The sequence below is a fragment of the Chaetodon trifascialis genome, chromosome 20 (assembly GCF_039877785.1).
Source record: "Chaetodon trifascialis isolate fChaTrf1 chromosome 20, fChaTrf1.hap1, whole genome shotgun sequence".
Classification (NCBI taxonomy): Eukaryota; Metazoa; Chordata; class Actinopteri; order Chaetodontiformes; family Chaetodontidae; genus Chaetodon; species Chaetodon trifascialis.
The window spans coordinates 20,708,089-20,823,325 of record NC_092075.1 but is presented as its reverse complement, the minus strand read 5'-3'; the positions used below and the strand labels follow the sequence as shown (position 1 = coordinate 20,823,325).

The following is a 115,237-nucleotide window of genomic DNA, read 5'->3' as shown; positions in this document are numbered from 1 at the left end:
TTTCATATATATTTAAGATATGCAGCTGTTGATATGCCTACGTCCTGTCATCAACACTTATGTGAGCTCTGTCACTCTATACATGCAATTGACGGGGTGCATCTGATGTTTCGCTTTTTGTCAATTCAGTTCCTCTCTCTCATATTCTTGGAAAATAATTAAAAAATGTCTGATTATGATTTTTTTGTCAAACCAAACATCAATTAAATATCTGGTCTCCTCTCCCCATGGTGGCACATTTTGTTCTGTTGCATTGTTTTTGCTTTACCAGTATGACAATAGTCTGCCAGCACTTCCTGTTATTTTTCAAACCATTCCAAAAAAAAAAAATCTTTTCACATCAGCAATGAACTGAACCATAGTTCAGTTTGAGCTGACTAACACCACCTCTCTTCATTACTTTTTGGTCTGGACCATGATCCTGGGTGGTTTGACACCTACACTTTTGGTTCAGATTAATATGTATGTTGCTTTGGATGAAGCATCTGCCAAATGACAAATTGTAATTGTGATTGATTGAAAAGTCTTACAGTTTGGACCAAATGAGGTAGCTGTGAAAGGGCCCACTGACTGAGACCCCACTGTTGCTGTAAATCTCGGTATTCAGGTAGTCCTCAACAACACCATTAAAGCCAATTCCATTGCTAGAGAGAATAAGCAGTGTAGTTTCATGGTGTGGGTGTTTTAGACAGCACCCACACCAAAGAGATGGCTGCTTCAAGTTTATGGCACTTCTGTTGGGACCTGTCTCAGTCAAGTGGAGATTAAAGCTTTTATGGTCTGCTCTCAGCTTTTTGATATGAGGGTTCTTTGTAACTTCACCTCAGGGTCTTCAAACTTTGTGACTTGTGTCTCGGTGAAGACTTGTAGCTCCTTCAGTGTTGGGTTGGACAAATGAAGAGGCTTGCAACAACTGTGTCATGTTTCCTGTTTTGATTTGTAGATTGGTGGCATGACTGGTGGCATGATTAGCTTTTTTTCTTTTTTCTTTTTTTTAGCAAAACACCTCTGGATATGCACTGACCAATAAATACTCATTTGAACACAACAGGTGTTTTCTTGCTTAGATGAGAAATTTCCTCTATGTGGGTTCACTGACAGCTCACCAGGTTACCAGGAGTACTCAGCAGCAGCCTCTGTTCGAGCCTAAGCTGGGTCTGTTTGTAGTGTCTCTCCCACCCCCCTCCCATCCCACAAAGCCCCCTGTCCAATGACTGCTATGATGAAACATCACAAATATAATGAACATGTAAATAACTACTGTTCCTTGCAAAAATCTGACTCAGGAATCCACTTAAGAAAAAACTAGAAAAAAGTAAATTAGCTGACCTGCAGCTCCTCTGTACCAGTTTTCATCACTCTACAGCCTGTCTGTGCCGCCCTCAGGCCAGTCTGCCTGTGCATTTATGTGAAAACAAGTCAGTGCTCCATTAATCATCGACTAAGTACCATCATTAGCCCAAGATAAGCATTCATCTTACAGTAATTGCTGACATGTTAATTACACATAATGACAATCCATCTCATTCACACTCATCTAAGTGCTGTAGGAGGTGGAGGGCTACGTGTGTACAACTGTGAGGAGGGCTGAGAGATAATGTGTTTGTATGCGAGAGAGAGAGAGAGAGAGAGAGAGAGAGAGAGAGAGAGAGAGAGAGAGAGAGAGAGAGAGACTGAGACTGAACTACAGAACACCTTTGTGGATGATACACGGATGGAGTCTTCCAGTCACTGTTGCAGGAGTTACCATTGAGGTCAGGGTCTTTACAGACAAGAAAGCACTGAAACAGGAGAAAGCCTGATATTTACAGTAATTATGTAGATATAAGAACATCGAGTTCTTACAGGCATTGTGTAGCAGTAAAAGGGTATCACAGCCACTTGAACTGGGACTCTATATGCACGCACCTGATTTATCCTGTAGGCCAGTGGTGCAGGGCTGCTGCACAGACCAGGCTGAGCATAAGTTGACAATGCTGAACATATTCATGTTGATGGGTTGATCTTTTCATGAGCAGAGGTTTGCAGAATGATTCTTCTTCAGTGAAATGAGGAGATTCAGTGTACCTCAGGTCTGGGTTTGAGTTCATCACTGAGAACCATCAGCCTCTGGACAAATATGTCTTACAGGTCCTGACAGGCATGTGAGAGGAAACACAATCTTAATAAAAGGCATGAAATCTGTTATTTCCTACCAGCTCCATTCAACTTTCAGAACACTCTTTATCACCCACTAATCAGTTCTACTCAAGCTCATTAAGATGACACATATAGTTTAAGAATTCCAATTCCATAATGCATTAATGTTCATGAAGGTCCACTCTGTCCCACTGTATTTATAACTCACGAATATAAATTCAGGCAACCTTAACGCGGGGGACGTCATTGACAGATGATGCTGCATTTTCACAGCTCTGAGATCAAAGAACTGATATGGTGCACCATCAGAGAACACGATGAGATTCAATATTGAGGACACCAGATTTCAAGCTATCTGTGAAATCTGCCCCCACCACAACACGATGATGGAAAATAGGATTTCATTTGTAATGCTGACAGCGCTGAAAGGTAATGTTTAAAAAATGTAATAGCAATTGTTGCTCCACTAAAGTGTCCCTGTTATTCTGAATAACCCGCAGACCTCAGTGTCTAGAGTTTTCATTGGAATTACTCACTCTTTAGGTGGTAGGTAGAGCTAGCTGCAATGCTAAATACTGCAGGCAGTGAAGGAGCATTTCAATTTGCCCTCTGTTTTCGCATTTATTTAATAGGAACTTTAAGTCTCATTATTTGCATATTTATTATTTGCATACAGAGATGGACTGGAAAAGCTGCTGTGATTCAGAACAAGAACAGTCCTTGTGCACAACATACAATAAGGTAAAGTCAAACGTAGAGTTTTTCCACTTCTGCCCTCTGTGGCAGTGTAGTGATGCAGCTCCAGATGTCCCAGATATCAGCCACTTATGTTTCCTCCACCCTATTTTTTCCAAAAAAAATTTCCATCCATATGAAAACACAAGACAAGTGTTGTCAAGAGCATACCAAACCAACAGGTGGCGGTACAACCCTAACCCTAACCCTAAACCTGAAGCCATGTTGGCTAATCAGAAGCCCGAAAAAAGCTATTACCAGTAGGCTACATGCAACTAGAGGTCTGACCGCTAAATTACAAATCCTATTATCCTACTATAGCCAAGGCATGACCCGCCTTATTTAATTGAGGCCCTTAAAGGATACGAATTTCATTACACCACAGCAGTATTGGATCAAGCAAATGTACTGACAATCTCATTATTTTCACTCTTGTAATTTGTCCTTACAGAGGCACCAGAGAAGAGGTCATAAGGCCTTTCAAATAAAAAATTTTCATCACCATGGGAGATTGAATGTGCTCTGATTATTATCTGCCTCAGGCAAAAAGATCAGATTTCCTCAAAAGATACTTCATGACTTAACAAACAAAAATGGAATTGTGAACTGAGCTCTGAACTGCTTTATCAACCTGTGCAAAATTTTTGTACCTGAGAGCACATCTCAGCGACTACAGAGAGAAAGAGAGAGACAGAGACTATGTCACCCCTGCATCCTGTTCTAGTCACAGTGAGTCAATGGAGATGGTGAGCTGAAAGCGATTGCAAGCATTGTTACATTTCTCAAAACTTAACGTAGACGACACACATATTTACAAAGCGGAATCCAAAGCTGGCCAGGGCAACATGTCTGACAAAACTTTTAGTGAAGCATCAAAAACTTCAACGACATCTTCGGGTAATTACTTAGCTTGTTGGATAAGTTGTTGTTCGAGATAACTGGGCTTTTTTCAGTCTTGGTTGATGTTAACTTAGCATTTTTCCAAGCAATAGCCAAAATTCAAAAATTTGGACTTCTTTTACACCTGAAATTACATGTTTGTTATTACAGAGGTACATTACAGGTACCAGCCCTAGTGCAGCAGCCTTTAAGTTTCCAGATCACACTTGCATAAGATGCACACTTGACAGTGAGTAGCTTTCAAGCTAGTTGTGAAGTCACAAAATCCAATTGGAACATGTGTTGAATTGAGATTTAAGGTGAGCAAACAGAAACTCCTCCTTTAGGTGAATGTGTAGACAGCCTTCTACCATCAAACTCTGCAGAGTGAGGGTCAAACATCTATGTGAAGTTATAGTAGACAAAACACATTTTTGACTGGAGGGGGGACTTAAGAACCATATCTAAGATATCTTTATCAAAAACATTTTAAAAATCTATGAAAACATACGATTTGTTAAATATCTTCATTGGCCTCAAACATCAAGTACTGATCAGGCTCAAATTTGAGTGACACTACCACCCTTACCAAAATAAAATCCAACTTTAGATCAAGGACTTGAGTTCATCGCAGTTTAATGAAACTTCCTTATAATACAAATTCAACTGATGCCATTTTGTTCATTCTTTAGTGAATAAAATCTATTCATGAGACAAAATCTGTGACTTTTGATCAATAACAAACTACAAAAATAACTGTCCTATTGAAACCTCTGACATCTCATGTCACCATGCATGCAAACTAACAGACATATCAAAGCAAGATTGTTATTTGTTGTTAATGCAGACACCATATTATTTAGCTATTAAATGTTTCAGCAAAACTGGCTGGAAGTGAACACCACAGCTGAGAAATGATACATGTGTAGCTTATCACAGAGCAGGCTGATCCACCCAAATACACACAGCTTCACATGGAAATGAGCCATTTATCTTTTCACCCTCATCAAACATGTCAGCAGTGCAATTGACGATTCTATGTTACATTTCTGAAAACAACAGAGTCTTTAGGACAACAGGGTCACAATACTGAAACAAACAACAAATAAATTAGACAAACAAAAATAGAAAATGAAAGGAATTAATCCATGCATTTATGAACTGGTAATATTGCAGACACTTGCAGGAAAAGATCCATCTTATGAAAGAAATGGAGTGAAAAAAGCAAAATAAAACAGGATCATTGTTCCTTATCAGAAGCTTTGGTGCTTTTTGAGACAATACTGATTTCACAAAGAAAAAGTTGTAGTTGAGACGTTGCTAGACTGAACTTGAGAATAATGTCTCTGTAAATGCAGGACAGGATTTCACAAGAGTCCTTCTACCAGGCATGGAACACATTATGCCAGGGGTGGGCAAATTCGTTCCACAAAGGGCCGTGTGGCTGCAGGTTTTCTTTCCAACCAAGCAGCAGCACACCAAACTTGACTCATTTAATCAACTGATCTCAGTCTTCAAACAGCTCACTGGTCAAACTGTGTGCTCTTGGTTGGTTGGAACAAAAACCTGCAGCCACACGGCCCTTTGTGGAATGAATGTGCCCACCCCTGCATTATGCCCTCTGACTGCTCAAGGCATAATGCAGTTTTAATTTGAAACATTTGCAGGAAGTGTTGAATTTAATTGTCCGTAACTGAAAAGCAGAAGTGAGTAGAAATAAGTGAAAACATTATTTCTGTGAGAGCAGCAGAGTGGTGAATACGAATACACAAAAATGATAAAATCTATTTCTAAACAGAGGAAATGGGGCCCTGCATAGTATTTGAGAAATTCTGGTATATCTGTATCGAAATATATGCTTGTCCATAAGTAACAAGAAACATCACAGAAATGTCAACAAAGTGTTTGAGGTCATTTGGAAACTTGCCACCATTACAGTTTGTCCTCAGACAAAATGGTTACTACACTGAGAAATGTCCCACTCACTACATATCTTGGACACAATTCATTAAAAAACACATTTAAATGATATTGTTTGTGTTATGTGTTTATGTTAAAAAAAAAAACAAAAAAAAAACAATGAGCCACTATGGACCTCAACTGAACTGAAGCTCTCTGAGTTGAGAGTGAGAGATGCCAAATGGGTAAAAAATAAAACAGCTACCATTAAAGTTATTAGACGATGAAAATGGATTCAAGCTAAAAGAGGACAGTTTTTAAAAGGGAAGAGGCTGAATGAAACACCTACCATTGTTGGATAAATACGCACTGTAGGCACAAAGCTGTTTCACATGAAACCAATGTAGAAAAACATGAAGAACTTACACTGCACCATCTGTCTGCGTCACCATTGTGCTTAGAAAAGTAACTTCAAATAGTGAAGATAGTTCAGATGATCTAAAGAAACTAGAGCTGGTATCAAACCTGTGTATTTTTTGGTACCGATGGAAATCTGTGCCAATGATGGACCATTTGGTTTAGACGAGGGGCAACATACTGTACTGTGCCATAGATCTTAAAAAAATTTTGAACATGTAATGGAGCATAAGCTAAAATGAGAGTTTTTTAAAGAAAAATCATTATATCCATAGTTATTAAAAGTAAGGTACTGAAAAAGGAATTGTTTTAATAGTGGTACCAAAACTCACCAACATGGAAAAATGATACCCAGCTCAAAAAAAGCAATGCATTGACATCACATGAACTATGGCTGACAAACATCCTAACAGTGATATGTGCAGTCCAGCAGTAACCTGTTTCCACGGTTTAGCAACCTTTCATCTGTAACAGTGGTTCCATAAGTAAGCAGAGCTGCTGGCTCACAGATAGACAGTAAAGGAGTGGTTAACAGGAAGCATAATGAAATTCCCAAACACAAAGTGAACTCACTGTCACATCAGTACATTACAGAAACATCGAAAGAACAATGACAATCATCCCCCATAAAGAAGACCAGTAAAAGTTTGCAAACATAATCCCAAGACACGACTTTTTCCTTTTGCATTTCCAATACATGAACTGGGAAGATGTGCCCTCCCGGTGCCTTGATTCAGGCCAATGTCAGAGCAGCAGGTGTGTCATGAATGACAAAGGCAAATACAATGGCTGCTCTCAGACCCTCATTCTATTTCAGAGAGCAAAGGCCTAACAGGTACCCTCCTTCAGAGTAAAGTATCCTTTTAATCCTTTATCTTGTTTGTAACAAGTCCTTCGGGTGGGGAGTGGTTATTTCAATAACAGGCAACAACACTCACAACTGTTTGGGAAAAGAAATTCAATTTGAAATTTCCTTGAGCAAGAAAGGTGTGTTTTGTCCAACAATAGGCAATTCCCTCTCAAAGGTCAGCTCATCAATGTTGTACATAGTGGTTTCAGTCAGACCCACAGAGTCCTTGTTGGGTTTTTTCTTCTCAGCACAGGTGTTTGGGACTGTTGTGGGGAAGTCCTCAGTAGTTGTGTACAGGCCTCTCCTTCTGGTGTCCACACAGGAGAGTGTTGTTAGGGAGGGAGTGCTCAGGCCTCAGAGCTCAGGGAGGTCCGTGTTGGACTGGGGGGGAGGCGAGCTGCTGCACTGTGCTCTGTCCGGAAACTGTAATCATACTGACAGAGAGAGGGGGAGTCAGACATGATACTCTGTCATGTGGCCTGACAGAAATCAGCCCATTCATTCATCTAATCGGCTGCAAAACATCTGGGACGTCCAATGATATAGTTCAAACTTAGGACCACACTGGCCTCTGGTGGACACAGAGTGTAATTACAAAACATTTCAATTTGTTGGGATCATGGATTCAAGATAACCCCAACTCTCATATTTCAAGTTTCTTTATTTGGGGAGTACTGTGTTATTGTAGCTGACAGAAATGGCAAGGATACGAAAATAAGAATTTATTTGCAACAAACTGGAATTCACCTTCAATTATAAAACTGTAGTAACTTGATTACATGTCTACTCACCTCTTTCTCGATCTCAGCCAGTGACTTGATTGTAATGCCCATAAGATCCACCTGCTGCAGCTAAATATGGAGAGCAGTGACATTAGTTTGTTATCCAGGGATGTAAACATCTTCAGCTTCAACAACTCTAGTGCTTTCTGTACACTTCTTTGCTTTCAACCTATTACTACTATTCATATTTCAAATCCGTAGTACTTTTACAGAATATCTTCCAGTCAAACAGAAGGACTGGCCTCCAGCTTAAGTATTCTGTTTCTAACACTGGTTATATTAAACATGCAGTAAGTGCTGAACTTGAGCAGATGTATTAAAAGCACAAGACTGTACACCTCTGCTGGAGGAGGATAAAACCTGTGACCCTCTGTCAGGTCAACCTGTCCCCAACACTCTCAAGACTCAACTCAGGCAACTTACATCAGACGAGGCACAGGCAAACTTCTCAGAGATCATGAAAGGCACTCCATCCATTGCTGAAAGAGACAGTTCAAACAGATGCTATACATATGTGTCTTTTACAGTAGCAGCAAAAAAGTAACATAAAAAATATACATATTTGGGAAATTCACAAAAAAATAAAACACTGAGGCGGCGTTTTATCCACAAAAGTGCAACTACTGCAGCAAAGGGTACTGTGCACTGACTGTGACTTCTATTTTGGTTCATACAAGTGCAGCAGACCAAATAACAAAAGGACTGAATGACGTGGAATATAGACTGATCAGATGGTGTGCTGGCAAATAAAAATACTCCCAGCCAGTCACGTCAAAGGTTCCATTGCTCTGAAACATTTGAGCCAATCACAGTGAAGTATGACAACACGATTTGACAACATGATTCTATTAACTCGAAATAGAAATCATATTGTTGTCTGGATGGAGCAGAGTGTTGTGACGTGAACACAAGGCACCACAAATCTGCAGCCAGAGGCAGATGGTGTTTTTTAACAGAAATAATAATAATAACTAGAAATAATACAAAAAGTTATTTATATGGTTACATCAATCCAACACCATTTTAGTCACAATTCACATTTCACATTGCAAATAGTCAAATTTGCCCTGTAAAGTATTTCAAGAATAAAACACAAATCACCATTTTTGCTGAGAAGAAAGATGAAAAGAAGGTGATGATGAACAGAGTAGCAGCCTGCTGTCATTAGCAGGTGATTCAAGGTAAACTCAGAGAACAGTGTGTGTAACAGCACAGTGGCCTGCTGCAGCACTTCTCCAATCAGAAGCTCCAGATTTATCAACATAGGCCTCCTGCTGCCTTCAAGAATAAAGATACCCATATACCCAATATGATACATTTTAACAATTTACAACCAAATTTGCACATTCAAAGCAATTGCTTTCATTTCTTTATTCAGTGGGTAGAGGTGATTCAATTTTGAGGTCTAATTTAGCAGTGTACCTGCTAAAGCAGAGAGACATGGGCGCTGTATAGCTAGTATGCACACTTCAGTACTTGTTTGTATATAACAAGTCACATCGCTGTCATAATATTATGTAGCAGATTTTCCCCATGTTGTGAAGGCCTAATCCCAACCCTGAACAGCCTTCTGAGGACATGAGCACTGACCACAACGAGCTCACCTCATAAAAATGCCATCACTGTAAGCTCTAACACTTGTCATTTTGACAACTGCATGTAATGTGTTCTGATGATGAGGCTACAGTTACAAACAGGCTACAAACTACAAATAATCAAGTCTCAAAAAATAGAATCATCTGTTGCAGGAAAAACTCTAAGCAGCTACATTAAAACTCTGTGGGACAGTGAGGCACAGTGGTGCTAATGATAACACACTCAAAATGACAGTTTGCTGATGTTTACCAGGTAATATTTACCATGGCTTAGTCTGTTAGCACACCAACATTTTGCCATAAAACAAAGTATTGCACAAACTCAAATTGTGATGTGGCCTGTGGAAAATACGAAATTATTGGGATTCATCCTGAGGGAACATGAATGCACAAAAAGTTCAACTGCTCAATAACTATTTATGGGGCAGTTACATCTCTTCCTAGCAAATGATAATATGAATGATAATGTGAGTTCAGTTTCAAGTTGGATCTGTTCAAATCCTGCCAGCACTGAACTGACTGCCCTTGTTTGCTTACCAAATAACAAATGCACATAAAAGACCTGCATGAGAACAAAGAGGTAAAGACTGCATCTGTGGTAAGTAGACACATACTTGTTAACGTTCTAACACAAAAGATGAAAACAGTCACTTCAGGAAACTGGTTTTGGAAGTGATTTTCACAAAGCTGGTGGCTCCCCTGTGCACAAAAAAGTAGCTGTACTATTTTGTGCACAGAGACGTTAATGGTTATCATAACATGGGCACAGAATACTTCATTCTGAATGGCTGCACTGGTCTGCATTATATTCAGATTACTGCACAGCTCTGACATAATGTTATCATCAACACACTAATTACAACTTGTAACAGGAAGGCTGTTGGTTTCAGGCTTTGTCTTTTGCTGGCTCTGCATATACTTTTTTTTTTTTTTATCTCCTGCTGTTCCCAGTTTATCTTGTTCAGCCTATGATTACACTGAAGCCAATAAGGGAAATTGTAGCTTCTAAAGTACATTTTTATACATGCTAATGACACCATGAGTGGCATGACTTTGACAGGTACATTTAAAAAAAGACATTTGTGATTTTGTGAAGAGATGCTGAGAAGACCATCACTAAATGTTGCTGACCTGAGATAGCATACAGGTTGGAGTTCTGGTGTTCATAATCTGGCCTGGTAGTGTTCTTCCCTCTGAAGCTGGCCGGAAGAGTCATAGAAATATGCCTTGGGACAAAAAGAGAAAGAAATACAGCATGTGGTTAGTTTAATGGAAATAAAACATTGAATCAATGCATGTGCTGCTTGCAGCGTGTCCATACTGCCCGAATGTTCAATGATGTGTGTGTCTGAAAGCCTTAGATTTTTTGCTGAGCAGTTAATATAAGCTAAGATCCACTCTGAGCTCTAAACCTGGAGGAGCAGGAGCAGAGTCATGGAGAAAGATGAGATGAGAACTGTATTACATGAATCTGTCACCAACTGTGCTGTTACGTGGATTCACGGATCACATAAAACCTACACCGTTCACCTACATTGGTGATTAACATCACAAATCATTACTACTTTACAATACTACATTAAATACTCCTTCTCATAGTCCGAGGACATCATTATCTCTGGTGTCCATTGCAAACAGCGGTCTATAAATCAATACAGAGTTAATAGAAAACAGGCAGAGTTGTCACAGTTTTGTCTGAGGGGGCCCCAGGGTGTCAGACTTGAAAAACAATGACACAAATGAGCAAATGAGCCAATGCTGCAGATCTGGAATGAAGTCATTTTAGGGGAGGTCCATTTAGCCTTTGATAAAAACAAATATATCAGGGCATCATGGGCAAAATATAGGGCACCAAGTCCAAAACTAACAGTGTAGTAAAAATGAATGATAATTACACCATGAATACAAAACCGTATACAATCTACAATTAGGAGTCAATGTTTTGAAAAACTGCTGAGTTTATTTAAGCTGTGACCTCAGTTTTTGACTACAAAATGCTGTTTGATTGATTTTAAAAATGTGAATAACTCATGTTAAATAACTTCTGGAAATGGGCTAAGGATGATCAAGATTTACCTCTTTCAAAACCCATGCAAGTATTAGCATTTTACTCTGAGAACACAAGGGGTATACATCTGCCACCCAGTCAAGTTGCAATTCACATTCAGGCTTGTTCAGTCTAATATAATAGATGTAGTAAATTTAACAAAAGGTATTAATGCAATGAGAATGTAGAGTTTTCGAGTTTCATTAGGAGTTAGGATTTAGCAATATCACCATAAAGCACATCATGTTACAGGTATACAAAGCATAGCCATTTACTGCATTCTGCCATTACTGCCAGCCCAGCACAATCAGCAGATAATCAGACTGATCAGCCACCATCAGTAACTAATACAAACACACATTACTGGACTGTAAACCATTAATCAAACTAATAACTAACCACAGTCAGCGAACATCAGACAACCTTATCATGCTCAGTAGTTAACTGTGAAGGAATTTTCTATCACAGACCTTCTGTACAGTTAGGAACCCAAAGGTCTCAAGGTTGGACAACACAGAGACCTCAGACAGAGACACATTAACATAATATTTAGAGACCATTCTAGCAGACAGCAGATAGGAAGTCTCTCTCTGTTGTGGCTACAGAGGTAACCTCTCCCCCTGTTCTTACTGCAGAGGTAGCCAAGGACTTACAGATAAACTGTACGCATATAGACCAGACCAATTCAAGGAGGATTGCTCGAGTTCACATTTTAATAAGGAATTAGGTCAAAAGTGTCCTCAGTTAGAGGGTTGGAGGTCAGGGCATACGCAAGTATGGTAGGAGCTATTGTTTGCTTTTGACTATCCAATAGAGCACCACAAATGAAGAAGGTAGGTATAGAATATCCGTAATAGGGAATAGTTCAAGGAGTAGAAAGGAGAAACATGTGACATTGAGGGTATTAATACACCCCATTGGAAGGGACATCTTCAGGATTTGGTGTGGCACTACCTTGGTTCACTTGTGGACATTGTGTTGCTCATCAACATCTCCTTGATGCATCAAGCCTGCAATAAATACTTCTGCATAAGACATCTGAAGTCTCCTGGTGAACTCCTTCCTTCAGCTCATGGGAATTTCCACCACATTAACTAGTGTTTCTGTGGTGTTGAGAAAATGTTAAAAAACTATTCTTTTCATTCTTTATATGTCCCCCAAAACACAAGATTAAAAAACATCCTTTTGTCAACAGTCTTCTCTTCAATTTGCCATCAATAGAATCCACAAAGATAAACTGTATTTCCATATAAACTTTGTGGACTTAGTGGGAGAAGACTGTAGGAATGAGAGGCGAACCATTTCAGAAATTCCTCAGTAAAATTAACCAAAAATGGTCGGTGGATCAGATACACACTAAATTGTTACGGCCCTGCTGGCCGTTTGCTTTGAGAAAGGGGGTGTGTGGTTTGATATAAACTAATCATTGTTTTTTCCGAGGTAATCAGCTGATCCAGCCTTTCAATTACACTAATGGTGAACACCTGGGCCGGTGCATGGAAGGAGTTAAATGCCGTGGCTGATTGGCGTCTGGTCTCTTGGGGGCGCTGCTTTGGCTTGGCGTGGATCGGCTCGGCTCGGCTCTTCTCTTCGCAGCTTTGCTTGGCTCTGCTCTGCTTGACTTGTTTCTCCCGACCAGCGCCTGTTGTTCTGTTTATATCTTTAGTTGTTAAGTTTCTTTTGTGTAAATAAATATATTTTGTATTTGGCTTCGCTCTGCGTTTTTTTCGTTATTTGTCATTTCCTTTGAGCCAGGTCATGACAAAATTAACACTGTTAATTTACTCTGCAGCATCACTGAAAAAATACATACTGGGCTCACCCAACCTAGTGAAAAAGGCCACAACTTAACAATATTTACTCTCAATTTTGTCTCAGCAGTAGCAAGTCAGATCTCACAGCAAGTTATTAAGTCTCTGTTCGTTCTTAGCTAACACTATGCAGCAACATACTTGTAAAAAGCACATGTGTATTAATACTTATGCCGTACAGCGTTTAGCTGTCTGTGCTTACGGAACGGCTGCCACCGTTTTGGGGGGTATTCGTGTCTGTTTGTGTGTGTTTGTGTGTGTGTTCTCGTGCCCCCTGTGTATGGGAATAGAAACAGGACTCCTCCAGCGACTGGGGAGGAGCCAGCCAGTGTCCAATCCCCTGTAAACACCTATTCGCCTGCCGGCTTCAAGAGACGTCCCATCTGTGGTGACCAGTCCTCGGCACAGGAGAGATCCACTTAATGTGTGACAAATTTGTCAAAAGTGTGTTTTTGGTATATTGTTGGCAACCAGACTCGAAAGAGCTAGGTTTGGTGGGGGGGGGGGGGGCTGATTGACTGATTTATACATACACTTAGTTTTGATTTGTTAGCTTCAATAGGCTTAGGGGTGCTTTTTCCCCCTTGTATTTTGGTTCTCGTGTTGTTTCCATTTGAATAGCAGGCCTCATTTAGGAGGGTTTTGTTTTCCATTTTGTTTGGTGTGGGATTTAGGTTGCTCTCATTTTTAGAGTTCTCGTTTGGTTAGTATTACTTACGCTCTTCCTGTTGAAGAGTTCTCTTTAAGTTATAGTTCATTAAACTCTCAGTCTTATAGAGTTCTCTTTTGGTTTGCATTGCTTAAGCTCTTCCTGTTGAAGAATTCCCTTTTAGTTATAGTTAGTTAAGCTCTCATTTTAGGAGAGTTCTCTTTTGGTTTTGATTATTTCATTTGTTTGAAAAGCACCCACTCGCTCTTTTCGTTGTCTTGGCCTTTTGCCTTTTGAGATTTGAAACAATTTTGAATACTTTGATCTGAATAAATAACTTCTTTTCAACCACTTCCACCGGTTGTTTTTTGTTACTTCCCTACCCCTAGCGAGCCGGGTCGTAACAGCTTATCTCATAACATGGTCAGTTGTTAATCTTTATGGACTGAGAAATCACGCACTCTTGTACATGATCTTGGCAGTACAAAGTTTGCGAGCAGCAGAGTCACATTAATACTACTGCAACTCGCAGCACACCAGCACCTCCTGTCAGCTCAGGCAGGGGACCAAAACAAGACTGATGGACCTCTTTTCCCGTCTCAAGTCAACAATCTGCTCAGGTAAGTGATTTATTTGACAGTTATAAGATACATAATGTTAGTTAGAGTCAGTTGTATTTGATAAAGGGCTAGAGATAGCCTCCAATCAACAAGGAAAGTTGTGTTAACAATCCAAAATCTAGCATTAACCCTATCAACTTTCAAACAAATATTTTGGGGAACCACTGTTATAGGCCTAACATAACGTTCCTGCACTTGTTTGTGTGTGTGTGTGTGTGTGTGTGTGTGTGTGTGTGTGTGTGTGTGTGTGTGTGTGTGTGTGTGTCTCTCCCTCTGTCTGTGTTTGCCTGTTCTTCAATACACCAAGTTCAGTTTTTGTGCTGGACTGGATGTAATTCAGTGGTTTATCAGTGAAGTGTATGAACAATGCAGAGTGGTGTCTCTGCTGACGGTGATAAACCTGCCTTTGTTTTTCTTGTTATGTTATTAGTGGCCCATCAGAGTAGTAACATTTCTGTCTTACTTGCCTAGAGAGACAGAGAGAGAGAGAGAGAGAGTGTGTGTGTGTGTGTGTGTGTGTGTGTGTGTGTGTGTGTGTGTGTGTGTGTGTGTGTGTGTGTGTGTGTGCATGACTTCATATTCCTACTGTAATCTAAAGATAGATCTGTTTCCCTGTCCTTGACAAAAGGATGTTCAAGGACAGTGTACATCCTCTTTCCTTGATTCAGGACTGAGTAAAGAATTTCAGCCATGTGTTCATGTGTGCCAGCTAGATAAGCGAGGATAAATCAAACACACGCCATGACACATCACTGGGGTGTACATACTTGGGTAAAGGAGCTGCAGGGACCGGGGCTGAGCTGGAGGAAGAGTTCACATTCTGGATGTTGTTGGTGGTTGGTGTGTGTGTGGAGTCCTGGGCCCGAGGTACGTTTCCCATGCGATACCAGATTCCCATGTTGTTGAGCTCTCTATCAAACAAGTTAATAAGCATTAATAAGAAGAAAGAGCTGAAAAGACCTCAGATAATGCAGAAAAGATATGTCCACTGACCATTGTCCACTGACCATTTAAAATGTGAGCAAACATTACATCTGTTTTTTCTGTTCTCATGAATGTTTTCTCTGATTTATTGAGGATGGAAATGCCTCTCCGGGATCCATTTAAAAAGCAAGGGTAGTTTTTAATGCCCCAGGAAACATTAATTTGGTTTAAACTACAGTCTAAAAAATTTCAGTCCAAACACCTGAATAATTGACTATTGTTTAAATAAGGATACTTCGATTCTCATATTGACAACCTTTTGTCATGTTTCCAACCAAAATGAACGTCCCATCATGTGATCTAAAGCTGCTCACCCTATAAAGGTGTACTGAGGAGGGGCCTGCTTGGAGCGTCCCAAGATGCGGATGTCACAAATGGCTGCCTCTGTGGAGTCCCGTGGAATAAACTTGATGCAGAGTCGTCTCTTCCTGAAGGCCTGCTCCTCTGTGGGAGGCACAAGAGACAGACAGGCAGACAGTCACTCCACTGCAGACAGTCTGCTCATTTACTACACATTAATGCCAGAGAGGCTTTCTGAACATTAACATGGTGTTCATATTATTAGGGCCCAACTAGGGATGGGAATCAAGAACCGGCTCTTTTTGAGAACCGGCTCCCAGTAGCTCAATTCCTTGGAATCGTTTGCCTGCCTGGTTAACGATTCTGCTTATTGATTCCGCCTGTCTTGCACATGCGCGATAACGTCACGTATGCTGCATTGTTTTGGTTTTAGAACGTAGCCGATATGGCGTCAAGGCAGAAACGCTCCAAAGTATGGCTATATTACACGCAAAAAGTTTCCATTTCTTCAAAGGGGAGAAATACCTTCAACATGCTAAAACATTTGTCCACACAGCATGCAATTCATTTGCAGTAATGTCACATGTTTGATACGTTACTTAGCGACGCTTGTAAATCTAGCGGCAGAGCAAACACCAGGGCGTCATCTGTTATTAGTGCCGAGGGTAATGCTGAACTCTTACAAGCCGTGTCTGTTGTGTTAAGGTTAGCGCCATTCCACTGTAAACTGCTTTCGCCATATGAATCATCTCCATGTCCTTCCATCAAATTTAGATGATGATGACTGCCAGAGTCAGGCTTGCTCAGAGGCCAGCTCTCACACTGGCTCAGAGGCTGCAGCGGGCACCGGCAGGTCTCGTGCACCTCTGTCCACTCCTTTCACTGAGGCAGGGAAGAGTAAAATGACCGAGATGAGGATAAAGGAATGTCACAGAGCGGTCACTCGATTTGTGGTGAAAGGTTTGCACCCTTTTGCCACTGTAGATGCCCCTGAATTTCGGTAGGTTCATTCGTTGCATTTTATCTGGTGGATCTGTTCAAATGAAAATCAGAAATTTGAGTTCTGTCAGCGGTGCATGTTGTTATTTAACCAGTGTAGTTCAGCTTCATTTTTTCCTACTCTGAGAAGTAGATCACCTACTTTTTAGGTTTGTTCTGAGGTTACGTCACACATTATTTGTGCATACTGTATATGTTATATTTTCTGTGCAGAGATGAAAATATAAAAGACAGTTAACGCAAACAAACCCATGTGTACTCTTTTATTTCCTCACCCAATGAGAATCAATAACAGAATAGATAAGGAACCGGATCCATCCATCCATCCATTATCTATACCGCCTATCCCTTTCGGGGTTGCGGGGGGCTGGAGCCTATCCCAGCTACAATGGGCGAGAGGCGGGGTACACCCTGAACTGGTCGCCAGCCGATTGCAGGGCCACATGCAAGGACAAACAACCATTCACACTCACACTCAAACCTACGGACAATTTAGAGTCATCAATTAACCTAATGAGCATGTTTTTGGTCTGTGGGAGGAAGCCGGAGTACCCGGAGAGAACCCACGCATGCACGGGAAGAACATGCAAACTTCACACAGAAAGGCCCTGCCTGACCCGGGGATCGAACCGGCAACCTTCTTGCTGTGAGGCACGCGCACTACCTGCTGCACCACCGTGCAGCCCAGGAACCGGATCGATAAGCAAAATCAATAATGGAAAATTCTTATCAATTCCCATCCCTAGGCCCAACATTTTTGTGGACAAGTTATCTGCATATATTATCTGCACTACACTATTCACCATTATTGAGTTTTATATTATGTTATTCAATTTTTCATCACTCATTCAACTAGCATCACACTTTACATATTTCCCTTTCAGAACTTCAGGCAGAAACATCTTTACAACTGTTTGTTAGGCTGCCCCCCAAAAGTTTTTTCTAGTTGACTAGTTGTCGTTAGTTCAAGCCATTACTCGACTAGTTTATGATATTAATTTCATTATTTAAACATATATTTTTGGTTAACAGCTAATACTGACCACAAATCTGAGAAAAGCTGAGAAAGAATGGCATAACATTTTTAACACTGTGGTACATTACAGAGAAGTACAAAACTGTAATAATGAGCCTTTAAAATCGAAATTTTAAAAGCATATGCAGGGAGACAGCCTACTGTTAATGACAGTGGTAGAGATTCTCAAAGTGTACGAACAACCAGTAAATTTACTTCAACGCAGTATAACTTCACACAAGTCTTAAACATGTAATAAATAACTTCCAATTTCCCAAAAACAAATACCTGCAGACTTTTCAACAGATCAATTTGAACATTTTAAGACATTTTTGTTTGACCTTGAAGATCAAAAAATAAATTAAAGATGTTTTAAGTCTTCTTACGGAACCTTTCTACTTGACTTGGAAACTTACGAGTGTCTACAGTCTCCTGGATTGGAATGAACCCCACAGGCAGAGTGTCCTTTATATCAATCAGCTTCATGTCCACAAGTACATTGCCTAAATGGCTCTATCCAGAAAAGGATAGAGGACACGGAAGAGAGGGGGAAAAATATGCAAATGATGGAAAAAAGAAGAAGAAGAAAGTTCATTCAAATGCTGTATATGTGACATAAGATTACAACATGCAGCCCTGATTGGTGGGGTGAGTTAACTCACATTCTCTTTGGAGAAGACCCTGGTGAAGCAGAGGTAGCGGGTCACCTTGGATTTGAAAAGGCCATCTTTCCACAGGTCAGCATCCAGGCCATCCGTTGTCGTAGAGACCTGGATACAGACAAGTCAAGGGAGGAGGGGTCATCAAACAACAGACAAAAATTCTAATACATGGGTGTCACATGATCCTTTTAACCTGTCTTAGACCCTTGTCATGAAGCTTCCAAAGAACAATAATGATGAATGATGACATCTGGTTTCTTTCACATGCTCTCAGTGCCTGGCAAATATCACTACTACTTCACAATAGTTTTTAATTATGTTTGCAGTAAAGCATGATTATGGAAATGCCAATAACACATAATAATAGTAATTAAAAGACATCCACGAGCAAGTGAACCAGCAAGATGACATGGATATACATCTGGTAACATTACCAAATCAGCGGCAAAGTGTTAAAAATGAAATAATCCTCCAAATGTATGATTTTTGCCTGTCCTAAATGAAAAAAAAACTAAAAGAAACTTCTGATTGTTAATCTACAACAGTGATTGTAGTACTCACTGTAAGACATGCCCATATGATCTAACACGTCAGTGAACCATCAAATCATAATACAACATGCAATGACTGACAGTACACAACTGAAATTGTTGACTTACCACATCATATCCAGTGGGAGCCCTGTTCCTGGAGGCTACTACTCCAACTCCAGTGATTGGGTCCATGGGCATCTCTGGCAAAGCTTCAGAAAGCTCCCGAACCTCAGGCATCTTTGTAGAGTTCTGCAACCAAAAGCAGTATGACTGATGAACGTCTTGGAAACTGGTCTGAAGAAGTAGGAGAAGGGTTGGATTTGCTTTAGGTGGTCAGTTTACCTGAAATAAAGGTGAGCAGAGGGAACTACCATACAGGTAAAGTTAAGATTTTTTGATAGTCTCTCAACAGATCAGTAAGACAGGTGTTCAGTTCATCTACTTGACAGCGTCACAACAATTAAGTGTAGCAGGTCAGAATAAAAGCAGTATTAGGTTTCACTTTACATCAGAAATGTTGACTCTGTGGAACCAAAATCTGTCTTATTTTGGGGGAAAAGGGATATTCCAGGATTTTGTGTGTGTGTGTGTGTGTGTGTGTGTGTGTGTGTGTGTGTGTGTGTGTGTGTGTGTGTGTGTGTGTGTGTGTGTGTGTGTTGCTCCTCTGCTTGCTATGCTCAATTTAGACTTTAGAATATATTTAACTCAACTCAAACCACTGTAGAAAACAAATAACAATCCCAATTTCCTCTGGATCAATTTCTCTCGGTTTTCACCATCTGCCATATTTCATATGTTCGGGAAAATGTAGTTTCTGTGATACCACACTATTACAGTCCAAGAGTTAAGTTACTGAAAAGCAATTTGATTCGGAAAACAGCCACTCTTTAACAGTAGTTTAAGTAGTAATACCACTACCATCCAACAGACGGACACACATACAGACATAATATATTTTGGCAGAAATACCAAGGTACGTTATATAACTAGAGCAGTCAGTGTACCACTGAATATGTCTATAAAGTACATTTACATATGGCAGCAACAGACACGCATACTGACGCACTGACACACAGCAGAGGAAGTTTCCTGTAACAACAAAACCAGATGAGCTTGTGCTGCAATATGAAGTGTCGAGATGACAGGTCGAAAAAGCAAAGTGAAAAAACAGTTTTCCATAACCAACCTACTACTCTGATTATTTATATGGCTTTAAATGAGGCTTACTGTTCACACAGTTTCTCTTGACTGTTCCTCAGTATTAAATACTGCAACATTGATCCAGTGTGTCTACAACAGATGCTGCTAGCTACATTTGATGTGGAATGTGCTAAAGCCAAATTCAACGGACTAACCAGCAAAATAAAGACTAAAGCAACATAAAAATGGCAAAACTTCCAGCTCCTAAATTTGAAGTCGGTATCTATCCATGTTCGAACTTCGGGTCTGAAGTGACTCCTGCTTTATACAGGCCCTCAAAGCAGCCCAAACTAAAAATAGCGCACACACATAGTGAGAGACTGTTGTGTTGCTGTTGTGGGGACATTTCTATTAAGTTAACCCACTGGGTCTCGTTTTCTCATCTCCTGTGTCCTTTGCCGGCTGTCACTGAGCAGTGCGAGGACATGAAACGATGCAGAATGTGACTGGTCCTGTTGTCTGCATCCAAAGTGCTTACAAAGTGAACCAAGTTAGAATCTGACTTTGTAGAAAGAACATTTTTGTTTTCAAAAAATGCATACAACTAAAGAAAAGACTTCACATAAAGTTAATAAATTGTCACAGAATAAGAATGTGAATACCTCAGTTTTAACAAATATGTCAGATAGCACCTTATAATTCCAAGGGGATAAAATACCAGGCAGCATAAATGTCAAACTAAGAAAAATCAGTATCAGCTCTCTCCTAGTTTTACATCATCCCACGTAGCCAACAAACCCTCAACGGTGAGCATTCCCTTTGTATGACATCACATTAAAAAAAAACAGCACTTCGTGGCAACAACCCACAAACTAATACAACATATTACCACACCCACAAAGACACACTCTCACATGTTTGACTGACTACCGACTACCCAGCCTTGTGGTACACTGCAACACAGCAGCATATTGACAAGGCGTAAGAAGTGTGGGATTTGCACAGAGCAGGAAGCCCTCTAAAAGCTGCCTGGACAACAGAGGCCTCCTGCATAGCATCTCCTTGACTACCACAGTCCTCTGTTCAGAGCCGTGACACAAAGAGAAAGAACCCTGTAGGAAAGGCTGACTGATTCAACAGTGATGTATGTCAGGTTAAAGAACAAAACTGATCCCTGGACCAACAGAGCAACAATTTGACACACTGAACTCCTGATATCACTTCAATATCCAGACAGCACACATAAGCATCTATAGTTGAGAACATATTCACTTGCACATCAGTGGCCTACTCTGATCAATCCCCGCTTTTCCGCATTTAACATTTAGAAACATCTGTGTAACCAATAAACCTGGTTTCATTTGACAGACTGAAGGATTAATAACAGGATTCCTTTTCTTGGACATTGAGTTTATGCCATTTTCAGGTTTCCTGTATGACCACGACTGAGCAGAATAATAGAGCCAGCAATGTAGTGGCATGACAAGAGAGACTAAGGCCTCAGTGTTGCTGAATGAATTAGTGTTGTGTTGTTATGGAATGTGTGAGTCGAAAGAACAAATCTTTTGGGTGAATGAACTGAACTGAATCATTTCCTGAAATGATCCATTCATCTGTCAGCTCAGCTGTGCTCTCAGTCAGTTGTGAGTGAACACGCAGGGATACACTCACTCATTGAGAGTGATTCATGTCATTTGATCGCAGGAGGAATGGAGCGTGTTCAAGACCGCAAATACACAGCCGATTCAGATTGCTAACATTTAGTTGCAACGATCCAACAACGTTGCTCTGGGACCCCAATCCAGATATATGACAACATTTAATGTCATCGAGCAGCACATATGCACACGCACACATGCACACGCACACACGGACGCGCGCACACACACACACAATAAATGTAAACACACAGTTTTGATAAAACAGACAGCCATAAGACTAAAATCACTGGGAATATATTCAACTGAAAACTATACAAAGACAATTTAATGTTTCAAGGAGGCATGAAGAAGGTACCCCTGGTCAACATTTCTGTGACTGTGAACAGCTAAGAGAGTAAAAGATGATCTGATTTCCAAAACAGGCCCAAAGTACTTAGTAACACCCCCTTTGACAAGCATCCTGGTTATAAAGGATATTTTTAACCAGCTAAGAGTCTTGCTTCATTCATTCTTTCTTGCAAAGGGCTTCTAGTTCTGTGAGATTCTCGGGCTGTCTGCACTCCTTTGAGATCTATCCACTGACTTTTAATGATTTTTAGCTCAGGGACTCTGTGAAGGCTGTGGCAACTTGGTCCTCCTGAGGCAGTCCACTGTGGATTTTGAGGTGTGTTTAGAATCACCATCCTGTTGTAGAAGCCATCCTCTCTTCATCTTCAGCTTTTTTACAAATTGTGTGATGTTGCTTACAGAATTTGCTGGTATTTAATTGAATCCATTCTCTCTTTTACCACTGAAGTGTTCCCTGTGTCACTGGCTGCAACACAAGCCCAAAGTATGATCGATCCACCATTAATAGTTGTAGAGGTGTTCTTTGCATCAAATTCTGCAGCCTTTTTTCTCCAAACATAGTATTAGCTCACAGTGGCCAAAAAGTTCTATTTTAAACTTCATCAGTCAACAGGACTTGTTTCCGAAATGCAGCATGCTTTTTTAAATGTTCCTTTTCAAACCTCATGCCTCATCAACTTCATTTATATTTTTAAATATCTGCTTATTCAGAATTTGATGTAGCAACATGTTTCAAACAAGTTGGACAGAAGCAACTAAAGAAGGGAAAGATGTGGAATGCTCCAAAAACACCTGAACATTCCACAGGTAAACAGGTTCATTGGTAACAGGTGACAGTATCATGATTGGGTATGAAAGGGGCATCCTGGAAAGGCAGTCGTTCACAAGCCAGGATGGAGAGAGGTTCACCACTTTGTGAACACATGATTGTATAAAGGATATGACTACATGGGCTCATGAACACTTCACAAAACTGTCAGTACAACAGTCAACAGTCACAACAAGTCTGTTTGCAAATTACATTCTGTTTTCATTTACGCTTTAAACACCATCCCAACTGTTTTGGAATCAGATTTGCAAAGACATTGAACATGTTTTGATGGATCTTTTTTATTGCTAATATGGAGGAAATAGTACCAGATTAACTTTATTTGTACTAGTAGGTAGGTGAAAGTATCTGCAGCAAATTACACGTTATTTACACACCTATGTTAAATCCTGCTTTTTGTTGATTTTTTTTTTTGTCATCTAGAAGTTACTGAAACTCAAGTGGAGCATATGTGTGTAAACTTATAAGGAATTAGTGATATGCATGATAAGACAGAACATGGCTGTCACTGTATTTGACGTGAATTGAAAATGTTTCCTTTATGTTTCTATGTTGTTTGTAAATTTCTTTTATTATACTAATTACAGTTTGTAGTGGTCGCTTGTCTATGTTTGTTCTGTGGTCAGTATGTATGTGTTTATAGGACTTCTGTATTGCGTGTTTTATTTCTTAAAAGCCTAATCAGGGACATGGTCTGCAAATTAGCTGTGGCTAGAAGTCCTACACATATTGCATTAGTTACATTTTATTAAATTGTTACAAAGCCTACTTGGATTGTCCCTGTTGAATCAATAAATGACTGATATAAACTTCGATCATACTGCTGCACTTTGAATACAGAGGAATGAAGAGCAGCATGAACCATTTCGAAAACAATTTGACTAAGAGCATTATTCTGTGTATTAACCTGCTACATACCGAATTCACCACAACACCCTGATCATTTACATTGGTGTCACATTATTTTATATGTATCTAAGTATGTTAAGCATCTCAGTTGAACAGAAAAGTATCAGTAACTGAGCTTAGATCAACTGAATTTGGCATGTCCTCTTCACACTGAGCAAGACACCAGGGTGGTTTAGTGGTTTAACAGAACTGGCTAACCGTGTAAGTTAGCTAGATAACCTCATTAACCCAAATGTTTATCCCTCTCCGTGTCATTAAAGGACAACCAGCTTGCGTTTGTCACTCTTCTCTAAATACGGACCGTGGTTTGTGAGCTGTAACGCTAGCTGGAAGGTAACGTAGCTTATCTGTGACACAAATAACAAGCTAGTGAGCTAGCACGCCAGAAAGAACCAAACACCAGCTGCGACAAACGGGCAAGGCTGTCAGACGTTCATGTTGGCTAGGGTGTTCCCGGTTAGCTCAGTGGGCAAACGTTATCCGCCCGGTGATTAAACAGCTTAACACACTAATACTAATTTAGACAAACCACACTAAGTCACGGGAGTATTCCACTGCCCAAGACAAAGTAACGTTACACGCCTTGGTGTCTCTTGAACACAGAATCTGCAGTAGCATTAGCTGCTAATGTTAGCTGACTAGCTGAGTAGCACAGCCCACTTACCCAGCGAGGTTAACAGTCGGATCCGCTCGTCGTCGTGTATTTTCTTCTTCTTCTTCTTTCTTCTTCTCCTCTCTCACACCTTTTTCACAGCTTTGCGGAAACTCGCATCTTTACGAAATTGGGGAACAACGAATCAATATAAAACATAAGCTGCTTTGCAAATATTTGCATGGTGGCTCTGCAGCTAGCGGCTTCAGGAGGGAGCCGTTCGAGGGGACTGGGGACGGGGGAGTAATCAGCGAGCCAACTGGAGGAGCCTTCCCCCCCACTCCCTCCCAGGTGCCCACATATCGAATAAACATGTAAACACTAACATGTAAACACTAGCATTTGCTATAGATGCAGTATCTTCTGTGTTTTGACGCTTTCTGTGAAGTGCTTGAGAAGACTCCAATCTCTGTGTTCATTTCTCCAGTAAAACCTATGAATATGGAATTGCTGTAGCATGCCAAGCATGAAATGTTTCTTCTCCACCCTTTCAATGCACAAAACTGGTTTACCAAACTGCCCCGGGGCCCCACACTCTCAACGGGGCCAAAGACTCCAGGTTCGCCACGTAGCAATTTGTTTGTAAAATATCAAATTGATTTCCAATCATAAAGTTGCTGCATGCAGATCTAAATCGCATTATAAACTGAAATATTAGAGGTGAGACAAAACTTGCATCATTACCTGACTGGAGGTCCCATCTTGTTGAGGGGCCCTAAGTTAAAATCTAGTTTTATTTTAAGTGGTATGTATTGTTATTACATGGTGTCTTTTTATTAAATACAGTTGTGGTTCCTATTACCACAAGTTTGTTGTTGATCAAGAACACATACATAATAGAAAAAGAGTGGTAGAAATGGGAGGGTAAGCAGGGCCCACAGGCCCCCAAGCTGTCCCCAGGCCTCCAAGCTGGTTAATCAGTCCTGAGATGCACACATCAAAGGCCAATTTTCTATTAGACATATCTGGCTTTTTCTCCTTTCTCAGAGAAGTTGGGTGGGGCAGTGCGACTGCCATGTAAAACCCATGAGGAAGAATGATGAGGAAACCCCTAGTGCCAATGCATCCATTGTCTGACTGCATCCAGAATCTATCTGCTTATGCACCACTTTCATTTAGAAATGCTTTTGTCCCAGGGCCACCAACTGAAATTATAGGAGGACCCATCCTCTCAGCTAGCATTGAAACAATAAATTCTTCAAACCGTCTGTTTAAAATAAATAAATACAATAAATGTAAATATATATCTAAAAAAAAATAAATAAAAAAATCTTCATCCACTGTTGCCTTCATTTGCAGAGTTACTGCCATGAATAAAAAAATACCACTGACATACCTTGGCTTTAGGAGTACTGTAGAATTTCAAAGGAAAGTGTTAGAAAAACACTGATATTCAATAATTTAGGTATCTAACCAAAAACAAATGTTTGAAAATAGCAGACAGATGTCATCTTAATTGAGTGAAATTAATGAATTTGATGGGCTATGGTTCTTGGTCTCTACAGACCTGCGGTCTGTGTTTAAGAGTCAAAGGAAGTGTAGTTATATCTAATAACTGGAAGACTAGTGTTCTAAAATGTACCTTGATCTCCCACTACATTCACAAAGGGAGAAAGCAATGTGTTTACTGAATAACGCTGCACATCTGGTTATTAGATCAGTTACCACCATTGCATATGCTGTAGTTCATGCATCCAAATGAATAGTGTTACTTTAACATACAACTGCACCAGCTGTGAGTGATGATAGAACTGCAGCAAATGTTTGTTTTTAGTCAAGATGTTAGTTTAGGAGGAATCCTCTTGTTTATTGTGGTTGCTTGACTATGTATGTATGTATTTTTTACAGTGCATATATTTACTTTTATTTTTACGCTTAAAAATCTGACCTGGTGACCAAGTGAAAAAATATGCCTTTCTTTTTCATCCGTAATTACAATAATATGAATACACTTATAATAAACATATATACCACAGTTATGTTAAGACCTGAACTCCTCCGTGTGCACATAGACTGTATGCTGATGTTATGTCTGTTCAGAGTTTATCTACTGAATACAGTGTTATGGTCAAATATGGACTGGTCTAGCAGGTCACAGTGAGTTGCATACAATGAGGCAGTGCCTCTCACAGCCACAAGATGCTGCAGATGTGCTGTATACATTTTATAAGAGGACTGCTCTCTGGTCACAAGAGGGTAGTGTTGATGCAAAACTACAAAGCCAAACACAAATTAAATGACAAATGCCTGACTTTAACAGCCTCTAGGCTTTTCCAGTGTTAGATTCCTTTAAATTTCTTTGAAATAACCTTACACTTTATACACAGCTTAGAGAAAATAAACTGTAGTTGTCATTTACTTGTAATGTGACATTAGCATAGTTGGAGAATTCACTAGGAATTATCCAGTTAAATATCCATACCAAAGTTTGGCCCTTAGATCCTGAGATATGTTAATCTGGACTGAAGTATAGCCCTCGACCTGCCAGAGGCCCCCAAAGTCCCAGGGTCACTGTGTGCCAACTACTGTGTGGTAATTTAATGTAATTGTTTGGATTATACATCACTAAAACACAATCACCCGGCATGATAAGGCATATAATTAAGTTCTCTTTATTACTTGATTTCGAAGCCCTTTTTTCAAAATCTGCTTTTAATTAATATTTCATTGTCATGTTTACATGTTGCTTGTTCCCAGATTCATTTGTTTCTAATCAATTTTCCAGACAGCAAATCTGCGAGGGACAATGTTCTTTTCCAGTGTAGGAATATCATAGACAATGCTCAGAGATAGAGAGAGCCCATAGTTAGGAGCCCAGCAGCTCATTTTTGACCTGGGGCCCCAGTGTCATTGGCTATTCTGGCCATGACTGACATACATCCTAATGTTATGTTTCACTTACAAAATACACTGATCCTCGCAACAGTCCTTGTTTGTGATAGCTGATAACTACCTCGGTTTAGAGCAGGAGGACAATAAGAAAAACGGAATTTGAGAGTGATTAACATTTCTGAAGTTTGCTGGTGTTCACAGAAATAACACCTCAGGAGAAGAAAAAATTTACCTCAGACTGATAGAATATCATTCAAAACATTTTTCAGACTGGTGGGTTTGCTGGGAGGGGTGTTGCTACCCATGTAACCTTGGCTGAACCTAACATTCACCACCCACAAATGTATTCCAGCTAGAGAAAATTGCTGTGTCGCAAAGAGAGATCCAATCTCTCAGTGCATGACACAGGACAAGAAAGGCTTTTTTCTGTCATTATGATGTGTCAGCTCATATTAAGAGCACAGGGAACTTGTTAGCCATTGGGGGAAAAGGGGGGGAGGAGGCTATGAGAAGCAGAAATGACTCTCAGTTACATCTGCTGCAACCACAACCATCCTCCTTCCCCTGTATTGGTCTGATTACTGACCCCAGATGGGTTTTGACTGAAATAGAGCAGCAGGGGATGGAGATATGCACTCAGGGAGGGGGTTGGAGATATGAATGGGGAAGGGGGAAAGATGGGTTTAGATTCTAGTTTACATACTTGAAAAAAAGGCTAATACTCTTATCAGCCCACCAGGTCTTCTCTAGAATTAAGGATGTTAATATAATTTACCATCATTTTGTACTGAGTCTCTAAATGTTCATGGTCACATTTTTTTTTTTTAATAATGTATGCAAGGAAGCGTGATTCAATAATCTACCCAATTTAACAATCTTGCAGTGCTTTGAAGAGGCCATGGGCTGAGGATGTATGTGAGGTTGCCAAAGGGCATTTGAGAAGAAGAAAGTCATGTGAACACATGTTGCCATAAGACATTTGGTGACCTTTCAGTAAATGTTAGCAACAAAACTCCAAAGCTCTAATAATCAGAGTGAGCTCAATGCTCTGTCCAATATTCCATATCCCCTCACCACTGACAAGACTTAGTAATCAAGGCGCTACATATGGTCTTCCTCACACCAAAGGAACCCTGACTTCACAAAGCAGCCTGCACTAAATAGGTCTTTGTGCACATTTGTCATCTCTGCCATTATACTAGGAGTTTGAAAGCAAGGGTGTGGAGGTTAGGTTGGTGGATAGACCATGGTGGCCATTTTCCTCTGATGTCATGCTTAGAGTGGGATTCTCAAATGCTATACTTAAAGTAAAACATTTCTCTGCTGTGTTCTGACTTGTAAATGGTATAAATATAAGGAATCTGACAAAACATTATCATTTCACCACTTTCCGATTGATCAGCAACTAATAAGACAATGGATAGTGAAAATCCAGAGGGACATCAGCCATATTTCAAGGTAAAACAACATATTTGAATACCCATTAGCTACTGTTAGACAACAGCTAACATTACTATTCAGCAACTTCCTAGTTGTTAAAAGTTAAAAGCAAATTAATCAGGTTACCATTTGATAGAATCAGAATCAGAAAAAGCTTTATTGCCAAGTATGATTTTAGACATACCAGGAATTTGCTTTGGTGAGGTTGGTGTATGACACATCTATTAAAAAGAAGCTATTAAAAAAGTAAAAATATAACAGTAAGTAGAAAATATAACAATAAGTAAAAAATAGAACACAAGTCTGTTGTTTTTTTACAGAAGCACAGTCTGTTTTTTCAAAGGAAGTCCAAGCAGAGCATTAATGTGACACATAGGGTTATGGTTATGGCAATGTCAATGTGACAACTAGAGGCAGAGTTGGAGTGTGAAGAGTGTCGGGGGGGTTCCAGGCCTTGTTGATAAGGCTGACAGCAGACGGGGAAAAACTGTTCTTGTGGCGTGAGGTTTTGGTCCTGATGGACCACAGTCTCCTGCCAGAGGGGAGTGTCTCGAACAGTTTGTGTCCAGGGTGGGAGGGATCAGCCACAATCTTTCCTGCACGCCTCAGGGTCCTGGAGGCATACATGTCCTGGACAGACGGGAGATTGCAGCCGATCACCTTCTCTGCAAACCGAATGACACGCTGCAGTCTGCCCTTGGCGGTGGCAGCAGCGTACCAGATGGTGATGGAGGAGCTGAGGATGGACTCAATGATGGCTGTGTAGAAGTGCACAATCATTGTCTTTGGCGGATTGAATTTCTTCAGCTGCCGTAGGAAGTACATCCTTTGCTGTGCTTTCTTGTTGAGGGAGCTGATGTTCGGCTCCCACTTGAGGTCATGGGAGATGATAGTTCCCAGGAAGCGGAAAGACTCCACAGTGTCAATAGTGGAGTCACAGAGGGTTGGGGGCATGTGAGGCTGAGTTCTTCCTGTAGTCCACAACCATCTCCACTGTAAAAAACAGATTTAACACACAAAACCGAACAAAACAACACACACCAACACATCGAGGCAGCCGTCCGCGGCGCCATCTTTAACTTCCAGACAGCAAGGACGACATGCTGTTTGTTCTGCAGGTGCAGCCCTCTGTTGCAAGATACAGTAAGAAAACAATAAATTAATTCTGATGTATCAACGTACATCTGATCTGAATATGAACAAAGATGTACAGTATGTGATGCAGTGAGCATGATGTCACATAACGCTATTGACCTAACCAGAACATTTCTGATGGCAGGTGAGACATCAAGACAGTAAGCTAAATTACATCCCAACCAGAGCCTGGTGTCAGAGGGAAATATGGTCTATGGCCCTGCATGTCAGATTTTTTTTTTCCATAATCACAATTTTTGCCTGACCTTAACCAAGGACTTTAGTTGGGTAACATTGCAGGTAAACAGTTTGGAAAATATGCTAATTTGATTTTTTACTGGGAGTAAAATGACAAAGTTAATAGCATTTTCATATCTGTCAGTTGAGGGTGAGGCTAGAGTCAAGAAACTTTCAATTTAGATTAGTATACATTCTGGAGGGACTGGACTGGAAGAAGGGGAAAACAGCTAGCCTGGCTCCTTTAAGTGAGAAAAATTCTAGATCACTTCTAAAGCTCACATATATAAATCTGCTTAATCTGTACATAAATAGAAATGTAGATTTCAATTTCAAGTCGTCAGGTGCAGTGACTGTGTGCTCCTTCCAGGAGTCTTGGGAGGGTTCCTCATTTGGTACCATAATGCCTGTATTAAACCCATACCAAAACTTATGCTCACTGCAACTGTAGCCATAGCCATCATAGCCATTTCTCTTCCAAAGGGGTCTGAGGAACTTGTCAGAATTGAAGGAAAGATTTATGGAGTCAAATATAACTGAAGAGGTCTGCCAAAAGACTGAAAATGGGTCAGAAATTCATATTCCAACAGGACAATGACCCAAAGCACAAAGCTGAAGCTATTGTGGGCCAAGAAACCTCTCCCAGCTTGAACAGTTCTGCAAAGAGAAGTGGGGTAAGAATAGGAGAAAGGTGTAGGAATAGGAAATTTCAGTTTTGTTCAGTTGCATTCTTTTTGCAGATTAAAGTGATTTCACTGCATTCAAATGGTATGCTATATTTTAGATCAAAGCAAAACAAGTCCTCCTTTAATATATGAAATTTAAAGACTGGAACACATCAAGATGTAAAAGCTTTGAAGGGGAGTGTATTCATTTTCCATCCACTGTACATGTGCTTTGGTTTGTTCGACTATGTTTTTCTTTCTCATTGCTGTACTCAGATCTCTCTTACAAAAGATCTCAATGAGATGATGTGATTAAATAAAGATAAAGTGGTGCAGGAGACTAATACTGATATTTTTTCTCTGGAAATATTGAACAACTTCTTTAAACAGTTCGGTGAAGCATTTGATTGAGAGAACAGCAAAATATACACAATACAAATAATTCATTATTTTAAATTGAAATGTTTCATCACCATCGTCAGTCATTTGCATGTGAGCCCTGAAACATCCTGTATATTGAGAATATAGAAATGATCATATACACTATCTTGTTTTCAGTGCACGGAGGTTTGGAGTTTTGGTGCACCAACTCTTCATACAATTAATGTCTGGTAAATCAAATAGGAGTAAGGCCAACATAAAGGTCAATAATTATTAGCCCATTTTAATGGTAAACAGATTTACTAAATGCCATGACCTCGGGCATTATCTCCATGGAAACTACCCATGGTATGAACCTCCTTGGAAAAGGCTCACAAACAAGAATGCTTGCATGCAAGATTTCAAGGAATTTGAAATAGAAATAGAAATTTAACACTTGTTTTTTCTCACCCATTTTTCATGAGTTGAAATAAAACTATTATGCCTGCCTATACCCTAACCCCACTGCCACCATGCCACTCTGTTCACCACGCTGACATTAGCAAACCCCTGTACAGCCTGGTACAGTGAAAACTGGGACTCTGTGAAGAGAACATTTCTGCCAAGGGCCAGACACCATCGAAGGTGAGCATTTGCCCACTTATGATGACAAACTGCAGTGTGGTCAGTTTGTGAAGAATATCTTTAGTTGTGTAAACCAATTGTCATCTGGATGGTTGGTCTCAAATGACCTTACAGGTGAGGAAGCTGGATGTGGAGGTCCTGGGCTGGTGTGGTTACATGCAGACTGCTGTTGTGAGGCCAGATTCTCAGAAAGGACTTCAAAGATGACTTATGATAATGAAATCAGCATTCAAATCATGAACAACAGCTCTGGTGGATATTCCTGCAGTCAGCATTACTCCTCTGCAGGAGATTTAAGACATTTACGGCATTGTGTTGTCATGATAAAACGTACATTTTAGAGTGGCCTTTTATTGTGACAAGCCCATGGGACAACTGTGTAATGATCATGCTGTTTAATCAGCAATTTGGTATGCCACATGTGCCAGGTAGATGGATTATCTTGGCCAGGGAGAAGTGCTTCCCTCAAATTTTGTGTGCACAGAAAAAGTCTTAAATGTCTTATTTCAACTACTGAAAAATGGAACGAAAAAGTCTTTATATTTGTTACAGGTGTTTATACTTCTCTTCAGCATAGGTACAAGCCTGTGTAATTGTAAGTTTCATATATTATGAATGCTATGTGGCATCAATAAAATGAATAGAGTGTAGGGTTTAAGGTCAGTATACTATTAATTCAAAAATGTACATTTCTTCATTAAAATGATGTCATGCTGCAGAGCAGCAATGGCTTGTAGAGAAGCAGGAGCATGGACCTTAAGAATTATCTTTGTAGTAGCAGTTTCAGTCATATGATGTTTTATTGCTCTCAATCTGAGGTGGCCAGATTTTTAGGGACTGTATTGCACAAAGAACAGTGTATGTGTATGTGGCAGCCACAGCTCAGCATTGTTGACATGCCATTGAGAAGGTTATGGTGGATACATCTAGTTTGTTTATCTCCTTTCAACCCCCTCACCACAAAACTATGACGCAAACAAGGAACAGGGTGGAGGAGTTATCCACTCCCAGGAGAGACTACCTTTTAGCATGACAGAGAGCTAAATAACAGCCATCTGTTGCTCTTCTACAGTGGAAGAGCAATAAGACCTGACCTCTGATTGATATTGACTGTTTACCTCCCCAGAGAAAGCTACATCAAAAAGAACTGGAAGTATCACTATGGTGTGAACTCTTTCTCTCACCTAAACACTCAAGCAGTTACACAGCATACACTTACAGCTAGAAGGACTAAGTAAATAAAAAAGACCAGAAATCTGCTTGCATGCCAACAGTCAAAGATGAGTTATTCCTCTGCAACCAAGGTAATACTATCCAGCCAAGGATCCCATTAGGGAGAAATGATTCTCATCTTTATTACTGTACACATACTGTACTAAGCCTGATTTGTAAACCTTCCTTTTATTGTGTAGTCCTACCATATGACCATATTGCCATCTACATTCCTGTATAGTTAGTCATTTGCAATATCAGCATATGTTAGTGACTATTTACAATGGAATTTTACCAGTATTAAAAAAATAACTGGGTAATTTCATTTAGTAATGCTAGAAGCATTCATTCCATTTTGGTTAAGTAATTGTGTGTATTGTGCTGAACGTTTGGAATAATGTACTGCCAGGAATAACACGTGTATTGTGTCTTTTTCTTTTATTAACAGTGGGACTAGTTTCACATAATTTTAGCATTTTAATGGGTCATGGTAGAGAACTGATATCCAACTTTTGCACAGAAATTTCAGATTAAACTATTAACTATATAATGACAAGTTGTGTACGAAAAATATTCTCATTTTCCATTTGAGACAAAGAGACGGGAGAGACAAAATCTTTTGGGCTGTAACAACCATTACACCACCCACAACACACCATACAACAGCTGACACTTTCTTTTGATTTCTCTTTTTCCTTAGTTCCGCTCTTTTTCCACATCTTGGGACAACAATACCTTTGTTCTTTTTCTGTTGCCATGTGCTCCAGTGTAACTTTGCCTGTAACATGCAAGTTTTGCTTTCTTTACTTTTACAAGCCAAGTAAGTTCAAGACTGAACTAGAGGAGCACATTACAAGTACATTAGAACATCATTATAACACGTTGAATTTACTTTCGTTTGCAGTTTTGCTTGAAGACTTTTGAAGGTTTTGTGTCGACTGACTAACGGCAAGTCTTTCAAAAGTTATCTTATCCAATCCATGCTGACTGTATGTCTGCCTGTGACTGCCTACACGAACAACCAAGATGTCCGTCTTCTGAAAAAGTCTGTTGTCAGACTTCACTAGTTGAACAACTGAGAGAGAGAACAATGAGAGAGCCCATTACCAACACAAGGATACCCCAGAGTCCGTCATGAAGAGGTTCCTGGGTGCAGCACCTACTGCTATGGAGTCCAGTCATGAAGGTCTCCAGCAATGGCTAGTTATTGACTTTGGTGGCCCAAACCAGTGTCAAAAAAAAAAGAAAAAAAAAGAAGACAATTTCCCTACATGTACCGTTATGTTTGTGAAGTTTTGACAGTCCTTGTTCAGAGGGGGGCTGTTCTTGATTGATGTCAGCTTGGCTAACATCCTCCTCTCATCCATCTACAGGTGTCCAGAGGGCAGTCCAGGACAGAGCCAACCCTCATGAACAGCTCAGTCTTTTTCTGTCCCTGTCAGAGCTCCCACAGTCCCAACTGACCACTGCATAGAAGATTGTAGATGCCACTAAAGTGTCATAAAATGTCTTTAACAGTGTCCTGCACACTCTGAAGGATGTCAGTCTTCTCAGCAAATGGAGATCACTTTGGTCATTCTTGTACAGGACATCTGTGTTGTTAGTCCAGTTTGTTTTTCAGGTGAGCACCCAGGTATTGTCCAAACCCTGGATGTTCACTGGTGAAGTCTGTGTCACCTTCCTGCGGAAATCTATCACCATCTTCTTTGTCTTGCTGGTATTTATGTAGTAGTAGCAGTTGCAGTGGATGTCAGGCAGGCAGGGTATAATCCACAATTCAACCACTATCCAGGGGGGAACCTGCAAGTCGAGAAAGCACAAAGACTCCAAAGCTTGCTCCACAAAGCTTGCAGGTGGAAAGCGAGAGAAGAACAGAAAAGCTTGGTGTACCAGTGGAACTCCCCCAATAATCTAATCCTATAGCAGCATAACTAGGGGCTAGTCCAAGGCAAGCCTGAGCCAGCCCTTACTATAAGCTTCATCAAAAAGGAAAGTTTTAAGCCTACTCTTAAATGTAGAGACCTTAGGAACCATAAGTAAGCCTGTATTTTGGGAACACAGTTTTCCAGTGGGGTAATAAGGTACTCTAAGCTCTTTAAGATAAGATGGTGACTGACCATTTAGGTCTTTGTAAGTAAGGAGAAGGATTATAAATTCTATTCTGGATTTTACAGGGAGCCAGTGCAGAGTTGCTAATATTGAAGAAATATGATCTCTCTTCCTTGTTTTAGTCAGAACACATGCTGCAGTGTTCTGGATCAACTTGATCGTATTTAGCAATGAATTTGGGCAGCCTAATCCAATCTGGAAGTAACAAATGCATGGACAAGCTTGGAGTCTAGTTAACTGATTGGGTTCTTCTGGCTTCATTGTTAAATATAGCTGGGTATCATCTGCATAGCAATGAAAATTTATCTGTTAAATTAAAACCAGGAGAGGACATAACATGGACTAATGTTCAAGTAAAGGTACTAATTGAAAGACAATATTAATATTACACAGACCAAAAGCTGAATGAATCTGACTAAAGTTGGAATTTAAAATAATAAAATATCATAAAAGATCATAATTTAAAAAAATCTGTCCTCTTATGGGAGCTAATGGATGTCAGACTATGGGGCATCAAAGTGTTCCACCCTAACAGGAGCAACAGAGCTCACATCTCATGAGGGAGACGTATGACTTTACATCTTGTTTTTTTGTTTTGTTTTTTCTGCTATGTCAACATGCAAAAGTGAATTATTAGCACAGCAGTGAGACTCACCAAACTCCACAAGGAATAGCCTCTGCCCCTTAAGTCCTGAGAGTGGCGCTAATAAGATATATAAGTATTAACTCAGATATTAATATGTGTTCCCAAATTATCCATTATTAAATAAATTAGCATTTTTAGAATGTAATTGGTATAATAATAATCCATATTGCTGATTAGAGACAAAACAGCCAAGAAAAAACTGGTCCAATTCCACCTCTAAAAATTCTGCATTAAAAAGTCTTTGTTAATTCATACATAGTTTCATGACACAACAGTGCAACACAAAAACCTGCCCCCAGAACCACTTATTCGTCCCTGAGAACATGCGCTCAGATGTTCTCCTGTGGGGGCACTCCTCCAAGCTCTTCTGTCATCCTGGAATTCAGCGGACCCGAGATGTTCTACGCCAACGGTTTTGGTGGCCATTGCTGGGGGAGGATGTCAAGAATTTTGTCAACGCATGCACAGTCTGCAACCGACACAAGCCGTCCCATCAATCACCCGCTGGTCTCCTCCAACCCCTTCCTGTCCCTCATCGTCCTTGGTCACACATCTCCCTGGACTTCGTCACTGGACTTCCTCCTTCCCAGGGCAATACAGTCATCCTGACTGTTGTGGATCGCTTTTCTAAGATGGCTCATTTCGTGCCTCTCCACAAACTACCCTCTGCTAAAGAGACGGCTGATCTGGTACTGCAGCACGTCTTCCGACTACATGGACTCCCGGCTGACGTGGTATCGGATAGGGGGCCGCAGTTTACATCTATATTCTGGAGGGAGTTCTGCAGCCTGCTGGGGGCGACGACCAGTTTATCATCTGGATTTCATCCTCAGTCCAATGGCCAAACGGAACAAATGAACCAAGAGATGGAAACTGCGCTGCGCTGCATGGTCTTTCAGAACCCTTCTTCCTGGTCACAACAAATCCTCTGGGTAGAATATGCTCACAACTCACTCACCAGCTCTGCCACAGGCCTATCTCCCTTCCAGTGTGCATATGGTTTCCAGCCCCCGCTTTTTCCTGCACTAGAGAGAGAGGTCTCCTGCCCATCAGTTCAGAGGTTCATCCACCGCTGCCGCCGCACTTGGTCCCAAGCTAGATCTTCTCTTCTCCGTGCATCAGGTTGCTACATCACCACCGCCAACCGTCATCGGTCTAGGGCTCCAGAATACCACGAGGGTCAGAAGGTTATTGGACCTTTCCCGATCCAGAGGATCATCAGTCCCACAGCGGTAAGGCTGAGTCTTCCCCGCTCGATGAGAGTTCACCCTACCTTTCATGTGTCCCGAGTCAAGCCAATAAAGGAGAGTTCACTCATGCCTGCTGAACCACCACCTCCACCGCCCCAGTGCATCGATGGTGGTCCTGCCTACTCTGTTCGCCGTTTACTTCGCTCACGACGTCGAGGTCGGGGTCTACAGTACCTAGTTGATTGGGAGGTTTACGGCCCGGAGGAGAGGTCGTGGGTTCCCGCTCGACACATCCTGGATCGAACCCTCATCACTCACTTCCACCAACAACATCCGGATCAACCGGCCAGGGCTTCTGCAGTCTCGGGAGGGAGGGTTCGGAGAACCAGGGTGACCCTGCCACTCGAGGAGGAGGAGTCATCTTCTGCAGGATACGGATCCTCTGACGAAGCTGAATCCCCCCTCAGAGGCCCCTCCGCTCATCCTACGGAGGAGGACGACAGAGAGATGTCGGAGGAGTTCTAATCCTCCGCCAGACTCCTCTCACCCTGCCCTGTTTTGGACGTCAGGAGCCGTCCCTTGAGGGGGGGGGGGGGTTCTGTCACATCAGCCAGCTCCTTTTTCTGCTGCTGTTCAGCCAGTGCACACCTAAGACCAATCTCCATCTGTGCCATACTTAAGTGGCTCACTCACATTCACTCTTTGCCAGATTGTTCTTAGCCCTTATGCGAGACTATCCAGCGTATTCTTTCGGACAGATTACTCGGTTTAGACCCAGCCTGTTTTTGACCTCGTCTGCTCTCCTGTTTCCTTGTAAAGACCCCTGTTCTGTGACCCCGACTACGAGTTTCGCCTTGTCCCCTCTGGACAACAGTGCCTGTGGGACTCACATGCTTCTCCGTTCTGTCTGCGCTGCATTTGGATCCTGGTATCCCCGTTACACCCGTGAACACATCACTGCTGTCCTCCAGAACTTCCACACACTCCTTGTCTCACAAAGCATCCGATTCAAAGTGCTTCTCCTCACTCACAAAGCCCTTTATAACTAGGCTGCCTCCTACCTTACCAAACTGCTCCACAACCACTCTCCTTCTCATAGCCTCTGCTCCTCTAACACCAACCTAATGTCTCCACCACTCAAGCACCGGACATGGGGTGACAGGTAGATATAATCTGAGGGTTGTACAGTGCAGTAAAAAGACTGTAAAGGATATGTGTATAGTGATTTGCCACCAGGTTAACACCTCATCTAGAAGTCAGTAGTGGTATTATTTTTTTATATTGTAATTATTTTTATTATTTAAAGGAGTTCTCCATCAATGTGGTATCACAGTCCTTTAACATTTCTGGACTCAGAATGGCCTTTTTTTCCCCAAAGGATCAAAATATGGCAGCAGAATCATGGATATTATCTTTTATTTATTCTATGCATTCTTTTTCCTTCTTAAAACCTGGTGCCTACACAGTATCTTCAATGCAGCTCAACCACCAACAGTTCAGTCGGAGATGCAGGTGTGATATGATACCAGTTAGTGTGGCTTGGAGCCTCCAACCTTAAGCAGAGATGAGGAGCAGGTTACAGATGTCTATAAGCTTGCATTTTTCTAACAGGTAGTATTGCACATTGAACACAGGAGGTACTCATGGGTTAAGAGCTTATTTTTGCCCCAAGGCATCCTAGCTATTATTTCAACACTTGCAACTGCTGTTGTCTTTTAGTCCAAATTCAAGAGCAAAACATGGATGTCTGTCATATACTCCATAACTGTCATGTATAAAATAATCATTATTGACTTTGGACAATATACAATGTAAAGGCCTGGTTAGATTTTCAGATGGTTCTGATTCGGGATGGGAATATGTTTGACTTTGGGAAAATATAAAAACTAAAAAATTACATGAACCAAGCAGACAATTTAGGCTCATGGTGTGCTGTTATACATATACATATATTGCAATTAAAATTTAGCTACATTTTATAACAGGTATGCCATAGGAATCTAAAATTAAATTATTAAATTACATACAGAAAACCTGAAAATATTTACTCCTCACTAATGTATTCACCACACTTGTTCAGATCTAAAACCATTTCCAAAATCCTCAGCAAATAGGTTGAATTTGTTTAGTAAGGCTTTTTAAATGTGAAAAACTCCAACTCCAACTCCAACTTCCAATGCTGTGACAGCTGATATTAGGTATTGAAATTCACAGCAGTAAGACATAGAAATGTGTTCAACATTTCATCAAACAGACTTTTCTTTTAATAATAAAATAAATGAGACATCAATATCACAAACAAGAACAAACCTTCATGTCAGTGACCCTTTCTTTCACTCTAACTCGCTCAAACTCCAAAAACCTACTGATTTACTCATTTAGAAGAGTTTCATATTGCAAGTGTGACATTCAAAGAAAAAAAAAGAATACACAGACTTAGAATTTTGACGAATCAACACAAACATCATCTAGCCTGACAATCCTGACATGGACATTTGAAATATTACTAATATCCCAGATTTATGGAGGCATTTCAGGTCCATGGAGAACTGTGGCAGATTTATCATCCATCAGCTGGTATTATTAATGACTGTCCTTGTTCATGTTCATGTGTTGCGTTGAGTCAGCAGTCGTATATGTGGCTTCAAGCTTAATCCACAGTTACTCCCCATAAATGTTGTGATTTCTTATTCTTACTGGTCACTATACAGACTCAGGTTCACATTCATTGTGAGATGAGCTCAGTACCCGTGTTTTTGGTTAAAATTTTCCTCCACAATGTGAGTGCTTCATTAACTGCACACCTTTAAGAAAATCCATTAAAATGGAGACACAAGATTTTAATTTAATGGATAATTGACTATAATTTGAGTCTTATTTTTGTAGGTTTACCATCATTCCTGTCAGTAATTGTAACATTGCTCTTACAACGTTAAATGCTGAGAGTATGGTGACATTGCTTACAAGATAAACAAGATCATTGCACAGTTAGTCAGACTATCAGTCTGGAAATATGTTGGAAACAAACCTTTGGTTTGTCAGATTTGTTTGGAAGTGAAGGTGCATAGTTAAAACTACTAATGTTATTACACGGTTGTAACATCACAGTTTACAGACTCACCTCCTGCTTCTTTGACCTGCTGGACTCACTCTAGCTGTGTGCAGACAGTTGTGCTGTGTATGTATACCCAAAATCACACACCCACAGAAAACAAACCATAATTAGCAAAAATAGATTTCAGGGACATTATAGTGGTGACTCTCACATACTGCTGATAATTGTTGAATATTGACAAACATCTACTCCTCCTGTACCCTGACCATGGTCTCATGTGTCCTCCCCTGGGACACAGTACCAAGCAACTCTGAAAATGAAACATGGGCTTCTTCACTTACATCAGCATAGCCTGAGGCGACCGGGGGTTTGTGACAGGTCAGCACTGCAATCCACTCTCTCCCTCTCAGCTCCTGCTGGTTGGAGGGCTGACTCACTGGAGAATTTACTTGACATGAAAGATCTTAGACAAATTGTTTACTGCTGGGCTCAGACAGACATGAACAGAGGTGGCACTTTGCCAGTTTGCGGCAGCGTCTCCCTGCAGACCTACATCGTTTTGATGCTGCAGCAGAGATATGCTCCTGCTGAGACTCATGCCATGTTTTGCCACAGGCTAGTTTTGTGAGCTTTTGACTGAGTAGTTGCAAACCATTTTCTGAGTAAAAGTAACCCATAATGCCTTGAGGAATTCTTAATTCAGAGCTCCAAAACACTTGCAGAGGAAAGAGTTGTGTCTATTACATATAAATTTATATGACAACTTCTTATCTCAGATCTTCTTGCAAAACAGTCCCACATAGATGTACTAAAATATTGGCACTTTTCTCCTGATCTGTGTGATCAGACTTAAGGAATTTGTGTGTCACTCTTGTGTCCTGCTTGATTAGCGCTTGCTTGCTTGTTTGGAAAAAGTATTCAGGTTAGGTGATTTTATCGATACAAGAGAACCCACAGAGGCATTTTAGGTCCTATTCTGTTTTCTTAATACATTCTTCCATTGGGCATCGTTGATAACTGCTGTTTTCTTGAAGGAGGTGGGAGAAAAATGATTTACTTGAGGGTACAACAGATCAGTTAACATACACATTAACAAGGACATGTTTGCAATATTTCAAAGAGGCACACACCAGGTCCCTCGGCTAACAGCCATTATATAATTGGGATGGTTTGTGGGTATTTGTTTTGGGAGGATTGGTACAAGAACCATGGAGCAGACCTTAGGCGAGATGTCAGACTGGCTGTTCAGGCAAGAAATTTCATCCTGCTTTTTTTTTTCATCTGCCTTTTCTTTCCTTTTACCAGGATCAAAACAGCTTGTGTTGACAACATCAGTGGATACAAGAACAAAGCTGCGATGACTCAGAGTAAAGCAGATAAGAATGACTCAAGACAGGCAGGTAAACTCTAAGTACAGTTTCCAAAAGTTGAGAAAACAGGCAAGGATCAAAACCAGACAACTGGGCAGAACGGGCAAACTTATCTGACAAGGGGTAGGCAGGGAATCTAAGCTCCACCGATCAGGTAGAGGTACAGTTTACAAAAGGGCTGGATAGCAAGGGAAAAGCAAACTAGACATGCAAATACTGCTTGGTAAATTATGGAAATGAGAACAAAAAGAGACAAAACAAAATAAAAACACAACAGACAAATATAACACAACACTTATAATTGACAGACTTGTGCCAGAGGACCTGAGAGGCCATACTCAAATCAAATCAAATCAAATCAACTTTATTTATATAGCACTTTTCATACATAAAATTGTAGTACAAAGTGGTTCACACAGAAAAAGAAAACAAAACAAGACAAATAAAAGCAAGAACCCCACCCTCCCGCCCCCATATGTCCCTCCCACCCCCACCCACTGACACAGACCCACACATCCACTCACACACACACACACACACACACACACACACACACACACACACACACACACACACACACACACACACACACACACACACACACGTGGCTTTTAACATGGCCTGGTACTGAGGATCCTGGTGAGGAAAATCGCATAAAGGGGCCATCCACACCAAGAGGCACCACTGTCCGCAGACATCGAGAACACCGCCATGGTGTGGAGGGCCCTCATGAGGAGACACTGGAGCTACTAAAAGAATAAAACGTAGTCTAACAGTAATGTCTAAAAGCAATAAGAGCTGAGATAATTCAAAGAAATAAAATGTACAAAGACTTAAAATAAGTGAATTAAATGAATGAAAATCAGTTAAAAACATTGGGGAGTAGTAAAAGAGTCAAATAAATTAGGCTGATGAATAAATATGTCGATAAAATAAGAATAAAATAAATAGTTAAATGAACAAATGAAATAAATAGATAAATGAACAAATAAAATCAATTAAACGCCAGACTAAAAAGGTGTGTCTTGAGCCTCCTTTTAAAAATATCAACGGTCTCTGCGGCCCTGAGGCTCTCTGGCAGGCTGTTCCACCGATAAGGGCCATAATGGCTGAATGCAGCCTCACCGTGGGTTTTTGTCTTAATTCGTGGAATGGTTAAAAGGCCGGTACCAGAGGACCTCAGGGTCCGCGAGGGCTGATATGATAAAAGCAGGTCAGATAAATAAGATGGCCCAAGACCCTTAAGACATTTAAAAACCAATAAAAGAATCTTAAAATCAATCCTGAAGTGGAGGGGAGTGGGAGCCAATGCAGCGATTCTAAAACTGGTGTAATATGCTCCCGCCTTCTGGTCCTCGTCAGCACTCGAGCGGCTGAGTTCTGTAATAATTGCAGGCTATTGATATTCTTTTTAGGAAGACCAGAGAGCAGGGCATCACAATAATCTAAACGACTCGAGATAAAAGCATGCATTAGCACCTCTGTACTGGCCTGAGAGAGAAACGGGTGGACTCTGGCTATATTCTTAAGATGGTAAAAACCTATCTTTGTAATATTCTTTATGTGGGGAATAAAAGTGAGCTCAGAGGCAAAAATAACGCCCAGGTTCTTTACACATTGTGAGGGTTTAAAATCTTGTAATTTTGCTTAAAATTTTTCTCTCTGGCCTTCAGGACCGATGACTAAAACCTCTGTTTTATCCTGGTTGAGCTGGAGGAAATTATCTGCCATCCATGACTTTATATCTAAAATGCAGTTCAGAAGGGTATCAAGTGGCCTTGTGTCATCAGGAGACACAGCAATGTACAGCTGCGTATCATCAGCGTAACTGTGGAAATTGATGCCGTGTCTCCTGGTGACATCCCCCAAGGGCAGCATGTAGAGATTAAAAAGAAATGGGCCTAAAATTGACCCTTGGGGGACACCACATGTACATGTACATGTATAAATACATGAAGTCCTTTAAAAACAAGTAAAGAAAATGTAAAATCAATATGAACAATGCAAGGACTTTAAAATAGGTGTAATACATTCTCTCTTTCTGGTCCTGGGACAACCTTGATCCTTGAGAATCCCCACAGGTTATTCTGGAGGTTTTGCAGAAGTTATTATCAGTTGCAGCACAGATGAGATGAAAACCTGTGAAAAACAGTTCTCATCAGCCCAATGTGATTCCTCATTCTGTTTAAAAGAATTTTGTGATGAACTTTGTGAATATATAATATAATTAGCCTGAAAACTTATGTTTGAATTTATGAGGTTAGAAAAATGGAATTGCCTAGCAGTCAGGATTGCTTTATTATGAATTTATAAATTTTCCTGATCAAATGTCTTGATACATATGTAACTCAGTTAAAGGATTAACTGTCAACTGAGGAGGGAGGATATGTAATCTGGTTTCTGGCCGTATGTGCTTGGTGGTTCAGCACTTTGTGAACACATGATTGTTTAAAGGATATTACTACATAAGCTTGAGAACATAGTTCATTTGCAAATGATTCTGTTTTTATTTACGTTTAACACAGCATCCCAACTGTTTTAGAATTAGGGTTGTATCTATATACCTTATAGAATACATTAAATCATCACCTAAAAAAATAAATAAAAAATCTGCAAAAATAATGCAACCTCCCTTGGATCCCTTCCACCCCAGATTTTTTTCCTGGCCATTACACAGTTGTTTGACCCCTCAGAATTTTCATCCTTTTTGAGACATAATAAAGGTAGTCAGAGCATTTAAGCAAAAGTTTATTTTTTGTTTGAAAATACATACTAACACAGAGAACTCTGTTTGGTTATAAAGTTCTCCATATGATAGAATTAAAAATGGAGACAATATATTGACTTAAATACTTACTTGAAGACAGTCACAAATATTTGTCTGAAAATGATATACAATTAAAACCAAATTAAAAGAAAGAAAAAAAAAGACATCATCACTCAAACAGTCTGAATATACAAGTGTAGTTACAGGATTCAGTTCATATATGTATGAAAGAGGTACAAAAACTAAAAAAAAAAAAAAAGAAAGAAAAAGCAACATTCAAAATGTTTCTTAGTATTTACACAGTTTAATAAACTAATGATATTAAACCACAGAAACAAAACATGATTGCATGATAAAACCAGCTACTTCCACATGTAAAAGCCTGGATGAAGTTCAATATTGAACACTCTGTATCTTAATTTGATGTTGCTGCATACCCAGATCTCAGCAACTAACTTGGTGGGTGCAATGTTATTATCACTGATAGGCAGGATTACCCAAATTAAAAAATAAGACTAGTTTTCATAAACTGAAACTTCTCTTTAAGTTTCCTGAAGTGGCTGAATTTTCCTATTAGCTTGTGTCTTTGTGTCTAACATCACTAATAGGCTTTTTTTTTTTTCAAATTGCAGTAATTGACATTTTGTGAGACTGTAACATGGTGGGGATTTAACACAGTTGTTATTCAATACTTTTAATATGGTCAAAAAATACATGTAAAAATTCGCCCATCTCAATATACCCCACTTGTCTGTGGTTCTTAGCTCCAACCCTATTGATGTCTTAATTTCCCTAGTGTGGAATCAATAAAATTTTATCTTATTGTTCCTAGAAAATGTAAATCTTTAAAAACACCTCAAAAATAAATTGTTTTGTTTTTAGTTATATAAAAAATGGCATGATAATGTCCTAAAACAGCTGGACACTACTTTTTTTTTTCTTTTTTTTGTAATCAAGAATTATTCAAACAGAGGAAAACAGTAAAATATGTTGGGGCCATATTTAGTACAGCATTAAGTATTGGCATATGGATAGTGTATGTGGGTTGTCTCTAAGTAAACTACTCTGTGTGTGTGTGTGTGTGTGTGTGTGTGTGTGTGTGTGTGTGTGTGTGTGTGTGTGTGTGTGTGTAAAGGTTAAGGTTATGGTAAGCTTATTGTATGGGTCAGAATTCAGAACTATGGGCAGCTTTAGCAGGAGAGAGAGAGAGAGAGAGAGAGAGAGAGAGAGAGAGAGAGAGAGAGAGAGAGAGAGAGAGAGAGAGAGAGATTTTAAACCATTAAAATTCCTATCCAAGGCATACCCAAAGTACATTTAAAGCTGTTCTTGTACTATTTAGAGTACATGCATGGTTTTGGTCTCTTTTGAAATGTTACACTGAAGTTACTCACTGAAGCAGCATATCCTCATTTTCTGAATTTCACTGGTATGTGAACATGGTTAAATGTAGCCTTTGTGTCGAGAGATGGGTGGAGCAGTGCACTAAACAGGATAACTAATTTCTTTCAAAGCAAATGAGTCATTGCAGGGAAGAATCGCTGTAGGAGGGTGTTTCTTCCATCCATGACTGATCAAGGCAGAACAGAAAACACACATTTCAAATGACAAAGGACATTACATTTTAATTAGATTTTATGTATTTCTTGTATCATTCAGTGCAGCATTAGATCGCTGCCATTCTAGTCAATGCTTGCAATTCCACCAGGTGAAATCTTTGGGTTAGAAATGCTAAAGGTTATTCATCCGTTCTTTAAGATTTCCAAAACTCCAATTTTTGTTACCAGGCTTTTTTTTAATAGTACAACAATGGAGCTCTATGGCACAGAGAAATAAGATATATCAGGCTTTAGACACACACACATTACTTTTTAGTAGATACATTCATTGTTAGTTTGGGTCTGCACATGGGATTTTCTGACAAGAAGAAAAAAACAGAAATTGAATAGAAAAATATCATCAGCTGTAAAAAAAAAAAAAAAAGAAAAGAAAAGAAAAGAAAAGAAAAAAGAGAGATACTTGAGAAGTGTGTATAGAAGAGTTTAAAGGAGGTAGTGTACAAGTAATGAAGAGGTTTGATGGGGATGTTTTAAGCAGGAAAATAAATGATCCTTTTTATCATTTTGTTCACTTTCATGTCATTGTAGCTTCTGCTTTGACAGACATTTTAGGCATCTTTTAGTGTTTTTTAGGGTAAACAATATAAACATTTTGTAAAATGAATTTGGAGAATCTGCTATCCATGACATCAATTGTTTTAGAATTAAGCATTTCACCAGAAAATGAACCACAAATGTGATAAAAGCTCCTTCTTAAACAGAGTCGTGCATCCTAATTTACTGTCATCTCAATACAGACTGAGTGGAGCAGCTCAATGCATCAAACAAAATGCAGGAGGACACACTAGAGGAGGTGAGGTAAGTGAACTTCTCACGTGAATACTTCAACCTTAATTAGAAAAATCAATGTTTTCTAGTCTGTGTACGCCCTCAGCTGAGGTTCATCATTGTCCTCTGATCCATTCAGAGAACACTGGTTGTGAAATGTCCAACCTGTAAACACTATCATAGTTGAGCTTGTTGACTGGTTCAGCTGGGCATTTAGTTGGTGGAGTTTGATTGAGTTACAGTAAAAGGTTGTAGTCCATGATAACCCTGTGCTGAGGTTGGATAGGTCAGTTTGAGGTATCAGAATGCTTACTCGCTGGCCCCTCATTAGGGGAAGTCTCTGAAGAAAGCCTTGTTGCATCATGTCAGTCCCCATCAACCTGGCAGAGAGATAAAGCTCATATTATTAACTCTGTTAGCTCTGTTTTGGTCTCCACAACGTCTCTTTAGCTGCAGTATGCATCAGCTGGTCTCTGGCTTTGTCTGTCTGCTGTTTGGTGCTGTGCAAGTAGTGTAGAGTGGCTTTATCAGAGCGTTGAGTGCTGCTGGAAACCAGGTTGATGAGAGCCCTAGAAAACCAAAACATTGAGCTAAATGAGACTAAAATGCTTCATAGAGCTGAGTAGAACTGTAGCGTTCAATTTAGGCTTGTTATTATGAACCATACTTTTTCACATTATACAGAGTCATTTGATGTTCTTATCAAAAATGTCAATAGCCAATTTGATGTATTTACATTCACTTACTAAATTGATCAATCAGTCAATCAATGATTATGATGACCACATGAGTTTGCTTTTTGGCACAGCATGGAAGGTTAGCTCCGCTCAGCAGCGTCAGCAACATCAGGCAGATATCAAAATCACATTAGACACAATGACAAGCACAACAGACAATATTATAATATACAACAGACAGTTGCTACAAGACAAAAGTTTACAGACAATATTTACTATGTGAAAACTTCTTTCTTTCTTTCTTCACATAGATCATTCCACACAGTGAAGCCCATCTGAACATCCACCCATCCATCCATTGTCTATACCCGACTATCCCTTTTCGGGGTTGCAGGGGGGCTGGAGCCTATCCTATGTTAACGGGCAAGAGGCGGGGTACACCCTGAACCGGTCGCCAGCCGATCACAGGGCAACATATGGAAACAGACAACCATTCACGCTTACACTCACACCTAAGGGCAATTTAGAGTCACCAGTTAACCTAATGAGCATGTTTTTGGTCTGTGGGAGGAAGCCGGAGTACCCAGAGAGAACCCACACATGCACGGGAAGAACATACAAACTTCACACAGAAAGGCCCCGCCTGAAAACTGCACCTCTTTTCATTGAGACAGTGAGGCAGTCATCTCCGAGCTCTGTGATTCCTTTGGGTTCATCTGTTTGCAGGATCTAGTATAAGGTCCTACTTACACTTCTACTCCTGAATACTCCTCTCTGACTTGGTCCCCAAGTGCTGTGTTCCTGCTATCAACTAGACAAGTTCTGAGCTGTTCTCTTCTTTCCATCCCTCCCCTGCTTTATGAATCGGCGTGTAGGCTGTGTTTTATTCCTGGCCTAAATCAGAAGTTGTGAGTGCCAATGGCAGGAAAAGAAAGCCGAACAACGAACTTGAAACTGCTAGAGGTTGACATATTATCTCTACTGCCCAAGGCAAGACAGGGCACTCAGTAAAACCAAAATGACACCATGCCGTCCGTGAGCATCAGATCATATGATTTTACTCTTTTCTTAATGCTGTGTTATGTCTGCTGACAATTCAGCTTAGTTATTGCGTGATAAGAAATGAGGCAGAAATGAAAATAAAAGCAGCAGTCCTTGTCAGAGTGGAGGGTTGGGTGTCTTGTTGATTTATCTCTTTTTTTATTATAGTAACATCAGTACTCTATGCCATTATTTTACTGTATAATACTTCACTGAGAATAGTGATTGAGTTAGTCTGAATGTGTATACAAATAGTCCACTGCTCTATAAACAATTTTTTCCAACATGTTCTCACTCCTAACTCCTCAAATATGGCGGTTTGGTAAGTGGCCGTAAGCTTCAGACTATGATGCTCTACATACCCCTCTAGCATCAGTTTTGCATGTGCAAGGCTCTGCAGCATCATTACAATAACAATTAGTCATTTGGCAGATGCTTTTATCCAAAGCAACGTACATATGAATTCACACGCCGATGGCACAGCATTAGGGGCAGTTTTGGGGTTCAGTATCTTGCCCAAGGATACTTCGGCATGTGGACTGCTGAGGCCAGGGTCCGAACCACCGACCTCCTGCTCGGTGGATGACCGCTCTACCTCCTGAGCATAGGGAGGTAGCTTGAAGCATTGGGCCACTGGCCAAGCTGCAGGTTTTCTTACATATTTGGACTGAGAATGGGCTGTTTTTTCTTGCTTTTGACAACTACTTCAGCATATGCCATTATCATCATCATCACCACTGTCATTGTCACATCATATCATCTTTGCAGCACAGAAATGCGTTACTATGGTTACTTGTACTTACACAGAAGCTATCACTGTATCCTGTCTGACTGATAGCATGGTGTATGGTATCCGCCTGGAGAAACGACAGAGGAATAGTGTTTAAAGGCATCTTGAAAGACAAATGCAAATATATTTCAACATCCTGGATGGTCTTGTAGTGTGGTGAAAAATATGATAATATTTGCTGCCACTGATGGTGATTTGATTTTTTACAGCTTCTGTGCACATGACCTGAATAACTCATGACCATGGACCAGGGGCACAGATTGGTGTTAGATGAGCGGGACATGCATTATGTTCTCTTTGTAAAGGAACAGTACCAGTGAACATGCTGGTTAACAGGGAGTTTTTGCTGTCATCAGCATCCAGCTGGAAATCCTCATCTTTCATTAGGAAGCCTGAGTAAAGAGAAGAGAAATCATGCCAGTTCCACATGCCTGTCCTCAACACAGTAATGCCCCATTAGTGAATATCATTTCACTAGTATACACAGGGAAGATAAAGACAGCAAACAACTTAAAACTTCCATCAGTGCTTAAAGGAAAACTACAGCTAAGTACAACTTGGGTTTTAGTTTTAGTTTAGTTTTTTAGTTTTCCTCTGTGGTTTTCCCCATGTAAATGTTAAATAATAAAATGTACACCCAACATTATCATCATGTGGGAGTTGACAAAACTGATGTTTCATGAAAGCTTACACATCTCACTACCTTGCACCTCCAAAACTATGCATTTCAGAGCCCAATGAATAAAATAAAACTAGTTTCAGGCCAAAATCAGTTAAGTCCAGTAATTCATTGGCATTTTTTTCAACAGTATTTTTAAGTCCTACCTGAGTTGGGTGTTGTAGGAGAGTTGTCTTGACTGTTGACAGCAGCAGCTGCTGCCTGGGTTGCTGTCACAGCTGTCTTTGCTGCGTAAAGATTGGCCTCCTCCTGAAATTTGCCAATGTTCTTCTTATACCGGATCCTCTTGTTACCAAACCAGTTAGAAACCTGGTGTAGAAGAAGCAAAGAGAAGAACAAAATAAAGCAATTTTCTCACATCTGTCAAATCCAACTTTGTCTCATTGTCTACTTTGTCAACCATGCACAAAATAGTATGTTGACAGAATACTCCTTGGTTTCAGTTCAAAATCAAAACTGCATTAGAGTGAAGCAGTGTGGTTAAAAGAGGGGCAGTGTTGAGGAGTAGGAGAATTCCAGGTTATACACACACTGTTTGTAAAGAATAAACAAGCATAAATGATGACATTAATTGCTAATCAGCAAAGAGATCACATTTTCATTAAGCGCTGTTCACAACCAGAAGGTGGCACAGTGAAGTTCATATGTGGTTTCTTGTGAAGTACCTGCTGTGACAAACAGTACTGACACAGTGTACCACCACCCAGAGCCACAGCCACCAAGTGGATTGTGCAACACCAATAAGCCAATAAACTGCAATAGCTTCTGTTTTGTTCTTTCTGCTTCGCTACTGATCAACAGAGCAAATTCACAAAAGTTGAACTTGTAGTACTTCACCATGTGAGTGAATCCACTGACAATAGCAAATACCTTGAAATACTGTATTGGTCAAATACTTTTTTCTTTCTTTTTTTTTCAGAAAATCTGCCTGTGACACATCTGGAAATCATAATCACCTGAATCACCTCAAATAGATTTGCATCAGAGACCTTGGTGTGCTTATGCTCCTGTCAATAGTCTTTGTAAAGTTGAAAAGGATGAGATCATTTTCTCATGCACCCTGTGGTGTTCCCTAGGGTCAGTCCTTAGGCCTTTTCCCTTTTTAATTTCTGTACTTCTTTAAGAGTTTTATAAGAAGAGCTATGTATAAAATCTTGTTTCATTGTTATGTAGATGATGGGCTGATTTATATCTCTAATACACCCAATAATAATAAACTAATAACAAAAACAATCCTATCCCAAACATAATTTCAGAACATTGTCCACCTCAATGACCTCAATAAATAAGCAACAATTTCATTTAATTCCATTTACACCAGTTACAGTACCTGTTATGAGCTTTTTGACTGGCATGTTAAATCTGTGGATATTATAGCCACCTGTATTGAGTATTCTCTGGGCCACCAAGCCCCTTTGGTCCCTGTTAAGGAGTCAGCAGATCCCACTTCCAGCTATCAGGCAGGTTCAAGGGTTTGGCTTGGCTCCTCAAAGAATCTTCCACCAAAGACTACTTCTCAATAACTCACATCCCAGTTTATTAGTCCTTTAAGATTCAAGAGTCTCTGATATTAACCCGTCTGTTTTCTGACTCAAGCTCCCTTCCTCCATGCACATTCATCCCATGTTCCACATCTTGCATTAGCCAGTCTCCACCACGCCTCTGTGTCCTCCGCCTGCTGCACCTCCACCTCCCTGCATTAGTGACAACCACCTGGTCTATACCATCTGGTCACTGGTGGATGTGCCTTGCCAAGGCTGGGGATACCAGTTAATCAATTGGCTGGGATGACAGTGGGAGTTGGATTCCAGTTCATCTCAGTAGTTCACTACAAATTTGTAAACTTTTTCTGTTGCTAAACCTCACTCTAAGACCCTCTGACAGGGTCTTTCTGGTTATTGCAGAGTGATGCAGAACTGCAGGCCAGCAAAGACAGTAACTTCAGCCAAATATACTATGTACAGTATAACATGTAAGGTCTTTTTAGTCCCTTTTCTCTCACCTTGTACTTGGAGTTGACTCTGTTTTATCACATTTGTCTGTTTTAATCATCCTTGCTTATTTGTGTTTTTTACACCTGTATCCATTATTTCAATAATGCAGAGTGTTGTTGATTGTACTTAACTGTCCCAGTAAAGCAATGTTTCACATTATTAGGCAAGATGCTATGTATTTTCAAATTAGCAAATATTTGGAATTAATATAAATGATGTTGTTTTGTTTTTACATTGTATATACTGAAAACCAGTATATCAAAAGACCAGCATGAAAATACACAGAAACATGAACACGGTGGAAACAAATAGAGACACAGAACTAGGGCGAAACTGGTTGAGGTGAGGGGATGCTAGATCTATTGTGTCAGACTGGGGCCTGACAGCTGTAACCATTCTACATCACTCCAGGAGAGCAACCACACAGCAGCACTAAATAATTTACAGGTGCATAAACTTTTCCTTAATATGGTTCTGTCCTCTATCAAACACCCTCCTGTGGGGATAAATATCTTTACTTTACTATCTACCAGCAATTCAATTAGATTAATTTTCTAAAATTGTGAATGGAGGAAAGTGGTGTTCCATATTAGCCTAACTATGTAATTTCAAGACAAGTCTAAAAAGAAAAAACGGGGTTTTGATTAAGTTATTGAACTTGCATCTATTAAAGATTTTAGGAACAAATCCAATCATATTAATGCCACATTTTTGGTCCTTGATATGGACCATTACATGGATACAACAATGACTAAACTGAATGAACTGTGTGTTTTTATGTGTTTTGTAAATCAGGGGCTGTTCAGTCATAAAAGGACTGAAAAAATATATAGCTATTACACGAAATTATCAGCATAATAATAGACAGACGAGGAGAGAGAATTGTGACATACCTGTGACACAGTGATGGTGCCTCCCCCACCCTGAGGGCAAAAAAGAATGGGCTTTTTTACAGTACTGGACTCTGCAGACCAGAACATTTCATTTCCCAACCCCAACACAACAAATACAACATGTAACATTGAAACTACTGTAGCTCACAACTGAACAGGGATAGGCAGTGACACAGGATGTGACATACTAAATGAAAAATTCCTATTCGGATGCCAAGACCACCCTGGCATCATCAGTAAGTCAGCATTTTAGCACTTGCCCAGTAAGGCACAGTAAATATGATACAGCAGCTGATGCTACAGATGGTGTTTGACTGCTGTTTCAGAGTGTATATAGCTGACACATCATACAAACTTTGGGCTGCTGATGTTTAGTTAGAGCTGGAGGTTGTGATTTTATCCTACAAACCAACAGATTGATTTTTTTTTTTTTTTTCTGAATAAAAAAAATCTCTCTCTATTGGCTTGGGGATAAATCACAGTTTGGCATGTCTGCAGAATTTGGTAACATGTTAGGATCAGGCCCTAAATCCCTTACACCACAATGGGATTCAAAATTCAACAAATGAGGGCTAAATGGCTGTTGGGTAGTCTTTGGTAGACATCCACAACTAAGCATGTAGTGACTGTGTTGTCTTATTGTGTTTTCATCGTGTTTATGCTTTATGTATTTTATGCTGCCTTGCTGCAAAAAGAATCTCCTTTTGTGGGACAAAAAAAGATCTGAAATTAACTCAAACTTGGTTTGACAGGTTTAAAAAGTGTTGGAAATAGGTGTGAAAGTGGCTGTAATAGCACTTGATGATTCAAGCTTCACTGCAATATTTCAGTGATGGCCAGACCAGCCAATTCTAAAGACAGGAACAGAGTGAGCAGTACCTGCAATCATAGCATTGCTAATGTTAAACTTGTACTGTTTAAACACATCAACAGCTAGGGAGTGCCTAGGGTATCCACAGATTCCTCCTAGTAGCTATTGAACAGTTCCACATAAACAACCAGGGAGGAGCATTTATCACCTTGTTGGTGTTGGAGATGCTCAGTGGGACACCCACACACACACACACACACACACACACACACACACACACACACACACACACACACACACACTTCTACCACCAGCCCATCTTACATACCAATAGCTTGCTGACTTAAGTTTCAATGCATGGGGAAAAAAGACAGGTAGTATTTACTAATATTTATTTTTTTAGATGGCAACTAATTATAATATATATAAAAAAAACTGTGATTTTGGTTTTGCACATTATGAATCCATTATGAGCATTATACAGGAATATTCATTGTCCATCATGTTCGCATATCAAATAGCACTTGTTTTAATGTGTTATTGTGATGCCTCAATCACAATATCACAAGATGTTTGTGTGTAATCACAAGACATCTTGACCATGACAGGATGACAAAACAAAATTGCTATCTTGGGATAATAATGTCTTGATACTTAATCTTGAGATAATCGACCTAAAGTTTCATTCTGTAACATCATTATCTTATTAGTTATCTTTTGCTGTGCTTGTTTCTTTTTCTCCAGTGGCTGTTATGATGGCCAAGAGTGACTTTGCAGGTGTTTTTTTTCTCACCTGGGAAACAGTTATACTGCACTTTTTAGCGAGCTCCTCTTTGGCCTCCTCACTGGGGTACGGGTTGCTCAGGTGTGAATAAAAATATTCATTCAGGATTTCCGTGGCTTGTTTGCTAAAGTTCCGCCTTTTCCGTCTAAGAGAAGAAAAAGATATGTGACAATGATGAGATTCTAGATGAGATTGCGTATTGTTAACACAAAACACAAGGTAGCATAAATGTCATTTTGATACTGCCAGTGGGGGCACCAAAGATAGAAATTTTCAAATTCTACCTATGGTGGCTTTATCAAATATTGATTTTTTTTTATTTTTTTGGGGGGGGGTTATGAGCATGCATGTTGGCTCTTAATTTGTCATTATAAAGCACTTAATAATGCTTATAATGCATGACCATATTCAGCAACTGTTACGGCATTAAGTTTTCCCTCAATAGCCGCATAATAAATGCGTATTGATAGTAAGGAAGGTTTAATACATGATTTGTGATCTTAAACTAATCTTTACCCTTAATAACCCTAACCCCCAGAATAAGACATTAATAAATGCTTTATAATGACTTCTAAAGAGAATATATGCTACTAATGTATATGCTACTCAGCAACAACATGTAACCACTATAATTATCTATTGCAAGTCATCACAGGACTTTATTGTTAATAAATTTCAGATAAGCTAAAGTTATCTTGATTTCATGGCTCTAGACCAGGGGTGGGCAAACTGTTCCACAAAGGGCCGCTGTGGCTGCAGGTTTTCTTTCCAACCAATCAAGAGTTCACAGTTTGACCAATCAGCTGTCTGAAGAGTGAGATCAGTTGATTGAATGAGTCAAGTCTGGTGTGCTGCTGCTTGGTTGGAAAGAAGACCTGCAGCCACAGCGGCCCTTTGTGGAACAGTTTGCCCACCCCTGCTCTAGACATAAGAAAATAACGTCCACATATATGGCAACATGTTTGCCTATGAACTTCTGAAAATTTTCTGTTAATTGTATTCATGTTTGTCTGTCTGTGTGGGTGTGTCTTTGTGTGTACAGTACACACACACACACACACACACACACACACACACACACACACACACACACACACACACACACACATATATATAAATTGTCTAAATACACACACTCTCTACAATCTCATCCACTTCTCTGCCTTGCTCTTAACTCATTGAACTTGTACAAGATACAGTATGCAAGTAGGTTATGCAAGATATACAATCTAGCATAACCTACTTGCATACTGTATCCTGCTCTCAGAGGTGCCTGTGACATATTTGTTTTGACAAGACCTCTGTAAGTGTTTATGTTGTCTTCATTCAATTAGAATTAACTCCCTATTTCCAGGTTAACTCATTATATAGAAGATGTTGCTGTAGAGAATATATTTGACTGAAGAGTTCTTCAGCAATGACAATCTGGCCAGTAGGCATTGAGATATTGATACTTGGCTCTTGAACGAAATGTTGATAGATCATAATCCAACTTTGCGGTGCTATTTTCTATGTTTCTGTGCTCAACACTCACCGAGCATCCAGGAACCTGGAGCGTAGGATCATGACAGCCTCACAGGTGCTCTGCTTCAGCTGCATTTGGATGGAACTGAACTTAAGGTGAATGATGTTCACCATGCGTCCAATCTCTTTTGGTGAGATGGGCCGTGTCCGTGACTGCTCTTTCAGCAGGTTCATTACATGAGTGGTGAATTCACTGCAGGCCTAATAAAATATCATGGAGACACAAAGTCATGGAGAAGCCACTCCACCACACCCATCTTACACCAATAACGTAAGAGGTAAGTCTGTTGTATGTTCTAAGTAATATACATATGGGCTCACCATGAAAAAACAAATCAATCAATCAATCAATCAATCAATTAATCCATTACATGGATTAAAACCATCTAAAAACAACAAAATCTTATTTGATTAAAGGACTGTCTTGAAACACATCATGTCCAGTATTTCACCATGCAAAGCCGAATAATATTTGTTAATTGAACCTTTGGTTAATTGTAAACTTTTGAACCTTACAATTCCTTACAATTATTCCCAAATTCTTGACTGTGTTGGTGAGAATTATGGAGTTAATTTCCTGCCAAAACTGCCAACTACAAACATATTTCTAAGAAATCATGCTTCAGAAACAAATACAGCGTGTCTCACAAGTACAAAATATATCTGGGCACAATCTTTCCACCACGATTGTGCTCAGAATTTATTCACCAGTGTTCTGGGTAATTTGTCCTCCACAGCAGCAGGTGGTGCTATGAGTCAGTTTAAATGTGTTGAGGTTTGGTGGAGCAGACTGAACAGCCAAAATCACAGTTTGATTCTATTTAAGGATGTGATGCAGTTAGAAGAGACAGGAAATCTGGCAATATCATGCATGATAAAACATAGGACATTATCTAACTAACTAACCCAACTAACTGCGCTTGAATGAAATCATAGTGCCACCTGTTGTTGTGGAGGACAAATTACTCAGGACATGTGAGACAATCCCAGGTTTATATTGCCCTTGTATGATATATATACATTTTTTTTGTTCTTGTATGACATGCTGTATGTATTACAAACATGTTGTATATTTCTTTGATCAATACATTTTGTACTTGCAAACCATATTGTGTTTGTAGTTAATTGTAGGCCGTTTTTAAACCATGTTTTGCTTGTTAGGTTTTGGCAGGAAATTACCTTCATACTAAATCAATGGAAACATCAGTGAACACTATTCTATGTCTGGCTTAACTACATTTTAATCTTCTCAGAATTCAGTTTTTACACACCCAACAATAAATTTCTGACAAGCATTTCACTAGACTTTATCTGCTCAGGAGACTGAGGTCGTTTGGAGTGCAGGGGGCACTCCTGAAGACCTTTTATGACACTGTGGTGGCATCAGCCATCTTTTATGGAGTGGTCTGCTAGGGGAGCAGCATCTCAACAGCTGACAGGAAAAGACTTGACTTGATCAAGAAGGCCAGCTCTGTCCTGGGATGCCCCCTCGACTCAGTGGAGGTGGTAGGAGAGAGGAGGATGATGGCTAAGCTGTCATCCATGATCGAGAACAACTCCCACCCCCTGCAGGACACTTTAACAGCAATGGAGAGCTCCTTCAGCGACAGACTGCTCTATCCAAAATGTGTGAAGGAACGCTATTGCAGGACCTTCCTTCCTGCAGCAATCAGACAGCAGTGCTCCCAGTAGACCACACACTCACCAAGACATTCAAATTGACTGCACTATTATACACATCAACTGTGTTCTCTTATACTGTGAAAATATTCTGCTCAGGTGAATTTCTATTTCTACTGCAATATATCAATCTTTCAATCAGGTGTATTATTACTTCTATGTGCAATATCAATACTCCAGTCAGGAGTACTATCATCCAATGTGCAATATCAGTACCCGGCGAATCTCTAATTTCCAATGTGCAATATTGGTATTTCCTCTGTGCCATGGTGGAAATTTGAAAACAATATATACTGTTACCACTCCCATATTTTATATTTCCCCATACTAGACAGCTAGTTTCTGTTTTTCCCCTTGTTTAAATTGTTCAAATTTTTCTATATTCCTTGTTTATATTGTTTAAATTGCTGTTTGCTATTTAAAGTCTATTTACTGATGCCCTCTATTTTTTGCTATCCACTTTGCTGCTGTAATTCTGGAAATTTCCACACTGTGGGACTAATAAAGGAATGTCTTATCTTAGTTTCAAAAGCTACGAGGCTCACTGGCTTTTACTGGATTTAATTTTGGATGAAGTTTGATGTTAAAATATTTTTGTATTCAATAGTAAAAGTGCATGAGCTCTGTTAAGGTGTTTAATTCACTTAATACGAATATAAAAGTTGGAGAATAACATATTCACAGCATAAATGAAAGGTTTAGTTGGTCACAACAGCTACAAAGGCAGTGACTCACCTGTTCATATTTCTCTAGTTCGGTGTGATATATCTGTCTGATCTGTGTCAGCTTGGTCCTGTAATCAGAGTGTTCGATGGAATTATCATTCACAATGCCAACTGCTGCTGCTGCCGCGGCTGTAGCTATTGCTGCTCCACCCCCTTTCTCTGGTCCAGCCACGCCCTCTGCCAGCAGCATATTGTCCAGTCTCATCAGCTGGGCATCTGGAGGCTCTTCCTCCTGTGTGCCACGGATACTCAGACCTGACAAACAAAGACAAAAACACTGCTTACGCCATGATGTTACTGTGTGTAACTAAATCAATACCAAGTCTAACAGACCTCAGAGTGGAGTCACATAACACACAGGTTTTATGGCAAGGATTGGAGGGACAATGCAATTCTTGCATATTCTAAGAATATTATAATCGTCAAAACTGTCACCTAAAAAAAACAACAAAGGCAAAGAAAATGAGCCAAAGCAAGTCAGTCAAAACAACTACTAGACCAAGGCAAGGCTTACTCAGTGGGACATTTGGTGAGCCATCAAGTGTGTGTTGAGGGCATGGTAATGATCGCCTACTGTCTATGTGTGTGTGTGTGTGTGTGTGTGTGTGTGTGTGTGTGTGTGTGTGTGTGTGTGAGAGAGAGAGAGAGAGAGAGAGAGAATGTATCCAGGGCACCAGTTCTTAGTATCTTATTACACTGGGTTTCTCTGTCTGCACCTTGCAGACCATATTAGTGGGAATCCACAGAGCAGCACTCTTCTGGCTGTAATCCCATCAAGATGAGACAAAATAACATTCACACCTGATCCCACATCCTGCTTGTCACCTCCTCTGCTCTGCACACTAACAGCTATCCAATGGCCATTTTCACAAATGACCTCTGACTTCACAAGTTCTGGGCATGAGATACTGCAATGTAAATTTCATGTCATATTCCAGTAACAGTTTTTGCATTAGTATAAGTTCTTTATCATTTTGTTATTTTTTCAATTCAATTTCTTTTTGGATTTTTTCCCTTTGTTTTTGTTTATTTATTTAGTTATTTATTGCCCTTCCTATGCCCTCCGTTAGATTTCTTTCATCCATCCACCCTAGAGACTGACTGTTGAGAACACACACACCCACATACACTAGCATCAAATCAGCACAACGTATGACAGCTAACATAACCCTGATCTGTTATTCCCCCATGAAATTTTAACTGCCCTGTTTCTACAGTTCTTCTCTTCCTTGTGTTGTTGTCAGTGTTGTGCATTTTGTCTTACAATAAATAAAGTACAGCCAAGGTAGATTGGCATGTTGTTAGTTTTAAAAGAATTTGATCATAAACTAATGTGTTGCCCTTGGGGTGCCTGGGTAGCTCATGTGATACATTGTGTACATATGTGCTAAGGCTGTGCACCACAGCGGCCTGGGTTCGAATCTGACCTGTGGTCCTTTGCTGCACGTCATCCCCTCTCTCCCCCATTTCACTCTGTCACTCTCCTCTCTATCAATAAAGGCGAAAATCCAAAGTGTTGCCCAAATGAAATTTTGACCTGATGGCCCCAGTAAAATCAATTAAAATTAATCAAATTAATCAAAGTTATTACTGTTCATCCTGAGGGGAACAGTAATATGTGTATTACAGTAAGGTCAGTAGGTTGAAGTTGAAGCAGGAAACAGCTCATAGAGCATTCACTGCACTACTGACTGCTGCTAGTTAAAGCAAATTGCTGGGAATGAATGGTAATATCTGAAAACAGCACAGAGGAGCATTTTTATCAGTTCAGAGCTCCGACCTGGATTTTGGCATAAAAGAAAGGGGGCACAAATAATATTTTGAAAAGTGCTCTTCCCCCATCCCCGGCGAGGTTTGAGTGCTCACAGGAGTTGACGCTCCCAACCTCACTATTCTGTCTCCCGCGGTTCACCTCCTTCTACCATGCAGCACTGCTGTGCTGCATCCAACCAGCCTCTGATTCTTATGTCAGGTATATTAACTGTAACAAGGAGCCCTGATGTGCTGTTCCCCCATCCAGCTGTCACTTTCACTTGTACTGTGAGCTGTTTGAGACATTTCACAGGAGGGGGAATTTTGATCGTGTCATTGGGGCTTGTGCAGCTCTTCATAGCCTCTCTGCTGCTAACATTAGGAAAGTAGGTCATCCTCGAGGTGCCACGTGTGATAATGTATGAGCAGCAGAACCAGGTGTCACAAAAAGAGGCAGAAGTTAGCAGTGACATTAAAGGAAGGCTTCACTGCTCCAAGTACTTTGTATTAGAACAGAAATGTGCATCCATTTAAATTGTAAGGTTATGCTGAAGTCATTCCTTGATATGTAAGTAGGTTGGCTGCCTTAATACTGGACCATTTCATCCTACCGAGAATTCCACCACTATCATGTTATCCATATTTTCTCCCCTCATTCTTTTACATCCTATCCTTTTCAGCTTATGTCTATGAGTTGGGAGCCATATAAACAAATGTGTTGTTTCCTTCACAGATTGATTACAAAAGCCAGAGAAGCTAAAACTATGCCGATTGTCACAATAAAAAACATCTTTTTCTTATTTCTCAACAAGTGTGGTGATATTTTTTTCTTCGTGTGTGGAATGGATGTATTCTTATTCTCTATAATAATAAGACAACCTTGTTTGAATTGTGAAATGGGTTTGACTAAAAGAAAATTTTGGTTTTGTTATTACTACTAGGTACTGGCTTAAATAGTCAATATAGTCAATTGCATTACTAAAAATAGACTAAAATACAATTTTCATTGATAAAAACTGGACTAAAATGTCATCAGTTTTCGTTGACTAAAACTAGACAAAAATAGTCACGTCTAAAAGTCTAAAATGCTCTGACTTTTAGTTGACTGAAACTTGACTAGACTAAAAAGAGTATGAACATAAATAAAACTAATAGAAATTAAAATGACAGCTTGACACAAAGACTAGACTAAGACTAAAATTAAAACAGGCTGCCAAAAACAACACTAATGCAGACTCAAACCAGCAATGCAAAAATAAATGAATAAAATAAGTATTGTGTTTGTATACAGTCTGATGTCTTGTTGTTTTCTTGTGACAACTTGGAGTTCTCAACCCCCAAGTTGGGAATCACAGCCATAATACAAGCCAATGGAAGATCTGCAATAGCTAAATATCATGTACACCCTGCACTCTTATTGCTTTCAGTAAATGGTGTCCATTGATCCATCCACTGTCTTTTCTGCTTAGGATGGGTCGCAGTGGCACCACCAACAGGATACTTCCCCTATCCTCAGCAAAATTTTTCAGATCCTCCTCGGCATTCCTCAGCCAGATGAGATATGTAATCCTTCTAGCGAGTTCTGGATCTGATGAGACATCAAGTCAAAAGTGCTTTACAGCTGCAGTAGGTAAGATGAAGAAGAGAGCAGACTTAGCCTGAAAATTTGAACCAACACAAGTTCCACGTCATTCCCCTCCCTCTCCGCTGCACTCATGCCCTGCCTCCAAGCCCCTCCTCCCTGCAGTGTCTGTGCAGCTGCCGTGACAACCAGTAACGTTAGCCTTAGCATCGGAAACAAGCTAACTCTGCCCAGCCGCTCCATCGCAGTCGCGAACATACCGTACGCGCTGCAGAGTTTTACCGTAACAATCACCATATTAGCTTCATGGTTATTTGTTGTCTTAGCTGTATATGCTGTTGTTGGCAGCGGCGATATGAGCAGTTTCTCCTTTGTGATTGGCTGCTATAGCTTTCACTTGCCTCTTGACGCCGCTCACAGAGCTGTTTGACTGAGCAGCAGTCGGCAGCATGAGCAGAGGGAGGGGGCGGTTCACAGCGTGTGTGAGTAGTGATTGACAGATGTCAGACACTCCCTCAGACGCTCCTCTGGCTCTGATTGGTTGTTTTGTGTCGGGCGCGGTGGATTCTTGCAAATCGCAGTAGAAGCAGTAGGTGGGACCAATGGAGTCGGTTTTTTTTTCACAGATTACATGTTTCATGTACTGCTTTCTGCACATTGGGACAGTTTTACCAAATATGACAAAAAATTACTTTTACACAAGTTACCGACTGCAGCTTTAAAAGGCAATTCTCATTACTTTTCTTTTTTTTAAGAAAGATATGTTACTTGAGCAATGGTGAGTGTAAAAACAAATCCTCTACTAATCTACCTGGTTACAACTAACCAAAAAAAAGGTTTGCTTGCTATTTTATGTGGGCTTTTGTCTCGGATAGCTGCTTAACCCATAAATGTCCACAGCAGAATTTTCTAGCACTTGAAGTACGAGCTGAGAAAAGCACAAATCAGTATGAAGAACACCAGGTTAGGAATTTCTGATCTTCATAAGTTTTGATACACTTGTAGTCTGTGTTCAGTACTGACATAGCACATACCTTAGAGATACTTTTATACACTGCCAAGAAGGCTCTCATTTCACTTGGAGATGCAGTGAGGTAAATAATAATTTACCTATGTGACCAGAGCATAATAATGGTTCTCACTCGTCTCAGTTGCTTTTTCTGAGGCTCTGTTCCATGCACATACACAGACACACACACCCACACAGACACACACACACACACACACACACACACACACAGTTGTGTTTCCAACACTTCTGGGGACATTACATAGACTTACATTCATTTCCTGGATAATTAGCCTAACCATAACCCAAGTCTTCACCCTAAAAATTAAAGATCTACATTATGGGGACAAAAATGTCCCCATAAGGAAGGTGAGTACCCACAACATTACAGTGTGAACAGATTTATGTCCCCACGATGTGAGTAATACATGTTTATACACAGGCAGGCACACATGCATGGTGTGGCAGGTGGTCTATGGCTTGTCTCATTCAATAAATTCTGGCTTGTGTGCAGAAAGGGCAGCTGTTTGTCTCTGTGTCCTGACTGCCTCATTGAAATGGACAGGATGATTCCACACATGGCAGCAGCAAATGAGCAGAATGCAGAGGTGTGTAAGTGCCTTTGAATAGTGCAAAACACAATCAATCTTTGCTCTTCTTTTGTCTGTGGAACATTTACACAGCAGCTGCAGATACTTCGGAAACACTGAGGGGTTTGTCACTGCAGATTGCTGATTTGAATGTAGAATCTAGAATTCCACAGTGTTTGATTTGCAATGGAATGACAGCAGCGAGTCAGATTATTCCATGTATAGTGCACTGTATGAGGATGACATTTTTCCTGATTCATTCCTAATGGATGGAATGTGGAGCACAACCTGCTCTCTGAGAACATATCAAGATTATGTGAGCTAAGAGTTAAAAGGAAAGAAATATAGGGTAGAAGCATCTGGACTGAAGCTTTAGAAATAAATAAAAACCAATGCTGGTCCTGCCTCACAGCCAAAGATGGCCAGTAGACCTTTGGTTAAGAGGTGGTGGGCACTGTTACGATCACCAGTTATAAACCTAAGGGCTGAGTGGCAGACAGCATCCAGTGATTTCAAAGTAGAGGCAGGAGCGTTTCCATATATAACATCCCCAATGAAGCAAAGACAGAAAAGTTGATTCAACATTTTTTTTCTGTTGTGAGTAGGAACGCAATTCTTATTTCTGTGCAGTAAACCAAGTATTGTTCTCAGTTCAGTGTGTTAATGTGATGCTTCAAGTTAAGATTATTGTCCAGCCAGATACCAAGATATATAAACTACAGTAATATTCAAATTTATACTGCCAAGGCCGGACAGAAATGATCTTTACTTTGACCGTGTTAACTGTTTTTGCTCAGCCACTGTGTGCTCCTGTGTTTCAGTGTCTACCTGCCGCTTCAGCCTTGCATTAAACCCGCTTCATCAGAGCTCCTTTAATTTTTCTCCCACACCTTTTGAGTGTGCGTTTTGTTTGTATCTCCCACTCCTTATGAGTGCGCTTTTCTTTATAATCATTGTGTTTAAAATGAATTGTAATTTTTTCCTACCTCTCTCTGGTCTGCATCTTTGGGTCCCAGCAAATTTACTGCACGTAAAGCCTAACAACTAATTGAGAACACAATTGATTTTTGTTCACACAAGCTTAATTGTTGTTTACGTGGTAATAATTTCTCTACAAAATATAATTTATCTGTTCAAAAGGTGCTTTTCTGCACTTAAAAAGTCCCATTGTGTGCTACTGAGTTACCATATTGAGGCCAAATACCAGGAGCTGAATACACCCTTAATCAGCTGATACAAGTGACAAAATTGGGCTCTCAAACGATATCCAGTTCAGCAGAGCAGGGAGTGGGGAGTGGCAATAATAACTTCCACCTTTAAGAGAACAGAGGCTACAAGTGGCTGGTGGGTGGAGATGGGTCTTGTGAAATGCTGTATGAACAGTCCTGATGATACAGTCGGGGTTATTTTTCTCAGATTTCACAAAGCTCCTCCAGAGCCATGGAAGACAGTTTACAACTGCTTTCATACACTGAGTAGCGCAGAATATCATGGTTAACCAACTTCTTCATGTATACAATGAGTGTAAATTGGTGTAAAATTCCTTATCTGTCAGTGGTGATTGGCCATGACAAGCATCCATACAGAAAAGAGATTGCTGGACCAACAATGATTGGCCAAACATGCTAAGAGAGCAATTTGCATTTTCACAAGCAGACTATTTCTTCTGCTCTTTGTGCTGTGGACTGAGTCTGCTAAAGCTCAGTATGTTAAAATAGCTTTATTACTAGAGATTAATTCTTTTTTCGGTTGCCTGTTGGTAATGCATACATTTTATCAACAGATGGAAGGTGCCATTATCAAAATCTAGTATTCATTCACTGCCAGCCCTCTCAGTACATAAGTATACATAGTCCCAGACACATACGTAAATACACACACATACACATGTGTTGATTAAGTGGCCTGCCTGAAGGACACCTATAGATGTCACCAGAAAGCTGAGGTGTATCCTGTCACTGGTGAGAAAAACAGATTGTTAGAGGGGAGAGCGGGAAGAGTGGACTATGTTAGGATGGGGAAAACCTTAATAAATAGTGGAAATTGACATTGTAGCAGCTTTTTTTTTTGCCTTTTATTGGCACCGCAAAAAAGTAATACACAGCCATACACCCTCTAAATCACTGGGGCACCCATTTCCAAGTATAATTTAATCTTTTCACCGTGCCACTTGATGCTGACTTTGCCCCAGTGTAATGACATGGAGGGGAAATGAGAGGGAGTAGTAGTAGTATTGGAATTATACAGCGAGTGAAAGATCATGGCAGGTGGGGGATTTCTACACTGAGTCGACCAAAGCAGAAACAACTTACCTAAATGCATATTTCATGTATTTCATGCCAATACAGCAACATGTTTTATTGCTCTACTGTTCCTGTGCTGTGCTGTGTAGGCTTTTGGTTTTCATGCCTGCTGATATCCAGCATTCGCCTGCCTGCATGAGAAAATTAGTCATGTAATCGTTACAGACTCACTGAGTAATGCAGCGTGACGCACTGATGATAGGTCAAAGCTGATTTTGTTTTTGAAATAAATTAAACTGTAATTTTGCTTGAAAAGAAGGTGTGCCATGCACATACGGGATTAGTATTTATTGAAGTGTGGTTGGTTTCCCCCTTGATATGATTCACTTGGGCAGATCAGAACACTGAAATCTTAGTCGATACAGTCCAAAACAACTACATAGACACCCTTTTGAGGAAATGGTCCCAGTCCAGTCACAAATTCTGGATTAGTTTGTGGTGGGAACATGTGGCTGTGATCCTACCCACTGACAAGACCTAGTCTAAGTTTGAGCTAAACTGCTCCCGCACCCAGGTGCCCTTTACATGATGGAATGCGGAAAAGTAAATTCAACAGTTGCTGGACCTTCATCATGAGCTTCGTCTCATGTTTAGTTTTCTGCTTCTGCCTGAAACACATCCAACAAATTAGACAAGTGAATGCTACTTGAATGTTGTTCTATGTGAAAATGAACCAAATCAACCTGAAAATGTAAAGTTTACCAACTCATCCACTGATTTGATCTAGAGCAACAAGCCAGGGGCGGGGCTTGCGGACAGGCAAGCCAGGCAGTTGCTTGGAGCCCCCGACCACTAAGGGGGCCCCGGCCACTTATTTACAACAACGATTATTGATAGTCCTGGGCTTTCAGGGACCTCTGTTGGTCCCTGGACCTCACTTTGAGAACCTCTAATCTATTTTTTCAGTATTCATCTCAGATATCACAGAAATTGTGCATTTATGTGTGCAAAAAACAATTTTTTGCAGCGTGCATGGGGTCCATGGGGGCCCCAGGGCTTTCTTGCTTGGAGCCCCAAGAGACCCTAGCAACGCCACTGCAACAAGCTATAGGTTTGAAAATTCCTCCAGTCTTCATTCGTCCAAACTATTTTTAACAGTATATTTAAGGACCCAGCAATACTTAGAAATTATTATTGTCTCCTTTTTTTAGGTGTCTGGCATAAAAGGAACTATCTGGTGCACTACAGTGGAGGGACCATGGGAACCCCACAGATAAACTTTTTTATTGTTTTCCTTGAAATGGAACATCTTCTATGAAATGTAAACCACTGTACTCAGTCTCCCAGACTTCTTCATATTTCCCTCAATTCTCCAGGTGTTTATGTGTAATCCCAGAACCCCTATGTTATCTCTTTTCTTTTTGCTCTGTTACCTGTTGGCTCTCCGACATCTGTGTAGTCTGCCTGGATGGAGCAGACACACCAAACTCCTTTCTGCAGCAGCAATGTGAGAGCCTGCCCAAGATACCTGGTTAGCAAATTGAACGCTGCTAACTGAACATAAACAAGTTCAGCTGGTACCAGCAGCCGCAATTTTATAGCTGCTAATCATGGTTGACCTCAACTTTAACTGGCTTAATCTCAGAGATCACAAAATCAGTTCAAGATCTGTCAAACATACAATAATTAGTCATTTAAATAAAATGGTGTATTATTGTGCCTTGGTTACAGTGATTCACAGTGTTGGGAAAGTTCACTTTCTACATGAACTAGTTCAAAGTTCAGTTCACAAATTGTAAAATGAACTAGATCAGTTCATAGTTCATAATTCAAAATTTTGAACTAAGTTCACTGTTCCAAAAATGACGTAGTTCATAGTTCTTTTTTCCATATGTTGCTGTGAACTATTATTTTTCGAAATTATTGACACAGCCCATATAGAACCACAGACAGCAAATATTTGATCAGTTTTAACACTGTAACTATGGGTCAGATTTCATCTTCATATCCAATTTTGAATCCTTATCCAACCAGGGTTTACATTAGCATTGAGGGGACAAAATTTCCCCATCGCCGCTTTGTCGCCTACATGATGCTTTTTGTTTTGATGACGCATGCAGCGATGCAACACTGGTGGCTGGTGTTGCCAGATTGGGTGTTTTTTCCGCTACATATTAAGACCTGTTTACGGTGTGTTTTAGCTGGGTTTTTGCCTGGAAGGCTCTATAGAAATCTGGCACCCGATTAAAAGAAGTTAAACTGAGAGAGCGTGCCGTTCACAGACACCAGATTGAACGAGTTCACAGTTCATGTTCGCCCAAAATAAAGAGTTCATGAACTATTGTTCAATGAACACGTTCAGGCACAACACTGGTGATTCATGATATTGTATGACAGAGTTTGCTTGAGCCGCACACATGATGTGAAAAAGACAAAATAAATAACGAACAAGTAACAGAATACATTGTAAAACAGGAAAAATGAAGTGAGGAGCTTGAGACACTGCACACATTTGCTCCTGGTGGACAAGAGTCACAATTACTTCAACCATGGCTGGGCTTTGTCACTTAAACATTTTGGTACACGTGTTGAAGCAGCTGATGTCTTCACATATGAGGCGGTCAAATACTAAGACTGAAAAACAAGAAGAAAAATCTTCTATCTCTGTTTTAACTTTTGGTGGTTTAGTTACTCTTCTGTTTAGAATGAAAATGTGCATAGAAAGAAAGTCAATGGAAAGATACTTGTGAAGAGTAAAGTGGAGGCTGGGCCTAAAGTCTCCTACCCTGCAAAAGGCCGAAAATTCTGCTATGCTGTAATGCTATAACTTGTGACACGCTATGTTTTCATTAACTGGATGCTGAAGGGTACATTTACATTCCTGTAAGTCCTTATAACACATGTCTATTCAGTTTGGTCATGGTCTTAAATAAACTCGACTGGATTGGTCTTGGCTTTTGGGCTCAAACTTAGTAGTCTTGACAACACCTCAGCCAAAGTGAAACTCAAACCCACATGTAATCATCGAGCCACTCAGCCTTCCTGACAGTCTGACCTTGTTCTGCAGAGCTTTATGAAAGCTGCTGCTGAGGGCAACTATTACATCAAGGCAGTGAGCCTGAGCCCTCTCTGACCTAACTAACCAGCTACTGAAGGTATAGTACTCAGAGAGCTGATATGCATGACTGGCTCTGTTAGCACCCTGACAGTGATGTACCACCAAGTCATACTGACTGCCAGTGCCAAGTAAAGTGTACTGGGCCTAATGAAGACCTAGTCAACACACCTACCCTATATGATGGCCAGTGAAGCTGAAAAAATGGCTCTTCAGCTCTGCTTGGTCTCTTGTTCTTTTGCCTCAATGAAGTGAAGGTGTTGCTGTTTCGTTCTGTCTCAGTTGACTGTCTGTCTGCCCATCTGTGTGCCTCTACACTCACAGCTTCACAAGTTAATGTTTACAGCTGAGATCTCAGCCTCCTCTCACTGAAATTTTTATTTTACTTCAACAAGAGTTCTGCCTTCATCATGAATCAGATGATCAGTCTATTAAAGGCTGCTTTTGAAATCCAGCGAACTCCTATCAGAGATCTTTCTATTGAACTGTTAAATGCAAACAACAACTTACTAGCACTACAACACCCTAAATCCTCACTTACTCATAAAGTAGTTAATCAAAAGCTTAAGCCAGCTATCAGGCTTTAAGATCAACTGTAGGAAATCTGAAGCAATGCCACTGAACAGACACTGCTGCACAGAATGTGAACAGCAACCACCCTTCAAGTGCTCTCCAGATGGCATTAAATATTTGGATATGACTCTAAAAGCAGATCTCTAAAATGTAGCATAAATATGACTAACATCTCAAGAAAGATTATTGGAGATAGAGAGATGGAAATGCCTGCCACTCTCGTTTTGGGGCAGTATAGTCACTCGAAAAGTGAATGTCCTGCCACATCTACTCTACTGGATATCATTAGTGCTCTCCCACTCCAATTTGATAAAGTTTACAAGAATTTCTACAACTTCTTTTGGGCTCCACGGTGGGGCAGCAGGTAGTGCGCGTGCCTCACAGCTACAAGGTTGCCGGTTCGATTCCTGGGTCGGGCCTTTCTGTGTGAAGTTTGCATGTTCTTCCCTATGTGGGTTCTCTCTGGGTACTCCGGCTTCCTCCCACAGACCAAAAACATGCTCATTAGGTTAATTGGTGACTGTAAAATTGCCCCTAGGTGTGAATGGTTGTGTGTTTGTGCCCTGCAATCGACTGGCCACTGGTCCTGGGTGTACCCCACCTTTGCCTGTTGACGGCTGGGATAGGCTCCAGCACCCCCTGCAACCCCGAAAGGGATACGCGGTATAGAAAATGGATGGATGTTCTTCTTTTATTAGGGACAGAGTAGCTAAGACATTGTTTGTTAAAAGACTTTCTCTGTTCAGAACAAACAAAATTCAATTGACCTCCACAGTATTTGTGTCAGCATGAATCCTATAACCTGTACAAAAAAAGTTAAGACCATTTTTATAACATGATATTTATCCCCTGTGAAGCCGAAATGTCTTCCAACTGATTTGAACTTTGTGCAAACTTTATTTTTTTAAGGATGGTGCTTGAGGAAAGCTCAAAGAGGGATGGAAGTGGAAAGGGTTCATCCTCTGATTAGCATGAATGTGCTACATCAATGTTATATGTATATTTCAGGGAAATCGGCACATTAAAAAAGAGAGAGAGAGACTTCTTGAGAAAATGCTAGCCCAAGCATTGTGAGAGTGTAACAGTTATGGAGTCTGCAAACACATATCATGTAAAATTGAGCCATTGGAGTTGTGGGGCTACTCAACAAATGGAAAATTCGTAGTGTTGGACATTGGACAGACCAACTGATCTCACATTACTAAAACTATGATGTGACCAGGATTATAATGAAAAAATGAAGGTCAGTCAATCTACAGCAACAGTATTACATATTCTGAGTATCCATGTTCACACCAGGCCTCGAACTAGATGTTGGTTGATGTGTTTGTTGCTTGCTAGCTGACAGCTAACCTTGGTACATTGGCTGCTTGGGAAAAATAAGCACAATTGGTCTAAAGGTCAATTTCATGCAAATAACGTGAGGTGAAAATTTGCTTTCTGTCTGAGCATACCTTTCAGCTAACTAATCATACTATTACACAAACTATCACACTCCATTAAAAACAAGCACAGATTAACAACATAAAGGCTGACGCCCCCTATCCATCAATATCTTATGCATTTTCTAACTTGTCCATATACATAGCACAAGCATCATTTTAGAAATAAGTCAATCATAACTCAATAGGCAGGCGATATTATCACAGTGTACCCACTACAGTAAACTAGCCGATACCACTGCACACATGGACAGTCAGCTAAAACAGACCATGGATGAATGAGAAGATGGTACACCCATCAATCACCCGCACTGATCCCAGTGATCTGTTCCTCAAGCTGAGTCATTTGAAGTTCTTCAGTTGGAACAGTTAAAATTGTCATTTGGGCCTGTCCTTTAGTTCTGTGGCTTTGTTAACTGAAAAGGGCTGCCTCCAAACAGTTTTGTTTACTAGCTAAATGCAAAATGTAAAACACATTTTTCAAAGCTTTCGGCTGATTGTCTTGCTTAGTCTATTGCTCATATTTTTAATCAGACTCTCCAGACTAATTCCATCCCCAAACTCTGGAAAGCATCCTATGTTATCCCTATTGAAGGGCAGGACCCTTTGGACTGAAACAATTACAGCACTTTAGTCAAACTCTCAACACTTGCAAAAATTTTAGATTCTCAAATAAATTGTCAGTTGACAATATTTGATGTCAAAATTGGTCTGTCTTAAGATCAGCTCATAGTATCATAACAGCAGCTATGTTAGTAACAAACTGCATTATCAATACCTGGGACAGAAAGCAACCTTGTGCTGCCCTGTTTGTTGATCTGTCCAAGGCATTTGATTCTGTCAACTATGGTGTTGGGAAGTGGTAGGGGCAGGTTTGGTTCTTAGCAAATATCAGAGATAGTTACTGATATCAACAAAAAAAATCTTATTAGGAATAGATAATTATGGGGCACCACCCTGGGATCAGGGACTAATCACCAAACAGTAGATGATGTCTCACAATGGGGTGTTCACTTAAAATGTCAGTTTTTAAGCATATACACTATATGTATATAACAGTGCAGGGCTGAATCCAAACACTGTTGGCCACAACCTGCTGTTATCAACATACATGCAAAAATAATCACAGACAACTGCTCCTTAGAAGGACAACAGAGTCTATGTAATTTTAATCAACAATCAAAAATACTTCAATCAACATGCACTGTCTAACTACAACTGCAACTACAATAATAAGGAGTTATACGCATGAGAAAGAAAGATAAGCATAAAAGCAGCAAGTGTGTGACATCGGTGACTCTGTTTATGCGTGTGTGTGTGTGTTTGTGTGTTGTGAGAGACAGAGAGAAGACAAGATGGTGGACGTGGGCACAAGAGTGGCTATGTCACAAGAATATTCAAGATGGTGGGTGGGTCCGCTAAGTTTAACAGAGAAATGAGAAGCAAGATGGGGATGTGATTCATGCATCTCTGACAACAACATACATGGAGTAAAGATGAATTATGCTACCACGCTATCTGTGTGTGGTGGGTGGCACAGAGTAAGAAAAGGGGAGGTGCACCAATTAGTCAGGCTGTAGATATGGGGCAACCTGCAGGAGGAACGCAGGTTGCAGCGGTTGGCTCAGGCCGGTGGAGTGACACAGGTGCACACCTCATGCCACACTGGCGTGCAGGGAAAGTGGGCATGCAAGGATAACTGGTAGGCCTTTTCTGTGTTTAATGTGTTTATATTTATGGTTTGAATATGTGTCAGGTTTATCGTTCTCATGTATTTCAGACCTGCTTCGATCCCTGCTGGGTTGAAGGCAGTTGGTAGTCAATGCTGAAATAGATCGATGTACCAGGTATTTTAAAGTTTAGTCATGTAGTTTTTAACATTTATTTCAATTGCTTTAATAAATTGTTGATTGTTAATAGTTGTTCCTCTGCAGAGCATCAGTGGTCCATTTGCTGCTCTTGTCCTCATTCCCAAGGAAACTGCACTCACGTAGGTCCCGCAAAACATGACAGCTACAGTAACTTGGAAAATAGTGATATGGGGCACTGAATTTGATGAATTAACTATTTACCAAAACAAAAGAGACAAAAATTAGCTAGTGTGCTGTACCCGGGCAAGGCTCCAGAGTCAGATGGTATCCAGGCCCAGGTGCTGAAGGATTGTGCCATGGAGCTCTCTCCCATCATGCACTCCCTCTTCTGGGAGTCCTACAGGACTGCTTCAGTGCCCACCCTATGGAAAATTTCCACTATCATACCGGTACCCAAGAAACCCCGCCTATCAGAACCAAACCACTACCGGCCAGTTGCACTCACCTCAATAATCATGATATTCTTAGAGAAGTGGTTCTCAACCTCATCCTTCCAACTGTCAAACCACTCTTGGACCCAAACCAGTTCACCTACAAGGCCAAAAGGGGTACTGAGGATGCAGTAGCATGTCTCCTCCATCCCCTCCTACAACACCTCAAATCACCCGGTCACTAGCTAACCCACGGTTAGCACAACATCCTCAACCACCATCATCAACACTAAAGCCCCACAAGGTTGTGTCCTGAGCCCATTCCTGTTCACCCTCTTCACAAACACCCGTGTCAGCCCCTCACCCATCATCACATACCTCAAATACTTGGACGACACTGCGGTACTTGCACTACTCAACAATAACAACTCAGTTGCCAGCTACCATGATTCCATCTCCCATCTCACACAGTGGTGCACGGATAATCACTTGTAGTCAAATGTCTCCAAATGTCTCCAAAACAAAGGAACTGGTTTTGAACTCCTTCAGCACACGCAGGTCAGTCTCTAACCCTACCCACACCCCTATCAGCATCAATGGCGAAGTTGCTGAAATGGTGGAGAGCCACAAATATCTCAACATCACCCTGTACAATAAACTTAAATCTGAACAACACACAACTGACATCCATAAACTCTGTCAACAAACTTAAAGCACTTTCTGTTGACCCCCACCTTCTATTGCTAATTTACAAAAGTATAGTTCAACCCATCCTCCTCTCCTGCTCCACCTGCTTCTTTAATATGCTGTCAACCCCCTCCAAGAACAGACTTACACATATTACACCCAAGGCTGCCAAGATCATTGGTCACCCAACCCCTAACCTCCCAGATCTCAATTGCACAGGCACTGCACAAAGAGCTCACACCATAGCACATGACCCCAGTCACCCCCTCAACCCACACTTTGTGCTCCTCCTATTTGGTCACCATTACAGGCCGCTGGCATGGAAGAGAGAGAAGTTCAGCAGGATCTTTGTCCCCTCTGCCATAACAGAGCTGAACATCCATCCATCCATTCATTTTCTATACCGCCTATCCCTTTCGGGGTTGTGGGGGGCTAGAGCCTAACCCAGCTGTCAACGGGCGAGAGGCGGGGTACACCCTGGACCAGTCGCCAGTCGATCATAGGGCAACACACAAGACAAACAACTATTCACACTCACACTCACACCTAGGGGCAATTTTACAGTAACCAATTAACCTAATAAGCATGTTTTTGGTCTGTGGGAGGAAGCCAGAGTACCCAGAGAGAACCCACGCCTGCACGGGAAGAACATGCAAACTTCGCACAGAAAGACCCCGCCCGAGAAAAACCAGCAAACTTCTTGCTTATGAGGCACGTGCACTACCTGCTGCCCCGCCGTGCAGCCCAGAGCTGAACAGAACATCCAAAATGTACTGCAATTGTGCCTGAGTTTGTGTGTTTGTGTGTTTGTGTATGTAAAGTTTGAGAATGGGCTGGTAGTGGGTGTATGGTGTGGGATTCATGTATGTGTTTGTCAACTTTGATGTATTTATAAATGACTGATCCATTAATTTTTCCCATAGGCAATGTTACAGACAGACACAGTTGAAGCAAGGAAGAACCAGGATTTCTCAGGGAGAGACAAATACATATGCAAATGAACACAGCCCAGACCAGACGACGTTACTTCTCAACACCCCCTCCTTCCCCTACGGAGCTTCCATGGCACCAGCAGTACGCTCCTCGCACCACTCAAACCCCCTCCACTCCACGTCACAGACTACATTCCCCTCCCCCCACCTCACTCAACAGGAGCCACACCCAATCCCCAACACTGGAAGCACTGTGAGAGTCATGTTCTTTGATTTCTCCAGTGCTTTCAACACAATCCAACCATCACCGCTCAGGGGGAAGCTGGACCATCAATTCCCTCACCGACAGACCACAGTAGGTGAGGCTTTGCAACTGTCTATCTGATGTGGTAGCTTGCAGCATGGGGGCTCCCATGCAAGACAAAGGACACACTAAAAATGATAATAATAAACTTTATTTGTATAGTACCTTTCATACAGGAATTGCAGCTCAAAGGGCTTTACATAGAAAAAGAACCCAGAATGGACATAAAAACAGATAAAAATAAATGTAACATAAAAGATAAGATTGAGATAAGGATTAAAAAGTAAAGATAATGCATAAAGCCAAACAAGGAAATATTAAAATCTAGGACAACATAGAGTAAAATAAGGATACAAATCTGGAGAAGCTTATTAGGAAGAAGCTCTAAAAGACCTCTTCGTCTGGTGTTTCTGCTTTCTGTGGTTCTCAGACACAACAGAATCTTTTTCTTTCTCTACAGATACTGATTCACCACAGGTCTTGATTACACTGAAGCTGGCATTCCACAGCTGCCTCAAAACATCTTCTCATGGTGATTAATAAAGTAAAGATCTTAATTTTAATCTCACTGTGGGTCTTTTCTGCCTATAGGCCACAAACCAGTGTTGCCCCAGAGACCAGTGTATAACAATAACGTGAATGTTACAGGAAGCCAGTGCTTAACCTGGACTAATGTGCTCTCTCCTCTTGGTTCTGGTTAATAGCTGAGCTATGGACTAGACAAACAACCCAGATGTCAAAGTCATCTCATCTGCTAAGAAGACCTTTGGAGTAGGTCGGGCACTGTTAAAAACCTTTTATGAATATGTGGTGGCATCTGCAATTTTCAAATCAAATCAAATCAACTTTATTTATATGGCACTTTTCATACTTTATAGTAATACAAAGTGCCTCACAGGGGTTAAAAACAACAACATTACAAAACAGTGTGACCCCAAACCTCCCACCCCCCCAAATATACACAGAGATACACAATTACATACAGTCACGCACATACATGGACAGACATACATACCCACACACACAAACTTACACACACCCACATGCATACACTAACTGTCGCTGAGGAGACATGGCTGGGCACCGAGAACCGAGGTGAGGAAGAAACTACCATTTGGCGGGCCACGCACACCGAGAGGAATCATGGTCCATGACTGTGGGGGCGCTGACACAGGGACCACCCCAGCCCAGGCAGGCAGGAGGCTCCACACCAAGGTGTAAAGCTCTCTAGCTACCTGGGCCAGGGCCATCCATGGAACAGCACCCCCACCGGTGAACCAGAATCAAATCCCGGTGTGGTAGGCCCCCAGGAGGAAACACTGGAAAATGAGGGGCTAGAACACTAAAATAAGATAAAAGGTATAGAAGCTAAAACTGAGAATAAAACAATAGAATGTATAAAATAGACCATAAGTAATGACTAAAACAATTGAAATAAAACATTGAGGTAACCCAATAAAAAATAAAAATATATATGATATTAGAAAATGTAAGAATAAAGGTCAGCTTAAGAAATTATAAATAGCTAAATGAGTCAGTTAAAAGAAAATTTTCTATGCAGTGGTCTGCTGGGGCTGTGCGAGCTCCGAGAGGAACAGAAAAAGACTAAACAAGCTGTTCAGGAGAGCTGGCTCTGTCCTGGACTACCCTCCAGACACCATCAAGGAGGTGGTTGAAAGGGGGATGTTAACCAAACTGACACCAATCATCGACAACCCTTCTCACTGCTAGCATGAGACAGGGGGCCTGAAGTAGCTCCTTCAGCAACAGACTGCTGCATCCACTGAGTAAAGGGGCCTTCAAATGATAAGAAATTTGCTCTTCACTCACCGCCAGGTAGGGTACAGAGGCGCTGAGCGGAGGCGGCGGAGCTCAGGTATACGTCATCAACAAGTGCGAGCGATTCACCGTTGCTAGGCAACGCAAGTACTTCCTTTCACTCTGGAAAGCTAATTGTTTTTTGTAAATTATTACACACAATGTATCTGAGTTTGTCGCAAAGCGTAGTAGCGTAGTAGTAGTAGTAGTAGTAGAAGTAGTAGTCGCTATTCCAGGCAGCCACAGTGACTACTGCGAACGTACACAAACAGCTAAGCTAACGTTAGCATTGTATTTAGCTTAACGGTAGTTCGTAAACGCTGCCTAGAGCTGTTATCTCATTGGTTGCGCTTTGAAAGGTCAGCGGCAAACGAGGTCAAAGTTCAAGTAATTTGAACTTTGAGTGCAGCGGTAAGCGGCAGATCCGAGCGGTGCGCCACGCCGAGGGTAGCGGTGCCGCTTAGTCGGGCGCCTGCGCTCTCTCCATAGGAAAACAATGGGACAGCCAGTGCAAATCGTTTTTACCGCTGATCATGTGTAGGAGCCTCAAGAAGGAATGCTACCACAGGTCCTTAATTCCAGCTGTCATACTGTTTAACTCAAGCATTGTGTAACAAAGCACTGTGTTGATGTTGTTTCCCATTACAAACCCAACATCACAAACCTACTGTTTGCACTACTGTTATTGACTGTGCTTTATAATTTTTTTCTACTGTGCAATAGTACAAACATTAGTAGTGATTCCGTACTTTGAGAAACTTGATAAATATGGGCCCATTTCAAAGTCAGTGTATCTGTATCTAAGTCATCACATGAAACTCAGGAGGTAACAGAACATACTCAGCTGCTTCACAAATAGGAGAGGAAAGTTATCCAAAGCTTTAAGCAGCAACAGAAACCACATCAGGGATTTTACCACTTATGCTAACATTTAATTTTCCAAATCACCAAGCCATAAAGTTCATTGTAACAGGTACTGAAGAAGCAGCCAATGACTGTGAATCCTCTGACAGGATATGTTTTAAAAAGGATTGACAGCTTGGCAGCATGATGAAAATTTCAAATCTGTTTTTAACATGTGTTGCACACACTTTAAATAATGAACACGTGGACAGATTTATTCGTCTCATTAGATCTCCGTTTGATTGCCCTGAGACTGAATGCCCCCTCAGGCTTCAGAACTGCTTACCTCCTCAGTCCTGAGTCAGCTGGTAAATCAACTTAATGATTTCACATTTCACTTCCTTTTATTACAGTCTGGTCTCACGATTTATTTAGTCAAATGCAAATACAGATGAAATGCGGTTATGATTTTATGTGTCTTGTAAAATGCAAATTTTTGCTCTGCCAGCAGTGGGTTAAAAGATGTCAGTTCACAGGCCAGTCAATTTGTCCTTCCAAGAGCGTTATTAGCACTATTACCGGCATGACTGTCATGACAAGTGACATGCAGATTTGTGTTTCCAAGAGGAAGTTTCCTAATGGTTTTGATGAGTATTTAGTTGCATTTGTTGCAGTACTAAATGTACTGTACAATTTCAATGGTATTTCTGCAGACAGGTATGTCATAGGAAACTATTTCAATGTTAAAGGCTTTCTGTCATGCTGCATAGATGATGTATCTTTTCATAACAGAAAAGGCTTCCTTAAACATGCCCAACCAAATGAGAGTGGTTTGCTTTGTTTGGTTGGCATGTCTGTACTGCCCTATGCTGGACAACGCTGAAATGCGGTACAGCTCTTTGCTGTCATCAATTGCTCCTGACATGCTGGTACTCAAACATTCATTTAGTCTACTGCTTTTCTGTTTTCTAATGCTTAGTCCACCCATAGACAGGTATTTTTTAAAACTGGGTTTTTCCTCCTGCCCTGCGATCGGCTGGCGACCGGTCCAGGGTGTACCCCGCCTCCCAACCAGAGTACTATAGTCCTGCTCTCTGACCTGACCTGAAATTAGTAACATTTAATGAGGAAAAAACACTTATTCAGTCTTCTTTTCGAAAAATCGACTTTCCTGCCAGTATCCACAAACATGTTCTTGACTTAACAGTGAACCTATGATAACACATAAAAAGTTCAGTCATTTGTTCAGAGCTCAGTTTAAACCAAAAAGAAAAATAAATTAACTCCACTGTGAGAGCTTTGTATACAGCATCGAGGAGGCAGGTCATTTTTTTTGCTGTGAAGTGCTGTGAATATAAAAAGCACTCCACTGCTTTATTGTTTCTCCTCACAGCTCGAGCCAGCTCTCCCTCTCTCTCTCTCTCTCTCTCTCTCTCTCTCTCTCTCTCACACACACACACACACACACACACACACACACAGAGTCATGTTTCCATCACTTCAGAGAACATTACATAAACTTAAATTTATTTCCTGGAGACTTACCCTAACCGTAACCCAGGTCTTCACCCTAGTGACAGTATGGGGACTTGGATTTTGTCCACACAAGGAAGGCGGTTCCCCACAATGTAAACATATTTATGTGAGTAATACATATCCAAACAAACACACACACACACACACACACACACACACACACACACACACACACACACACACACACACACACACACACACAATCTAACCTGCCTTTGTGCTTATGCAAGTGAGTGCTCACTGAGCACTTTTTCACATTTTTCTTTACATGGTCACCAGGTAAACACATCACAACCAGTTTCAGCTGCTTACCCTAAGTCCTGCGTCAGACCTGGAGATGAGTGCACCTCTCCTGTCTGAAAGGCTCACACCACACACTGAACTGTAAACACTCTGGACCAATTTAATCCACTGCTCTGAATCTGTCTGTATTTTATTCTCTAATTTCTGTTTTGCACTGACTGACTGCAGAAGATTTAACTTAGCAAAGATAAGACAACAAACGGTTCTAACATCCAACCATCTATCCAACCATCCATTTTCTACCACTTACCCAGAGCCATCACAATGGCATCAGTCTAAGCAAGGTAGTCCAGATATCTGTCTCGTCTCAGATTAGATATATAATCTCCATGAACCAGCATGTTCTGGGTGTACTCTGAGGTCCCCAACTAGTTGGATGTGCCTGGAAAACCTCCTAAGGAAGACGCCTAGGAAGCATCCTGATCAAATACCTGAACCACCTCAACTGGCTCGTTTCAACATGAAATAGCAGCAGCTCTACTCTGAGTCCCTGCAGATGTCTAAACTCCTTACCCTCTCTCTAAGTCCAGCCGCGCTAAAGAGAAAGCCAGATTCAGCTGCTTTTATGCTCTCATTGTTTTGGTCATTGCCTAAAGGTTATTACCATAGAAGAGGGATGGAAGGCAGACCAATGGGTAAATTGAATGCTTTGCCTTTTAGGTCAGCTCCCTCTTCCTGACCACCATCCAGTGCAACACCTGAACCCCTCAGATACTCCAAGATAATTCAGCTCCTTCACTTGATGCACCTGCTCACACCCAACCTGGTGGGAGCAATCCACTGTTTTCCAGCAAAGACCCATGGCCTCAGACTTGGAGGTGCTGACTCTCATCCCACCTGCTTCACACTCAACTGAAAACAGCTCCGGTGAGTGTTGAAGGTTACACTCTAATGAAGCCAAAGGAACCGCATTATCTGCCAAGAGCGAAGAAGAAATTCTGAGGTCCCAAAATCAGACACTGTCCTGCCCAAAGCAACTCCCACACTTAAACCTCTAGATCCTATCCATAAAAAATACAGACAAGGGACAACCATTGCAGAGTTTGACTTTGTTGAAAAGGCCAACCTTCTCATTCCATCCTTCATTTACATTGGCATTTAGTAGTTTTCTATTGATTACGTGATCCCAGCTATTTCTAGTTGGCACCACTCCACCTCCCACACTATCTCTGGATCCTTCCCTGCCAAGGGCCAACATGCCTAGTTCCCCACCTTTGTCTGTGTGTGGTGGGTCCACAAGGGAACAGCTCCATGTAGATGTTTCAGGCTGCGACTGCCAGGGCCCATGGGCCAAGGTTCAGCCACAAGACACTCACTAGAGAGCTTCCATACAAGCTACGGCTCTGGTTGGTATTCTGTCCATGTGCTGGAGCTCTGTCATGACCAATTCATCTAGGGTCTGTGAATTGTTGTTAGGCTGGCCACTAACTTGGGATCAATTTGCCTTGGAAGACCTACCAGGAGCTACTGCCCCTGACAATACATCTCCCAGTTTCACAAGGATGCACAAACCTCTCTATCACAATAGGTTGCAGTCACGTGACTTCAAATTCAAAGGGGGGACCAGAAGTGAAAACTGCTATGGATGAGATGAAGGAAAGTTCTTACTGGGCTAGTTTAGATGAAATTACAAGAGAACCTTTCAAGGCTGCTAAAGTACATTTTGCTGCTGACTTTGTCCAGAGGAGTACATCGCTTGACTTCATACACAATACTCCTGCTGCTTCTCCAAAATGGGGGTGTGCCAACCACCATATACTGTAGGTAATACACTGATTAATGATACAAATCATACAATCCAATTTCAAAAAACCCAAACCCCAACCATCCCTTTAATGGCATGATTGCGTCAAAGTTCACCTTAAGTCCTCAGCATCAGCACAAATGGACTATTTTTGTCCACGCAAAAGCAAGAGTGTGCGAGGTCCACCTTGAGTGGGGAGTGCCCCAGAGAGACTCTGATATTGTTTTAGATAAAAAAAAATAAATAGACTTTTAGTTCCAGGATTTTCTCATTCTGGGGCTCTAGATACTTAGTTGCGCTATTCTCACTATGCCTCTGGGAAGAGATTAAAGGTCCTCTAGATAAAGCTAGTAAGTGAGTCAAACCTTGCCTGTTATATTTATGTTCACAATTGACCAAAACACTTGACACAACACACATCAACACATTTACGGTACTGTATATTGTATCAGCACAGATCATTCTGACATATTTGAGGTAGAACAAAAGTGCAATAAAAAATGTTCCAGAAAGAAGAAAATTCAAGTCACAGCTGTTTTGGCTTTTCAAACACGTGGCTAGGAACCTGCATTGATCGAGGAAAGTGTACTGACACCAGAATGGTGTGTTTTGCTGCCTACTTTAACAACCTGGAGTTGCGAATGAATCATTTTTGTGAGATGAACACATTTTGTGATAAATGGAGAGGCTAGAGGAAGTGATACAATAAATCTCTCACCTGTTTTCTCTTTGATCTCACAGAGGACACTGAAGAGTGCAGGCTTCATCCTGTGACAGTTCAATCCATGTTTCCTACCAAAACACATCGAGAACATAGACCGAAGCACAATGACTTGACCATTTAACAGGATATAATAGAATTATTCAAGTGCAAATAATATTAAGGCCTATAAAGGCAGAAGGAATGCATACAGTAAGTCAGTTTAAACACTTAAACAGACTAAAGTGAAGCCTAAATTTTATTTCTGCTCCCCATTCTGCTCTTACACCCTCAGCCTCATCTTTATACCTGTAGCTGATGTCACATCTACACTTGACAAGGCACTGGACCCCAAAACTGCTCCAGGGACGCTGCACTGCCGGCAACCCTGCACATTGATTTCTCTGATGAAATGCATATGTGTGGGCACTGTATGTATGTATGTGAAACTAGGAGGAATCCATGAAAAGACAAATTTCAGTTGCCTTTAACCTCACTCAATCAGTATGTGGCCCCACTCATGTCAAGGGCTACACTTTGGACCTCATACTCTCATCAGGGTTATCAATTGACAAATTTGAAATCACTAATGCTGCCATCTCTGATCATTTTCTGATTGAGTTTGAATCTTCCGGCCCCTGTCCTCCCTCTGCCCCTCCTCCCGCTCACATTTTAACCCACTCCATAAACTCAGCTACTGCCTCTCATTTCTCCAACTCTTTTAAGCTTACTCTTCCTCCCTCACTCTTTGCTGACTTGTCTTCATACACTAATATTGATGAGCCTGTCTCTAGTTTTAACCTGTCTTGTACTGATATATTGGATCGGATAGCCCTCTTAAAATTATAACGACTCAAGTCAAATACTTCAATCCCCTGGTTGAATAGCTCCACACAAGCTCTCCATCAAGCCTGTGGACAGGCAGAACGGAAGTGGAAAAAAGACAAACTTCAGGTCTTGTATGATATGTTTTCACAGCATCTGTAGGCCTACCAAGTCACTGTCAAGAAGGCAAAAAGAAATTATTTTAGTGAGCTTATTAACTCACAAGCTAACAGACCCAAAGTTCTTTTCAAAGCTATCGATTCCTTTTTAAATCCGACCACTACAGTTGACACCTCCTTGTGAGGAATTTTCTGATTATTCTATCCATGAAATTGATCATATCAGATCAAATACCACATCGCAGGGTTGCACTTCTCTTACAACCCACAGTCCTACCAGCATCCTCCAGCATTTCACTCCTCTGTCTTCCTCTGAACTATCTGAGACAGTTTCTCACCTAAAGCCTTCATGCTGCCCCTCTGATGTCATCCCCTCTTGACTCTTTAAAGAGGTATTTGACGTCCTCTGCCCAATTGCATTAGCGATAGTGAACTGCTCCTTGAATACTGGTGTTGTCCCCTCTCGATTCAAGCATGCTGTGGTGCAACCACTGCTGAAAAAGCCAAATCTTGACCCCATTGACCCTAGTAATTTTAGACCCATCTCTAAATTATCTTTAAAAAAAAAAAAAAAACAACACACAACTTAAAATACCACTGCTATGCTGATGATGCACAACTGTATCTACCCATCTCCCCTGGAAACACCTCTATCGACACACTTCTTAGCTGTTTGGAGGACATTAAATCCTGGATGGCAGCAAACGTCCTCCAGTTGAATGGCAACAAAACTGAGATGATTTTATTTGGATCCCCCACCCCTATGAGCAAAGGCATTGGTCCTTGGTCATCAAATTTGCAGAGCAAGGTCAGAAACCTAGGTGTCATCTTCGACAGCTCTCTAAATTTTAATAAACAAGTCAGCTCTGTTGTTAAAGGTAGTTTTTATCAGCTTAGAACAATACCAAAGCTGAAGTACTTTTTATCTAAAAAAGACCTTGAAAGAGTCATACATGCTTTTATTACCTCACGTTTAGATTACTGCAACTCACTATACGCAGGCTTAATCCAATACAATTTAAATAGCCTCCAACTAGTATAAAATGCTGCTGTAAGACTCCTCACTAGCACCAGAAAGTATGAGCACATAACTCTCGTTTTATTGGTTGCCAGTGAAATTTAGGATTAATTTCAAAGTTTTACTTTTGGTTTTTAAAGCACTCCATGGTCAAGCCCCTCTATGCATCTCTGATCTTTTATCCACCTACTCTGCCCTCAGGTCACTTGAATCCACAACAAAACAGCTCCTTGCCATCCCACAGACACGCCTAAAAACCAGAGGGGACCAGGCCTTTTCTGTTGCAGCCCCCAAACTTTGGAATTCCCTCCCACCCCATATCAAATCATGTACCACTATTGTCAGTTTTAAGTCTAACCTGAAGACACACTTTTACTCTCTTGCTTTTAATTCCTTGTAATTTCTATTTATGCTCTTTTTTATTCTCGTAAATCTTTTATACTTGGTTCTTGTTGTATTCTTGTGTATTTCCCTTATGTATTTACTTTATTTCATTTTACACTATCTTTGCCTTACTATATTATTGGACTTTTTAATACTTGAGTTTGTATTTTCAAGGCATGTATACTGTTTTGCCTTACCTGTGATGCCTGTAAAGCACTTTGGGTCAACTGTTGTGCATTTAAATGTGCTATACAAATTAAATGACTTGACTTGACTTCACTTGACTTGTGTATATGCAGTATAACAGTATGTGACATAGTAAGACATTACATGAGACCAGCGTGGCAGACTGGCCAAAAGAAAAAAAAAAAGTGGGTATAGTGACACTATATGTAGTTCATCAACCTAATTCTGAAAATGTTCTCAGTGTGAGGAGTACAGGATTTTTTCACAATTTTCACAATTAAATGTTGTCCATCATCAGGTCTCACCTGATATAAAAAGGCAACGTTATAGTTATGGAGTTAGCACAGTTATTTAAAACATATTGTCTTTCAAAAATAAGAGTCATTTTAAAGGATGCAAAGTTAATGCAATAATATCTCACTTTCAGAGCATATTGCTAGGTTATTGAGCTTCTTGTAAATTAATAGTTTCCAGGACTTGGATTTGGGAAATGATGAGGAGGATGCTGTGAGGACTGAGTTAGACATTAGGAAAGTATGTTCCGCAAATGCTGTCAACTGACTTCAGTGAAAGAGAGAGACAGTTGATGGTAGAAGCCAAGATTACATAAGCAGACAATGACATGCAAACAGAAGAGAGGGAGGAACATGAAGAACAGGGGCATGAATTCCTGCTGCGGTCAGAATTTGGTCTACCTGTTTATGGTTAAGACATGCATGGGGAGGAAGTATGAGAAAAGAATGTATTAAATGATTAATGATTTAGGGCCTTATTAACTTATTCTAATGCTTATTAAGCAGCCTGCGTAATATTTGCGTATATACCTTTATTTGGATATCTGTGTCAGTTATGGGGAGGTGAGGGCATTTGAAAACATTTAAGCTATATTTGGCTCCCGGTGATTTAGTCTGGCTCTCGTTTACCATCTAATCAAACTGTTTCTTCACTAAAGGACACATCCAGCTCTAATCCCCTTCATCGCTTATTAGTGCTGTTGTAGTTGAGCACTCTGCACTTTGTTTCATTTACTGTCTTTGTCAAACAACATGTTGTAAAAACATTATATAGCCCAAGTACAAAAAAGAAAATAGAAAATGTAAGACGCAAGATTTTACGCACAAACCTGATAGGAACTACTAATCTTCTGCAGATTCCGCGCATATAATCCACTTCTAAGTACAATTTGAGTGGTTAATTCACAAAACTGATGAAAGCAGGTAATCTTGTCAACCAGTATTTTTAACATTCAAACTTTAAAAAAAAGACTAATATTTCTCATTAATGCGTGTCAATCTATCACAATCATGTACCGTTTCAATAAGCGGGGATTGTAAAGCTCTGGTAAAAGTCTTATCTGTGTTTACACAAACAGACTTTTGTATCCAGTCATAAAAATCAGCGTATTAAAAGCAGGACGAACTTTGCCTGCGCTTCATCCAGACTCTGGTCAGTGATGGTCATGATCTGATGCAGAATACCCCCGATGTCCTGCTTCCTTCCATCCCCGTCGGTAGCGTCGTGGATGTGAGGCAGCGACAGTGCGACGGCTCCCTCCACTGAGTGTCCGACCAGAGTCATACCGCTCAGAGCCTGCATCATCCGGCCGTGATCCTCCATGTCTGCCGCAGCACAATCGATGCGCGAGAAAAAGAAGATCGGGATCTCAAACAGTTAAATCCAACAGAGAGGGACCAAGTGGAATCGGAGGTGAAGTGCTGAGGGCCCACGGATGATAGAATGGGGTTGAGGCTGACTCCACATGTGCAAAATATTCTCCCGGAATGTGTTCCGTTATTCGCGCTAATCAACTTGCACACAACATCAGTTTGCTGGCAGTTTTCCTTGCTGTCCACTCTGCGCACGGCCCCGCTGTAGAGTGTCGCCTTGCTGCGTCTCATCCACGACCGACTGAAACACGGTTACCGATATTGTCCGATGAGCGCGGTGTACCCGTGCTTTGACCAGCCTCAAACTTCCAGTGTTCCAGCAGTGTTGGTGCTCAGCCTCCTGCTGCTTGCAAACTTTGAATACAGTTGATGATGATGTTGTATACCAACCAGTCCACTACTTTCCAAACTTTGGAAATGGAAACATCTTTATCCTGATGATTCCAGCGGAAAAAATGACTGTTGCCATGTTTTGCTTCGCGCTCCAGCCTGACAGTATGAGCTGTCAGGCGAGCAGCTGCTTGCATGTGAGACTCTGAATAACAAAAGAAACGTGAAAGCTATGGCAATAAGCTCCACCTCTCCAAGGAAGTGAAAACTTTGGCTGTTGAGAGAAGGACACATCTTATGTGAACATCATTTCTGCTCTATGTATGGATGGATGAATGGGGGCCATTAAGTCAGGTGGCCCAAGAGCCAGAGCCTCTCTCTGAAATCAAGCTTTGATGATTTCCTGTTGGAAACAGTAGAGAGATGCAAAACTGCAGTTTGGGGGTCTTGCTCCTTTGATGAACTGCCTTACATGTCTGTGGCCAGGGGCCGTTGTCTTATGATCCATCCATAACTGGCTTGTACACACACTCCAATAACACTGTTTCTCAGGTTTGCTGTAGGCCTGGTGGGCATCTTAATGTGTAAGAAAGCTCATACAAATTATTAATACAAATCAGGTGTCACCTTGTAATTATTCTCTCTTTGTCTCACAAGAACCATGAGCAAATTGGCATGAAATGCATGGAGCAATAAATGTGCATTAATAAGGAATTTTGAAATAAATAATGACACATTTTCTTATTCATGTGAAATGCTATTTCATCCTGCTTCTTTTCTCAATAGATATTGCAGTCCTTTATATTTCATCCTTTTTAGTGGCCTGTGCTTGTTTGAGTGACAGACTGTCAGTCACATAGCTGCCTCTGTCCTTTGGTGAAAAGTGGCATTGTGGGGGGGGGGGGGGGGGGACGTTTTCAAATAAAAGCTACTGGAATGAAAAAAAAAAATTGCATAATTGTGAAAAGAAACCTAATGATTTAACATTTACTAATATTAAGATGAGTTTAAAAATGTCTTGGATTAGTTCAAAATTTCATGATTAGATGATATATTCTATCCGTTTATCTGTATTTATTTTTATGCGTATTTATTTCAGAATGACTTATTTATTTATTTAATATTCACCACTTTGGGTCTTCCTAATATGTAACATCACATTAGGTAGCTCAGTCTGTTGAGGATGCAAATAATTCACAGCACCAAATCTTTTATTGCTTTATGTTCTTTACATGCACTATCTATGCAACAGTTGTAACAATGCTGTACAAGTAATGTCTAACAATGGGACTGTAAGATCTTGATTCCTCATTACCTTTAACTGGATAAGAGGTTTGAGGACAGCTGAACATTGCAGCCACAGTTGAACATGTGATTCTGACACTGTGGGCATCGCTGCTGACAGCCTCCATTCTTCTGGTTTCAGTCCTTCCATCAGATGTTACAACCTGGCTGCAGGGATTTGCTTCCATTCAACCCAAACAGCATTAGTGAGGTCCAACACCAATGTTGGACGATCAGGTCTGGCTCATAGTCTGTGTTCCTGTTCATCCCAAAGGTGTTGGATGGGGTTGAGGTCATGTTCTTCCACATCAAACTGGGAAACCCATTTCATTATGGAACTGGCTTTGTGCACTACAGGGGCACTGTCACGTTGAAAGAAGAAAGGGCCAAAAACAAATTGTTGAGAAAAAGTTTGAAAGTACACTATAGTTTCTGACTATGATAAAAGGTGTAATTTTGTCAAATAAAACATGCCTTTCAAACCCACCAGCAGGTTGTTTTGTTCGACAAGGTGAGACACTCTGTGAAATATAACTAAAACAGAATGTGATAATTTGCTCGTCCTTTTTGACATATACTCTATTGAAAACAGCACAAAGACAATATATTTAATGTTTGACCTCATCAATGATTTTGTAAATATCTGCTTATTCTGAATTGGATGCAGCAACATGTTTCAAACAAGTTGACAACTAAAGACTGGGAAAGATGCTCCAAAAACACCTGTTTGGAACATTCCACAGGTAAACAGGTTCATTGGTAACAGGTGATCATCATGATTGGATATGAAAGAGGCATCCTGGAAAGGCTCAGTCGTTCACAAGCCAGAATGGAGAAAGGTTCACCACTTTGTGAACACATGATTGTATAAAGGATATGACTACATGGGCTCAGGAATAGTTTGTAAAACTGCTGCCAGTAAACACAGTTTGTTTGCAATGATTGCATTCTGTTATAATTTATGTTTTACAAAGTCTTCCAACTTTTTTGGATCAGGGTTGCATCAAAGGATTTTTATCTGTGCAAACTGTTGTGACACCTTTTTGTGCATCGACCATCAAACGTAATGCATACAGTGTTCATTTCAGTCTCAGCTGCACTGAATGGCCAACTTTGAGGACCTGCTGTGTGTGGTTTTAGCTTTCTGGATTTCTACATACGGGGCTGCACGGTGGCGCAGCGGGTAGTGCGCGTGCCTCACAGCACGAAGGTTGCCGGTTCGATCCCCTTTCTGTGTGAAGTTTGCATGTTCTTCCCGTGCATGCGTGGGTTCTCTCCGGGTACTCCGGCTTCCTCCCACAGACCAAAAACATGCTCACTAGGTTAATTGATGACTCTAAATTGTCCGTAGGTGTGAGTGTGAGTGTGAATGGTTGTTTGTCCTTGCATGTGGCCCTGCAATCGGCTGGCGACCGGTTCAGGGTGTACCCCGCCTCTCGCCCATTGTAGCTGGGACAGGCTCCAGCCCCCCGCAACCCCGAAAGGGATAGGCGGTATAGATAATGGATGGATTTCTACATACAGCTATGCAAAGCCACAATTAAAATGGAAATCATTGGGACATTAGAGTGACACCTGTATTATTACATTAGGTCCTATCTTGTAGCGGAACCTCACTTTTGATTTTATTGTTTGTTTATCTTTGATTATATGATGATTTATTTATTTATTTATTTATTTATTTATTTATTTATTTATTGCAGGACCAGACTCTCAAAAATGAAGTAAAGCCTCACACAGAATGGGAGCTATTAGATATGAGTTTAAAAATATGTTGCTGGTCATCAAGTATTTGTTTGTTAACATGACATATATTTTAAATAAATTTATGCTTAATCAAGTGACCATAACCTAATTAGTAATTAACAAGTAATAATACACAATGCTCAATAATCACGAGAAACTGGTAGGCAGTACAGATCCACAGTTCATTTTTGCCCTGTGACCCCTTAGAGGGTTAATCTGGCTTCACCTACATCTAGCAAAATACCAGCATTTCAGCTCTACACTTTCTACACTATGCTTTATTCTATCCTTGAATTCAATCCTTTTTATGTAGAACAATTCTTAGCATAAAAAGTTTAGTAATTAGTGGCTATTTGACCAAAAGCTAAACCGTCTTTTATTCTGAAGAAAGGGAACCGGAAGCGAAAATAGGCTTCTACCGCTAGGGTGAGCACAGCAGACTGGCTTGACTTGCAGTTGCATTATGATATAGCTGTAGTGTATTATTACTAATGAAAAGAGTTACTATCGCCACTGGGAATATGCCTGGATAAAATGGGACAATTGTGGACATTTCTTTGCTTCGTCGGACGTGATTTTTAAAGGTGGGACGCCGTCATGAACTAACTACTCTGGCAAGCTCTGATAGCAGCTAACCACAGCCAGCTGCCTAAAGAAAGCTGCAGTGGTGTTAGCCTCAACAAGCTTACAGCTAAGTACAGTCAAGCAGTGCCTTTTGCACTGACATTCGTAGTTAAATGTATTTATAGTCTATATATTAAGTACCCTTGTGACTACTTTTAGGTGAAGTCAGGGAGACGTTGACTTGGCTAATAGTGGAGTTTTAAGTTAGCTAGTTTGCGAGGTTCATCTGGGAAACACAATAGCTACATTAGCTAACGTCAAAGCTACTGGGAGTTATCTCCAGTTATGTTTCGGTATTTCAAAGTATCACTAGGCATTAGTAGTAAAGAAGTGCCATTTGCTTTAGATGAGCTAACTATGTAACTGTCAACATGTAGTGGTTTCTTTCAAGTGACAAAGCAAACTTGACAAACTTGACATCCTACTACAGCTTAGCTTTAGCTGCAGTTAACATCAATCGGAGAAGCTTTTTGAAGGAACTGACTTTTACAAATGGCACAAAGCCTTTCACACGATGGAAACAGCTTTATATAATTATTACAGCATGTTGCTGTATGTCTGGTGTTTGTTTGCTAACGTTAGACCAAGTCATAGCGCTGCTGTGTGCCACAGCATCCTGCTCCTCTTAGCATGCTAACAGTCAGGCTAACGTAAAGCCGTGGGGTGGGTTTGTTTTGCCCTTGCTCAAAGCTCCCATCTCCGTGTTGAAATTACCAACAGCTTTGTATTCACGGTGTAAATACTCAGGACAGGCAGGTTTATGTTACGTAAGAGACCATCTGTTTACTGGTCAATACAAGTGTCCAGTGATGACTAACACGAATTTAAGCAGTCAAAGACAAAACGTCAACATTCACACCTCAACATTATATTATTATTGACCGGCTCCAAGCTAGTCCAAATAGCCTGTATGTCCCTGACCAGCGACATTATTTAGCCAAAATAATAGTGATTATCTAAAACATTAAAAACAAAAACATGATGTAACATGTTGAAGGGTAGATGATTCTATAAAGTATCCGGATTCATGAATAGTGGACTCCCTCATCGTCATAAACTCACTGTACAGATTTACACTGTAATGCATAAAGTGTCCATATTGTATATTCAGACTGTAGGCTGTTCACAGGCCAGTGTTACCCACATTGGACGAACTGAAAATCTGTGGAGCCTAAGTATTCATCAGACTCTGCTACTTGATTTAGGCAGCTAATAAAATATATGCTCTTGATTTTTAGATATGTTGTTTACCACCAAAGTAATATTTATTTCTTGGCTTGATTATAGGTTGAGATTAATTCAGTCATCTAGTACTTTTAGAACTTGACCCATAGCAGGGAATAAAGGTCAGGTTATGCACCAACAGAGCTATGTATAAGGTGTTGTCAGACCAGTTTGAAATCAAAAGTGTTGCACTTGATCGTTCAAAGACAGGATGAAAAGTCGGCTGTCATAGAGGGAGGGGGAAGTGGTACCATATTGTTTAAACATGGGGATAATGGTGCCAGAAGGAGTTGTGTCAAGAATGAAAAAAACAGACCTTGTGTGAGAGGTTTAAATCCTGACTCCTCTCTCGCCTCCACACACAGCTGGTCAGTGATGGCATACAGTAGACATGAGTGTCAGATTGTGAGTTTGGGAAATTACGGTAGTGGTCCTTCCTTCAGCATTAAGTCATCAAAATCATCACATGAACAGGTCCCAGTTGTAGCCTGTCATCAGTAACTGAGCTTCAGAATAATTTTTAATTGTAAATTTTAGATTTTAATTTGTAATTTTTTTTTAATTTTTTTTTTTCAACAAATTTGCCTCTAACACTCAAGCCTAATTCACCATTTTCAGCCTGCTTCATGCACTAACTGTTGTCTCACTTCAGACAGGTACAGGCACCTGTCGTGCCTTGGGTGGAAAGAAAAAGCAAGAAAAGGAGATGGACAAGATGACTGCTCTCCACTTGTCATCAGCCACTACTTTAACACTCTCAGAGAGAGACTGAAAGGAAGTGAAACTGATCATCTGACATACAGACAAGAGAGTGAGACAAAGAGAAAATATCCAACACCTTAAGCCACTCTTGATACAGCAGAGCAAATGGCTTTCTTGGACAATCCAGCCATTATTCTGGCCCACATCAGACAGTCTCATGTGACCAGTGATGATACAGGAATGTGTGAGATGGTACTAATAGACCAGGATGTGGATCTGGAGAAGTGCCAGCTGGCTCTGGTGCCTGGCAGCAGCTGTGGGTCAACAGGGTCGGGTTCCCTGAGCGAGGGAGGCAGCAGCGTGACAGACAATCATGCCTGTGACCTCTCCCAGTCCATGGACATCACCTCCAGCTGGGACTTTGGCATCCGTCGGCGCTCCAACACAGGTAGGCTCATCTTTAGGCTCTGGCTGGTTAGCAGGACAGGCTTTCTGTCAGGTGCACCTCCTTCTTGTCATTATGGTGGGGGCAGTCAGAAAGCCTGTTCTGCTGTTTTTGGAGGTGGTTTGTGTGTCTAATCTGGGCCAGTGGTTTAGTGAGGCAATTGTGTGCTGTTGTAGGTTGCTGCTGCACAAGTGGAAAGCATGGGGCTACATTGCAGTTTGTTGTGTAAATGTTAGAATTTCTAGGAGGTGAGTTTTCAAATACTTGCAATTCTTCTGCAAGAAATGGTCAAAGTAGAAGAAGGCTTGCTTCTTCTGTTCAGGGTTCTACTCTGTTTTATAGTGGTAGCACCCTGCCTTGCCTGAAATAGAGAGCATCCCCACTCAGAAATGATTACATTTTATGACTCGTAATATCAGGCTTCTTAACCTTTTGACCAAACAAACAGTGGAACTACATCAAAAAGCCAACAAAAAAGTCACCTGAGAGACACTCATTTAAACCAACATCTCATAAATTATTATGATACCAAAATGAGATAAGTTAGGATCTGTCTGATTCAGCTCAGTGGGAGATTGATTGATGGATCAGGTCGTACATTTACCTGTCAGTGATTAAACAGAGCAATGTGTTGCAATGCCAGGGAAAAAGAAAACCTTTTGAATTATGACAAAATGGGAAAACTTGAGACAAATGGCTCCATTAGTCAGTCAGTCAGGTGCTGATGTGAGACAAAAAAAATTACTGCAGGTCATCAGACTGAAGTTTGAATCACAAGCTGGACAATGTAAATGTATTAAGAGTGGCCAATCGCAGTGCTGCAACCAAAAAGCCTTCATGCAGTTCAAAAAGAAGCTTCCCAGAGACCCATGTTATAGAAGTGACTGTTCACATAACATCTTCAACTGGAATCAATGTCAGTTATGATGTTTCATGTCATGAATTTTTAATCCATGAACTTCTACAACTTTCCCAGAACTTAGGAAACATAGTTGAAAAGTTGATTTGCTGGTCCTGAAGCAAAGTGTGTGTTTGTGTGCTGTTTTTATTTGGTCTGCGCTGTACTGTACATTTTATCTGCTTCAGCTTCAAGCTTTGATTATATTTCTACTTCTCTTTCATTTGGGACAGTTTTGGGACTGGTCTTATTAGTTCACATCTGATGATGTTCGTGGTTGTCACACCTTTTATTTAGTTTTAGTTTTGCTCTTTATGATGTAAGTGTGGCCGCAGTACGCTCAACTGCCTAGACAGGTAAATCTACACTCGTGGGAAGAGATGCAGTGTTTTTTTCCAACACAAGAAAAGTGGCTCTCAACAGAGTCCTCCAGATTAAATTAAATGTTTGACAACCATATGTTTGAGCCCTGGAATGAATTAGTGAGTCATTCTTCTCCAGTACAGAGATGGAAAACATTTTGGATGAAAGATAGCAAATCAAGGTCCTTTGGTTTAGGGATGTCAGTTTCGGTTAATTTTGCTTTCAATACTCAGACAGTTTTTAACTGGTAACTAACTGGTTAATTTTGAGCTTTGGAGCATTTCTCAGTCAGTCGTATCCTGTGTTTTTGGATCCTGTTCTGCTATGTATTTGTGTCCAAGTGGCTAGTCGGGACAACAATTTTTGAAATTGCTCCAGCATGAACGAGAGCACTGCTGCCATTAAATGGGCTGCAATGTGATCTCTGTTCAGCTACTCACTGTCAGTGTTGGTCCACTAAGTGTTTGTTGTTTTTGCCACTGACAGGCTCAAGGAAAAGATTCTTATAGAAATAGATGTTTTTGTAAAATAGTAAGACCCTTTTTGTTGAACCAGAAACAGCCATATTGTTCTCTCCAAAGCCACCAGAGTCCATTTACAGAAACATCATTCTATCATCATTCAAGCTTGACGGAAACAAAAATAAAGCTCACCAAAACCTTCTTGGTTGATCCTCACACTGCTCAACAATTATGACCAACTCGGATTTGGTCAAAATTAACCCTTAATTCACCAAATTGACAGAAGGGCAAGAGAGAGGGCTGAGAGACTCAGAGAGGCAATGGGGGACAACAGTATGTAGATATTTTCACATCTAAATCGGGAAGGACATTATTACCAGAGACTTAAGTATGACAGTCTTAAAGAGGGATTCCTGGCGAAAAACAACAGAAATCCTGTTCCTTGTCAGCATTGATGAAGTGACAGGTAGTTGTGATGTAGCTTTCCTTTGTGAGAGCGGTCCAGCAGTCAGTGGTCAGAGTGAGCTTGTCAGCCCTGGCTAGCTTGACTTTTAGCTCATCCTTCTCAAACCATTTTTCAGTGCATTTAGTCACAGTAGCTCTTGAAGGCATAATGTACTCGGCCTTGATGTAGCAAACTAGTGCTTTGAATCCCTCGCCCTCTACCACATTGATTGGCAGCATATGGGTCTCAATCATACCACCGTTACACACTGGCACACTCACTGTGTGATGGCCTTGGCCTGGAGTGCATCACACTGTGTGTGTGTGTGTGTGTGTATGCAAATTAACCTACAGACCGATATGCATAATTGCTGAATCAACGATTAAGCATTGACATCCCTACTTTGGTTTTGATTTGTGTACTGAGAAAACATCCAGCACCTAATTGACAAATTAATGAGGCATTCTATATACCAGGCAATAAGTATTGGTCTCTTTTCTTTGTCACCGGTGTCTGAATTCAGTCTTGGTCACCTGATGTTCTTGTGTTAGCCTCTTAATTCTCAAGGTTTGGTGTCCTAATCAACATCAAATCATCAAATCAGTCATCAAATGAGTACTGTGTTTAAGTTGGGATGTGGGTGTGTAATGGGATGTGTTGTAAAAAATGCACACAGTAAGTTTGAATCAAATGAAAAGAGTGTGAATCTAATTTAAGATACATTCCACTGTTTTATTTGAAAGGTAAATGTGGTTTTGGTGATAGAGGGAGTCCAAAGGTAGACGGCGTGTCTCCTTTTGGCTCCCTTGACTTTTGTGCTAAGTTTGGTGGAGTGCTGGTCATGGTTCTGGGTTGTGGCTACAAAGCAGCAATCCTCTGAGACTTTCAGACCTGACATTGAGTACTGACCTGTGGTGGCTGTTTCATCAGGACTCCGACAAGACAGCCGCGAGAAACCTGGGGCTGCTGGTAAGATCAGAGGGATGAACAAAAACTATTTTAGCAAAGTATGCAACTTCTCTTTGACGGTAGCTCTTCTTTGTATGTGTACTGTACATATTTGTGTGTGTTACTGTAAAGGGTGTGTCATGTCCTTTTATTCTCATACTGCTCTCACAGGCTCAATGAAAGATACACATTTGAACCGAAGTATACAGTATAGTGGTATTTCCATGGTGTGGTTTATGTAATGATGAACTTTTCTATTCCACCATATTTTCAGCGTCTTTGGCTTGTTTGCATGTGAATGAAACTAAAAAGTTGCTCTTTCTTTTCAGCCCAAAGACTTGAAAGGTTAAGGAAAGAACGACAGAACCAAATCAAGTGTAAAAACATTCAGTGGAAAGAGAGGACATCTTCCCAGTCAGGTAATGTGTCTTACCATTTTTAAAATGCATATTAAATTAATCAAAATTGTTACTCTTTGGGTTTTTGTTTTTGTTTTTTTTTTCCCAAAATCTTATGTTTAACTTTTCACTTATTACTGTAAGTGTAAGTTTATTCTGAATGAAAAGTCTGCTGAGCAATCTGAATGTTTACATAATTTTCTATGACCACTGAATCAGTACATAAGGGTAGTGTTTCCCAGCCTGGGATCAGGACCTCCGCAAGGTGTGGCAAGAAGAATCTGAGGATGAGATTTTTATGCATGCCCACTGAGATAGCAAAGCAGGAAAAAAAAAACAATTCAGCCATAGCAAATTTGTCTTTTTTGTGTTAATCACTGGATAAAACAAGGAATCAAACCACCTTTTCCTTAAACTGGTAAACAACTGGTAAATGTCTGAAGGAGATGTTGCTTTCATGCCTAGATGTACAGATTTGTGTAATAACATGCAGCAAAATGAAGCAGTATGAAGAAAGTAATTACTGACTTCACTGTACTTGACAATAACCAAGTGTTTGCATGTTGTTTATATTGTCTGTCCAGTGGAGGATCTGGGGACCCTGTTTGAAAAACGGGACTTTAAAGACAGGCCGCGGACAACAGGTACAAAATCCACCCTTTCACTGCGGCTGGAGCAGTGTCCTCAGCAGCTCAACAACCCCTTCAATGAATACTCCAAATTTGATGGCAAGGTAAGTTATTCAACATTAAAGGATCCAACCACTTTAACTACGTGTGTCATACCATAGCAAAGGAAAAATGCCATATTCTGGATACCTTTCTCCATTTTTGTGCAGAGGGAAGAAGTGGAGACTCATCGTCTATTTCAATAATAATGTCATTATACATTATAATGTATAATGTAAAACTTGTGAATTAATACACAGAAAACCTCCAGTCTCATGAGCACACAGGACTGTAGATTTAGGAACGCAAAAACACTGATTGTGATTATTCATAGTTTTACATCATACATTGTGAAAATGTCAATTTTAATTTTGATTTTTCCTAAATATATAATTAAGAGATATGTTGATGGTGATAATGATTACATTTTAGTATAATTGGTGTACATTGGCTCTACTTTTGTCTTTTGAAAAACAAGCATTTCATTGTAACTGACTCAAAAAAATGAAAAGAAAGGAAGCTTTTGGAATGCACCAAAATAAACACCCACAATAAATCACATAAGATAAAAAACTGCTACTCCACAGCTTTCCAGGGGTCTAAACTTCCCCCCATTCCCCCTGTTTATTTATGTATTTCTTTTATTTAATTTGTATGGATGGCTGTGTGTGTGTGTGTGTGTGTGTGTGTGTGTGTGTGTGTGTGTGTGTGTGTGTGTGTGTGTGTGTGTGTGTGTGTGTGTGTGTGTGTGTGTGTGTGTGTGCACATCATCAATTTAAAAAATGGAACCAAATAGCAGTACAGCAGACAATGACTGCTGTCCGACCGTCGATTTGAGAAAGCTCCCTGTCAGAGTACCAATACAGTACAGTACAGTTTTAGGTCTCTTATGCTGTCAGTGTTTGTCCTTGTGCTCTCTGTAATAAGGGTTTTTATATGCATGATGTAATCACTGTCTCTTCACCTTTTAGGGCCACATTGGCACAACGGCTACAAAAAAGATAGACGTCTACCTCTCAATGCAGATTGCTCAGGAGAAAGTACATCCAATGACAGTGGTGACCATCGCCAACGCCCGCGTCCACGACCTCATCGGGCTCATCTGTTGGCAGTACACAAGCGAGGGACGAGAACCCAAACTCAAGTAAGCACAAATAGATTTTAACACCAGTTTCACTGAATACCAATTTCTAATTAGTAACAAGCTCTTCTGTTTCTTTGCTCACCTGTCTGTCACATCTCTCCACAGCGAGAATGTGAACGCCTACTGCCTCCACATTGCTGAGGATGATGGCGAGGTCGACACTGACTTCCCTCCACTGGACTCTAATGAGCCAATCCATAAGTTTGGCTTCAGCACTCTGGCCTTGGTGGAGAAATACTCCTCACCTGGCCTCGCTTCCAGACAGTCTCTGTTTGTCAGAATGTAAGTATGCTTATAATCATCAGGGCTGAACATGTGCATGTTGTGTTTATCCTGATTTTGAGCATGTGGCGACATAACAGAGCATCATGCTGCAATGTTGGGTATGTTGGGTTTATGCTGTATGTACAAGTAGTGCAAAGATGAATAGATATTAGGGCTGAACTAAATGTATTTTTTACAAGTTCTATATGGAATATTTGCTATTAATTTGCCAGTAGGAGGTTCATATATTGGTTCTTATGTCTAGAGGACACTTAGTGCATATTTGTGATTTTTGTCTTTTTTTTGTTAAACAAAGTTTTGTAGAAACACATTTATACAATATAAATTTTTTCTCAATATGTATGTAAAATAAGTATCGTTTTGCTATTGGCTCTGAATCTCAGTTATTGAGTAGTATTGCACACTTTTCAAATGATACCCAGTCCAAGTGGTCTGGTAATCTTATCCTGCAGGTTTTCATTGCAAACAAGCAAACATTTTCAGATCATATTGTGGATTGTGTAAATAGATACATAGAAATCATTGGACTTTTTACAGGGTGCAGCTCAGGTCAGTCATTTCTTTGTTGGGTTGTGCTGCTTCCTGGCACACTCATCTGGTACTTATATAAATTGTTTTTATTTCCTTATGAAATTGAAACATTTGTTAGACCTGGGGCCAAATGCATAAAACTCTGTAGGGTCACAACTAAAGGTACTGTATGTGTACAAACAAAGACAGAAATATGCATGCATGCACATTGTTTTCATCAGATTTCTAAAGCTGTGCATACACTTGATTCTGTTTTATAAATCTCAGTGATTGTGCACATGCTTCATTTCCACTGCTACAGCCAGCCTCAAGTGGACATAGAAACATAGTAAAACATCTGTTTGCATATCGATGCTTGTGCCTGCTCCACCACTCATTAGACCTGTCAATGACAAGAACGGCAAAGAAGAAGTGCAAGTGCAACTGAACTCACTGTTTCATCAGCGAGGTTCCCCAAAAGCATCAGAACGTCTGAACATCATTACACACAGCTGAGGCTATTTAAAGCAACCATAACACTAATCACATGTACCAGTAAACCATCATCACAGTAATCTCTCATTACTGTGATGACTTATCATTATGAAAAGTCAGAAGAATGATCAGTGATTCATTATAGAGCTCATAGTGAAAGAGATAGTGCTTTGCAAATCAGGATCAAATGAAAAGTCACTAAAAGGGTGAAAATTGTTAGATTTTGTCTACCGTGTGTGCCACCAATCAAAATACACAGTGGTATGTGTGGCAGTCATTTCTCACTTTGAGGTACATTTCCTAAACTCATAGCAAATAATATTATTTCCAACCACATTGTATAGGAGCAAATGTTATGTTGAAGCTACTCAACAGTGTCTTTACATATCTTTCATATCACACAATATAATATTATAGTGACTGTTAGTCTGTGCATTGGCTCCCCAGATAACAGCAAAGAGATATGCAGTAGTCAAAGCTAAACAGAGTAGTTGGAAAACTCATAACACACACATCAGGATCACACTCAGAGCTCGGCAGTGTGTGCAACACAAAGGGAGATTCTATTACTGCCAGTTTACTGCTCAGAAGCTCAAGCCCCACATGAAGCATGCCTTCACTTGTACTGTTCTTGGGTCCAGTGGAGTGTTGTTTACCATTTTTTCTTTGTCTGGATGATTGAGATAAGTCTACAGAGGCATCCTTAACCTTTTCCACCTTTTCCCTTTTAGAAATGCGGCTCATGGTTTCTCTCTAATCCCTGTGGACAGTCTGAAGGTAACCATGAAGGAAATTCTTCAGAAAGCACTCAAAAAGAGGAAAGGCTCACAGAAAGGCTCAGGTAATGCCACTTTTATCACCCTCTCCCTCAAATGTAACCATGGAAGCTGTTGACTGACCAGATAGTAGTGATATCTTCTTCCATATCAGTGAGTCAGTTCGTTTTGTCTTTAGTTTGTTTGGCTCTCTCTCATCATGGATGTTGGTTCTGTGCTGAGATGACTCCAGCCGCTGTTCATTAGCGGAGGATCCATATTTCAGATATGGTGATGAGGTTGTTGCCTACTGTCTGTGGCAAACTGCCCAGATGGTAACCTAATCCACCCATCCCTCCCATCCTCAACTCACACACACAGATGTGTGTACTTCCTCGCACACAAACAGTCAGAGGAGGGCTATTGACTCATTTACATTTAGACGAGTATTGATCATTCACTGTATTTACGCGAAACAATCAGATTCTTCCTGTTCTCTCTCACACACATTCACGTTTGACAAGGACAGTCCAAGGTCCTACAGTGTTGCTGTGTTTGAATAGTGATTTCTGTCTTCTCACTAGCATTATAGACAGCTGATTAATTCGCAGAATGTGATCAGCAACCCTGAATCACATACTTGGTTATTGATATGACACCATAACATACCAAGATGTCTTATTTCTCCAGAGGCAGTTTTGTTTTCAAATCTTTCTATTTGTTGTTCTGTAGATAAGACTTGAGCGCGAGGGGAAATCCACATGTTACAGAAAGAAACTGTCTAAACTAGGAGTTTTTAAAGGCACATTTCAAACACATTTGTATATGTTCTCTACCGCTTTAGACCAGAGCTTTTCAAACTGTTTCAAACTGCTCCTCTAACTGCTGAGCATGTTGATAAGTGGGCCAAATCAGTGAGTCAGACTACAATAACTAACTTTGTGTTGTTTTTAGAACACCAGCATGCATTAGTCCCTTTCAACTCCCACAGTGGCTTTGCCTCAACTCTCCTGCTTTCCCCTTGGGGTTTAAAGAGGCCATATTATGCTCATTTTCAGGTTAATTCTTTTATTTTAGGTGTCTGCTAGATTGCCTTAATTAAAAAAAAAAAATCACAGAGACTTCCTCATACTATTCTCTGTGTCTGATACTCTCTGTTGTAGCTCCAGTCTTCCTAAAGGCCCTGCATGTTTTAGCAGGCATCTGATCCATAGCAGCCTTGGCCTCACTGCCCAGCCGACCACTAATGTTACGGCTTTGCATCAGTCTTTCTATGATGTGAGCAAGCTAGCTGCTGGGTTCCACAATGTCACAAAACAAAACAAGAAAATGAATTCCTGCACATTCTTCTTTCTTTCACATGTAGCTATATCGTTTCTCCTGTATGACTATCACAGGGGTATAATCCAGTGGATTTGTATTGTCTACATAGTGTGTATTTCAGTGTATAAGACTTATGTCTGCAGGACAATATTGATCTGAAAGAAAAACAAAGCAAAATGCAGTTACATGACACTTGAAGTCATTGGAACAGGTGTGCTTACAACAGACTGCTTTCTTCTCTCCCTCCCTTTGAATGCCTTCCTAATCAGGTGGTGAATTAAGGATATCTGGAACACTTAGACATTCACAAAAATATCACAGCATAATTTGGAAATTCTGAAGCCAACACCAAGAAGAAATAGTGTTAGAATAGTGTCAGACCCTGGCAAAAATGGGGATGAAAGGAGCAGACATAGCTGACTTCAAGAGGCTGTGAAATATGATGTGCTGGAAGGCTGCAGAGGAATATAAAACGATGTTGCCTGTGCCAGTAGATAAGGCTTTATTGAATGGTGCTTGTGCACATCATCAGGCAAACTGTGGTGACATTTGGATAGGAAGGTGATAGCTGGGACTCAGATGATTGGCTGTGTTTGAACTGCAAATGAGCTGCCAGGGCTCTGGGGAAGTGAGTGGAAATGCCTGATCTTTGCACAGTATATTTCTACTAGATACTGTACAATATGGACTATGAGGATGTTGCCCCCCTCACACACAATGTGTGTGTGTGTGTGTGTGTGTGTGTGTGTGTGTGTGTGTGTGTGTGTGTGTGTGTGTGTGTGTGTGTGTGTGTGTGTGTGTGTGTGTGTGTGTGTGCTCCTTTACTGTGTAGCAAGAATGCCATATAGGATAGCAAAATATGTAATAATAATTGATAAGCCTCGAAGACATGCCAAATAATGTAGTGCCTCACACCTAAATAATGTAGCAAGAATGGCTTAAAGCATATCAGAATGTGTAATATGATTAATGTACCTGAAAGAGGTACCAAAATTATACAGCGTTAATCGATGCAAAAAGATGAAGTAGAGTGATTGCACTCAACTATGGGTATGAGAAATAATATTTATATGAAATAACAGAGTTGAACTGGCATTAAGTTCACCTCAGGGCAGCACCCTTAAACATGGGAAAATGATTAATTATTTATTAATTCATGAATTCAGTCTCAATTCTGGAGCTTGCAACTAAGTTCTTGTCTCATGTTTAGTAACTACACATAAATTGCTAATAAATACACAAATTAGTAAATTAGTGCAGCCGTGAATAAATGCAATGAATACTGTGACCTCTTTTACATTAACACATTGTTTCCCTGCTGTCATTTGATTAATTGCTATTATAATAATATTGATTGTAGCTACTTTAATACATGTGAGTTTGATTGGTAATATTCATGATATACAGAAATCTAGTCAATTTTACTTTGAGGTTTGCTTTTCTCTGAACCCTGGGGAGACCTCAATAACAAGCAGCTTTATTTCATTTCAGTATATCTCTATAGAAACAAGGTAAAGTTTCAATGATGCTTTGACAATGTATAAATGTATAAATGTATGTGAGCTGATTTTCTGGTTTTCTTAGTCAGATAAAAAGCAGAGTCAGGACTGCAGTCCCTCTGTCAAACAAACGTCAGCAGATTCTTTTTGTGCGATGTACCTTTTAGATGAGGTTCTCCTGGTGGCATCAGAGGCATGGTCTTTTCTTACTCACCGGGATGACATTTTAGAAACCTGCAATATTTGTTTAAAGGGTAAATGTCATCTGAAGTCTTCCCTAATTGACCTGTTGCTTTCATTTCTATGTATTTCCTTGTCCTTGAAAGGACAGAAATGTTTCAGCCCAGCTCTGCCCTTCTTTGAATCCGACGGGTCCACTTTCAGGGAATCATACGAAATTGCAGCACTGCCGTTCATTGCAGAGCAAATAGTATGTCTCACATTCCTAGTGCGCCAGTGAAGTTAAAGTTCTTATGTATTTTCTTAGGCTGCACCATTGTTCCCTGAGCTAGTAGCTTGTACAATAGTGTCAACAAAACCAAAGAAAAATAATGGCTACTGCTTTGGCTGACTCCTCAGACAGTCTGTTTTATACATTTATTTTTTTTTACGTTTGTATTTTGTTATTATGCATAGGCAATTGTATCTTGCTCTTTCTGACCTGAAGATGTAGGTCTGCATTACAGGCAAACAGATTATCTGGGAATATAATAATGGACAGGGAGAGAGAATACACACACACTGAATACAAGCCAGTGTTGGGACTGAGGTGGAGTAGAGCTGCAGTGACCCAGATGACATTGGTCTTTGATGAGTGTGACAGCAGCCAGAGGGCAGTGGTAACCCACAGACGGAGTACAACAAGTCCAAACCTTTCACTTTTCACTCATCTAATCAAAGTTCAATTTGTAAGACATATTAACATGATTTCTGTGGTTATCAGACAACAAAATGTATAATGAACATTGAAGGAAACAGTGATCTTCAACAAAAGTGCTTGCTGTGTCTTTGAACAGTGTTGAATAGTGACTACAAAGTTACACACAGGCAGGCAGTGTGATGCAGCCAGGGTATGATGGCAGGCATTTCACCCTGCTCATGAGTGTGGCTATTTAGAACCAGCATAAACATTTTTGACTTCAGACGTGGTTGGACAACATATCAGACAAACTAGTTGGTTTAAAGCATCCTAGACTCCCAACTTCCAAGTGTTGGTGGTTAATATGATAGAGATGGGACTTTTCCTCAAACTGGAACTCAAACTGACATGGTAGCAAACCAGTTGTGAGAAATTTGGCGCTGAAAAAGAGGACTCCAGGCCAAAAAAGGATCAAAAACATTTTCTGTCATTTATCCAGTATGTGTGCTTGTTACATATTTACATGGATATGCATTATGTTTAATCTGTCCGTTCAGTTTAAATCTTAATGGTTTATTAATACTTGGATGCTATTTTTGTACCCACTATACATACTGGATATCATAACCAGTCCTAGCACCGTAGACACAAAGTAATTGGAACATGGTGAAGTCAGACAGGTCAACAGTCATAAGCAGTCAGATGATTAGATGGGTTGGAAACAAGCCAACAGTTAAGCCCAAGTTCAGGAGTATGGTCTTATCATTACTGATGGACTGATGGCCAAAGACTGAACTGAAAGTAAGATGTAATAAAAAAGACTTATCCCTTAAGATGAAGCTTGGCAGCATCGACAAATATGAGAGTTGTCCCCCATCCACCTCTAAAACTTTGAAGAAGAAAAGCTAAGGTGTGCTGCTGTCGTCTGGCTCCATAATTCTCCAACAGGGCCCATGTATCGTCTGGAGAAGCAGACAGAGCCAAACGTTGCAGTAGACGTGGACTCCACACTGGAGAGCCAGAGCACACTGGAGTTTTGCCTGGTCAGAGAAAACAGTAAGTAATCCCAGTAGATTAGTTGGCTTTCGCTACCACTCTAACTGCCTTATCTTCTCAATGAATGTCTCCAGCTAGTTATGCTCCACCAGCTTCACCTCACCTCGTGTGTCCAAACTTGCTTACTGTAGATGACGTGCCCCTTCTTCCTGTGTTTGGTTTGTCTCATTGAATAAACACACCCTTGTCATTTGTCAATGCAGCTCAAGGAAAAGTGGGTGTGTTTGTTTGATGCAATAGATCTCCCTGCTAATATAAACACAACAGAATCATCATCACGTAAAGATTAAACTTCGTAGAGGACTGAATTGAGATTGTGACTGTATTTTGATTAATTATGCAGTTATAGATTATGGATGGTGGTTAAAATCAGCACTTTATTTATCCGTTTTTGTTTTTTAATTGGTTTGCCTTCTGTCTCCAGGCTCCAGGGGTGAGGAGAGCTCAGAGGAAGACCCTCCTATTGACATCACCACAGTTCAAGACATGTTGAGCAGTCACCATTATAAGTCCTTCAAGATCAGTATGATCCACAAGCTGCGCTTCACCACAGATGTCCAGCTAGGTACACACTGCTTACTTCAGACTGTAAAACTCATTTTTCTTCAGGTCCAAAAGTAAAAAAAAATGTCTGCAAAGACTTTGCATAATTGATTGTGTGCAATTTACAGTGATATTTTTGGCAGATTTACCACTCCAAATTCATTGTCATTCTTTATCAATGGCTCCTTGATTCCAGACATAAAAAGACAAAAGTAGTGTCTAATTTTTTAGCTCACTTTTCAGTGTTTGTGGCTGACTCATTTTAAAATGAAACCCTGCTAAATGGTCCTAAATATGCACCTGATGGCTGTATACATGAGATCATGCTAACTTAGCACCATGTAAAGAAAATATGCTTGGACAAGCATTATTTTCAAACAATAGGTTTCACTCTGACAAGACGAAAAGCTTTGAGGAAGAGTACTGACCGATGAGTTTGGCAAACTTATCTTAACTTCCCCAACTCAACACAGAGCAGGACAGAACCACAAATGTTAGTGTGAGCAGACTGGCAACTCTGATTTTGTGTCTGGGACTGGCTGCTACGCAGTGGGTGTTACAGTCCTTTTGTGAAGCTTTTTCCGATATAACTCATAATGTTAGCTAATGATATGCTGATTCTTGGCCTTAGAAGTCTTGGGTTACTATTGCAGCTTGCAAGCTAGCCAGGTATGCTAACATTAGCTGCATATGGGATCAGACAAATTAATGTTCACAGTCCAAGTTTTCATCATTTTCCAGACTACTATGTGGATGAACAATCCAGTTTGACTCCCAGTCAACTGATGCTGCCTTTGATTGACACCTGGGTTTGTCTCATGTGTCTTTATTTGCAATCCTCATATTCAAAGATGTGAGTGGCAGCTGGCAAACCTTGTGTGTCTTTTGTGTTTGGTTCAATAGTCCATACCTCCTTAGTGAAGATCATGGAAGTGCACTCAACACAAATGTGTAGTCTATAATCAGATTCAAAAACAGAGTGATATTCTATAATTTAAACACACAGCTGTCACCACTGGTGGCTTTGATGGAGCTTGAGGTGTCCCCATTCTGTCAAGTTCCCCTTTTCAGGGACCTTCACATGCTGTTTATTACCATTTAAAACAACAAAACAGGAAACTAAACCGTGACGATCAAATGAAACTAGGCTTTTCAAAGAATTTCCAAGTACATGTCAGCTCCACAAGGATGTACCATCAGCAGGGTGCACATACAATATTTAGCTAGAAATTGCTAAGAAAAATAAGAACTGTGTAGAACAGTCAAGAAGAGTCTACAGCCATGCCAGCTAAACAACATTGTAATTAATCAACAACAAGATAATGGAAAACCGATACAAACAAATACAGTCAGTGGGACAAATCTATAGAGTCAGTAGTGAAGGGAGTGACTGAGTTTAAGTTACAGGAGACTTGATTTAGAAATGCGTACATGTGATGTATTATGCAAAGCATTTAAAGTTACAGAAAACATAGAATTCATGATTTTCCTCACAGAAGTCTGGGCTCCAGGACAGTATGGTTGTTCACATTAGACACAAAAACAATCAACTACAGCCGTGGAGACAACAAAGCCTTGTGTTCTGGGTTGCTGTGGCAACACAAACATGCCCCATAGTGTAAAGGTAACGGAGGAATCTCACAGTTATAAACTGTAAATCAGACCTCTTTGGGCCCTCAACAACCAGAACTAAAAACAGAGCAGCTTTAACAAGTTCAGCCCAACAAGAAAACAAAAGAAAGGTTTGTTTGTGCTGAACACTGATGGATTATCAATAACAGTACACAGATCCCCTCAACAACCCCCAAATGAAACAAGCTCCACATTGCAATCTGTGTGTGCAGGTGTAACAGATAATCAGAAAGAAAGAGAAAGAGACAATTTAACAATGCAGCAAGCTGTTGAACGTTACATGTGGTCCAACACTGAAACAAACTGCCGTTATTATTTAGAAAAAGTCCTCACCCATCTGAGCTCCACAAAATTCTGACAAGAGCTGTAGGACCTCCACCTGAACTAAACAGTTTACAGCTTAGTTTGTTTGGTATCCGCATCTGGTTGCAATACATGCTGCACGCACATCTCTTCCTATGTCACTTGGAATACACTTAGTGGAAGCTTCATAGTGAAAAATCCACCAAATGTACATTTGACCTCATAGTGCTGCAGTGCTGCACTGTCCACCCACAGACAGGGGGACATCACCTCCTGTCAACTAGAATTAGACTAACAACTGTCAATTACACATCAAGACGCCCCATGAAGCAGTGTTCCCTATTTCCACCTCTTATTACCTTTGATGAAACAGGCTTAAAACCCAGAATCTGAGCCAGAAAATACAGATGATAGCATTTCGGTTAAAAAGATACAGAATAGAAGCAGTTTACCGCAATTGGACATTTCTCAAAATGCAGCAGTTAAGTCTGTCCATTATACAATTTAAACACAGGTTCAGGTGCTCTTCTCTGTAGTCCAACAGTCAGTGAGTGATTATGTGTATGACATATGTTTCTATTCATAAACTGATACGCAACTTTTTCTGCAGGCATTTCAGGAGAGAAAGTGGAGATCGATCCTGTCACCAATCAGAAGGCCAGTACTAAGTTCTGGATTCGGCAGAAACCCATCTCTATCGACTCGGACCACCTCTGTGCCTGTGATCATGTGGAGGAGAGAAGCCCCAGTGAGTGGACCACAGAAACAGGAGCTTCATTTTCGCTTTGTACATTATATTTGCAGCAGAGGCCCCCTCCCTCATGTAATCCCTTTTCTTCCTCAATTCATGTTTGCACACATATACAAATGGATCGCCTGCACAATGTAGAAGTGATTGGTTCTACGTGATCTGTGGACATGATTGACCATGATCTGTCCTTTAGAGATAGAACCTCAACCTCAAGGTCATTTAGTAGCTGGTCCATACTGTCCCATCCCCATTCTGGAATAGTGACTCCCATCCCGGATAATTCCTGTATTGTTTTTTTTTTTAGATGGAGATAGTCTCTAGACAATGTGATTTTGATTTAATATTCCCACTATCCTTTTCAGATTACTTTTACACAGAAATGGAAAGAGTACTGTAATATAATCAAGTATAAGTACTGTTAAACAAATTTTAAAGTAGTATTGTTAAAATCTACGTACCTTGATGAAAGTAGAAATTAAGTTGGTTAAAGTGTACTCTGAGTTAACGTTACTGCGTTACATTTTGGAAATTATTGGTGATTTATGGTGCTGCTCTTAAAGAACACCTTTAGGCTACAGTTCCACTCAGTGTCAGTCACTAGTAGAACAACATCACGTCACCGAGCCCTGATGTCCAAACAACAATAAATTCAATTTGTAGAGACAGATTTTGTAGCCAGTGCATACCACTGATGACCAATTATGAATATATAATGATGCAACGCAGCCTGGTTGTTGATGCTCTTTGTTCAACTTCTTTGTCCCCTCTGTGCTCCTCAAAGTTTTTGAACATTTTGAGGCTCTGCAGTGACAAATGTGATTGAAATATAAACAGCAGAAATGCTTCAGACACCTCACTGAAAGAATTTTCTCAGTACAGAAGTCACAGCTAGAGGATCTACTGTGAGCATTTTAGCATTTAGCATTTAGCCAATCCTAGTGTGTGCCTGTTGGTCACACAACATCTTGGGTGTGTTTGATTTGTGTCACTAATTTAATGCACCTAGGTGGTGCATTAAATTAGATCCATTGACCCACAGGTTGCCCAAAAAATGACAGCCTCTAGTGTTGCTTTGTGTTGCCTGTAGCCCTGTCTCCAAAAGCAGATCTGGAATTTTTAACTCTTTCTCTGCTGTTAAATTCAGTACTGCCCTCTTCATTCCAGCTAATTTCTCTGGCTTACCTCTCTCTGCATGTGACCTGTTGAGTCATTTTAATAGTATGTGTTCCTCCCTCTTAGATGAAATCACTCCCTTTAAAACCCCACAACTCTAGCCGCCTCTCAATACCCCAAATAGAAAATATTTGGGTGCTGAAGCAAAAATTCTGCAAGGTGGAGCAATTGTGGAAATCATCAAAATCACAGTTCACTTGGAACTTCTCAGGTCTCTACTCAGTGCTTTTAACACAGAGGTTAAAAATTCTAGGGTTTGATATTTTGCTGCTTTAATTGATGACAATGAGTCCAACCCAAAAATCTTGTTCAACATTGTGAGCCGTGTCACTGATCCTCCCTTGGGCCAGATATTAGAAGCCATCCCTCAGAAATGCAAAGGATTTCTTTCCTTCTTTTCTGTGAACATCTGAAATATAAGAAGTTGCATTTCTTCACTGGATTCTCCAGCTACTCTTGGGGAGCCCTGAGCAGTTTCCCTCTGTTCATTTAATCTGATTTCTCCATCTATATTAACTGATTTGGTAAAGAAAAGAAAATGAAAACCTCCACCTGCCGATTAGATGTTCTCCCCAAATATCTAAAGGGTGTTGTTAACAGCGTCTTCCTCTATTCTGCAAGTTTTAAACTGCTCTCGCCAGATTGCCTTCCTGTATCTTTAAAAACTGCTCCTGTGCAACCATTTTGAAAAAGGCCATCTCTTGATTCCTCTGATCCTCTTACCAATTTTAGGCCTATACCTAAGCTCCCATTTTTTGAAAAGGTTGTAGCAGATCAACTGCTAGCTTTTATTCATGAAAACATTATCTTCGAGAAATTGCAGTCCAGTTTTAGAAGAAAAAAAAACATAGTAATGAAACTGTGCTTCTTAAGGTCTTGAATGACTTATTGCTGCCAGCAGATGCAGGCCATAAATCCATCCTTGTTTTCTTGAATCTAAGCGCAGCATTTGAAACCACTGACAGTGATATCTTCTTGAACATGGGTGGGTATCAGTGGCACTGTTCTGCAGTGGTTTAGGTCCTGCCTAATTTCAGCCTTGGCATCACTGATACCAGGTCAGCTGCAACAAGTGTTCAGTGTGGGGTGCCCCAAGGCTTGGTGCTGGGTCCAATCCTCCTTTCCATTTAAAGGCTCCCTCTTGGCCACCTTATACAGAGACATAATATCAGTGTACACTTTTATGCAGATGATTTTCAGATCAATCTAAGCAGTGACCTGATAAACAACTATCAGAACACTGTCTAAAGTTTATTATTATTAGTAGTAGTAGTAATAGTAGTAGTAGTAGTAGTATTTTACAATTAGCACACTGAGCAGTGGCTCAGTCCAGAACATCCGTGCATTGAGTAGTAATAATAATAATATAATAATAACTTCCTACAGAAGTCACAGTGTGCAGACTCAGTTGTGTTATTTAATGCATGACATTTCACAGAAGAAGAAGTGAGTTGAGCCCATTTTTACATTTGCATTCTTTCCTGAGTATTTTAAAGACTTCCTGTTCGCTTGGTAGCTGTTCTGGAACTTTCCACGGTGTCTTCCAGTCTTCTTCAGCAGGCAGAGTTTCTCAGTTATCAACTCTTACTGATGAACACCTTAAGATATTATTGAAAACGGCAGAACAGCCAAATGAAAAAGAACAGTTTGGCTTGTCTGGTCATACTGTGTTCGATTTGATATTCACGAGGGGAGAGAAAAGATTCATTGGAATTAGAGCAATATTAATCTGTGTATTTTGCAGACTGTTGTGTCAGAAGTCAGAGTTATACTCTGTGGTAAAGCAGAGCAGGAAACTGGTAAAGCTGCCTCTCCAGCAGGCTGAGGTGGACGAAACACAGTAAAGAAAGGATCAGTATTTAATCTGGTTTATTTTAGAGGATGCCAGCCCATTAAAATATGTGCGGATTGGCCCATAATCCGATCCTTTGGTTCAGCTTGGCCACCTCTAGTCAACAGGCTCTGTCTGAGGTAACTGGATTACATTTTTTCATGGTAAAGCTGACAGCCAATGAAGTCATGAATACATTCATATCCTGTGAATGTCCATTTTGCCTTTTTAGTCATGTCAACTTATTTTCATATTAAGTGTCGTGCCAGTCTTTTTCTTATTATAGGCCGTCCTCTCTCATGCCAAATTAAGTTGACAGTTTATTTAATCTTATTAACAAATGTGTGTTCCATGAAGAATCAGATGGCTTTTTTTGTGTAAATTTTCTTTCATTTTTTTTAAAATCCTGTTCACATCCTGCAGCCAGTCTTCTTCCTCAGCTCTGATGAGATCTAACACTTATGTATTTACATCTCAGATCACACAAAGACATGACTTACGATTTGTACACAGGGAGAGAGGGGGTGATATGTGTGATCAGTGCATCATTTCTGTCCATTTGTGTCTCATCAAACATGGTTTTCCTCTGTGTCTTGCAGGTCATGCAATATTTAAGCTCACTTATCTCAGCAACCATGACTACAAGCCTCTCTACTTTGAGTCTGATGCTGCTACTGTCAATGAAATAGTGCTAAAGGTGAGTTCTGGCTCGATGTCTGCACTGTGTGCCCTGTTTCTCTTTTCTAAGGACAAAGTTATAACAGTTTACACTTCTGCATAAAAAACTAGTCAAGCTCATAATTCAAATTTTTGTCTTTGTCTTAAAAAATAACAGTAAGAGAACCATGCGAGAGAGAGAGACAGAGAGAGAGAGCGATAGAGAGCGTAACCAGTAATGCCAGTGCTTATCCATGCTACAGTCTTTAATAATGTAGCCCTGGGACATATACTGGATTTCAGTACCCATCCCTAGTGTTATGTCCTCTGTGTGTCTGGAAGACCGGTCTGAGAAACTAATGTCAGCATCCTGGATGTGTGGAGTTTGACGGACAAGTGTTCACCAGGCATGGAGAGACTTTTTATCATTTGCATTATGGGAAATTTCAGGTCCACTGTTTGAGGTGCTATACCCATACTCGCCACTAAAAGTGAGCATGTAACTGCCTCTGATGATGTAATCCATTACAATTTATTAAACCACTCTTTTTTTCATCTATACCATATGAGTTCCTCAGATCATGTTCCTCATGGCCAAAAATGTATTACTACTTTAACTTGTGTACAAAAAATATTCATTTACAAGCATGAGTTACTAATTTTTGTAACAACTTATGAAGAATGTTACCCTGTAAACTTCAGTGATTGCCCATAAAAAATGAGATTGTGATGTTATATTTTGCGAGGCAATATCATATTTCAGTGCATCAGTAAGAGCTTACTTTGACCCCCTGACAACCAGTTTCTTTAATTTTATCCACAGTAAAAGCCTGTGAATGTCAGACATAAAGCTGTATCTACCAAATAAACATTTTCAGGCATAAAGTATTATGCTCTTTACCCTGTTTCTTTTCAGGTGAACTATATCCTCGAGTCCCGAGCCAGCACATCTCGGGCTGATTACTTTGCCCAGAAGCAGCGGAAACTAAGCCGCCGGACCAGCTTCAGTTTCCAGAAAGAGAAGAAGACTGGCCAGTAGACAGAGTGAAGCTGCTCAGCCACCTGTCTGTCTGTGTATATGCACAGACAGATGCATAAACGAGGCCTGACAGTGTCATACACAGACAGCATCAGGCTAAACAGAAGCGGAGGCTCACAGGAAAGTCAAGTCGGAGGAGACGAGAGTGACAAGCAGAAAACGACCGGGAAGACATGTCTCTAGTTGGAAGCCTCCATGAGCAAAGAGAGTCCACGAGCAAAAACAAACTCGTTCTTTTTGTAGGACAAAGGAAAAGACTTTTGGGACAGAGTTTTGGCTGCCAAGTCACCATCAATTCTTGTTCATTCACTGCCTCTGAATTTAAGCTCTATCCCTTACAATGGATTTGTACAGCTTCAACAGGTTGGTTATGTACAACCAACAAACAAATCAAAGCTACATGCTACATCTTTGCTTCCTCCATCTTTAAGAGATTTAACGCAACAATATGAAAAGAAATCTTCACATTTTTAATGTACTGTACATAAACATTTTACATTCAGGAAATTAAATAATGATGATGTAGAAATGAAATAGCCCAGTCTGGATTTTTAAAAACACATCAATGCCCTTCTGCCTTGAATCCAGATAGCAAAACCTTAACATTACCTACACTCAGTTGCCAGTTTGTTAGGTGCACCTAGTTAAAACTAATGCCGTCTCACACAACGGTCCTGCAACAGATTCTGCTTTAATTAAGGTTATAATAACCACAGCGAACACCATAACCTTCATGAAGGTAGGGTTTAATGCAAGAATTTTGTACTGGACTGCATTAGCTTTAGCTAGGTTTACCTAAAACTGGCAAGCGAGTATGACAGTGTTGATGCAGGATGCTTTGGAAGAGTGTGATTATGGCACATTCTTAGGATTTTAAACAATGGGTCATATGAAACCTTTGAAGAGAAATGGTCTATTTTGTCTCAGTGGATTAATCAACACAGCACACAGGGAGGTTACTCATAAGACGTTTGAATGCCTTGGCTATATGCTGTCTTCATCTTTTCTCATTCAGCAGTGAACCTGACAGTGACTGTAGAAAACATGGCTGTGTCATCTGTGTCATCACTCATTGAAATGAGGCTCTTAATTGTGCCTCACACGTACCACCATTTTGAAGGTAGAAAATCCACATTAAGGCATTGCGGTGGTGCTGAGGTCGGTCGAGCATGATATCAGCGGAGACACCTGAGTCACCTCCGTCAAGCCAACAACCCACCAAGAAGTCTCTTAAAACTTTAAGGTACCCTGTGAAGTTGTTTACCACTAGTAGTGCCATAAAGCAATGTTTAGAAAACAAAGCAGTTGACACAGTACGGATTCAGGCTATTCCACTGAAAAATGCTGCCAGCAATTCAAAAGGTCATGAAACAAACAACAGCAGAAAGACAAAAAATCTGCTTTTTGAATGTTGTAACAGAGGAAATGCTTTCAGACTTTGTTATGGTGTGTTACAATCAACAAAAACAAAGACAGGCAGTTTGTTGTTGCTTCTTAGTCCAAAGCTTGTGAATGATTTAGCATGGAGCAAATCTTTTTTTTGATTGGCCAGTTATTTTCTGACATTGACGCCATACTGGCACATGACAAAGTAGTATTAGTGGTAGTGTTTGCTGAGCAATGTGTTTCCACACCAATTTTTATTATTATTATTATTATTGTTACTACTCGCTTATTTAAATGAAATCACAGAGAATTGGCAGAATAGAATTGAACGTGTCTCATGTCACTGGGTGGCAGAGCTGGCTTATTTTCCAAGATTCGGTTCACAACCAATGAGATCTTGTCACATCCATTGAGTCAGTCTGTGTTATCTCGGTAGATTCAGAGCATATTATTGAGAAACACTAAATGTAGATACACTGTAACTGGTGATGAAAAAACAGGGTACTTTTAAAGTATAGTTTTAGATATTTTCAAGTCCATCTTAATACAACACTCCCATGCCATATATATATAATATATATGATGGTGTATGTGCACACCATGGTTACCATTATCATTCCTTCCGTCCATACTGCTGTGACCTGGCATCCCTTCGAACAGTGACCACATTGTAAAAACGGGGGACAAAATCCACAGCCCTGTGCAGTTATGCGAAAGTGAAGCTACCGTGAGGTTCAGCTGACGTAAGGTCCTGATATGCCACATGTGAACATGGTTCTGTTCATACCACATTGGGTGTCCGCATACACAGATATGGCCAGTCCATACAGTCGTGATTTTAGGACAAGCAAAATTCTGTGTGTGTCATTTGATGAAATTACAAAGTTACACAAATCCTCACAGCGATGTGACGGGATAAGTATCATTTAGCCAAATTAATTGGGTATTTTGTTCTGGGAGGAGGTTTGGAAACTGTGGGGAATACGAATGCTGGGTTTAGAAAGTCCAGTTCCATTTTGTATGTGGTTTTAAGTTTGTGAAATTTCTGGATGCAATGAGCTCTGTGGCCAACAAATCCCTTGTCAAATCTTTCATTTGTTTTCTCCATTGGATCATACCACTCGCATCTGAAAAAGGAAAAAAAGCTGCTAACATATGCTAACACATGCTAACACACAGTTCACAGTTAACTAGACTGACCTTGACTTAAACAAACCAAAGTGTGGATATACTCAAGCAAAGACAACCAAACAACTCCCAAGTGCAATATTTGCAGAAGTGTATTCACAACAAAGTCCCTGGCTTAAAAAAGTATCTTGTGTCCACCCTGTGAAAGTAAGAACTTGCTCCTCCTCAGCCTGCCTCCCGTGCCACTCTGTATTCTGTGACCTGTGACATTTCATTTTCAGGTAACCTAAGAACATTGTGATTGCTTAAAAATACTATTATTTCTGCTGTGTTGTTTGTACTTCTGCAGCTGCAGCAGTGAGGAGCAAACATAGCTAAAGGAGAAAGTCGGGACGGGGTTGATGAATGTGTTGTGGTTAAAAAAAAAAAAAAAAAAAAAAAAAAAAAAAGCCCTGCACCCTCTCAGCACAGTAGATTCTCTGTGGCTCACTTCATCTTTTTAAACTAAAAGACATCATTCGTAGAAGAAACCTACCCATTTGATTTGACTAATTCAGACTGTTAAAGCCATATTTTCCCACATCTGAACTTAAGAATGCATTTCTGCACAGAATGAGAA

The 115,237-nt window shown here is 40.5% G+C and overlaps 3 protein-coding genes and 1 long non-coding RNA gene across 7 annotated transcripts; 2 read left to right on the top strand and 2 right to left on the bottom strand.

The window, feature by feature from the left end:
* Nucleotides 1–4,372: 4,372 nt before the first annotated feature.
* On the bottom strand, nt 4,373–24,743 carry mvb12ba (multivesicular body subunit 12Ba). Of its 2 annotated transcripts, XR_011603421.1 has the most exons (11): nt 24,468–24,743; nt 19,043–19,165; nt 18,384–18,491; nt 18,138–18,234; nt 15,722–15,851; nt 15,191–15,334; nt 10,428–10,522; nt 8,125–8,180; nt 7,711–7,770; nt 5,355–7,353; nt 4,373–5,197 (listed from the first exon to the last, which is right to left on the bottom strand). XR_011603421.1 is itself a non-coding variant. In XM_070989257.1 (10 exons), exons 2-10 carry the CDS (start codon nt 19,151–19,153, stop codon nt 7,267–7,269), a joined length of 888 nt encoding a protein of 295 aa, XP_070845358.1. In that variant the 5' UTR covers nt 19,154–19,165; nt 24,468–24,743; the 3' UTR covers nt 4,373–7,266. The 2 variants fall into 2 exon arrangements, 1 of the variants encoding a protein (XP_070845358.1); XM_070989257.1 differs by having other exon boundaries at nt 4,373–7,353.
* LOC139348872 (uncharacterized) lies at nt 12,061–12,378 on the top strand. Its single transcript, XR_011603422.1, has 2 exons — nt 12,061–12,122; nt 12,244–12,378. It is a non-coding gene; the product is annotated as an uncharacterized lncRNA (long non-coding RNA).
* Nucleotides 24,744–45,069: 20,326 nt separating the features above from the next.
* LOC139348552 (pre-B-cell leukemia transcription factor 3-like) lies at nt 45,070–86,235 on the bottom strand. 2 transcript variants are annotated; one of them, XM_070988768.1, is made up of 10 exons: nt 85,467–86,235; nt 81,533–81,606; nt 58,110–58,354; nt 55,705–55,895; nt 54,180–54,315; nt 52,576–52,605; nt 49,835–49,997; nt 49,324–49,401; nt 49,023–49,076; nt 45,070–46,881 (listed from the first exon to the last, which is right to left on the bottom strand). In XM_070988768.1, the coding sequence occupies exons 1-9, from the start codon at nt 85,661–85,663 to the stop codon at nt 49,033–49,035; spliced, it is 1,158 nt and encodes a 385-aa protein (XP_070844869.1). In that variant the 5' UTR covers nt 85,664–86,235; the 3' UTR covers nt 45,070–46,881; nt 49,023–49,032. The 2 variants fall into 2 exon arrangements, with proteins under 2 accessions (XP_070844869.1, XP_070844871.1); XM_070988770.1 differs by lacking the exon at nt 52,576–52,605.
* A 3,241-nt stretch (nt 86,236–89,476) lies between these two features.
* On the top strand, nt 89,477–115,036 carry mapkap1 (MAPK associated protein 1). Of its 2 annotated transcripts, none has more exons than XM_070989207.1 (12): nt 89,477–89,657; nt 91,574–92,071; nt 95,513–95,602; nt 96,166–96,314; nt 97,221–97,393; nt 97,499–97,675; nt 99,415–99,524; nt 104,068–104,175; nt 104,600–104,740; nt 107,264–107,401; nt 111,008–111,105; nt 111,982–115,036. In XM_070989207.1, exons 2-12 carry the CDS (start codon nt 91,789–91,791, stop codon nt 112,102–112,104), a joined length of 1,590 nt encoding a protein of 529 aa, XP_070845308.1. In that variant the 5' UTR covers nt 89,477–89,657; nt 91,574–91,788; the 3' UTR covers nt 112,105–115,036. The 2 variants fall into 2 exon arrangements, with proteins under 2 accessions (XP_070845308.1, XP_070845306.1); XM_070989205.1 differs by lacking the exon at nt 89,477–89,657 and adding an exon at nt 95,166–95,204 and having other exon boundaries at nt 91,657–92,071.
* The last annotated feature ends 201 nt before the right edge of the window (nt 115,037–115,237 follow it).

Bases quoted from the DNA above. Each gene is read 5' to 3' on its own strand.
- mvb12ba (XM_070989257.1), bottom strand. From the start codon at position 19,153: ATGCCTGAGGTTCGGGAGCTTTCTGAAGCTTTGCCAGAGATGCCCATG. The intron at 10,523-15,190 runs GTATGTACACCC...TTTTGTCCCAAG, and splicing joins CCTGCAGCTCCTTTACCCAA to GCATATTTCTATGACTCTTC. The intron at 7,771-8,124 runs GTAAGTTGCCTG...CTCCATATTTAG, and splicing joins TTGCCTGTGCCTCGTCTGAT to CTGCAGCAGGTGGATCTTAT.
- LOC139348552 (XM_070988768.1), bottom strand. From the start codon at position 85,663: ATGGAGGATCACGGCCGGATGATGCAGGCTCTGAGCGGTATGACTCTG. The intron at 58,355-81,532 runs GTGAGAGATTTA...TTTGTTTGTCAG, and splicing joins TGAGATCAAAGAGAAAACAG to GTCTGAGTATCCGTGGCACA. The intron at 52,606-54,179 runs GTGAGAAAAAAA...TTTTGCCCTCAG, and splicing joins GCAGTATAACTGTTTCCCAG to GGTGGGGGAGGCACCATCAC.
- mapkap1 (XM_070989205.1), top strand. From the start codon at position 91,789: ATGGCTTTCTTGGACAATCCAGCCATTATTCTGGCCCACATCAGACAG. The intron at 95,205-95,512 runs GTAAGATCAGAG...CTTTCTTTTCAG, and splicing joins CGAGAAACCTGGGGCTGCTG to CCCAAAGACTTGAAAGGTTA. The intron at 104,741-107,263 runs GTACACACTGCT...CTTTTTCTGCAG, and splicing joins CACCACAGATGTCCAGCTAG to GCATTTCAGGAGAGAAAGTG.